This window comes from Sus scrofa, chromosome 1 (assembly GCF_054392235.1).
Source record: "Sus scrofa isolate SSC_HxYL_T2T_F1_AM1 chromosome 1, Sscrofa_HxYL_maternal_Yorkshire_Landrace_v2.0, whole genome shotgun sequence".
Lineage (NCBI taxonomy): Eukaryota > Metazoa > Chordata > Mammalia > Artiodactyla > Suidae > Sus > Sus scrofa.
In genome coordinates, this window is record NC_139383.1 from 124,659,496 (window position 1) to 124,791,187 (window position 131,692).

The 131,692-nt window shown below is 37.8% G+C and overlaps 2 protein-coding genes and 1 non-coding gene across 29 annotated transcripts in view; 2 read left to right on the forward strand and 1 right to left on the reverse strand.

Moving 5' to 3' along the window:
• Positions 1-9,923, forward strand: part of ZNF280D (zinc finger protein 280D) — a 264,636-nt gene extending 254,713 nt beyond the window's left edge. For all 26 annotated transcript variants that reach the window (XR_014810919.1, XR_014810951.1, XR_014810947.1 and 23 more), the window contains 2 exons: positions 4,799-4,854; positions 7,977-9,923. Coding sequence is in view for 14 of the 26 variants with exons in the window: in XM_084969321.1 (XP_084825447.1) it covers positions 4,799-4,854; positions 7,977-8,601 (681 nt within the window). In the remaining 12 variants the exon portion in view is untranslated. The remainder of the gene's footprint in view (positions 1-4,798; positions 4,855-7,976) is intronic.
• A 1,527-nt stretch (positions 9,924-11,450) lies between these two features.
• Positions 11,451-118,443, forward strand: LOC146406348 (uncharacterized). Of its 2 annotated transcripts, XR_014810957.1 has the most exons (8): positions 11,451-11,621; positions 13,602-13,739; positions 61,383-61,497; positions 67,819-67,954; positions 77,268-77,389; positions 99,093-99,360; positions 100,785-100,939; positions 118,366-118,443. XR_014810957.1 is itself a non-coding variant. In XM_084969482.1 (3 exons), exon 1 carries the CDS (start codon positions 98,614-98,616, stop codon positions 99,157-99,159), a length of 546 nt encoding a protein of 181 aa, XP_084825608.1. In that variant the 5' UTR covers positions 98,544-98,613; the 3' UTR covers positions 99,160-99,360; positions 100,785-100,939; positions 118,366-118,443. The 2 variants fall into 2 exon arrangements, 1 of the variants encoding a protein (XP_084825608.1); XM_084969482.1 differs by lacking the exons at positions 11,451-11,621; positions 13,602-13,739; positions 61,383-61,497; positions 67,819-67,954; positions 77,268-77,389 and having other exon boundaries at positions 98,544-99,360.
• LOC146406349 (U6 spliceosomal RNA) lies at positions 21,306-21,412 on the reverse strand. Its single transcript, XR_014832783.1, has one exon. It is a non-coding gene; the product is annotated as a U6 spliceosomal RNA (small nuclear RNA).
• Positions 118,444-131,692: the final 13,249 nt, after the last annotated feature.

Here is a 131,692-nt window from a genome sequence, read left to right on the forward strand (position 1 = left end):
TCCAATGCAGATTGTTGTATCAGGATTTTCCCTGAGCACTTTCTTGTGTTGGATGCCCTGTTTCCTGAACTGTGAGTTCCTCTTTTCTTATTTCAATCCTCATTTTGATAAAAAGTCCTCTAACAACTTCTGCAGAAGGGTCGCACCTTTTCTCACTTCCTGTAAATTTAAAACTATTTTACCTAATGATGGTTTAACTGAAGTACAGAGAAAACATTTTTCCAATGCATTTTTATAAGTATTTTTTAAAGTCTGATGCTATTTAAGTTATTGTATTATTTCTTTGGTAAATTTTGACTTTTATTTCTCCGTTCTCTATGTCTCTCCCTTTCTCTCTCTTTTTTTGAAACTCCAATTGATCTGACACTATACTTCCTGCCCTAATTCCCCTGATTGTATGGCATTTTCTTTCTTGCCTTCCATCTTTTTGTCTTTTCATTCAGTCTTTCAAAACAGAGTTTCTAAACTTAATTACTTATTTTAGTTACCACATATTTAATTTTGAATTGCTCTTTAATTTTTTCTTCAATTGTTTTCATACTTTTTTGTTTTTGTTTAGCGAGTGTAATAGCATCTCATACCTCTCCAGGGATATATATATTTCTTTTGGTCCCAGAAAAATCTCTGATGTCTCCTAGCCTCTTTCTTTATTCTCTTGTTTATTGTGAACTTTCTGATGTAAAGGATGTCTTCACTTGTGTGTGATCCTTGGCTGTCCATACATATTAAAAAGTAAAGCATGAAAAAGTTCATTGAAAACCTTGTGTTTGGACAGGGATAGGGCCACCTCACATAGCCATACAGGTTGTGCACTGCAGCACTCCACAGAGTGCATTTATATATGTCTAGTATATTTATATGTACTTCTTTGTACTCTCAAAATTTATTGGTTTACTGTAGTAGAAATTGAAAATATGAAAATTTTAAAATAATGTTACTTAAAATACATAAATGATATATTTTTCTGAAAAATAACTATTTGTCACGACCAAAATTTTATTTAGAAGAATGAATTGGACTTTTGATATCTCTTTAATATATAGTTAAATAGAAGAAAAATGAATTCTATATTTCTGCATTCAGAGTGTTGTGATGTTATTTTGGTTGAAATATCTGAATAATATCCAGTCTCATTTAGTACTTAAAGAATCTTTTCAGATAATAGTGATTATTGTTCTTTTTTATGATATTAAATGTAGACAATGGAAGTTTTCTTAAAGATTTGTTGCAGTGTGGAACCTGACTCCATATCACTGAATTTTTTTGTTCTTTGTTACATTAAAATCTATTGTTCTGTGATACACTTTGATTGGATTTTTTATCCATGCATGATTTTATAACATCGTACTTTAGTCATTTGGAATATATTGGTTCACAAGTTATATAGATCTTCTAAGTGTTGATATGTTTCATTATATATTATCAAGTAACCACATTCATTAATATTAACATTAATCTCATGAATAGTAGATACAAATTCTCCTAAAATTTATTTTGTTTATTTTTATTTTTATTTATTCCCCCCCACTGGAGAAGTGTCGTTTAATTTTTTTTTTTATTTCCCCAATACATTATTTTTTCCTACTGTACAGCATGGTGACCCAGTTACGCATACATGTATACATTCTTTTTTCTCACATTATCATGCTCCATCATGAGTGACTAGACATAGGTCCCAGGGCTACACAGCAGGATCTCATTGCTAATCCATTCCAAAGGCAATAGTCTGCATCTATTAACCCCAAGCTCCCCATCCATCCCACTCCCTCCTCCTCCCCCTTGGCTACCACAAGTCTATTCTCCAAGTCCATGATTTTCTTTTTTGAAAATTTCAAACACAGTACAAAGAATTCTGTTGCCAACAAATTAAAATTCACACATTCCTATTGTTTAATCTACAAACACCATTCAAGTTTCTCCAGTGGTCACAATAATATTCCTTCTAACAAGAGGAAGTTCAAAAGCATATATTGCATTTAGTTTTTTTAGTGATTTTTATTTTTTCCCATATAGCTGGTTTAGTTTTCTGTCAATTTTCTACTGTACAGCAATGACCCAGTTACACATACATGTACATATTCTTTTTTTTCACATTATCCTCCATCATGCTCCATCATAAGTGACTAGATATAGTTCCCAGTGCTATATAGCAGGATCTCATTGCTTATCCATTCCAAAGGCAAGAGTTTGCATCTATTAACCCCAGATTCCCAGTCCATCCCACGCCCTCCCTCTTGGCAACCACAAGTCTGTTCTCCAAGTCCATGTGTTTCATTTTTGTGGAAAGGTTCATTTGTGTCATATACTAGATTCCAGATATAAGTGATATCTTCTGGTATTTGTCTTTCTCTTTCTGACTTCCTTAGTATGAGAGTTCCTAGTTTCATCCATGTTGCTGCAAATGGCATTATTTTGTTCTTTTTTATGGCTGAGTAGTATTCCATTGTGTATATACACCACATCTTCCTAATCCAATCATCTATCATGGACATTTGGTTTGTTTCCATGTCTTGGCTATTATGAATAGTGCTGCAATGAACATACAGGTGCATGTCTTTTTCAAGGAAAGTTTTGGCCAGATATATGCCCAAGCGTGGGATTGCCAAGTCATGTGCTAGTTCTATATTTAGTTTTCTGAGGTACCTACATACATTTTCCATAGTGGTTATACCAATTTACATTCCCACCAACAGTGTAGGAGGGTTCCCTTTTCTCCACACTCTCTCTAGCATTTGTTATTTGTGGACTTTTAAATGATGGCTATTCTGTTTTCCTTGAATGTTATTACTGGCAATAAATACCGTTTGTTGTTTCCTTTGATGTGACATGTTCACTTTGTCAATTTTGAAGAAAATGTCTTCTAAATATTCAAGTCTAAATATTCATAGTTTGATAGTCATTCTTTAAAATAAAAATTCTGTTCCATGAAAAAAATGTGGCTAAGTTCAGCTTGCAACTCAATCACAGATCCAGGTGTTTTCAGTGTGCAATAGCAGTGCTTTATGCACAGTTGCCTGTTTCATTAGTGTGTTATACAACCTGCACAGTCTGCATGGTGATTGTTTAGACTTCAGAACAGGAAAATCTGATGCTGAGCTGACTGATCCTTTGGTGGGGAAGATGCTCTCAGTCTTTGAGACTGATAATTTTTTCTAAAGAGGAATCTTCTAGATTCCAGCTGGGTGACTGGTTGCATTCTGGGAGCCAAGTGGAGAGATAATTGTAGGTTCCTTTATTCAGTTTATGGACCTTTACTAAATTTTTCTGTTTTCTTTCAGTACTTCATGCTTGCCCTTTGTTATCCCTGGTGTTCATACATCTATACTATCTCCAGTTCAGAGTTAAGCTTTGGTAGTAAAGGATAGGTACCTGTTGTGTAAGTTGGGGAAAGAGCATTTAGATTTCTTAGTTGTACTCATGTTTCACTTTTACTTTTTATGTGCTGGATATTTTACTCAATTTCTCCAAGTACCAGATCTCTTATGTTCTCTGGCATATTGATTCTCTTCCCCTTGCACTCCCCTACCTAGACATTTAGTTGGAACTTCTATACAGTGTGAAGTCAATTTCCATTCCTCTACCCAGCTTCCATCTAAAAATTTGTTGAAATATTTTTGACAGTTAATATCCTTTGATGTTTAATTGATCTTTAGAATGAATTTTTTTTATTCCGTCTTTTTGCCATTTTTCTTGGACCGCTCCCGCGGAATATGGAGATTCCCAGGCTAGGGGTCGAATTGGAGCTGGAGCTGCTGGCCTACACCAGAGCCACAGAAATGTGGGATCTGAGCTGCGTCTGTAACCTACACCATAGCTCACAGCAACGCCAGATCCTTAACCCACTGAGCAAGGCCATGGATCGAACCCACAACCTCATGGTTCCTAGTCGGATTCGTTAACCACTGAGCCATGACAGGAACTCCTAGAATGAAAATGTTTTATATTTTTCCCTCATTTTAGCAGAGTTTTTGGAGAGTGAGGTAATACATATATATGATTAATGGTTTTCACAGGCTCAGGTCTGTCACTGTAGTGGCTCAGAGCTGGACCTAGGTTTGAACTTCACCACTTATTATGATATTGCCTTGGGTTTTCCACTTAACCCATGTAGTCTTTATTCTCATTTGTGAAAATGGAGTTTATGATATTTAACTTGAGGAAGAAATGAGATAAAGTTCTTAACATGCTGCCTCATTCATCACATTTGCTCAATAATTGCTAATAGTTATAATCTGTTAGGCTGCCCTCTGGCTTACTGAAATTTTGTTGTATTCTCTCCTCTCCATAACTTTTTAAATAAATGAAATATTTAATTTGTCTATTTTTTAGTATCGCCTGGTTTAACACTGAAAGGGTTACCATGGCTCCAAATTAAAATAATAATTTCAGAAATGTTTTAAGTACCTGTATTTAATATGTGTATAAAATACTGTGGATGACATTTATTCATATTCAGGATGTGTTCTACTAGTTTTCTAGTCAAGTAATTGTAATTATGGCCCATATTTGAAAGAGTCAAAGGAAAGCAGATATTATTATAACAGGATAACTGTTTCATATCCTTGATTCAGAAACTTTTGGTGTACTGAAATTCTTATAGATTTTTAGAAAACAATTTTTAAAATACTGCTTTTAATTATGAGAAATATATACTTTAAATTAAGGAACTGTTTTCCTATTTCTTTAGTATGCTAGGCTACACACTTAAGTTCTTTTTATCTAGAGAGTTTAGTATAATAAAAAGTAGTTTAAGCTTACTTATGAATATAAAAAGAAAAAATATTATTAATCATTTCAGGAAATTGCAAGACCTAACATGGCTGAAGGAGAAACAGAAACATCAAGTTCTGAAAGGTAAATACAGAGAAAATCGAATCTCTTGAAATTCATGTATGTAAAATGAAACTTGAGCTGTGTTAGTTTAGTTAATTGGCAAAGGGCTATTTAAATTTTGTATATGGGGAGTTCCCATCGTGGCGCAGTGGAAATGAATCCAACTAGGAACCATGACGTTGGCGGGTTCTATCCCTGGCCTTGCTCAGTGGGTTGAGGATCTGGAGTTGCCATGAGCTGTAGTGTAGGTCGCAGACGCGGCTCGGATTCCACGTTGCTGTGGCTCTGGCAACAGTTCCGATTAGACCGCTAGCCTGGGAACCTCCATATGCTGTGGGTGAGGCCCTAAAAAGACAAAAAAGGCAAAAAAAAAAAAAAATTTGTATGTGGTATTCCTTTTAGTAATGCCCTAACTAAAATCAATATTTCAAATTTTTTTAATACAACAAAAATATCCTGTGGATCCTTGGTTTTGAATTGAAGTTTTTTAAACATGCAGCATACTTTAAAAAATTTTTGAAGTAGTTATAAGTAAATAAAATGTTAGCAGATTTTAATTGCCTTTGTTAAATGAAAATAGTTATGAGATGCTACAGGTTATAAGATGGTGACAATTATTGTGAATAGGTAATTTAAAAATCTGATTTTTGAAGTATTTTCAAAAAGCTATAAATCTACTTCTGTGGTGGGATCTCAACATAAAAGTTCCAAAATTCAGGGACTGGTTTTTAAAAATTTAATGTTCAAATACAGCATTACAGAACACAGATTTTACAGTCTTTTTTAGCAAAAAAAAAGGATCCAACATTCTAATTAGAACTTCATTCCAAATACAGCTGTTTTTGACTTAAGTAATTTCCCTACTTCCTTCTTTATGCTGTGTGTTTTATAGTATGTTGCTTGTTAAACTGATAAGATGATTAATCTATTACCCCTAAAAAAGAAAATTATGGAGTAAGGCCTTCCAAAGATGTTTCTTAGACTTCACTAGAAAAATAATCTAGCCCCCTCATCACTTAGCCTTTTTACTAGAAATCTGGATGGGAAAAGTCAGCAAGACTTCAACTAAGAATTTGGAAAAGCAGACTAGTCACCTCTGTATTCTTTAACATTTTTTGTAAATTGGAGTTAGTTCAATAAAAATAAGAATTTTACAAATTTAAATGAGGGAAATATTATAATTTTTGGAAGATGATGTAATTGAGCTTTAAGATCCAAGATGATAAACTAAGAATTATTGAAGTTAATGAGAGTATTAATTAAAGTAGCTTGATGTAATATTCAGAATTCTTCCAACATACAAATACCATGTGATTACAAAATATAATGGATAAAAGAGTTAATCCACAATAATATCAAAATGAGAAATGCACAGGATCTATTTAGAAGACTTGGAAGAAAAACAAAATTTACTGAGATAGAAAATAATATACTGGTAACTTAGATCATTTTCCAAATTAGTTTATGATTAATGAACATTCATTTGAAAATCCAGATTGGATTTGGTTTGGAAACCAGCAGTGTTTAAAGCAATATTCATATTTTTTGATTTATTAATACCATAATTTTAAAAATCATGGTTCTGTTAGATATTAGGTTGTTTCTGTATTCACTATTTTAAACATTGTTTTAATGAGCATCCTTGTACAAATATCTTTTACATTTTCAAATATTAATTTGGGGAGAAGAATAGTAGGATGTAATTTGACCTATTAGATAATAAAGTACAGTGTTAATCTATAACTGTTATAAAACTGGATGGCATTGGCCTGTAACAGTCTAAAGACACATCAGAGCAAAACAAGTAACAGAGAAACAGCCTTATAAATATAATTTAGTAAATAATAGGTGATTCTCTGATAACAGTTGCTTTGATATTTGAGCAATTCATTAGGAAAAAGTCTAAATTCCAGGTCAATTAATTTAAGAAATAAGGGTAGTTGTTAAATTTCTTTTTTTTTTTTTTTTTTTTTTTTTTTGGCTTAAGCAACAGAAAAATTTCTTTTTGTTGAAATAAGCGTTGTTATGTCTACAGAAGAGGCTTGACATCCTCTTGGAAATCTTCTGTAAGACTCACAGACATAGAAAACAAACATATGCTTACCAATGGAGAAAACAGATGGGGGAGGGATAAATTAAGAGTTTGGAATTAGCAGATACAAAATACTATATATAAAATAGATAAACAAGATCCTACTATGTAGCACAGAGTAATATATTCAATATCCTGTAATAAAATTTTCTGTTTCTAATGTTTTATGACTCAATAAATAATTTCTGTTAACATATAAGGATAAAAGTAAACACAGAGGCACATATAAGTGTGCCTGTTTTATATTTACATATTTTAGGCATGTGTTTATGCTTTTTAAACTAGGGAAAAAATTAAAAATCAGGGAAATGTTTGTGAATACTAACTAGATTTCACATAGGGAAAGAAACTCTAAGCCTAAAAAAACCTAGGTTTTCTTCTACATATATTCATTCTTTATTTAAAGTACTTTTACAAACTAATAAGAGCACTTACATTTTAACTAAAAACAAGCAAGAATATGAAAAGAAAAAATAATGGTAACTAAGACTAAAACCAGTGAATAGACTCATCCAGTCTCCTTTTTTTTTTTTGTCTTTTGTCTTTTTTGTTGTTGTTGTTGTTGTTATTTCTTGGGCCGCTCCCGCGGCATATGGAGGTTCCCAGGCTAGGGATTGAATCGGAGCTGTAGCCACCGGCCTACGCCAGAGCCACAGCAACGCGGGATCCGAGCCGCGTCTGCAACCTACACCACAGCTCACGGCAACGCCGGATCGTTAACCCACTGAGCAAGGCCGGGGACCGAACCCGCAACCTCATGGTTCCTAGTCGGATTCGTTAACCACTGCGCCACGACGGGAACTCCCAGTCTGCTTTTAATATGTGACCATGGAGGTTTCTCACTCTGTTGCCTAGGAATTTGGCTACCTCCTATACGTAACATCAGGGCAAGGACTGGGGACCTGAATTTTTTTTCGTTTTTGGTGGGCAAATGTGCCTTTCCTTAAAAAAAAAAATTTTTTTTTTTTTTTAGAGAATGTCTTTATTTTAATGTTGTTCAAATACATTGTATTATGAAGGAATAGATAATAAATGGCTTTATTTTTTTCAGTAAACAAGATGAAGCTTCTTCAGAGGAAATAAAAAATGGATGTAATGCACATTTATTTGAAGGCCCATCAACAACAAAAAGTGAAGAAGGCATGTCAGTTTCAGATAAGGAAAATGATACCTGTCTTGAAGACCAGGAAACTGGCTCAAAGCATGTCTTCAGTTATGATTCAGTTACTGATGCAGATAAAGTGGAAAAAGAAAAGCAAATAGAGCATATTTGTCAGGAAACAAAGTTGAAGATGTGCCGCAGTTCAGAAAACATCATTGCATGTGATCAGATTGAAGAATGTAATGCCAGTGAAGCTAGATTATCTTTGAAGAATATTAAGGATTTGCGGTTAACATCTGGTGATGTTAGCATTGATCAGTTTTTGAGGAAAAGAGATGAACCTGGATCTGTTAGTTCTGATGTTAGTGAGCAAGGCAGTGTTCATTTGGAACCTTTGACTCCATCAGAGGTACTTGAGTATGAAGCCACAGAGATTCTTCACAAAGGTAGTGGTGATCCGTCAGCCAAGACTGATGAAGTAGTGTCTGATCATACAGATGTTCCTGGAGAAAATAGCCTTAGCACAACAGAGACATCAGGAGACCTGGCAGATGAAAAAGAAAGAAGAAGTTGAAATTAATTAGTCATTCTAAGTTTTAGTGTACCAACGGTAAGAGCATTTGGAACAGTGCTATCAGGTGAGCTCAGTGGTACTGTTGCAGAGTTCAGAGATAGAAAAATGTGAGGGAGGTCATTATACACTTTACCTGGATGTTCAACCTAAGTTATTGAGTCAGTTCTCCATTAATAGCATGATTAGTATGAATTTCCAAGCAGTTTTTAAAACATGAATAAGATTTTAATGAAAGTTAAGTTTGCAATGAAAAAGTCTCAGCAGTTTTCAAGGATATAGAACTTGGTGGTCCTTATGAATTGATTATTAGAACATTAGTTATGTTAATAAAGCCTTCGAAATTTCCATCTATCCTAAGCTAAAAGTCCTTAATACCTGTACATCCTTTTCAATTAACTTAAAGGAAGAGATTTGGAAACTCTATACCTTCTGGGAATAGTTGACTTAAAATAATAGCTGATTGGCATTGTTAATGAAGGCTTCATATGTTGCTGGTAAATGGGGCATGCTTAGAGTGCTAAATTAGTTGATCTAAGAATTTGGATGAACGTGGACTTAATTTTGGATTTAATATAACATTCCAGACTGCCAGAAGCATGTAAAAAGAATATTTGAATCTGTGTACCTCCATATAAGTGTTAGCCTGCCAGGCTGTAAGCTTACCTTAAACTTTCAGTGAAAGTGAAATTATTAAAATAAAAATTTATATTTGTGCTTTTTGTCAGTATGTAAGTTGTGCAGAAATCCCTTAATGTTCTAGTTGTATAAAGTAGAAACCTATTGTTGAAACTCCTATAGCTGTTACGCTTTTAATATTGTTTTAATGATCTTCTTTAGAAATAGACCCATAAAAATGGTCTGGAAACCAAACCAAAGTATGGTATAACGTAGATATTGTAAAGCAGTAAACTGAAAACATGTCCTGGCATGAATTCAGCCATGTTAAAGTGACTTTTTCTGTAACTGTAAAATAGAAACTTCACATGGGACCTAAAGCAGGATGTAAACATTTGGTTTGGGGTATTTAGCCTAATTTATCCATAAGATGGCTGCTAAATTGATTTTTCAGTTTTTTTTAATCATATAGAAAATAATAGATGTAGAAATGAATAATATGAGTAACAGTAGTTTGCTTTGAAGTACTAATAAACTTTTATTTAAATGCTACATTTTTACTTCTTAAAATGTGCTTTGAATTCTTAAATTTTGTTTCACTGAATGTTAAATATTTTAAACAGCTATTAAAGTTCTGCTGTACATAGTAGTTTTTGAGTAATATTTGCAATAAAAATCTGTCCCTGAATAATTTTATTTTTCAGAAAGCTGCTTGAGTCGAATTACCTTTGGCGCCTTTCAAAATTGTGTATTGTTCAAGGAAATTTCATGTTAAAGTTAGTGGTAGAATTTCATTCTGTATTCTTTAATTGATGCATGATTTATTTTAAATTAAGATTTAAAGTACAGGGGAAAAAACTGCTGATATTTACAGAGGATAGATTTGCTTTACAAATTCTTCCACTAAAGAGAATTATAATTTAATATTATAGTTTTCTAACTGCTCAGTAAGTTAAAGAGGCTAAATAGGCAAAATATATAATTGACTTATTTTATTGAATATTTTGTGGGTGGGGGCAAATATTTTTATCTTTTTTTCTCCCAAGAAAAGATGGGGAGAAAGAGACGTATTAGCTGTCATCCTTTGTCTTGTTGAAACATAAATCTGTAGCAAAGAAGACTTTTGTAGTATTTTAAATGTTAAAAGAACAGGGATAAAAGAAAGTCTATGTAAAGACCACTTTCTGAATCTCATTCAATTAGTTGCCAAGTGTATCAACTAATGCCATAAAATCCTAGAGCACCATGCCAAAAAAAAAAAAAATCTCTAAGTGACACTGTAATTCCTTTTGAACTTTCATTAGTTCCTTCTCCTGCCCCTATATACTTATGGTAGTGGTATTCAAAGTTCTTGATCAATGAACTGTTTATACCTGTCCACTATGAGAAAAGGAACCTGTACCAGAGTGTAAAGTCTTCAGTGAGAAAGTCTAGCAATGAGGCCAAAAAGTAGATGAAATAAACATTGTACTTTGGAAGCATAATTGGTTTATGTTTTCACATAATCTCCTTATCTCATTTCTGATCAGAAACAAACAATTCAGGTATACAGACCAAACCTTTTGAGTAGCAGTGCTTTAGAACAGTGGTCAGCAAGCTTTTTCTGTGTAGAGCCAGATAATAAATAATTACAGACCATGTGGTTACAATTATCCAACTTGTCTTCATAGCTTGAAAGCAGCTGTAGACAATATGTAAATGTAGCCTGTTTGTGTTCCAATAAAACTTTATTTATAAAAACAGAATGTTGGTTGGGTTTGGCCAGTGAACTGTAGTTTGCCTCCACCTGCTTTAGAGTGCTGTTTTGTCTGGGTAAATCGTGCTCAGAGACTGAGATTTTCTTTGCCATTAATTTACTTAACAAAGTTTATTTTGGGAATTGTAGTTTATAATAACAATATTTCACAAGCCAATATAGTACAGGATAATTATTGTCTGTTAATAAACCAATAAATAAATAACATACTCCAAACCAATAATAGCTTGATTACATATTGTTCTTGCAAAGAGAATATGAAAGAAATAAAGTCCAAAGGTGTACTTTTCCATGAATTGTTTCTCCGTAGACTCACTCCTTCCAACAAAAAGATGGATATCAGCTGCCAGCATAGGTCCCTTTCTGCTGGGCCATGTAGCTAGCAGGTGACAGCAGTGATTTTGGTAAGCAAGCTGGGTTGCTCCAAATGTTATTATTCCAGGGACTCTTATATGGCTTGCACCACTGTTTACCCCAGGAGTAGCCTTGCTAAGGCAGGAGATGCCCCATCTCTTCCTGAGACTGCTATACAGTTTAACACTGCAGAGGACCAAGAGTGGACTGGCTACAGCAACTGCAAGTATCTTAACATCTTGAGAGAGCTATTTAAGTCAGCAGAGAATAGCCTTGCCCAGACTAGACACTGTCGGTAAGTCCTCATAAATTCTTGGTATTTAAAGTTTAAATGTCCATCACATGATAGCTGTTCTTCCATCTGTTCATATAGATTAGCTTCCCCCCTCCACCCAATCCAGCAGCACCCATTAATGGCTGAGCTACTAAGTACTTACTGACAACAGCAGATGTTGATGACATCATCCTTGCATAACTTCCTCAATGTAAACAAATTCACCCTTTAGATCAAAACAACTTTGCTTAAGTCATAAACAAGTGGATATGAAATCATAAAAAGCCCATACATGACAAGCACTGAGACTTTCTTGATATGACTGTGAAAGCCAATAATGCATTCTAGTGACTCTGCTGAAGAACTAACTGCCAGGGTGCCTTACTGGAACTTATTATAGTTCCCTGTTACCTAACAATAGAATTAGGATTAAATATAAGTGCACTTCAGTGACATTAAGAAACATTCATTTGTGGATGCACTTTTAATTTACATTGAAAATCTGAATGCTATTTATTTATATTGTTTCATCCCCTTTGCATCTCTCCAATGTTTTAGGGAGGAAATTGGAATTTTTTTCCCCCTGTAAAGTTTTAAAGACCTAAACATTTTTTTAAAAGGAACTGACAAGATATGAGTCATCTTGTTTTAGCAGTAAGTAAAAAGATGAGGAAACCAAATATCTGCGTCAGTTCTTGCAAATAACCCTCCCACTCATGGTACTAATTACAATTTTATTTATTATCTCTATATTATATGCATATGGAATAGCGGACCTCTTAACCGAAAGAAAAGGACCTACTGATCTCTCTCTCTCTCTCTCTTTTTTTTTTTTTTTTTTTGTCTTTTTCCAGGGCCGTACCCCACGGCATATGGAGGTTCCCAGGCTAGAGGTCTAATTGGAGCTGTTGCTGCTGGCTTATGCCAGAGCCACAGCAACACCAGATCCGAGGTGCGTCTGCGACCTACACCGTAGCTCACAGCAATGCTGGATCCCTAACCCATTGAGCAAGGCCAGAGATTGAACCTCCAACCCCATGGTTCCTAGTCAGATTCATTAACCACTAAGCCACGAAGGGAATGCCCCGATCTCTTTTATTAATAGGAATTGAGGACTTTAATCTCAATAAGAGCGGCTAGTAAATATTAATAGGAAAGACAGCATGTGAATTAAAAGATAGTTTATAGACATTTTGACATCATTACTTAGGATTTGGTAATGTCATTTCTTTGACATCATGGTTGATATGGTCACTTTTGTAACATCAAAATTCTTATTCCAGGATCACTCCTTGTACTGATGTCAGTGAAATAAAACTTTTTGTATGTATGTAGGCACTAAAAAGAATGCAAGTGTTTTGATTTTACTAGGTTACTATAAAACTGAATTGTTTTTTCACTTAAGAGCTGAGATACTTAATTTACCTATTTCTAAGCCTTAAAAGAGAAATAATTAAAGTATCGTTTCCTAAAGAGTTCCCACTATGGTGTAATTGGTTAAGAACCTGACTGTATTAACTCAGGTAGCTGCAAAGGTGCAGGTTCAATCCCTGGCCTGGTGCAGTGGGTTAAATGATCTGGCATTGCTGTAGCTGTGGCATAGCTTGCAGCAGTGGCTCAGATTCAATCCCTGGCCCAGGAACTTCCATGTGCCATGTGTTGGCTATAAAAATTTTCTAAAATACTGTTTACTCATATGTGCAGAGGCACATTTGCAGAGCCATGTGGACAGAATAGTCAAACAGAGTTTTTATAAGTCACAGTAATGTTTAATTTTCAGCTCAAAATCTGTAAATTCAAAGATCCTTCACTTGGATCATCTTATAGAGAATTAAACAATCTATAGCAGCATCTGTAACATCATTGAAGGATGAGATATCTTGGTGGAATTTTACAGTTAGCTAAAGGTAACTTTTAATTGCTTGTTCAAAGTGTTACAAAATCACTTTTGTTATTTAAAAGACTACACTAAACATAATTTAGTCTTCTTTGATGACACAGTAGGTCATCGTTATGAAGATTTTTGGACCAAGCTGTAAATGAAGCTGTAGCTGCAGAGGTTAATAGCCTGAATGACTGCTGATCACAGAAGTTACCTTGGGTTTGGGTTTCCAGAGCCTGCCATTTGTGGTGAATTTGGTAATCATAAACTGTAATTTTAAACTTTGAAAATTTTAAGTATTTACCCATTGCCTTAAAAACTTGACTTTAATTCCTCTGTATCAGGGGCTAGCAAACTATGTTCCAGAGTTGGCCACCAATTTTTGTGAACACAATTTTATTATAAAACATCCAAGTTATTTGATTACATATTGCCTGTCATAGCTTTTGCACTACAGCAGCACAGTTGTACATGACAGAGACCATATGGTCCACAAGCCTCAAGAATTTACAATCTGGCTCTTTAAGAAAAAGTTTGCCAACCCCTGCCCTATATTATTATATGGGTATATCATAATTTCATAACTGCTTTTTTATTTTCACTATTATAGACACTGCAGTGAAACTCTTATTTCATACATTTGGTTCATGTTTTATTTACTTGTACTAAAATTTTAAGTATACAATTTATTAAATTGAAGAGTATTCAGTTTTTATGTTGAAAAATAGAGACCCATATAGATTTTAATTATCTCACCACAATACTTGTGGAAATCTTGTTCCAGAATTAACTTGTAGGAATAGTGTTTATTTATCTAGATTTTTTTCTCTGACTCTTCAAACAGTTGACTTATTTTAGCCTCATGTAGATTTTCATTCCTGCTATTTACCAAATAGTTCTAGTGTGAGGCCATATGACTAGTTCCTGTCTAGTGAGTTGTGAGTGAAAGTGACTTATGGTTTGGAGCATTTAATTGTTGATATGAGGCTCTTCAGAGCCCTCTTTTCCCTAAGGTATGGAGACTTTTTAGTATTGAGATGATAATCGCTCTATCAGGCTAGGTCCCAGGGGAACTATGAAAAGAGCCTTTCTGATTATTTAGATGGACATATAGCATGAAGGAGAAATAAGCATTTTTGTTTTAAGCTATTGCAGTTAGAGAATTTTTGTCCTATAGCATAACTAAGTCTATCCCTACTGATACAGGAATTAATCCTGAAAGTGGATTGCTAGCCTAAGAAGAAATACACCTGAAGTAAATTAAACTAAGCTTTGGCTTAGGTGACAGATGGCAAGACTACATCAGGTGATCCACATTCTGCTATGGTGAAAGATTTGGTAAACTTGACTATAATACTTAATGAAGTTGTAAATCTATTGGTGGAGTTTGGATAACAGAATGTTAATAACATGGTTTGGTTACTATATTGACTGCATTTGACAATGTTACTTTAAGAAAGAAGTGACCTCAGATGAGAAATGGTAGGATTGAAAGCGGGAACAAAAGAGAATAGAAAAAGTCAATAAATTCAGATACTTGCAGGGTTGGAAAAAGCCAAACTTTTCATTCCCAACCAGTAAAAGGAAAAGGGCTAAGCAAGAAACTTAATTAAGAATATGGCCATCCGGAGTTCCCGTCGTGGCGCAGTGGTTAACGAATCTGACTAGGAACCATGAGGTTGCGGGTTCGGTCCCTGCCCTTGCTCAGTGGGTTAATGATCCGGCGTTGCCGTGAGCTGTGGTGTAGGTTGCAGACGCGGCTCGGATCCCACGTTGCTGTGGCTCTGGCGTAGGCCCGTGGCTACAGCTCCGATTCACCCCCTAGCCTGGGAATCTCCATATGCCGCGGGAGTGGCCCAAGAAATAACAACAACAACAACAAAATAAAAAAAAAAAAAAAAAAAAAAAAGAATATGGCCATCCTACCAATTACTTAGATGAAGGAGAGGCCTGAAGTATTTCTATTCAGAAATTCCTTCACAGCATTTCTTGGGAAACATATATTTTTCTGAGTTTCAAGTTTAAATCAGACAAGAAATTGATGAAATAGGAAAAAAGTATTGAAAATCTCCTGTGAAAATTAAAGCTTAATAATAGATTTAGAGCCATTACTGGTTTGTAGGAGTCCTCTGAAGTCAAGCCCAAAAGTAAGACCTGGGAATGCTGTTATGTGGAGTCCAGAAGTTAAGTCAACATTTCCAGGACCACAGTGAGGCATAGAAGAGAAGTGGTCACAGTCTGATCACTGAGTCGTAATTGTCACTATTGCCTCCTTATAAATATAGCTGCTGCTAACGGTGAGTCATTCCTGCAAGAAAATAAATATTAGTAGGTTTATGTGTATAGGACACATTGTACAAATCTCATCAGTGGTGTTCCAAAAATAACATATTGTGGAAGCAAAATATTCCATAAATTAGCAATTTTGACTTGTGATTCTCTGTGGTACTATTTACTCTGTAGAGGAGATCTGAAGTTTTTTCAGTTCTGACTCTGCTCTCTTCTGTTTCACCTGTTCTCACTAATAGAGTCATGTCCTTGATATTTAGTGGTTTTATTTTTATTGTGATCTAAATGTCAGTTTCCCTATATGGTAATTTTTAGAGGCGTGGAATGAAGGAAGTTTCTTCCAAAGAAGGTTAGATTTTATCAAGCATGTGGAGGTAGTACTAGTCCATTACAACTTTTAATTCATGATTTGAGATTTTATGGACTACCAAAATAATGAATTCAGGATGCAAACCTGCTTGAAGGACAGATTGTGAATACAAATCTCAGGGGAAATATTCCTTACCCCTAACGCTACAGTTATCGAACTAGTCATTTTTCTTGCAGTCCCAGTGGTTGAAGGAGTGTGGAGTTTTTGGCCGCAACTGTGGCATATGGAATCTGAGTTGCAGCTGTGACATACACCACAGCTGTGGCAACACCACATACTTAACCCACTGTGGTGGGCTAGGGATTGAACCCATGTTACCACAGAGACAACACCAGATTCTTAATCACAGTGTGAACTCCTACTTCTAATTCATCTTTACACCAGGGAGTAAACCTCTGTGGTCTCAGTTTTTGTATTCTCAGTCTCTGATTTGACATAAACTTTCTTTTCCTTCTTAAGGGGCAAGGCTGTAAAGATTATGCTCAGGTTCATCCAGTTTAGTAAGTTAATCAAAGTAGAAATCAACTTCTTAAATTCTTAAATTCTCTGGGTTCCTGCCATCAATAAGTGTTCTCATGAGTTCTCCTTATTTCTTTCTAGATTATGGATCCATTTAAGAAGACTTATTTAAAATATATGTCCAGACTTACAGTTATATTCAGTGAATTCTGTTCTTGACCCTTTTTCTTTTTTAGAAAAGTTTTTTAATTTTATTTTATTTTTATATTTCCCTAATACAATTTTTTTTCTACTGTACAGCATGGTGACCCAGTTACACATACATGTACACATTCTATCTTCTCACATTATCATGCTCCATCATAAGTGACTAGACATACTTCCCAGCACTACACACCAGGATCTCATTGCTAATCCCTTCCAAAGGCAATAGTTTGCATCTATTAACCCTAAGTTCCCGAACCATCCCACTCCCTCCCCCTCACCCTTGGCAACCACAACTCTGTTCTCCAAGTCCATGATTTTCTTTTCTGTGGAAAGGTTCATTTGTGCCATATATTAGATTCCAGATATAAGTGATATCATATGGTATTTGTCTTTCTCCTTCTGACGTACTTCACTCAGTATGAGAGTCTCTAGTTCTATCCATGTTGCTGCAAATGGCATTACTTTGTTTTTTCTTATGGCTGAGTAGTATTATATTGTGTATGTATACACCATATCTCCCTAATCCAATCATCTGTCGATGGACATTTGGGTTGTTTCCATGTCTTGGCTATTATGAATAGAGCTGCAATGGACATGTGGGTGCATGTGTCTTTTTTAAGGAAAGTTTTGTCCAGATATATGCCCAAGAGTGGGATTGCTGGGTCATATGGTAGTTCTATGTATAGTTTTCTAAGGCACCTCCATACTGTTCTCCATAGTGGTTGTACCAGATTACATTCCCACCAAGAGTGCAAGAGGGTTCCCTTTTCTCCACACCCCCCTCCAGCATTTGTTATTTGTGGACTTATTAATGATGGCCATTCTGACTGGTGTGAGGTGGTGTCTCCTGGTAATTTTGATTTGCATTTCTCTAAAATCAGGGATGTTGAGCATTTTTTCATGTTTTATTGGCCATCTGTACATCTTCCTTGGAAAAATGTCTATTTAGGTCTTTTGCCCATTTTTTAATTGGGTAGTTGGCTTTTTTGCTATTGAGTTGTGTAAGTTGTTTATTTGTTTTAGAGATTAAGCCCTTGTCAGTTGCATCAATGAAATGATTTTCTCCCAATCTGTAAGTTGTCTTTTTGTTTTCTGTTTGGTTTCCTTTGTTGTGCAAAAGCTTGTCAGTGTGATTAGGTCCCATTGGTTTATTTCTGCCCTTATTTCTGTTGCTTTGGGAGACTGACCTGAGAAAATATTCATAAGGTTGATGTCAGAGAATGTTTTGCCTATGTTCTCTTCCCGGAGTTTGATGGTGTCTTGTCTTATATTTAAGCCTTTTAGGCATTTTGAGTTTATTTTCATGCATGGTATGAGGGTGTGTTCTAGTTTCATTGATTTGCATGCAGCTCTCCAGGTTTCACAGCAATACTTACTGAAAAGACTGTCTTTTTCCCATTTTATGTTCTTGCCTCCTTTGTCAAAGATTAATTGACCATAGGTGTCTGGGTTTATTTCTGGGTTCTCTTTTCTGTTCCATTGGTCTGTATGTCTGTTTTGGTACCAGTACCACACTGTTTTGATGACTGTGGCTGTGTAATATTGCCTGAAGTCTGGGAAAGTTATGCCTCTGGCTTGGGTTTTGTTCCTCAGAATTGCTTTGACAATTCTGGGTCTTTTGTGGTTCCATATAAATTTTTGGATTGTTTGTTCTAGTTCTGTGAAAAATATGAGTAATTTGATAGGGATTGCATTGAATCTGGAGATTACTTTGGGTAGTCTGGCCATTTTTACAATGTTAATTTTTCCAACCCAGGAGCATGGAATATCTTTCCATTTCTTTACATCTTCTTTAATTTCCTTGATTAATGTTTTATAGTTCTCAGCATATAAGTCCTTTACCTCCTTGGTCAGGTGTATTCCCAGGTATTTGATTTTTGGGGGGCGCAATTTGAAAAGGTACTGTATTTTTGTATTCCTTTTCCAATATTTCATTGTTAGTATACAGAAATGTGACTGATTTCTGAATGTTAATTTTATATCCTGTTACTGTGCTATATTTGTTGATTAGTTCAAGTAGTTTTGGGGTTGAGTCCTTGGGGTTTTCTATGTATAATATCATGTCATCTGCATACAGTGACAGTTTTACCTTTTCTCTTCCTTTTTGGATGCCTTTTATTTCTTTTGTTTGTCTGATTACTATGGCTAGGACTTCCAATACTATGTTGAATAACAGTGGTGAGAGCAGGCATCCTTGTCTTGTTCCAGATTTTAATGGAAAGGCTTTCAGCTTTTCTCCATTGAGTATTATATTTGCTGTGGGTGTGTCATAAATGGCTTTAATTATGTGAAGGAATGTTCCCTCTATACCCATTTTGGTAAGAATTTTGATCATGAATGGATGTTGGACTTTGTCAAATGCTTTTTCTCCATCTATTGAGATGGTCATGTCGTTTTTTACTTTTCTTTTGTTAATGTGGTGTATGATGTTGATTGGTTTGCGTATGCTGAACCATCCTTGTGAACCTGGGATGAATCCCGCCTGGTTGTGGTGTATGATCTATTTGATATGTTGTTGGATTCGGATGGCTAAAATTTTGTTGAGAATTTTTGCGTCTATATTCATCAAAGATATTGGCTTATAGTTTTATTTTTTGGTGGTATCTTTGCATGATTTTGGAATTAGGGTGATGGTGGCATCATAGAATGTCTTTGGGAGTGTTCCTTCTTCTTCAACCTTTTGAAAAAGTTTAAGGAGGATGGGTATAATTTCCTCTTTGAATGTTTGGTAGAATTCGCCTGTGAAGCCATCTGGTCCTGGACTTTTATTTGTAGGGAGTGTTCTTATGACATACTCAATTTCATTTCTAGTGATTGGTCTGTTCAGTTGATCTATTTCTTCTAGATTCAGTTTTGGCAGGCTGTAAGTCTCTAGAAAGTTGTCCATTTCTTCTTGGTTGTCAAATTTGTTGGCATATAATTGTTTATAGTATTCTCATATGGTTTTTTGTATTTCTGTAGTATCCATTGTGATTTCTCCTTTTTCATTTCTTATTTTGTTTATTTGGGTTTTTTTCTCCTCGTCTTGGTGAGTCTAGCCAGAGATTTGTAAATTTTGTTTACCTTTTCAAAGAACCAGCTCTTGGTCTGATTGATTTTGTCTGTTGTTTTTTGAATCTCTATTTTATTGATTTCCTCTTTGATCTTTATAATTTCCTTCCTTCTGCTGACTTAAGGTTTTTCTTGTTCTTTTTCTAATTCATTTAGGTGGTGGGTTAAATTGCGGATTTGGGATTTTTCTTCTTTTTTGAGGAAGGCCTGTGTTACTATGAACTTCCTCCTGAGCACTGCTTTTGCAGCATCCCAAAGATTTTGAGTGGTTGTATCTTCATTATCATTTGTCTCTAGGTATTTTTTAATTTCCTTCTTAATTTCCTCATTGACCCATTGGTTTTTTAGTAGCCTGTTGTTTAGTCTCCATGTAGTAGGTTTTTTCTCATTTCTTCTCCTGTGGTTGATTTCTAGTTTCATGCCATTGTGGTGAGAAGATACTTAAATAATTTCTATACTCTTAAATTTGTTGAGGTTAGCTTTGTGCCCCAGTATATGATCAATTCTCGAGAATGTTCCATGTGCACTTGAGAAGAATGTGTATTCTGATTTTTTTGGATGTAATGTCCTGAAAATATCTGTGCATTGATGTGAGTGGGGTGTTAAAGTCTTCTACTGTGATTGTATTCTCATTAGTTTCTCCTTTTATGTCTGTTAGTATTTGTTGTAGGTATCTGGGTGCTCCTATATTAGGGGCATTAATATTGATGATTGTAATATCCTCTTCTTGAATGGATCCTTTAACCATTAAATAGTGTCCTTCTTTGTCTTTCTTTATGGCCTTCATTTTAAAGTCTATTTTGTCTCATATGAGTATTGCTACTCCTGCTTTTCCTGCTTTGTCCATTGGCATGAAATATATTTTCCCATACTGTCATTTTCGATCTATATTTGTCCTTTTCCCTAAGGTGAGTTTCCTGTAGGCAGCAGATTGAAGGTTTTTGCTTTTATTTATCTAATCTACCACTCTGTGTCTTTTGATTGGAGCATTCAGTCCATTGACATTTAAGGTGATTATTGATAGATATTTATTTATTGCCATTTTAAGCCTTGTTTTCCAGTTGACTCTATGTTTCTCTTTTCTAATTTTATTTTTTTGGTTGGATGGTTTCCATTTATTTTATACTTGAGTATTTTTCTTTTCAGTTTTTGTGAATGTAATGTTTGGCTTTGATTTGTGGTTTCCCTGTTTTTTAAGTATGTTAACCCCTTCCTATAACTGCTTGCTTTTGCCTGATAATCATATAGGCTCAAACACATCATTAAGATTAAAAAAAGAATCTATTTTTTCTTACTTCCCTTAGCCACATTGCATGATATGTCTTCTTTTGTTTTTTTAATTAACATCTTCATGTTTGGATCTGTATGCTGGCTTATTTAAGTGACTGCTTTCCAATTGCGGTTTCCTCCATCCTAGTTCTTCCTTTTTTTTTTTTTTAATTTAGAGAAAAATATGAAATGCTTCACAAATTTGCGTGTCATCCTTGTGCAGGGGCCATGCTAATCTTCTCTGTATCGTTCCAATTTTAATATATGTACTGCTGAAGCAAGCCCTTTTTCTTAATATTAATTTTCATCAGATGATTTGGAATTTTCACCTGCAGATTCATTTTCAGTGGGAGTTTGTTTTGTTTTGTTTTTCCTTCTCTCCTCCTTCTGTGCTCATGCCTCCCTGTTTGGCAGTTTCTTCCCTCTGCTCATCCAGGACCCTACTACAAAACTAGGCCTCCATGGCTAGAAACTACTGCCCCAAAGTGGTTTGGGGCCGCAGCTGGCCCAGTATTAGAGGTATATATGCAGCTTTGCCCAAGTCTCTCTGAAATTTTCTCTGTTTATCTCACCAATAATATAGAGGTTTACATAAGCAGTAACATCAGGCAGTGATCACCAGCTATTTTCACACGGAGAGTGCAACTATATACCATGATTCCATGCCACCTATATGTAGTGCTTTTGTCACATCAGAGAAGTAAACACTCCCAGTGGCTTCTAGCTGCTTCCTGGACTGAGAAATCTGCAGGGCTATAGCTTTAGCCATATCTTTCTACTTTGTTGCCGTCTGTTTATGACACAAAGAAATGCTTGTTTTGTATTTGAGCATGAATCAGTCCTCTTCTTGTTGTTAATTGAATCTATAATTTACATATATAAAGCATAAGGAGAGGTTTTTTTGTTTTTGTTTTTGTTTTTTTGTCTTTTTCCAGGGCTACGCTTTGCGGCATATGGAGGTTCCCAGGCTAGGGGTCCAATTGGAGCTGTAGCCACCGGCCTACGCCAGTGCCACAGCAACTCGGGATTCGAGCCGAATCTGCAACCTACACCACAGCTCGCAGCAACACTGGATCCTTAACCCACTGAGCGATTGAACCCACAACCTCATGGTTCCTAGTCAAATTCATTAATCACTGAGCCATGACGGGAACTCCATAAGGAGAGTTTAAAGTGTGAATTTATACTCTTGATCTGAAAGGTCCCTTTAACATTTCTCTAAGTTTATTTTGTCCTTTTTCTAGCTTCTTTATTTGGATGCTTAGACCCTTTTGAAATATTCTTGTCTTCTAAAAATTAGTTTAAGATGCTTATTTTTATGGTTAACATTTGTGAACCATTTACTAAATGCTAGGCTTTAGACTAAAAGTACTTTGTATCAATTATTTGCTGTAATTGTCCCCCAAATCTTATGAGATAGAAACTATTAGTACCTCCATTTGTAAACGAGGAAATTGTAGCACAGAAAGAATAAAAAATTTGTAAAGGTAATCTGCTCCTCAAAAGCCTGAGCTTTTGACTAGAATTAGATCAACAGTTAAATGATACAAATGTGTTAAAGAAATAGATTTTCTTTATTTCTATTTTCCCCCTTAACCAACACACACAAATAACCAGTGATAATAGCCTGACATGTACCATTCATTCTCTATACTCACACCAAAATAAAAATGCACATGTGTGCACACATCTACATGCATGCACATAAAGACATGTGCTTTTATATGCACAAAATAGTTCTTTAAAAAATCTCTAAACAAAGGTTGCAGTAGGGAGGGAAAGTAGATGCCTTGGGGTCCAGAGTGCAATGAAGACTTTTCACTTTATACCTATATATATCTTTGACCTTTTTAACTATGTTAGTGAATTGCCTATTAAAAATTAATTTAAATAAAATAACTCTTTTAAGGCATTAATTTGTAGTAATTCTTTTATGCAGCATAGAAAACCAGTAAAGGTTGTTTTCAGTTTTCAGCTCTCATAAGCTTCTGCGAACATCAAATACAAATCTTTGTATGGACATATATTTTCATTTACCTCTGATAAATACCTAAGAGTGGGATGACTGTGTCACATGGTAAGTATATGTTTAATTCTTCAGGAAATTTCTGAACTGTTTTTCCATAGGGGCTACATTGTTTTGTATTTTCATCAGCATTATATGAGAGTTTCAGTCATTGCAAATTGTCACCAGCACTTGGTATGGTCAGTCTCTTTAATTTTATCCATTTTGGTAGGTGTGTAATAGTATCTTTATTATAGTGCTATACAGAGAATATATCCTGCATGATTTCGGCCTTTGACATGCGTTGAGATTTTCTTCATGGTTGAGTAAATGTCACTTTTTTTTAATGTTTCATATGTACTTGAAAGATATATATTCTGCTGTTGTTGGGTACATGTTCTACATATGTCCATTATGTTAATTTTCTTCATTTTTATGATTCAAACCTTTTATATCCTAACTGATTTTGTCTACTTGTTTTATCACTTACTGAGTAATGTTAGTTAAAATCTCACTCTGATTCACATTTTAATTCTTCAGTGTATTGCAACCACTGCCATGGTCTCTGTTACTATAGTTTTGTCTTTTTGAGAATATCATATAAATAGAATAATACTTTATGTAACCTTTTGAGACTGGCTCCTTTCACTTAGTGTTATGCCTAAGAAATACATACAAGCTGTTGTATATATTAACAGTTAATTCCTTTTTCTGGCTAACTATCCATTATATGGATGAACTAAGTGTGTTTATCCATTCATGTTTTAAATGACATATGAGTTATTTCTTTTTTAGTGATTATAAGCAGGGTTGGTATAAATTTTCATACTTTTGTGTGATCATAAGTTTTCATTTCTTTGGGGTAAATACCTCTGAGAAGGATTGCTGAGTCACATTTAAATGTATGTTTAACTTTATAAGAAGGTAAAAAACTATTTTCTAGAGTCGCTACACAATTTGCATACCTAACTTTTCACATTTTACTTTGGATAAATATTTTACCTCTTAACGTGGAATGTAGAAAACTTACCACCATATTTCCTTTTATCCTCCTTGTGTTATGTTGTGATTGTCATATATATTACATATATATTCATTAAAAACTCCATTAGATAATGTTATTTTAAAGAATTCAAGAGAGAATAGTTTATTAAATTTACTCAGAAATTTGCCATTTCTTTTGCTCATCCTTTATTAATGATATGCGTGGTTCCCTTTAGGTTTCATTTTCCTTTTGTCTAAAGAACTTCCTTTAATTATTATTATTTTTTAAGATTAGATTTGATAACAAATTCTCTTAGTTTTCCTTCATCTGAGAATGCCTTTATTTCACCTTGGTTCCTAAATAACATTTTATCCAGATATAGAATTTCAAGTACACAGATTTTTTTTTCTTCCTGCACTTTAAAAAATGTGCCATTTTGTTTGGGTCTCCATGCTTCCTAGTAAGAAACCAGCAGTCATTTGAAGTATTTTTCCTCTGTAATAAGGTGTTATTTTTCTTTGACTGCTTTCAACTTATTTTGTCTTTGGTTTTCAGCAGTTTGACTATGATGTGTTTCAGTGTGAATTTCTTTAGAATAATCCTATTTGGGATTTGCTGACTTCTTGAATCTGTAGGTTTCTGTCTTTTGCCAAATTTGGCAAGTTTTTTGGTCAGTGGGGAACCCTTTTTAAAATTTTGGTAAAATATCCATAACATAAAATTTACTATTTTAACATTTTAAGTGTACAATTCAGTGGTATTCAGTACATTTATCATGTTGTACAACCATCACTACTGTTTATTGCCAGAACTTTTTTGTTATCCCAAACAGAAACTCTATCTCCATAAAGATATTAAATACCCATTTCTCTTCCCCCTAGTCTCTAGTAACTTGTTGTTGTTGTTGTTGTCTTTTTAGGGCTGCACCCGTGGCATACGGAGGTTCCCAGGCTAGGGGTCTAATCAGAGCTGTTGCTGCCAGCCTATACCACAGCCACAGCAACACCAGATCCAAGCTGCGTCTGCGACCTACACCACAGCTCACGGCAACGCCATATTCTTAACCCACTGAGCAAGGCCAGGGATCGAACCCGCAACCTTATGGTTCCTAGTTGGATCCGTTCCCTCTGCGCCAAGATGGGAACTCCTCTAGTGACTTTTTATTGATTTATTTCTCTGTTATTTCACTTAGCATAAAGTTTTCAAGTTTCATCCATGTTGTAGCTTATTTCAGAATTTCATTCTTGTTTATGACTGAATAATATTCCCTTGAGTATATATGCCACATTTTGTTTGTCTGTTTATCTGTTGATATACATTTGGGTTATTTCCACTTTGTAGCTATTGTAAATAATGCTGCTCTGAACATTTGTGTACAAGTATCTGTTTGAGTCTTTTTTTCTGTTCTTTTTGTATACTCTTAAGTGTGGAATTGCAAAGTCATGTTGTAATTCTATATTTAACATTTTGAGAAATTGACAGGCTTTTCTGTGGTGGCTACAGCATTCTACATCACCACAAGCCTGGCATGAGGATACCAGTTTCTCTACATCCTCACCAACATATGTTAATTTAAGTGTTTTTGATACTTTTTTCTGAGTTAATGGGGTATTAGCTCTTATTTCTTTTCCTTTTTCTTTTTTGTTTTTTGTCTTTTTAGGGCCATACCCGTGGCATATGGCGGTTCCCAGGCTAGGGGTCTAATCAGAGCTGTTGCTGCTGGCTTACACCACAGCCATAGCAACATGGGATCCAAGCTGCGTCTGCAACCTACACCACAGCTCACGGCAGCACCAGATCCATAACCCACTAAGCGAGGCCAGAGATGGAACCTGCAACCTCATGGTTCCTAGTCGGATTCGTTTCCACTGTGCCACAATGGGAACTCCCTATTTCTTTTTCTCTTTGTCTGGAACTCTTATAATACAAATAGAAGACCTTTTGATAGTTTCTCACAAGTTCCTTAGGCTCTGTACTTTTTAAAGAAATTGTTCTCTGTTTTCAGACAGTTTCTATTGATCTGTATTCTAATTAACTGATTCTTTTTTGCCATCTCAATTGCATCCAGTGATATTTTTAAAAAAATATAGTTATTGGGAGTTCCTTTTGTGGCTCACTGGGTATCTAGTATCTGTGAGGATGGGGGTTCAATCCCTGTCCTCGCTTAGTGGGTTAAGGACCCTATGTTGCCGTGAGCTGTGTTGTAGGTCGCAGACATGGCTTGGATCTGGAGTTGCTGTGGCTGTGGCTTAGGCCGGCAGCTGTAGCTCCAATTCAACCCCTAGCCTAGGAACTTCCACATGCTGCAGGTGCAGCCCTAAAAAGCAAAACATATATAGTAATTGTATTTTTTATTATAAAGTTCTCAGTTCATTCTTTATAGCTCCCATTTCTTTACTAAGACTTTATATCTTTCTTTCCAGTTGTATTAAGAGTGTTCACCCTTACTTCCTGGAACACTTTTATAATAGCTTCTTTAGTGCTTTATCAGATAACTGAACCATCTGTGTCAAATCAGCACTCGTAATGAAGTAGATAAACAACATGGGATATACTGTACAGCACAGGGAAATACAGTATTTATTTTATAATAAGACTAAATAATCTAAAAATATTTAGTCACTATGTTGTACACCTGAAACTGATATAATAACTATACTTCAGTTTAAAAAATCAGCATTGGTATGTGTTAATTGTCTTTTTCTCATGTGAGTTCAGATATTTCTGGTTCTTCATATGCTGAATAATTCTGGATGGCATCCTGAATGTTTTGAATATTATGTTATGAGACTCTGTGCTTTGTTTAAGTCCTATGGAGAATGTTGATATTTTTGTTTTAGCAGGCAGTGAACTTGGGTGGGTTCAGGCTCCAAGTTCCAACTGCCATCTGTGAGTTCTGGTTTCAATGTCAGTTCCTTTTTCAAAGCCTTCACAGTTATATTCAAATCTTTCTCACCTGTGTGCTTCTCAGTGGCCAGCCTGAGTGATGGTCTGTAGTCCTTTTTCTTAGCTTAGTTCTCAGTCTTGAGTATGTTGTTTAGGATCACAACCATAGGTGCCTTCCTCAGAAATGGTACTAGGAGTATTGTTAGCTAATTGTCAAAAGCATCCCCCCGAAATTATTCTCCTCAGTACTTCCCAACTTCCTGGGGCTCCCTTTAGATTCCCCATCTATAATACTGGGGCTTTGTTTACTTCTTTCTGCCATGCATTTACCGTAACTGCCCTCATGTCCAGGTCTAAGTGGAGGGAAGTTGGTGAGAGTTAAACAATGGGGATCACCTCACCCTCTTGAGACTTTAACCCCTCTGGAAACTTTTCCTCTTCAGTTTTTGGTGATTGTGTGGTCCTAAAGCTACCAGAAGACTCTTTGAGCCTGAGCTAGAAGGCTTCTCTGGAACCCCTCTCTGACTACACCAATACCCACTTCCTCATTTCAGGCTGCTTAAATAGAAACAAGGATACCAGAGGGTTACTCACCACTGATTAGGTGATACTTTGAATTCTGTCCTACTTCTCCAATCCACCTATTACTAATTACTTTTCACAGTCCTTGAAAGCTGTTACATGTATTCTGCCCAGGTTTTGTAGCTGCATTCATTGGGAGAGTCAGAATGGAGTGTGCTTACTCCATCTTACCCAGAACTGGAATCCTTATAATAATTTTGCAATTAAAAACAGTAGTAGTAAGGGAGATTGTTTATTCCTTAAAAAAACCACACAAATCAAAACACAAATCAAACAAATTTGAAGTGTAAGCACTTGCAATACCAGGCCAAACTTTTCTTAAAAGTTTCTGTAGATATTTAATCTAAGGAAAATTTCAGGTAGAAGCCAATGTTAAAATTTCACCAAACCAAGAGCAAATCAGGCATGCCTGCTTTGTTAGTCAAACTTCTGTGACTGGAAAAGCTACTCTTGCTGACTTAAAATGAAAAGTAGCTTACCAAAAAAATCACAAGAAGCAAAAATAACCATATTAGAAATGAAACATTCGTAATTAATAACCAAATTAGTAATGGGAACATTACTACTGACATAAGTGAAATGAAACGAATTATAAAAGAACACTGAACAGTTGTATGCCAAAGGATTTGATAATTTAGGTAACACAAATATATTCCTAGAAACACACAAATTACCAAAGCTGAATCAAAAAGAAATAGAAAATCTGAACAGAATTATAACAAGTGAAGAGATTGAATCAGTACTTTTAAAAAACCTTTCAACAAAGAACAATACAGGACCAGATGGCTCCTCTGGTGAATTATACCAGACATTCAAAGTATCAACACCAATCTTTCTCAAACTCTTTAAAAAAAATAGAAGAGGAGGGAAAACTTTGTAACTCATTCTGTGAGGCCAGCATTACCCTGATACAGAAGTCCTATAAAGACATCACAAGAGGAGTTCCCGTTGTGTCACAGTGGAAGTGAATCCAACTAGGAACCATGAGGTTGAGGGTTTGATCCCTGGCCTCACTCAGTGGGTTAAGGATCTGGCGTTGCTGTGAGCTGTGGTGTAGGTCACAGACACGGCTCAGATGTGGCATTGCTATGGCTCTGGCATAGGCTGGCAGCAACAGCTCTGATTAGACCCCTAGCCTGGGAACCTTCATATGCCACGAGTGCAGCCCTCAAAAGACACACACACACACACACACACACACACACACACACACGACATCACAAGAAAACTAGATCAATATCTTTTATGAATATAGATGAAAAATTCCTCAAAAAATATTAGCAAACCAAATTCAATGGCACATTAATAGATTAAACAGTTTGACCAAGTGGAATTTATCCTAGGAATGCAAAAGTGGTTCAACATAAATTAAATCAAGGTGATACATATATCACATTAGTAGAAGGAAGGAAAAATACCACATGATCATCTCAACTGATGAAAAAAATTTGACAAGATCCAATACATTTTCATGATAAAAACTAAGAAAACTTAGAAGGGAACTTCTTCAACAAAATAAAGAATAGTTATGAAAATCTTACAGCAAAAACCATACTAAATGGTGAAAACCTGAAAGTTTTTGCCTAAGTTCAGGACCAAGACATGGGTGCCTGCTTTCACAGTTGCTGTTCAACATTGTATTGGTTATAGCCAGAAAAGTTCTAGCCAGAGCAGTTAGGCAAGAAAAGTAAATAGAAGGCATCTGGATTGGTAAGGATGAAGAAAAACTATGCCTATTCACAGATGACATGAACCTATATTTTAAAAATCCCAAAGAATCCAGGAGAGATAGATAAATCGATAGATTGATAGATAGACAGATTGATTGATTGAAAAGAGTCACAATTTTATTATGGTGAAATATAGGTAATACACAATTTACCATCTTAAACCTTTTTGTATGTAATTCAGTGGTATTATGTGCATTCATATTGATGCGTAACCATTACTACCATTCATTTCCAGAACTCTCATTTTGCAAAATTCTATGCCCATTAAATAATAATTCCTTATCCACACCTCCCTCCAGCCTCTGACAACCACAATTCTACTCTCTGTGTCTTGATTTTGATGCTAAGTTCCTCATATTAAGTGGAATCATATAATATTTTTCTTTTTTCTAACTAGCTTATTTCACTCAGCATAATGTCCTCAAGGTTCATCCATGTTGGAGCATGTGTCAGAATTTCATTCCTTTTTAAGGGTGAATAATATTCCATTATAGGTAAACACATATTTTGTGTTTCCTTTCATCTATATATGGACATGAGTTGCTCCCATGTCCTAGCTATTATGAGTAATGCTGCTATGAGCAAAGTTGTACAAATATCTTTTCAAGACCCAGTTTTCAATTCTTATAAGAATCAGTAAAGCTTTATTAAAAATTCAGTATTCAAGCTACATTCTAGACAGATAATTTGTGAATGAGACAGGCACAATGATTTTAAAATCTTTACAGTTGATCTATATGTGGCCAAAATTGAGAACTACTGACCAAGAACATCCTGACACGTAATAGGTATTCAATAAAGAGCTAAACAGTTGACTAACTGTAATTTGAGAAGGGCGATAATGACATACTAAAAGTATTAGCTTGGTGACAAATGTTCTAGCTTTCAGAAGCATAGTTGCTGATTCATTGACAGATTGTGATATGTTTAAAACCTGATTTTGGAGGTTACTTGATGTTATGGGCAGAGGAAAATGTCCTTTCCTGGAACAGAAGGTGAGAACTTTTTATTCTCAGCAGTTAAGCAATCTGCCAAAATTTTATTGCCAGAATAATAGCCAGGCTTCTAAAGCTACTTTCAGATATAAAGAGCCAATAGATGAAGACCCAGGATGAGAGCCAGAGATTTAGCTTCTCTACCCGCACATGCAGTCTCCAGAACTTGTTTTTGCTTAAATGTCAAAAATGCTTTCAGGATATACCATGCTTGTGGGTTAGGAAAAATAAATATTATCAAAATGACTATAGTACCCAAGGAAATTTACAGACTCAATACAATTGCTATCAAATTACCAATGACATTCTTCGTAGACCCAGAACAAAATAATTAAAATTTGTGTGGAAACACAAAAGACCCCAAATAGCCAAAGCAATATTGAAAAAGAAAAACAACTGGAGGACTCAGGCTCTCTGACTTCAAACTGTGCTACAAAGCTACAGTCATCAATACAGTATGGTACTGGCACAAAACCGGAAATGTAGATCAATGGAACAGGATAGAAAGCCCATAAATAAACCCAAGTGCCTGTGGTCAACTACTCTATGACAAAAGAGGCAAGAACATAAAATGAAGGAAAGACAGTCTCTTCAATAAGTGGTGCAGGGAATACAGGACGCCTGCATGTAAAAGAATGAAATTAGGACATTCTCTACAACCATACACAAAAATAAACTCAAATTGGATTAAGAACCTAAACATAAGGATGGAAACTATAAAACTCCTAGAGGAAAACATAGGCAGAACATAAATTGCAGCAGTATCTTGATTGATCTACCTCCTAGAGTAATGAAAACAGAAACAAAAATAAATGGGACCTAATCAAACTTAAAAGCTGTTTCACAGCAAAGGAAACTATAAAAGAAATCTAAAAGGCAGCTCACAGAATGCAGAAAATACTTGCAAAGGAAGCAACTGACAAGGGATTAATCTCCAAAATATACAAACATCTCATGCAACTTTATATGAAAAAATACAACCCAATCAAAAAAAATGGGCAGAAGATCTAAACAATTTCTCCAAAGAAGACAGATGGCCAAGCAACACATGAAAAGATACTCAACATCACTATTAGAGAATGCAATTCAAAACTACAATGAAGTTCACATTGTGGCTCAGTGGTAACAGCCCTGACTAGTATCCATGAAGATGTGGATTATATCCCTGGCCCTGCTCAGTGGGGTGAGGGTCTGGCATTGCCGTGAGCTGTGGTATAGGTCACAGACAAGGTTTGTATCCTGCATTGCTGTGGCTGTGGCATAAGCTGGCAGCTGCAGCTCTGATTCAACTCCTAGCCTAGAAACTTCCATATGCCACTAAAAAAGCACATAAAACAAAACAAAAACAAAAAACTGCAATGAAGTACTAACACTCTTCAGAATGGCAATCATCAAAAAGTCTTCAAACAATAAATGCTTGAGAAGGTGTAGAGAAAAGGGAACCCCTGCTACACTGTTGGTGGGAATGTAAATTGGTGCAGGCACTGTGGAAAACATAATGGAGGTTTCTTTAAAAAATAAATACAGACCTATCATATGATCCTGCAATTCCATTCCTGGGCATATATCTGGAGAAAAGCATAATTCAAAAAGATACATGGACCCCAATGTTCATTGCAGCACTATGTACAATGGTTCAGACATGGAAGCAACCTGAATGTCCATCAAAAGAGGAATGTATAAAGAATATGTCCATTATATATATAGTGGAATATTACTCAGCCATGAAAAAGAGTGAAATAATACCATTTGCAACAACATGGATGGACCTAGAGATTATCATGCTATGTGAAGTAAAACAGAGAAGATGAATTCATATCGCTTACATGTGGAATCTAATTTAAAATGATACAAAGAACTTTTTTTAAAAAACAGAAACAAGCTTACAGATTTCAAAAACAATCTTAGGGATACCATAGGGGAAATTGTAGGAGGGAGGATTGGAATAATATATACACACTATATAAAATAGGTAATTAACAAGAACCTACTGTAAGACACAGGGAAATCTACTCAATAGTTTGTAATAAAATATATTTGTTGTACAGCTGAAAATAATACAACATTGTAAATCAACTATACTCCAATAAAACTTTTTTAAAAATGCCTTCATGATGGGGAAGATGTGACCTTTCCTCAAAATACCTGTTACAGCATATATACCAAGATTTGCAAATAGCCTTACTTAGGTTTGCCTCAAGTGTTTTACCTGGAAAGGTAGGCAAAAACACTAGATGCTAATGAAAAATTTGTTGTTTCCAAATAATGAATCCATTTGCACAGTCACCCTCTGCCATGAAATTTTTATTATTTGTTTCTTTATACATAAGCTTGGAGATTGGAAAGAAGTGTTCAGGGACTAGCTATCCTTTACCTATTTACTGTAGGTAATTAAATAAGATTGCTGATTGGCTGACTTCCAGTAGCATGCTTACTGGATTGAAGCTGACTTTCAGAGGGGGCTATCATTGATTGGCTGATTACTGGTATAATGTTATTTTTGATAGATTAGTACAGGTTTTTAATAAGTTCTATTTGTTATTGTTGTTAGGGCCAATAAATGGTTAGCCCTTTCTAGAAAAATAAGAACATTTTTGTTTTCAGTAGTTTGTTACCTCATTTCACTCATCAGGTCATGGCAATATATCTCCAACTATATCAAACACCTTAGGTCTAAGATAGGCAAGTAGGAATGTTGTGTGAAAATACATGTTTTCTGGCAAATAAAGTTTGTACAGCTGGAGTAGGCAAAAGTGTTTTGTTATTGCAGAAGTTTCCAGTGTTAAAAATCCAGAGAATGAATCTATAACTGTAAAATATAGCATATGGCTTTTTATAATGTTATTTGACATTTTATTCTTAAGAAAAATTTCCTAGGAGTGGAGTTCCTCAAAGCACATTTTGATAAATACTATTGTGATGACCGTATAGGTTAGGAATTGACAAATTTGAGCCAATGTCCAAATCAGTCTTGCTGCTTATTTTTGTACAGTCTGTCAGTTAAGAACTATTTTTACATTTTTTTAATGGTTGGAAAAAATCAAAAGGATAATGCTTTGTGATACCTGAAAACTATATGAAATTTAAATTTCCCTAATTTAAAACCTTAAAGTTTTATTGGAACACAGCCTCTCACGTATTTGCTCATACACTGTCAGTGTCTGCTTTTATACGTGTTGGTAGAGTTGAGTCATTGCAACAGAGAGCATATGCAGCCCTCTCATCACTTCACACTGCTGTGTGATGCCGCTGTAAATTGTAATGATGCAGTTACAACTTAACAATGTTTCAAGTGGCATCTGTATGGACAAAGTGCAACATTTATTTTATTTTTATTACCAGTGCATCCTTATTATGTCAATACAAATAAATCAGGTAAAATTTGACTCTAAATGTCACATTTGTAAGACACAGTGGAGTGTGGAATATTTTGTTGTCAAATTAGACTGCATTCCATTGTATTTATTATGTAATGATATCAGAGTTGTGCTATAATAGAATTTTTATTTATGACAAAGATGCTACTCCACTCCAGATCAGAAGAGAATGAAAGCTTCATTGGGATGAAAAAAATATGAATTTTACCTTACCTCACACTGTACTTGAAAACAGTTAAAGGTGGATTATAATCTAAATGTGAAAGACCAATGATAAAACTTTAAGAAATAACATAGACGAATGATTTCATGAATTTGGAATATGGAAAGTTTTCTTAAACAGAATACAAAAAACACTAATCATAGTGGAAGATTCATAAAGTTGTCTACATTCTACTTAAGGTCTTCTATTTATCAAAGGTAACACAAAGATAATGATAAGGCAAACCACAAATCTTTAGAATTTAAAACCAATCGTATGACAACCAAGCCCTCAATTAAGTCACCCTAGTAGGTATCAAGTTCTTTTGAGAACATTAGCAATCACAGAGCTACAAGTTTGCAGAAAAGGGAATTGGCAATCTTACATTTCACTGACAAAATTGTATACTGACTCATTCTGAAATATAAAAATTAATTTATAAAACAAGCAGTAAATAACAGTGATATTAATACTATTAAGTAGTACTTTAAAATGTACAAGTACATGGTATTGGAACTAATATGTTCAAACACTACAATACAACAATGCAAATAAATTGTTTTTCATTCATATTACACCAACTACAACATTTGTAGGGTGCTAATTCTGTTAGATACAGAATTAAGCCTGGCTAAATTGCAAACATATTACAATGCAGTTATCCAAGTAGTTGTCATTTAGAGCCCTGAGTTTACTGAAATCGTCATTAGGATAGTAAATAAACCTCAACAAAAGCAGTACATTATTTTATGTTAGTAGATGCATTAGCTTTATTGTAGCTAGTGGGCAAACACAATCTGATGAAACTCCTGGAGGATGACACATTCCACAGCGAAACTTTTTTGCATCCTTTGCTTCATCTGGTAAATATAAGAACCATTAGGAGTTTAAGTGTGATCAGTTTAGATCAACTAAAAACTATGAATCCCAAAATTTTTAAACTCGTTATTTTGAACTCAGGAATGGATTCCACAGGCTTAATAAGGCTCAATCAAATGACTATAATTTTCACACATAACTACTAAAAAGATTCATCTCGGGAGAAGATTTTTAGTATAACCAAATTCTTCATCCTAAAAAAAAAAACAAAACAAAAAAACTTTAAAGAAGTTATTCAGCTGAAAGTATAAGAGAAATATCTATATATCCCTCTCAATTTTGCTGTGAACTTAAAATTGCTCTAAAATAAATTCTAAAAGAAAAATGGTTTAGGAAGACACTTCTCTTTTTAGAGACAGTCACATCTTACACGTCTATTTAAAGTGATAAAAGAGAAAAAATCTCAATCGGGAATACTTTACCCAGCAAAGCTATCATTCAGATTTGAAGGAGAGATCAAAATAATTAAAGGGAAAAACTAAAAGAGTTCAGCACTCTAAACCCAGCTATCCTAGAAGTGTTAAAGGGTCTTCTGCAAGTGAAAAGGCCACAAGTAGAAATATGAAAATTATGAAAAGAAAAAAATCTCATTGGTAAAGGCAAATATAGAGTAAAGTAGTAAATTGACCACTTACAAAGCTAGTAGGAAGGTTAAAAATCAAAAATAGTAAAATGTTTATGGTGTGAGAAAATGCTCTAATTTCATTCTTTTACATGTAGCTATTTAATTTCCCAGCACCCTTATTGAAGAAACGATCTTTTCTCCATTTTATATTCTTGTTTTCTTTGTTGCAAATTAATTGACTATTAAGTATTGGGTTTATTTCTGGGCTCTCTATTCTGCTCTATTGATCTGCATGTCTGTTTCTGTGGGAGCATCATGCCATTTTGATTACTATAGATTTGTTATCTGAAGTCAGGGAGCATGAGTTTACCAGAAGCACCTCCAGCTCTGTTTTTTTTTCAAGGTTATTTTGACTATTCGGGCTCTTGTGTGTTTCCATTCACAGTTTAAAATTATTTTTGGAGTTCCTCTCGTGGCTCAGTGGAAATGAATCCAACTGGTATCCATGAGGATGCGGACTCAATCCCTGGCCTTGCTCAGTGCATCAGGGATCCAGCATTGCCGTGAACTGTGGTGTAGGTTGAAAATGCAGTTTGGATCTGGAGTTGCTGTGGCTGTGGCCTAGGCTGGCGCCTGTGGCTCCGATTTGACTCCTACCCTGGGAACTTCCATATGCCATGGGTGTGGCCCTAAAAAGAAAAAAATAAATAAAAAATAAAAATTTGTTACAGTTCTATGAAAAATATTCTTGGTATTTTCATAAGGATTCCATTGAATCTGTATATTGCCTTGGGTAATATAGTCATTTTAATAATGTTAATTCTTCTAGTCTCTGATCACAGTATATCTTTCCATCTGTGTCATTTTAAGTTTCTTTAATCATTGTTTTATAGTTTTCTGAGTACAGGTTCTTAGGTAGGTTTATGCCTAGGTATTTTATTCTTTTTGATGTGATGGTAAATGGGATTGTTTCCTAAATTTCTCTTTTTGAAAGTTTGTTGTTAGCGTATAGAAATGCAACAGATGTTTGTATATTAATTTTGTATCCTGTCAACCATTAAAAGGAAAGAAATAATGGCATTTGCAGCAACATGGATGGAGCTAGAAATTATCATGCTAAGTGAAGTTAACCAGACAGTGAGACACCAACATCAAATGCTATCACTTACATGTGGAATCTAAAAAAAGGACACACTGAACTTCTTTGCAGAACAGATACTGACTCACAGACTTTGAAAAACTTACGGTTTCCAAATGAGATAGGTTCAGTGTTGGGGGAATATGCTGGAGGTTTGGGATGGAAATGCTATAAAATTGGGTTGTAATGATCATTGTACACATATAAATGTAATAAAATTCATTGAGTAATTTAAAAAAATTGTATCCTGAAACTTTACTGAATTCTTTGATGAACTGTAGCATATTTCTGGTGGTGTCTTTAGGATTTTCTATGTATGGTATCATGTCATCTGCCAATAGTGACAGTTTCACTTCTTTTCCAGTTTAGATCCCTTTTCTTTATTTTTTTCAAAGCCTGATTGCTGTGGTTAGGACTTCCAATACCATGTTAAGTAAGCCTGAGTGGCTATCCTTGTTTTATTTTTGATCTTAGAGGAAATGTTTTCAACTTTTCACCATTGTGTATGATATTAGATATAAGGTTTTTCGTTTTATCATGAATGGATGTTAAATTTTGTTAAAAGCTTTTTCTTTTTTGTTCATTTTTTTATTACTCAAATGAATTTATCACATCTGTAGTTGTATAATGATCATAACAATCTGATTTCCTAGGATTTCCATCCCACAGCCCAAGGACATCCCCCACCCCCAAACTGTCTCCTCCGGAGACCATAAGTTTTTCAATGTCTGTGAGTCAGCATCTGTTCTGCAAAGAAGTTTATTGTGTCCTTTTTAAAGATTCCACATGTCAGCGAAAACATTTGATGTTGGTGTCTCATTGTATGGCTGACTTCACTTAGCATGATAGTTTCTAGGTCCATCCATGTTGCTAAAAATGCTGGTATTTCGTTCTTTTGATGGCTGAGTAATATTCCATTGTGTATATGTACCATATCTTCTGGATCCACTCTTCTGTCGATGGACATTTAGGTTGTTTCCATGTCTTGGCTATTGAAAATAGTGCTGCAATGAACATCGGAGTACATGTGTCTTTGTGAGTCATGGTTTTCTCTGGATGGATGCCCGGGAGTGGGATTGCTGGATCAAATGGGAGTTCTATTTTTAGTTTTCTGAGGAATCTCCAACTGTTTTCTATAGTGGTTACACCAATTTACAATCCCACCAACAGTGTACTAGGGTTCCTTTTTCTCCACACCCTCTCCAGCACTTATTGTTTGTAGACTTTTGGATGATGGCCATTCTGGCTGGTGTAAGGTGGTACCTCATCGTGGTTTTGATATGCATCTCTCTAATAATGAGTGATGCTGAACATCTTTTCACGTGTTTCTTGGCCATCTGTATGTCTTCTTTGGAGAACTGTCTGTTTAGATCTTCTGCCCATGTTTTGATGGGGTTGTTTGTTTTTTTTGGTATGGAGGTGCAGAAGGTGTTTATAAATTTTGGAGATTAATCCCTTGTCAGTCGATTCATTTGCAAAGATTTTCTCCCATTCTGTAGGTTGTCTCTTCATTGTGTTTAGGGTTTCCTTTGCTGTGCAGAAACTTTGAAGTTTGAGTAGGTCCCATTTGTTTATTTTTTCTTTTTATTGTCAATACTCTGATAGGTGGATCTGAGAAGATGTTGCTGTCGTTTATATCAGAGAGTGTTTGGCCTATGTCTTCCTGTAAGAGTTTTATAGTATCTGGTCTTATATCGAGGTCCTTAATCCATTTGGAGTTTATCTTTGTGTATGGTGTTAAGGAGTGTTCTAATTTCATTCTTTTCCATGTGGCTGTCCAGTTTTCCCAGCACCACTTATTGAACAAGCTGTCCTTTCTCCATTGTATATTCTTGCCTCCTTTGTCATAGATGAGTTGGCTGTAAGTGCATGGGTTTAATTCTGGGCTTTCTATCCTGTTCCACTGATCTATATTTCTGTCTTTGGGCCAGTACCATGCAGTTTTGACAACTGTTGCCTTGTAGTATCGTCTGAAGTCCAGGAGCCTGATTCCTCCAGCTCCGTTTTTCTTTTTCAGGATGTCTTTGGCTATTCTGGGTCTTTTGTGCTTCCAAACAAACTTTAAAATATTTTGTCCAAGTTCTGTGAAAAATGTCCTTGGTAATTCGATAGGGATTGCATGGAATCTGTAGATTGCCTTGGGTAGTATAGTCATTTTGATGATATTAACTCTTCCAATCCATGAGCATGGTATGTCTTCCCATCTATTTGTGTCATCTTTGATTTCTTTCATCAGTGTCTTATAGATTTCAGAGTACAGGTCTTTTGTCTCTTTAGGTAGGTTTACTCCTAGGTATTTTATTCTTTTTGATGCGATGGTAAATGGGATTGCTTCCCTAATTTCTCTTTCTGATCTTTCATTGTTAGTGTATGAAATACTGACAATTTTGGTGCATTAATTTTGTATCCTGCAACTTGGCCAAATTCATGGATGAGCTCTAACAGTTTTCTGGTAGAGTCTTTAGGATTCACTAGGTATAGTATCATGTCATCTGCAAATAGTGATAGCTTTACTTCTTCCTTTCCAATTTGGATTCCTTTTATTTCTTTTACTTCTCTGATTGCTGTGGCTAGGACTTCCAGAACTATGTTGAAGAGTAGTGGTGAGAGCGGGCATCCTTGTCTTGTTCCTGATCTCAGTGGGAATTCTTTCAGCTTTTCACCATTGAGAATGATGTTTGCTGTGGGTTTGTCGTATATGGCCTTTATCATGTTGAGGTAGGTTCCCCTTATGCCCACTTTCTGAAGGGTTTTTATCATAAATGGGTGTTGGATTTTGTCAAAGGCTTTTTCTGCGTCTATTGAGAGGATCATATGGTTTTTATTCTTGAGTTTGTTAATGTGGTGTATCACACTGATGGATGTGGGGATATTGAAGAACCCTTGTATCCCTGGGATAAATCCCACTTTATCATGATGTACAATCCTTTTAATGTACTGTTGGATGCGATTTGCTAGTATTTTGTTGAGGATTTTTACATCGACGTTCATCAGTGATATTGGCCTGTAGTTTTCTTTTTTTTGTGGCGTCTTTGTCTGGTTTTGGTTCCAGGGTGATGGTGGCCTCATAGAATGAGTTTGGGAGTATCCCTTCTTCTACAATTTTTTGAAATAGTTTCAGAAGGAGAGGTGTTAGCTCTTCTCTAAATGTTTGAGAGAATTCGCCTGTGAAGCCATCTGGTCCTGGACTTTTGTTTGTTGGAAGGTTTTTTTGTTTGGTTTGTTTGTTTGTTTGTTTGTTTGTTTGTTTTGTCTTTTTGCTATTTCTTTGGGCCGCTCCCGTGGCATATGGAGGTTTCCAGGCTAGGGGTCCAATTGGAGCTGTGGCCACTGGCTACAGCAACGCGGGATCCGAGCTGCGTCTGCAACCTACACCACAGCTCACAGCAACACCGGATGGTTAACCAACTGAGCAAGGGCAAGGATCGAACCAGCAACCTCATGGTTCCTAGTTGGATTCGTTAACCACTGCACCACAACGGGAACTCCCGTTGGAAGGTTTTTAATCAGCTTCAATTTCAGTTCTTGTGATGGGTCCATTCATCTTTTCTATTTCATCTTGGTTTAGTCTTGGAAGATTGTACTTTTCTAAGAATTTGTCCATTTCTTCTAGGTTTTCCATTTTATTGGCATATAGTTGCATATAGTAGTCTTTTATTATCCTTTGTATTTCTGTGGTTTCCATTGTTACTTCTCCTTTTTCATTTCTAATTTTATTCATTTGAGTCCTCTCTCTTTTTTGCTTGATAAGTCTGGCTAGGGGTTTATCAGTTTTGTTGATCTTTTCAAAGAACCAGCTTTTCATTTCATTGATCTTTTCTATGGTTTTCTTTGTTTCTATTTCATTGATTTCTGCTCTGATCTTTATGATATCCTTCCTTCTACTAACTTTAGGTCTTGTCCGTTCTTCTCTCTCAAGCTGCTTTAGATGTAAAGTTAGGTTCTTTACTTGAGATTTTTTCTTGTTTCCTGAGGTGGGCTTGTATTGCTTTAAACTTTCCTCTTAGAATGGCTTTTGCTGCATCCCATAGGTTTTGGAGTATCGTATCTTCGTTGTCATTTGCTGCTAGGTATTTTTTAATTTCCTCTTTGATTTCTTCAGTGTTCCATTAGTTGGGTAGTAGCATGTTGTTGAGTCTCCACGTGTTTATGTTTTTTGCAGTTTTTTTCTTGTTGTTGATTTCCAGTCATATAGCATTGTGGTCGGAAAAGATGCTTGATATGATTTCAATTTTCTTGAAGTTACTGAGGTTGGATTTGTAGCCCAGGATATGGTCAATCTTAGAGAATGTTCCTTGTGCACTTGAGAAGAATGTGTATTCTGTTGCTTTTGGGTGAAATGTCCTATAAATATCTATTAAGTCCATCTGGTTTAATGCTTCATTCAGGACCTGTGTTTCCTTATTGATTTTCTGTCTGGTTGATCTGTCCATTGCTGTAAGTGAGGTGTTAAAGTCCCCCACTATGATTGTGTTATTGTCAATTTCTCCTTTTAAGGTTGTTAGCAGTTGCCTTATATATTGTGGTGAACCTACACTGGGTGCGTAGATATTTAAAATTGTTATAACATCTTCTTGGATTGATCCTTTGATCATTATGTAGTGTCCTTCTTTGTCCCTGAAAATATTCTTCATTTTAAAGTCTATTTTGTCTGATAGGAGTATTGCTACTCCAGCTTTCTTTTCTTTTCTTTTTTTCTTTTTTTTTTTTTTGTCTTTTTGCTATTTCTTTGGGCCGCTCCCGCGGCATATGGAGATTCCCAGGCTAGGGGTCGAATTGGAGCCGTAGCCACCGGCCTACACCAGAGCCACAGCAACGCGGGATCCGAGCTGCGTCTGCAACCTACACCACAGCTCACGGCAACGCTGGATCGTTAACCCACTGAGCAAGGGCAGGGACCAAGCCCGCAACCTCATGGTTCCTAGTCGGATTCGTTAACCACTGCGCCACGATGGGAACTCCCCTCCAGCTTTCTTTTGATCCCCGTTTGTATGAAATATTTTCTTCCATCCTCTCACTTTCAATTTGTACGTGTCCCTAGAAGTGAAGTGGGTCTCTTGAAGACAGAATATATGTGGGTCTTGTTTTTGTATCTGTTCAGCCAGTCTCTATGTCTTTTGGTTGTGGCATTTAGTCCATTCACATTTAAGGTATTTATTGATATGTATGTTCTTATTGCCATTTTATTAATTACTTTGGATTTGTTTTTGCTGCTCTTTTTCCTTTCCTTCTTCTCTTGTTCTTTTCTACCTATAGAAGTTCCTTTAGTATTTGTTGTAAGGCTGGTTTAGTGTTGCTGAATTCTCTCAGCTTTTGCTTATCTGAGAAGGTTTTGATTTCTCCTTCAAATCTGAATGAGAGCCTTGCTGGGTAGAGTAATCTTGGTTGGAGGTTTTTTCCTTTCATCATGTTGAGTATATCATGCCACTCTCTTCTGGCCTGCAGAGTTTCTGTTGAAAAATCTGCCGATAGCCTTATTGGGATTCCCTTGTATGTTATTTGTTTCTTTTCCCTAGCTGCTTTCAAGATTTTCTCTTTGTCTTTAATTTTGCTCAGTTTGATTAATATGTGCCTTGGGGTGTTCCTCCTTGGGTTTATTTTGTATGGTACTTGTTGTTCTTCCTGGATTTGAGTGAGTGATTCCTTCCCCATGTTAGGGAAATTTTCGGCTATTATCTCTGGGAATATTTTTCCTGTCCCCTTCTCTCTCTCTTCTCCTTCTGGCACCCCTATAATATGGATGTTGGTGCGTTTAACATTGTCCCAGAGTTCTCTGAGACTCTCTTCATTTGTTTTCAATCTTTTTTCTCTTTTCTGTTCTGCCTCCGTAATTTCCACTAATCTGTCCTCCACCTCGCTTACTCATTCTTCTGCCTCCTGTATTCTGCTGTTAGCTACTTCTAGTGAGTTTTTTATTTCAGTTATTGTATTTTGCATCTCTTCTTGTTTATGTTTTATATCTTGTATCTCTTTGCTCAGTGTTTCCTGTAAGTTATCCATCTTTGCCTCCAATTTATTTCCAATGTCTTGCATCATCTTCAGCATCAACAGTCTAAAGTCGTTTTCCTGGAGGCTGAGAATCTCCTCATGGCTTAGCTGTTTTTCTGGGTTTTTTTCTTTCTCCCTCATCTGAGCTACAGTTCTCTGTCTTTCCATTTTTATAGGTTTTTGGTATGGTGACCTTCTTACAGATAATAGAGTTGTAGCCTCTCTTACTTCTGATGTCTGCCCCCCTGTGGCTGAAGTCAGTATGGGGGCTTGGTGTGGGCTTCCTGATGGGAGGGGCTGATGCCTGCCCACTGGTAGGAGGAGCCGATTCTAATCCCTCTGGTGGGTGGGGCTTAGTCTCTGGATGGGATTAGAGGCAGCTGTGTGCCTGAGGGGTCTTTACATAGCCTGTTTACTGAGGAGTGGGGCTGTGATCCCACCTGGGTTGTTGTTTCCCCAGGGTCTTCTCAGAGGCTGGCTGACAGGTGGGGCCACATTTTCCCAAAATGGCCACCTCCAGAGAAAGGCACTGCTGCTGAATATTCCCGAGAGCTTTGCTTTCAATATCCTTCCCTCACAACAAGCCACATTCACCCCTATTTTCCCAGGATGTCCTCCAAGAACTGCAGTCAGGTTTGACCCAGATTCCTTTGGAGACTTTGCTTTGCCCTGGGACTCAGTGCACATGAAAGTCTGTGTGTGCCTTTTAAGAATGGGGTCTCCATTTCCCCCAGTCCCATAGAGCTCCTGCACACAAGCCCCACTGGCCTTCAATGCCAGATGCTCCGGGGCTCTTTCTCCCTGGGCCAGATCCCCACACGTGAGAGTTTGATGTGTGGCTCAGAACTCTCACTCCTGTAAGTGAGTCTCTGTGAACCAGTTAGTTTCCAGTCTGTGGAGCTTCCCACCCAGGAGGTATGGGGTTGTTTATATCACGAAATCACCGCTCCTACCTCTTGATGTGGCCTCCTCTTTTTCTTCTGGAGTAGGGTATCTTTTTTAAGGTTTCCGGTCTATTTGGGTGAAGAGTGCTCAGTCTTCAGTTGTGAATTTTGTTGTTTTTAGGAGAGAAGTTGAGCTCCAGTCCTTCTATTCTGCCATCTTAATCTCTCGTCTCTAAAAGCTTTTTCTGCATCAACTGAGATGATAGTGTGGTTTTTATACTTCAATTTATTAATGTGGTATATCGCATTGATTGTTTTGCAGATTTTGAAAAATACTTGCATCCCTAGGATAAATCCTACTTAATCATGTTTCATGATCTTTTAAATATATTGTTAGATTTGGTTTAATACTTTGTTAAGGATTATTGCATCTATGTTCATCAGTGATATTGTTCTAAAATTACCTTTTTATGTGATATCTTTGTCTGGTTTTGATATCAGTGTAATGCTGGCCTTGTAGAATGAGTTCCTTCTTCTGCAATTTTTGGGAATAGTTAGAGAAGGATAGGTCTTAACTCTTCTCTAAATACTTGGTAGAATTTACCTGTGAAGACATTGGTCCTGGACTTTTGTTTGTTGGGAGTTTTTTTAATACTGATTCAATATCATTACTGGTACTTGGTCTTCATATTTTCCATTTCTTTTTAGTTCAGTCTCGGGAGATTGTATATTTTTAGGAATTTGCCCATTCTTCTAGGTGGTCCATTTTGTTGCTATATAGTTTTTCATAGTAGTCTCTTATGTTCCTTTGTAGTTCTGTGGTGCCAGTTGTAACAGCTCCCTTTTTATTTCTGATTGATTTAGGCCCTCATTCTTTTTTTTTTTTTTTTTTTTTTTTTTTTTCCTGGATGCCCTATGGTGCATGGACTTCCTGGGCCAGGGATCAGACCTGAGCCACAGATGCAACCTAAGCTACAGCTGTGGCAATGACAGATCCTTAACCCACTGTGCCAGTCTGGGGATTGAACCTGCGTCTCAGTACTCCCAAGATGCCTTGGATCCCTTGTACCACGGTGGGAATTCTCTATTTTTTTTTTTTGATCAGTCTGGCTGAAGGTTTATCTTTTTTAAATTAAAGTATAGTTGATTTACAATGTTGTGAAAATTTCTGCTGTACAGCAAAATGACTCAGTCACACACACACACACACACACACACACACACACACACTCCCATTCTTATATTATCTTCTGTCATGGTCTACCCCAAGAGACTGGATATAGTTCCTTGTGCTATATGAGTAGGACTTCATTGCTTCTAAATGTAGTTGTTTGCATCTACTAACCCCAAACTCCCAGTCCATCCCATCCCCTTCCCCATCCCCCTTGACAACCACAAGTCTGTTCTCTATGTCTCTGAGTCTGTTTGTTTTGTAGATAGGTTTGTTTGTGCCATATTTAAGATTCTAAATATAAGTTATATCAATGGTATTTGACTTCCTCTTTCTGATGTAGTTCATTTAGTATGAGAATCTCTAGTTTCTTTAATGTTGCTGCAGATGGCATTATTTTGTTCTTTTCATAGCTGAGTATATTCCATTTTATATATATATCATCTTCTTTTTCTTTCCTTTTTTTTTTTTTTTTTTTTTTTTTGCTTTTTAGGGCCACATCCAAGGCATATTGAGGTTTACAGGCTAGGGGTTGAATTGGAGCTGCAACTGCCAGCCTACACCACAGTCACAGCAAGTCAGGATCCGAGCTGCATCTGTGACCTACACCACAGCTCACTGCAATGCTAGATCCTTAACCCACTGAGCAAGGCCAAGGATTGAACCCACATCCTCATGGATCCCAGTCAGGTTCGTTAACCACTGAGCTATGAAGGGAACTCCGTATCACATCTTCTTAATCCATTCATCTGTCATTGGACATTTAGTTTGTTTGCATATCTTGGCTATTGTGAGTAGTGCTGTTATGAACATAAGGGTGCATGTATCTTTTTGAATTATAGTTTTATCTGGATATATGCTCTAGGAATGGGAGTGCTGGATCAAATGGTATTTCTATATTTAGTTTTATGAGAACCTCCATACAGTTTTCCTTGTAAAACAGTACAGGTTGTTTACACCAACTTACATTCCTACTAACAGTGTAGGAGGGTTCTTTTACTCCACAGCCTCAGCAATTCCAGCGTTTGTTATTTGTAAACATTAATGACGGCCATTCTGACCATGTTTTTGATTTGCATTTCTCTAATAATTAGTGATGTTGAGCATTTTTTCATGTGCGTACTGGCCATCTGTGTGTCTTCTTCAGAAAAATGTCTACTTAGCTCTTCTGCCCATTTTCTGATTTTTTTTTTTTTTTTTTTTTTTTGCTGATGAATTATATGAGTTGTTTGTATATTTGGAAGATCAAGCCCTTGTTGATTGCATCATTTGCAATTATTTTCTCCCATTCTGTAGATTGACTTTTTTTAATGTTTTCCTTTGCTGTACAAAAGCTTGTAAGTTTGATTAGATCCCATTTGTTTGTTTGTTTGTTTTTCTTTTGCCTTGGGAGACTGACCCAAAAAACGTTTGTACAATTTATGTCAGAGGATGTTTTGTCTACATTCACTTCTTGGAGTTTTGTGGTGTCATGTCTTATGTTTATGACTTTAAGCCATTCTGAGTTTATTTTTGGGTGCGGTGTAAAGGTTCATTTTAGATTCATTAATTTACAAACAGCTGTCCAGTTTTCCCAGTACCACCAGCTGAGAGATTCTTTTCCCCATTTTATATAGTTGCCTCTTTTGTCAAAGATTAATTGACATAGGTGTCTGAGTTTATTTCTGGGTTCTTTATGGTGTTCCATTGTTCTGTATGTCTCCTTTTGTACTAGTACCACACTATGGTTTTTTTTCTTTTTTTATTACTCAATGAATTTATTACATTTATAGTTGTACAATGATCATCACAACCCAGTTTTATAGCATTTCCATCCCAAACCACCAGCGCATCCCCCTACTCGCCAACCTGTCTCCTTTGGAAACCATAGGTTTTTCAAAGTCTATGAGTCAGTATCTGTTCTGCAAAGAAGTTCTTTGTGTCCTTTTTTTAGATCCCACATGTAAGTAATAGCATTTGATGTTGGTGTCTCATTGTCTGACTAACTTCACTCAGCATGATAATTTCTATGTCCATCCATGTTGCTAAAAATGGTGTTATTTCTTTCCTTTTAATGGTTGAGTAATATTCCATTGTGTCTATGTATCACATCTTCTTTATTCACTCCAGAATCCAAATTGGAAAGGAAGAAGTAAAGCTATCACTATTTGCAGATGACATGATACTATACCTAGAGAATCCTAAAGACTCTACCAGAAAACTGTTAGAGCTCATCCATGAATTTGGCCAAGTTGCAGGATACAAAATTAATGCACCAAAATTGTCAGTATTTCATACACTAACAATGAAAGATCAGAAAGAGAAATTAGGGAAGCAATCCCATTTACCATCGCATCAAAAAGAATAAAATACCTAGGAGTAAACCTACCTAAAGAGACAAAAGACCTGTACTCTGAAATCTATAAGACACTGATGAAAGAAATCAAAGATGACACAAATAGATGGGAAGACATACCATGCTCATGGATTGGAAGAGTTAATATCATCAAAATGACTATACTACCCAAGGCAATCTACAGATTCCATGCAATCCCTATCGAATTACCAAGGACATTTTTCACAGAACTTGGACAAAATATTTTAAAGTTTGTTTGGAAGCACAAAAGACCCAGAATAGCCAAAGACATCCTGAAAAAGAAAAACGGAGCTGGAGGAATCAGGCTCCTGGACTTCAGACGATACTACAAGGCAACAGTTGTCAAAACTGCATGGTACTGGCCCAAAGACAGAAATATAGATCAGTGGAACAGGATAGAAAGCCCAGAATTAAACCCATGCACTTACAGCCAACTCATCTATGACAAAGGAGGCAAGAATATACAATGGAGAAAGGACAGCTTGTTCAATAAGTGGTGCTGGGAAAACTGGACAGCCACATGGAAAAGAATGAAATTAGAACACTCCTTAACACCATACACAAAGATAAACTCCAAATGGATTAAGGACCTCGATATAAGACCAGATACTATAAAACTCTTACAGGAAGACATAGGCCAAACACTCTCTGATATAAACGACAGCAACATCTTCTCAGATCCACCTATCAGAGTATTGACAATAAAAAGAAAAAATAAACAAATGGGACCTACTCAAACTTCAAAGTTTCTGCACAGCAAAGGAAACCCTAAACACAATGAAGAGACAACCTACAGAATGGGAGAAAATCTTTGCAAATGAATCGACTGACAAGGGATTAATCTCCAAAATTTATAAACACCTTCTGCACCTCCATACCAAAAAAAACAAACAACCCCATCAAAACATGGGCAGAAGATCTAAACAGACAGTTCTCCAAAGAAGACATACAGATGGCCAAGAAACACGTGAAAAGATGTTCAGCATCACTCATTATTAGAGAGATGCATATCAAAACCACGATGAGGTACCACCTTACACCAGCCAGAATGGCCATCATCCAAAAGTCTACAAACAATAAGTGCTGGAGAGGGTGTGGAGAAAAAGGAACCCTAGTACACTGTTGGTGGGATTGTAAATTGGTGTAACCACTATAGAAAACAGTTGGAGATTCCTCAGAAAACTAAAAATAGAACTCCCATTTGATCCAGCAATCCCACTCCCAGGCATCCATCCAGAGAAAACCATGACTCACAAAGACACATGTACTCCGATGTTCATTGCAGCACTATTTTCAATAGCCAAGACATGGAAACAACCACACTGTCTTGATTACTTTAGATTTGTAATATTATCTGAAGTATGATAGAGGTATGCCTCCTGCTTCCTCTCCCCCTCCCTCATATTACTTTGGCAATTCCAGATCTTTCATGGTTCCATATAAATTTTTAGATTATTTGTTCTAGTTCTGTGAAAAATGTCATGGGTAATTTGATAAAAACCACATTAAATCTATAGATTCCTTTGGGTATTATGGCCATTTTAAGACTATTAATTCTTCCAATCCAGGAGCATGGGTTATCTTTCCCTATCTTTGTTTGTTTGTTATAGTTGATTTTCAATGTTTGGTTAATTTCTGCTCTACAGCAAATTATCCATATGTTTGAATCCTCTTTAATTTCCCTTAATAATGTTTATAGTTCTCAGCATGTAAGTCTTTCACCTCCTTGGTCAAGTTTATTCTTATATATTTAATTTGGGTGGTCTGATTTTAAAAGTTATTGTTTTTTATATTCCTTTTCTAATATTTCTTGTTAGTATACAAAAATGAAAACTTTTCTGAATATTAATCCTGTATCCTGCTACTTTGCTAAATTCATTTATCAGATTAGGTAGTTTCTGTGTGGAGGCCGTAAGGTTTTCTATATATAGTATCATGTCATCTACTTGAAGTGACAATTTCACCTCTTCTCCTCCAATTTGGATACCTTTAATTTCTTTTATTTTTCTGATTGCTGTGGTCAGGACTTCCAATACTATGTTGAATAAAAGTGGTATGAGTGGGCATTCTTGCCTTATTCCAGATTTTAGCAGGAAGGCTTTTAGCATTTCTCCATTGAGTAGTATATTGACTGTGCATTTGTCATAAATGGTTTTTATTATGTTGAGATATGTTCCATCTATACCCACTTTTATAAGAGTTTTTATCATGAATGGATACTGGATTTTGTCAAATGAAACTATTGAGATGACCATGTGCTTTTTGACTTTTCTTTTGTCAATGTGGTGTATGACATTGATTGATTTGCCTATGTTGAACCATCCTTGTGAACCTGGGGAATCCCACTTCATCATAGTGTATAATCATGTTTATGTGTTGTTGGATTTGGTTGGCTAAAATTTTGTTGAGAATTTTTGCATCTATATTAATCAAAGATATTGGCCTATAATTTTCTTTTTTGGTAGTGTCTTTGTCTGGTTTTGGTATTAGGGTGATGGTGGCTTCACAGAATGTTTTTGGGAGTATTTCCTCTTCTTCAGTCTCTTGGAAAAATTTCAGAAGGATGGGTATGTTTGGTAGGACTTGTCTATGAAGTCATCTGGTCCTAGACTTTTGTTTTGGGGTATTATTATTATTATTATATTCAATGCCATTTCTAGTGATTGGTCTGCTCAGGTGATCTGTTTCTTCTTGATTCAGTTTTGGTGGGCTGTAAGTCTCTAGAAAGTTGTCCATTTCTTCTAGGTTGTCAAAATTGTTGGCATATAATTTTTCAGGGTACTCTCTTATGGTTTTTTGTATTTATGCAGTATCAGTTGAGATTTCTCCTTTTTCATTTCTTATTTTGTTTATTTGAAATCTCTCTCGTTGGTTTGTGGCCAGGGGTTTGCCAATTTCATTTACCCTTTCAAAGGACAGCTCTTGGTTTGATTGATTTTTCTATTTTTAAAAACCTATTTTATTGATTTCCTCTGTGATCTTTATGATTTCCTTCCTTCTGCTGACTTTAAGCTTTGTTTATTCTTCTTTCTATTCTTTTAGATAGTAGGTTAAGTTGTCGATTTGAGATTTTTCTTCTTTTTTGAGGAAAGCCTGTATTGCTATGAACTTCCCTCTAAGCACTGCTTTTGCACTATCCCATAGATTTTATATGGTTGTGTTTTCATTGTAATTGTCTCAAGGTGTTTTTTTTTGTTTGTTTTTTGGGTTTTTTTGTTGTCTTTTTGCCATTTCTTGGGCCACTCCTGCAGCATATGGAGGCTCCCAGGCTAAGGGTTGAATTAGAGCTGTAGCCACCGGCCTACACCAGAGCCACAGAAATGCAGGATCTGAGCCGCATCTGTGACCTACACCACAGCTCATGGCAACACCAGATCCTTAACCCACTAAGCAAGGGCAGGGACCGAACCCACAACCTCATGGTTCCTAGTCGGATTTGTTAACCACTGCGCCACAACAGGAAGTCCTCAAGATGTTTTTAAATTTCCTTTTTGATGTCCCTGTTGACCCGTTGATTTTTTAGTAGCATGTTGATTAGTATCCATGTAGTCAGTTTTTTTCTCATTTCTTTTCCTGTGTTTGATTTCTAGTTTCATGACATTGTGGTCAGAGAAGATGCTTGAAATAATTTCTTTTTTTTTTCCCCCTCTCTTTTAGGGCCACCCCCATGGCATATGGTGGTTCCCAGGCTACTGGTCAAATCAGAGCTGTAGCTGATGGCCTATGCCACAGCAACGTAGGATCTGAGATATGTCTGCAACCTACACCACAGCTCACAGCAATGCCGGATCCTTAATCCACTGAGCAGGGCCAGGAATTGAACTCACATCTTCGTGGATATTAGTTGGGTTCATCAGTGGGCACTCCCAAATAATTTCTTTACTGTTAAACTGGTTGAAGTTAGTTTTGTGCCCCAGTATATGGTCAATCCTAGAGAATGTTCCATATGTCCTCGAAAATAATGTATATTCTAGTTTTTTTAGATGTAATGTCCTGAAAATCAGCTAACTCTAACCATTCTGTTGTATCATTTGGAATCTCTATTACCTTGGTGATTTTCTGTCTAGAAGATCTGTCCGTTGATGTGAGTGAGGTGTTAAAATCTCCTACTATGATTGTATTGACATCGATTTCTTCTTTTATGTCTGTTACTATTTATTATAAGTATTTGGGTGAGCCTATAGTAGGGGCATATATATTGAGGTGTGTAATATCCTCTTCTGGAATTGATCCTTTGTTTCATTAAATATCTTTATTTTTCTTTATGGCCTTGGTTTTAAAGTCTATTTTGTCTGAGTATTGTGACTCCTGCTTTCCTGTCATTTTCATTTGCTTTGAAATATCTTTTTCCACTCCCTCACTTTCAATTTATACGTGTACTTTGCCCTAAGATGAGTCTCTTGAAGGCAGCGTATTGTAGGCCCCCCGCCCTTTTTTTATCCAGTCTGCCACTCTGTGTATTTTGATTGGAGCATTTTGTCCATTGACATGTAAGGTAATTATTGATAAATTTGTGTTTATTGCCAATTTAAAGCTTGTTTTCCCATTTGATTTTGTTTCTCATTTGTTCCTTTTTTTTGGATTGGATAATTTTATTTTATGCTTGTGTTCTTTCTTTTTAGTTTTTGTTAATGTACAGTTTGGTTTTGGTTTGTGGTTGCTCTATTTTTCAAGCATGTTAACCCCTTCCTATATATGCTTGCTTTAGCCTGATAGTCATATAGGCTCAAATACAGTCTAAAAAAAGGAGTCTGGATTTTCTTTCTCTCCTTCCTCACATATTATGATTTTGATGTCCTTTTTAACATCTTCATATATTATCCTTTTGCTGTTTCTTGTGTTTACAAAAAGTTTTTTTTCTTTTTGATTTGTATACTGACTTAACCAAGTTATTACTACCCTAATGTGATTTCCTCCATCCTGTATCTTCTTATTTCTTTTCTATTTATTTATTTTCCTATTTATATACTACTTAGAGGATACCTTTCAGTATTTCTTTTAGAATGGGTTTAGTATTGCTGCATTCATTTATTTTTTATTTATCAGAGAAATTCTTTATTTCTCCTTCTATTTTAAATTATAATCTTGCTAGGTAGAGTATTCTAGGCTGCCATTTTTTCTCTTTTAGAACTTAGAATGTATCTTGCCTCTCTCTTCTGGCTTGTAGTGTTTCTGTAGAGAAATCAGCTGATAACCTTATGGGGGGGTTCCTTATAATTAACTCTTTGTTTTTCTTTTGTTGCTTTTAAAGTCCTCTCCTTATCTTTAACTTTTGCCATTTTTGTTATAACATGTCTTGATGTAGGTTGGTTTGGATTCAACTTGTTTGGGACCTTCTGTGCTTCCTATATCTTGATAACTGTTTCCTTTAGATTTGGAAAGTTTTCAGCCATAATTTCTTCAAATAATTTTTTCAATCCCCTTTTTCTTCTCTTATGGAATCCCTATTATATGTAGATTGGCCTGCTTTATATTATCCAATAGGTTTCTTATTTGCTTTCATTTTTTTTTCATTTGGTTTTCTGTCTGCCATCCTGATTTGATGATTTCCATTATTCTATCTTCCAAGTCACTTATTCATTCCTCTGCATTATTCATTCTGGTAGTCAATGCCTTTAATTCAACTTTCATCCCTGCAAATGAATTTTCTAATTTTTCTTGGCTCCTCCTTATATTTTCTAGTCCCTTTTTAAAGTAACCCACATTACTATTAATATCTGTTCTTAATTCCCTCGGTATTTTCATTATCCCCTTTTTGAACTCAGTGTCTGTTAGACGGCAGAGGTCTGTCTCATTGTTCACTGCTTCAGGAGTATTCTCTTGTTCTTTTTTTTTAGTTTTTTTCAATTTTTTATTTTAATATAGTTGATTTACAGTGTTGTGTCAGTTTCTGCTATACATGAAGGCTTGACAGGTAAAATGGGGTTTTGATGAGGAAGAGGCATATAAATTTATTGGAATATTGGGAGTTAGGCAAAATTGTAAGTTTAAACTGTTGTATAAATTTTTGTTTTTTTTTTAATTTTTAGGAGATAATATTCAAGTACCAATGTGTGAAGGATAGGCTGAAATCAGAAAATCAGTAGCTGGTCATTTGGCTGATATTGTGAGGCCAAGTAGCTTCAAACTATAACTGCTCCCTATAGCTGAAATAGAAAACTATAGGAAGCAGATGTAATAGTTAAATTTGAACACACTCATGGAGTTGGACTCCAGCCTCTATAAGTATTTGCAAATTAATTTCAATTATTTATCAAGGAAGTCTCTTTCTCTCTCTTCCAGTATCTCTGGGTCTGACACAATACAGCAACAACCCATTTCATACAACAGACATCTTGATATGCTCACATTCCTATGATTCTCAGGAGCTTCTAATTTATCTAGACTCACTGTATCCCTCAGTTTCATTTCTATCAAATATTGGAATTTGGCATGAATTATTTTCTTCCTCCCATTTTGGTCAGCTTTGGCCTAATACTATTATATGGCATTATCCAAGATATAAGTTTAGACAAGTGAAGTCCAGGTACATTCTATCTGAGGAAGAGGGAAGGTGGTAGAAAACTGGTAGAGAGATGGAGAGAACCATCACCTATTGCTTCACTGTTGATTTTAAATAGATTATGTCATTTAATATTTATGACAACCCTATGAGGTAAATGTGATAATTTTCAGTTGTATTAATTAATAAAAAGAGACTCAGTGAGCCTCGATAACATTCCCAAAGTTAACTAAGTCATACAGAATAAGAAACTGGAATTTAGAACTCAGATCATCTAAGTCTGTTTTGAGATTGTTTTCTTTTTTTCTTTTTTTTTTTTTTCCCACTGTACAGCAAGGGGGTCAGGTTATCCTTACATGTATACATTACAATTACATTTTTCCCCCACCCTTTCTTCTGTTGCAACATGAGTGTCTAGACATAGTTCTCAATGCTATTCAGCAGGATCTCCTTTGAGATTGTTTTCTATCCTGCCAGAGGTGGTTAGCTCTGAGATGAGCTTCATGACAACAAGAAGTTGGTCAGAAGCTGGCCTTTGATTGAGATAAGAATACATCACTAGTTTTTTCTCATCTCTTCATGTATAATTTCCCAGTTGATGTGAAAAAAATGCTACACCAAGTGGAGAACTGATCCACACTTTGCCAATAGGAAACAGGATTCACACTCGAGCATGGCCTTTGGTGCCTAAATATATTATGAAAAGATAAACAGATTAAAATTCTGTATTGTGAAATTTAGATTGTAGAATAAAACATCACAAATTGAGTACTGATTATGTTTAGATGTTAAGTCTATTCTTGCTGCCAAATGACAAAACAAAATAGTGATGATCATTGAATTTGCACCAATGTACTCTTTGTGCTTACTTATTCATGAAGGCTACACTGATTTTTTCCCAACTCATAAAAGGTTTATAAGAATAGAAGAGGGAACATACTGAAAAGTTTTTAAATATTTAGTAATTGAATGGCAAGTTTTCAAATTATACTAGAAAATTAAAGTCATCTTTCTTGTTCAATGCAACAGACCTGCATCAGAATTTTGAAGTGGCTCATTGCTTAAAGAAATCAAAATTCTGTATTTAGAATATGCTAAGTGTGGGGGTGTGGACAAAAGTGAACATATTTCTAGATCTCCATAAAGCAAACCCTTGTTAGAATACCACTTCCTCCAATTTCTCCATCCCAAGCTGACCCATTTAGCCATTCTCTACACTTATATTCCTACTTATCATGAGAAGCACCTGACCATTGAGATGACTTTACTCCTTGAAGAAAGTTTTATTTATTTATTTATTTATTCTTAATTTTTTTTTGTCTTTTTGCCTTTTCTAGGGCCGCTCCTGCAGCATATGGAGGTTCCCAGGCTAGGGGTCCCAGTCAGAGCTGTAGCTGCTGGCCTATGCCAGCAATGTGGGATCCAAGCTGCGTCTGCAACCTACACCACAGCTCATGGCAACGCTGGATCCTTAACCCACTGAGCAAGGCCAGGGATCAAACCTGAAACCTCATGGTTCCTGGTCGGATTCGTTAACCACTGAGCCACGATGGGAACTCCAAGAAAGTTTTAGACTTCGAATTTCATTCTTTGCAATACGCAGAACAATGCTTCTCAACCTTGGCTACAGATAAGAACCAATCATGTTGGTTAATTTTATGTGTCATCTTGGCTGGGCCATGATGCTCAGATATTTCGATAAACATTATTTCTGGGTATGTCTGTGAGAATATGTCTTGCTGAGATTAACATTTTGTAGATGGATTGAGTAAAGCCTATTGCCCTTCCCAGTATAGATGGGCCTCATCCAATCTACTGAAGGCCTGAATACAACAGGTAGAGAAAGAAATTTTTCTCAGCTACCTTTTCTGAATCACTGAATGTTCCCTGGGCACAAGCAAATCTCTGAATTGTGGTCCTCTACTCTGTATCTAACTCCAGTATTTCCTCAATAACTTCTGCCTTTTTAGATACTTTTAAGAATCTGATTGTTTTATTCTGACACTTTTAAAGTTGTCTTCAACAAAAGGATTGATTCAAATTGCCTAGTCCACTATCACCAGAAGAGGAAGTCTTAATCATGCCTAATAATTAGGGATTAAGGTCTTATTTGCTTCTTCTTTTGCTTTTTAGGGCCACACCCACAGCATATGGAGCTTCCCTAGGGGTCTAATCAGAGCTACAGCTGCCGGCCACAGCCACAGCCACAGCAACCCCAGATCTGAGCTGCATCTGCAACCTATACCACAGCTCACAGCAACGTTGGATCCTTAACCCACTGAGTGAGGCCAGGGATCAAACCTGCAATTTCACGGTTCCTAGTTGGATTTGTCTCTGCTGAGTCATGACAGGAACTCTAGGAATTAGGGTTTTAATATTTTTATAGTGACTTGAATAACTTTGAGATCTAGCTTTGAGCCCAAATAAGGAACTGAAACTGAGCTTCCTCAATAAATCTAGGATCTCCCAAAGGAAATCATATTCTGTATTTCTATGAAAAGGAAATTAAAAAGACTTCACCTATGAGGTTTTAGGAAGATGTAAAGTAGCTGGTTATTTGCCTGATATTGTGAAGCCAAGGTGCTTCAAATTCTAAGAAACTGAAACTTTGAGACCACTCCACCTCTGGTCTCTAGGAGTGTGTTTGTAGAGGATCTGAATTTTTTTTTACCTAGTTTAAGACTTTAGTTTAAACATTATACATAACTATTATATTAATTTAGGGCACCCAGCAAGGAAAAAGAAACCACAACATTGTTCTATGGAGAACTTTCCACACCCCAGAATTCATTAATTACACATACAAAGCAAGCCTGCATTAAAGTTAAGCTAGCAATAAAAATAGCTCAAAAATACATCTCAAATGAGATGATCTGGTTTAAAGAAGAGTCACCAGACAGCACAAACTAGAGAATTAATAGTCTGAGACTTGGGTTACAGAACAATCTCATAAAATCTACAAAACAAATTTGTTTAAATGATCAAAGAGATGAAAGCAGTAATAGAAATCACCCTGATGAAAAAGCCACTATGAAAAAAAGAGGCAAATATTTAAAAGAACCAAGTATAATATTTTTATTAATGACTACAGTGATTATGGTCATTGGAATTTAAAACTCAGTGTTTAAATATTGAAAAGGGGAACTAGTAACCTGGAAAATAGATCTCTAGATATCACACAAATGCAGATTAAAGATGCAGAAAACAAAAAAGAGAGGTTATAAGACATGAAGGATGTAATTACCAGGTCAAAAATACATCTCAAAACAGTTCTACAAGGAAGGAATAAAGATGTGTCAACATTTAAGGAGAAAATGTCTGCCAATTTTCTATAATTGAAGAGAAGACACATATGCCAAAGAAGAGTCTTCAGACTGAAGGTACAGAAAGTCCCTTCCCTGTTTGATATGCACATTGAAATGCAGAACTAGGCACACTGTCACCAAAAGTAGAGAATACCAAAGACAGAAGGAAAATTTTAGAAGACACCAAAGAAGAAAAGACAATGTATTTATAATGGAAAAAAATTCAACTGACTAACTGAAGAGTTGTTATGTTGACAGTCATAAGATGATAAAATAATAATTTTTAAAAGTTGAAGAAAAATAACTCTCAGTCTATAAAGCTATACCAAAATGAACTGTCTTCAAGAATAAAGAAAAACTAAAATCCCTTCTAAACAAGCAAAGGATAAGTTTATTGCACTCAGATCTTTGAAGAAAGATTTATAAAAGTAAATAGGAAACTTAAACCAGAATAAAAAGTGAGCTGTAAGAATCATATGAATGAAACAATGTGGATAAATCAAATTAATAGTTGATTATATAAAAAAGAAAAAGTGAAGACTCACTATTATGGAACCAGAAAAATAAGGCATAACTGAGAAAATATCCAAATTAACATGGGTCATAGGGACCTATTGTAATCAGAGTCCTTACATTTTAAGGAGGAAGAAACTTTTACTAATTTTAGATTTTTCAATCAAGTATGATCAGTAATGCTTAAATCTGTGGAGAAGGAAAAAGCAAGTAAAGAAAACTCAATCGATCAAAAATAAAGTAGGAGAAGGGACAGATAAAAACCAAGATAGTAGAAACCACAAAACAATATGGTAGGAATTATAACAATTATATGAGTGATCGTGATAAATGAAAATAGATTAAATTGGTCTTTTGAAACCCAGAGATTGCTAAATGGGATTTCAAAATACAATCTAGCTGTATGTTTTACACAAAGAACTCATCTAAAACATTATGATACAAAAAGGATGAGGACTTGGGGTTGTTGCTGTGACCATGACCCTATTTGTACCCGGGCTGGGGAGGCCATGGACAACTCTTATAATCTTTTGGAATTGTAGACAAATGGTGATTCATGTTTACTGACCCTGTTACTAAAGAAAGATTTGTTCACCAGTCTTTCAATTTTAACATATTCTTTTAGAACAGAAGCATTATTAATTCTTCACCATTTGAAGCAATGAAAATGGACAAAGGGCATTTTTTGGTATTTCACATGCCAATCTGGAAATGGTGCCAAGGTTCATTTACTACTTGGACCCTTCTGCAGTCTAATTCAAAATGTGCAAGCTCATTCTGGCTCAGTCCTAATGAACTTGGTTTGCAGTGCAATCAGAAAATCACTGTTTGCTGAAGTAAACATAATTACCAATCATTCCTTGGAGCAGACCATAAAACTACAAAAACACTGTTATGTTAGAGGTCTTAAATAGGGTAACTAAATATAATACTGTAAGTTCATTTCACTGAGGCTAAAAGATTAAAAATTTCCTAGTATCTTTTGTTATTATATTTTTTACTTTTTCAGAGTTTTTTTTTTTTTTTTTTTTTTTTTTTTTTTTTTTGTCTTTTTGCTATTTCTTGGGCCACTCCCGCGGCATATGGAGTTTCCCAGGCTAGGGGTCTAATAGGAGCTGTAGCTGCCAGCCTATGCCAGAGCCACAGCAACTCGGGATCCGAGCCGACTCTGCGACCTACACCACAGCTCACGGCAACGCCGGATCGTTAACCCACTGAGCAAGGGCAGGGATCGAACCCGCAACCTCATGGTTCCTAGTCGGATTCGTTAACCACTGCGCCACGACGGGAACTCCCAGAGTTATTATTTTGATCTAATATAAATATAACACTCAGTAATGGATATAAAATTGTGTATTTGAAAGATACACTTTGCATAGGACTTATTAAAATACTAAGCTGAGAAATCACTTAGCTTTCTTGTGATAAAATGCAAATAGAAGATGGATAGATGCATACTCCTTTCTTAGGGCAAGGTTGTGAATATTACCAACAATTAATGGATAATTATCACATATGAATAAAAACATTAATGAAACAAAATATAATCCACAAATGAGGTCTAATAGGTATGAAAGTTTAGTATATGACTATGTGGCATTAGTGGGGAAAAGACAGATTCTTCAAATAAGTCATGTTCAGACAACTTATACCAAAATAAATTCTGCATGAAGCTATATGTTACAGTAAAAATGATTCCATAAGGTACTAGAAGAAAACATAGATTACTATATGAAATCTTGAAGTATGAATAGCTTGTCTTAGTGTGATATAAAACCAGGATTATATAAAGGAAAAGAATAAATAAATCTGACTGTTTAAAATTAGTAACATTTCCATGAAAACTGTATATAGTAAAGTTAACGCATATTGGCAAAAACATCTGAAGGTACATTACAAAGTTTCATTTAAAATTCCACATTAAGTTCTTTTTATAACTCAGTAGGAAAAGATGGACACCAACAATAGAAATATGGGAAATTATATGAAAAGTTTTTTCAGGAGTTCCCACTGTGGCACAGTGGGTTAAAGACCCAACTGCAGTGGCTCAGGCCACTGCAGAGGTGTGGGTTCAATCCCTGGCAAGGTGCAGTGGGTTAAAGGATCCGGTGTTGCTGCAGCTGCGGCATAGGTTGCAGCTTGGGCATAAGTCACAGCTGCTGCTCAGATTCAATCCCTGGCTCAGGAACGTCCATATGCCACAGGTGCTAACATTAAAAAAAAATGTCATTTCATATATAAAAAATACTAAGAGTGAAAATAAATGCTCATCCAGAAAATAAAAGGTACATGTTAAATAAGCAATGGGATACTATTTTCTAACCTATAAGATTAACAAAGATTTAAAACTTTGTTTAATATTACTCTTATTAGCAGGATATAGAAGCACAGGTGTTCTCATAATGTGGGATGCAAATTTAAATTAGTTGCAACTGCCATAGCAAAAACTGATTACATTTTTTTCAGATTTATTGACATATAATTTATATCCAATAAATTTTATTCTTTTAAGGTGTATGATTTGTGAGTTTTGACAAACACATACATTACTATAAAATTTTCCATTTCCATTATCCCTGAAAGTTCTCCTCCTCCTGAGGTAAAGCCCTTTACTTCATCCCTAGGCCTTTGGAATAATTAATATATTTTCTGGCCCTATATATTCTTGCCTTTTGTGAAACATTATCACCTTTTATATCTGGATTCTTTCATATATCATAATCTTTTGAGTGTTGCTGTATTCAGTTTATTCCTTTTTATATTGTATACTAGTCCATTAAATGGATGTGCTACAATTTGTTTATCCATTTATGACTTGGGCATTTGAACCAAATTTGGGGGTGTTATGAAAAAAATGAATATACATGTGCAATTATTACATGGATGTATGCTTTCATGTTTCATTGGTAAATATCCAGGAGAGGGATTACAAAGTTATGTGGTAGGTGTATATTTAGCTTTATAACATGCGGACATACTGTTTTCAGAGTGGTTTTACATTTTGAGCATTCTAATTACTCAATAACCTCACTAATGCTTGGTACTGTCAGTCTTTTAAATTTAGCCATTCTGGTGTGCCTACAGTAGTATTTTGTTGCAATTTTAATTTGCATTTGCATGTGACCAAAGTTACCATGAATCTTTTCATCGGCTGAAAGAAAACATAATGATAACACTAAATACTGGCAACATGACATGAAGAAACTGGATCACTCATACTTTGCTGGTGGGAATGTGATATGGTATAGCCACTCTGGAAAACAGTTTGGTAGTGTCTTCATAAACTCACTATGCAAGTACCATATAACCATGTAATTGTACTCCTGGATATTTATCCCAGAAAAATGAAGAAGTATGTTCATATCAGTATTTGTACATGAGTGTATATAGCAGCCTTTTTGTAACAGGCAAAAATTGGAAACAATGTGGTTAAACAAACTGTGGTTAATCCATATCATGGAATACAGCTTAACAATAAAAAGGAATGAATTATTGATATATACAGCAACCAGGATAAATCTCCAGAGAATTATTCTGCGTAAAAATTGCTAACCCCCATGGCTACATACTGTATTATTCCATTTATATAGTATTCTTGAAATGAATTCTAGAAATGGAGAACTAATTAGTGTTTGGTTAAGGAGGGAAATGAATGTAGCTATAAAAGGACAAAATCAAGAATCCTTGTGGTGATAGAAACATTATGTATTTTGACTTTCTTAATGTCAATATCCTGGTGGGTGTTTGTTGTTGTTGTTTTGCTGTGTCTTTTTAGGGCTACACCCGTGGCACATGGAAGTTCCCAGACTAGGGGCTGATTCAGAGCTATAGCTGCTGGCCTACACCACAGCCACAGTAATGCGGGATCTGAGCCGCGTCTGTGACCTACACTGCAACTCACAGCAACTCCAGATCTTTAGCCCACTGAGCGAGGTCAGGGATTGAACCCGAGGTCTCATGGATACTAGTTGGGTTCATTACTGCTGAGCTATGACGGTAACTCCAATATCCTGGTTTTGATATTATAGTATAGCTTTGCAAGATTTATTATTCGAGAAAACTGAGTAAACACAGGATATTTGCATTTTTTTGCAACTGCATTCGAATCTCCAATTACCTTAAAATAATAAAGTTTAACTTAAAAATTATATAATTTTATTATAACCATAGAATCCTGCCTTTCCACTCCTAGGTATATTCACCCAAGAGAAATGAAAGCTTGTGTCCATACAAAGACTTGCATAAGACCATTCATAGTTTTATTTGTAATAGCCTAAAACTGAAAAGATCTCGAAATCCTTCAGCAGGTGAGTGGATAAATATTTTGTGGTCTATCCAAACAATGGAATACTATTCAGCAGTAAAAAGAACTCAGATTTTTATATATGCAACACTATGGATGAATTTCAATATAATCAGGCTGAGTCAAAGAAGTCAAGCAAATCTAAAACTCTAGAAATTGCACTTTATAATTACAGAGAAGCGATCAGATGGCTTTACAGGTGCATTTCAAAGCTTATCAAGTTTATACTTTATATACTTTTAAGTGTATTCAGCTTATTGCATGTTAAATTATAACTCGTTGAAGCTATAAAATAGTCATTCTCTTTGTGTTCATATAGAATTTTATTTTTATTTTGTCTTTTTAGGGCCGCACCTGCACTATATGGAGGTTCCCAGGCTAGGGGTCGAATAGGATCTGTAGCCGCTGGCCTACACCAGAGCCACAGCAATGCCAGATCTAAGCTGCATCTATGACCTATACCACAGTTCACGGTAACGCTGAATTCTTAACCCACTGAGTGAGGCCAGGGATTGAACCTGCTTCCTCATGGATACTAGTCAGATTCGTTTCCGCTGATCCACGATGGGAACTCCTAGAATTTTATTGTAAAACCCTATTACTGTGTGAACTTTGGGATTAGAAAACCTGGGGTGGAGTCCTATTTTCATCATTTATTAACCATATACATTTAAAGAAGTTAAAATCAGTTTCATCCTCTATAAAATGGATAGAAGAAAAGTGCCTATCTCAAAATATTGCTCAAAGGATTGTATAACAATGCAGCTCCTGACACACAGCCCATCAACTAGGAGGTACTCAAAAATGCCCATTTCTATTATCAATAACACTACGTAGTGACCACTTAGGGGTTGGGAGGGCCCATGTCTTATCCATTCTTGTATTACCACTATCACATTGTTGATATTTAATACATTGAATTGAATGAAATGGCTTATTATTACCATACTCCAAAGTACCTTTACCTTTCCTCAGTGTTTGAACCTGTGGACCATTTCCAGGTTGTTTTTATTCTGTTGAAACATACACACCTACAATGTGTTGGCATAGTAATCACACAAACCTGCGCCCACCCCTGTTTCAACTTACTTCTTAGGATATAATCTCAGGAAAAATAGTCTCACTGCCATGGGCATGACTAAAATGCTGAATTATGCTGACTTTTATTTTGTGCAGGATTCTTTCCCATGCACTGTCATCTGGTGCCACCCTCCTCTTTACTTTGAGGAGTGCCTGAGGTGGAGAGTCACCTGGAGAGTGTGGTCATTCATGGTATCCACCTTCACTGGCAAGTCTCTCGTTGTCCTGTATTCCACTGGACAAGTGGCTCACTTATTGGTGGGAGAGCATGTGTCCAATTAGTGTCCACGTTGTTGAGGGAAAGATAGCTCTCTCTTTCTCTTGGATCTTGAGATGTAGGATATAGGCCTTAGATGGGCAACAGCTCAATCTTCAATAATGTCAGCAACCCTAGTCCTTCAAAGTTATAGAAGAATGCATTTTTTTACCTAAATATAAAGGAAGTCTTGACCAATATGATTATTTTTGTGTTTCTCTCCTAATTCTCATTCCATCTACTGTCTTGAAAGTGTACTCATTTGTAGTGTTTCCAGTATAAGTATACCTAGGTCCCCTTGCCCACCTACACATGGTTTTAGAACTTTTAAAAATTACTAATTTAATTGGTGTAAGAATTGTCTAAGATGAGAGTCCTGAATGTGCAGCCCATCTTGTCACAGGTTGTTTTTCTCAGATGCCTTGGGAAATGCAATGCAGAAAACTCCGCAGCCCTAGGCATAGTCTACACTCCTAACTAAAACTTCTGACTCCATCTCTGCTCTACTACTGTGGTGAGCTAGCCTGGAGAGTAAGCAAAATGATCTGCTTCACCTATTTCCCTGAAATCCTGAGCTAGGCCTAAAGCCTGGCTGTGGCTCTTCCCAACATTCCAGAGTGTCCTCCACCCCTTGTACTTCTTACTACAATAGAGAAATACAAAGAGGACAGAGGGCAAGCAAGAAATAGATGTGATGAAGCTTTCACTATTTCTTCACTCCTCTCACCTGAGGTTTTATCTCCTGGTCCTCGGATAGTGATGAGCAAAATATTGTTACTACACTGCTACCATTTATTTAGTGCCTAATTGCAGCCAGGTCTTACATTTATATGTAGCCATTTTCATCCTCATAACAATCCCATGGGGTTGGTATAATTACTCCAGTGAAGCTAATGAAACTAACTTTAGAGGAGATTAAGTAAATTTCCCAGGTTCACATGTTAATAAGGAACAGAGCCAAGATTTGGCCCCAAGGCCCACACCCCTGACCTCCTTGATGCTATATAGAGCATGCTGCTTCTTTGAGGTTACATCATTTAGAATGTATAATGCTTAGCAGTGGCTCTCTGTCCCATGGAAGGTACAGAAAGACAGTAGCTACTTTTGAAAGGTTTATTAATTTAAAAAAACTGTCATAAAATAAATTTTGGACACAGCCATAGCATTAAGGTAACCATCTTTTCTTGCTGTAAGGAAATTGATCAAAAGAAAAGGAAGGCTTTGATGCACATAATCTTAATAGATTTCAAATGATCTTTGGGCCACCCAATGCTATCAAAATGCTTCTAAATTCTACAGTGTTGGTGAGATTATTTTCAATTTTTCAATCAGTTTAAAATACATCATTTATGGAGCATGATAATGTGAGAAAATAGAACATATCTATGTATGTATACCTGGGTCACCATGCTGCACAGTAGAAAAAAGGATTATATTGGGGAAATAATTTAAAAAAAAAAAAAGAAAATACATCATTTATATCTATATTCCTCATGTGTTACATTTGTAATTTATGATATAGTGTGATTCTCTGTATGAGCAATATATTTATAAAAGTATCTTCAGAACTTGGAGCATAAGTTTTCTGTTTTAAGATACAATGGGGAGGTACAGTGATGTATATTATCAGGCGTAAAAATCCCCAATCTTGATGCTGTTCCTAAATGAAAACACTTAGGTCGTGTTAAATTTCTAGTATCTTATATAAGCAACAGCCCGATTTCTCCTTTTCAGCTGTACCCTGATACTCTCTTGATATCATAACAAGAAAGTGGTAGATTTAAAAACAGCAGCCTTCATCTTACACTGTATAAAAAATCAGGTAACACTCCTATTCTTATCCAACCGAAGACACTAATGCCTACAGTATATAGCAGTTGAGTAAATGGAAAAAATTCAATGGCTTGTAATTACTGTGTAACATTGATTAGTTTTTCCCCCATGGTCAAGTGGCAGACTTGTCCAAATACATTTTTTTTAAATATATATATTATTTTCTTTTATTGTTGCCATCACTTTACTTGGAATTGAGCATTTCTGCTCTCAGAATCTCTTGCCATTTTAAAATAAGACCTTTCACTACCTGGATCTTATGTCAAAAAGTCTCTGGGTTATAAATTCTACTTCTGTTAATAATTGAGAGTACTGGTGACTTTGTTTCTCTGCTTGTTAGTATTCAGCTTTCACTAACTTCTCTCTGCCAAAAAGTGTTAATAACAAGTTGGCTTATTATACACTTTGGGTGAGCTATGCATATAAAAAGGATTATTAAAATGTTATGTGAAGATACAAATTCAAAAGTATACAATTATACATGAAAAGCAAGTATATTGCTAAAATACCACCATACCCACTGAATAAACAGGAAAGACATGACAGAGCTTCACTGGCTTTGCTGACACTAACAGCAGTGAAGTCAGGAAAAGGGTTGGTACTTCAATAATAATATCCTTGGAGGCCTCCCATATGCAGGTTGCAAATAATTATCACTTGAGCTACAAGCCACTCGGCCTAACCTGCACAATATCGGGCCATGTGACATTTAATAACAGTGTAATTATGCAGCCTTTTAACCTTTTCAAATGCAGCTTGAATTTGAGATAAGAAAAAATGACAAATCAACATATTTTTCTTCTATGAAATTTGCATAAAGCTGAAGAATTGTTATCTGTCCGATGTTGATATTTATAGTGAGAGAATAAAACGTTTCATTAAGAATAAGACTGGCTGCAATTTTACTGATTCACTTATTGCTTTTGTCTATCTATGTCATACCTTTTTTTACCTTTGTAATGCTTCACTTCGTTTTAAAGTAATCAAATTTTCTCAATGAGTCTGAAATCAGTTAGCTTCCTCATCTGCAAAATGAAAGGAGAGTAAAATAGAGGGTTTGTTTTTTGTTTTTTGGTTTTTTTTGGCTTTTCTAGGACTGCACCCGCGGCATATGGAGGTTCCCAGGCTAGGGGTTTAATCGAAGCTGTAGCCACTGGCCTACGCCACAGTGACAGCGACACCAGATCTGAGCCGAGTCTGCGACCTACACCACAGCTCACAGCAACGCTAGATCCTTCACCCACTGAGAGAGGCCAGGGATCGAACCCGCAACCTCACGGTTCCTAGTCGGATTTGTTAACCACTGAGCCACGAAGGGAACTCCTAAAATAGAGTATTTATAATTAAACTTTTTTATGCTAAAACTGACCATATCAAAAAGGTAGAACTAGAGCTGTTATGGCTGACATTGGGATACGGAGGGACTTTCCTTCTTGGAGAATCTGAATCATCTCCTTCCTTTCTACCCTGTAAGAACTCCAGACAATCTAGTAAAAACAAAACAAAATACTTTCTAGAACCAATAAGCGAGGCCATGTGGTACAATGTCAATATAGCAATCCAATAATGAAATTAAGAAAACATTTCCATTTCCAGCAGCATACACAAAAGAATAAAATACTTAAGAATAAAATTAATGAAAGGGCAAGGCCTATGCCCTAAAAACTATATATCATTATTGAGAAAAATTAAAGACTTGAATAAACAGAAATATACACTCTTTGCATGAACTGGAAGGATTAGTACTATAAAGGTGGCAATATTCCCTAAATTCACCAATAGGGTAAATAAAATTCCTATAAAAAATCTCAGTAGGTTGACAAATTGGTCCTAGAATTTATATGGAAATGATAAGCACCTGGACTAGCAACCCCCAACAAAAACCCACCCAAACCAAAACAGACTATGTTTATCCTGGGATAAACTTAGTTGAACATGAGGCAGGACATTTTCAGTATCTTAAAGATTTTTTAAAAATAAATTTATATGGAGATTTTGTAGCATAGATACAGATATGTCAATATATATGAAAGATATATGAAACAAAATAGTTGGCAATGGTTAGGTCTGGTTTATGGGATTATGTAGTATCATATTTTCTTTTTGTTTATTTGCAATTTTGACAATAAAACATTTTTCAAGAGGAGAAAAACTAACATTTTAAGTTTAAAAATCTTCTTTCTCCCAAACTGACTGTTAATTGAAAGAAAACTAGTTTAAGGTGGAAGTAATAGATATAACAGAACATAAATACGCACTCTGAACTGGTTTGACCTTTGTAAAGGAAGAGGAGAAACAACTCAGAGTCAAGAGTGTTCCTTAGCTGTAAACATGCCTTTGACTGTGGTCAGCTTTGTTACCCCTGTGAAGGACAAGATTCAAATGGTGAATGAAAGTGCCTGTGATGAGCTAAAATATGTTCTTGGGATAACTGAACAGTTCTAGAGAAGAATTGAACAAAATAACCCAGTGGAGAAGTTGGAGGAATAGCCTGTCAAGTACAGTCTTAAGGTCTGAGGACAGGAGTGTTTGCTAGGGCAGAGCTGAGCGGAAAGACTCCTCAGGGAGGCTGCAGCTTAGAAAAGTGGAATCTGGACCAGGAAATCAGAGCATTTTCTTCTGAGGAGAATCCAGGGAAGACTCTGACTGAGCTGGGAACAAAAGCAACTTCCAGCATGGCTGGTGGAGAAGCAAAGACCCTGCTCCAGAGATTTGGAGGGTTAGGAGAAAAGGCATGTGGGTAAAGTAGGAAGATTAGTCATTAGGAAGGCTGAGCCTAGAAGAGAAATCTCTGGACTGAAACAAAGGCACCATCAATAGAGAGGAGCCAAAATTCCCGGAGTGCTTCACATCAAAGCATTGTGAAATTGCTTCATTGTAAGTTAAAATTGTTTGCCTCAAGGGTATAACTGTAGGAAGCACGCACCACCAGTCTTCCCCTGCTACAGGAAGTTGTATGTGTATACTGGCACCACGGTGCACTCTTTTGGGAAAACAAGTACTGGTGGAAGCTAGATGATCAGAAAAGGAAGGGTACTAACATCAATAGAGAAAAGCCTACTTCACAAAATTTGGCTTAGAGTGTTACACATGCAAGGGTTCTTTTAATTTTCACAAGAAACCTGTGCAATTAATATTATCATCCTTGCTTTACAGACCTGAAGAGAAAGAAGTTTGATCATTTGTGGCCAGTTAACCACTCAGCTTCAGCCTGCTCTGAGCTCAGGCCCTCATTTCTCATTTCACCACACCCTTAAGTGCTTTCTGACTTGGAAATGGAGATTAAATTTAGGTGGGTCAAGGTGGATAATTCAAGTGAGAAGAATCTGTTTGGCATTGTTATTACTTGTGATAAAATTTCAGTATATTGCCTAATTTCCCAGAGATTCCAAAGAGATGCCTCTCTACAAAGTAGTACACATAAAATAAGCTACAAGGATATATTTTACAACACAGGGAATATAGCCAATATTCTATGGTGCTATAAAAGAGTATAACTTTTAAAAATTGTGAATTACTATATTTCATACCTGTAACATATAATATTGTACATCAATTCTACCTCAATTAAAAAAAAAAAACCCAAAGAGACATCTCTCAAGACTCAAAAAGGCAGAAACATTCTGTTCTTATGAAAAAATATAAGTTGTATTTTTTTAAATGCAGTATCATTATATCTGTGGTGCTAATGGAATTAGATACACTCAGCTGCATAATCAGGGCACACCATGTCCAACTGGCCTAAGAAGTGGAGGAAATCAAATATCATTAGATGTGATTTGGAGATGTACAAAGATGGCTTTCAGAGAGGAAGCCATTAGCACGTTTATACCATGTCTAGATTTTTCTTTTCTATTTTTGTATTACAGCAGAGCTGTTGATAATCAAGAAAGATTACTTGTTTCCAGGGTGAAGGCAAAAAAGCAGCCAATTACACTAACAGAAGTATCATGGGAGGGATAATAACTGATAGGAGTGATGAGTGATTTAATTAAAATGCCAAGAAAGAATTTTAAAGAGAACACTTTCATTCATTCACTCATCATTCATTATTCATTTTTTCCTTCCAATACCAGGCCCTGACAAGTGTCAGAGAAAGGATAATCAGTAGGACACGGTCCTTCCCTCACAGAACTTTCAGTCCAGTGAGGGCGATAGATATGCACACCCTATTAGCTTGAAGTGATGGGCTTTGCAAGGACAGGGTGAGCAACGGGCTGTGAAAGCCAGAAGGAAAGAGGCTTCCACTGCATGTAGAACTGTGTGACTATTAAAGAAAACCAGGGGGCAGAGGCCAACCCCAGTCCCTGCCATGGCTGTCAATGTAGCAGCTGCAGAACCGCAGTTACACCATGGTAGCAACAGTCAGGGAAAAAAGGTGAAGCCAGGACCGACAACCTCAGTGTTGTGGTTAACAGATGTTTAAGAAAGTAAGAAGAAAATGTAAGATCAAGCCACAGTTGGATTTTGAGAAGTAAGCGCTCTATTAAATGCACAAAGAAATAATGTGAGCAAGCATTGTTGGTACTTTACTGAAGTTTAAATCCATCTTTAATTTACCAGAATCCCAGGACTTTTGCTATGGTTTTTCTAAACCTCATACTGTCTTGGTTACATCTCTGATTTGGAAAGGATGGAAGTGTTTTGAGTTAAATGTTTGCAAGTGATAGATGAATCTCTCTAAGAATGTGGTTGGAATTTTGATTAAATTCTCATTTGGAACTTTCTCACTTGCTCATTCTTCCCACTCTTTTCTTCATTCTTTGAAAATTGCAGTGCCCCATTCATCCATAAAAAATATATATGGAATGCCTACTGTGAGCTAAACATTGAGGATATAGAGGTGAACAAATGCCATCATTGTTCTCCAGGAGTTCCATCTTGTTGGGAGGGTAACACCCAGATAATCCCAATACAAGACCATAAACATGTATGGTACACACTGGAAGTGCAGTGGAGGAACTGTTTGATGTGCTCGAGAAAGATGTCACAGTAGTCAACCCCTCTGAGCTCAGTTCCAAAAGATGGGTGGGAGTTTTCAGATGGAGGACAGCAAAGAGATTTCCAAAGAGAGCAAACAGCCTGAACCAAGATATGATGGCACAGAGGTGCATGAAACATTCAACAAAAGTGACTTGTTTTAGGTAAAATTAGAGTGGCAGGAAGATGATCTGGAAAGTGAGGTTGAGAATATGCTACAGGAAAAAAGGAAACAAACAATTGCATTAAAAGCTTTAGCCCCTCCGAACTTGTGGGTTCAGAGGTAATGGGGCTACTTCCAGCTAATCTTATCTTGGCTTCTGATTATTGTTGACTGGCCTAGTCATTTCTAAGACAAAGTTTTGAAGTAGGCACAGTACATATATAATGTCCCTCTCTCTCCCTTCTACTTCCCCTCCGTCCTTCCCAAGAGTACCCTCTGTCTCTAGGCTCCTTTCTAGCTTCTTTTGCTCTGCTGATCTAAGAGAGTCTGCCAGCTAAAGACTCCCTTCCTCATGGCTCTGCTCCAGGCTCAAACTAATCTCATAAACATATTAAAAATGCAGTAACCTCACTAGGTCACTTCTCAACACAATATCCCTGATCCTTGGCAGAAGTGTTCAGTGTTTCACATAAACTTTTGGATCTGGCTAGTGTGGTCTTGTATGTTTGTGTAAGTGTTTGTGAAGATCCAGAGAGGCGGGTGCATATGCCTTTTGGGCTGCTGAGGTCGCCACCTGGATTCACACTTCAGTGAGAGTGAGGAGCTGACCACGTCTAACCACGACCATCTTATTGACTGGTGTGGTTGTGGTCCTATCACACATAGTATAGGGGTGGACAGTGGTGCTTGTTTGCAGCTTCAATGTACAAGTTTATGTTTAAAAGCATTACCTGCTAAAGATGCAATAAATTGTTTACACTAGCAGAATAACCAATACCGCCACCACAGATTTCACTTATAAAGTCGATACCGGAAAGATGATAATGGAATCCCGGGTCTTGTTCACAGCAGCCGCAGAATGAACTCTGAGAACACACAGGCAGCAAGCAAGCAAAGTCTTTATTAAAGGAAAGCAAATAGCTCCCAGGACAGCTGGGAGGGGGGAGAAGAGCCACTTTTCTCTATTGTTCTTTAGGGATTTCTATCTCTCCAAGTTGGGGTGGGGTACCAGAAAGATGTGGTTTTCTCCCATTGGCCTTGCTCGGTCACCTATATCAGTCCTTATCCAATAGGGCTTTTAGGGTTGGAAATGTCCTGTGTAAGTTTTATGGTTTCTTTATCCTTTTCTTTCCTTAGATTAAGTCGCCATTCCTCTCATTCCTTTTTTATCCATTGAGGAGTGGGCTAGAGACTCACATTTCCTATAGTAAACAAAGTCTGTGGGGAAGGCGCATTTCCTATAATAAAACAGGGCCTGTGGAGGTGTTTCTCCCTGGAGCCCTTAAGACACAAAATTAATCAATATCCATATCAAAAGAATGTATCGGAGCCCACGCTCCTACACTAACTTCCTGAGTTAGTATTCTGTCTCAAAGTCTCACTGTATCTTGATGAATCTGTACTGCTTTAAGAATAATTGGTGTTTAATGAGGTGTTTTGAACAAATTAAAGAGCAAAAACATTGAGAAAACTAAATTTTATGATGGTTTTGTTGCTAGAATTGATCAATCACCATCACTGTGTATGAAACCAAATACACAGGATCCTATTATTATTTTTTCTTTCACACACAGCCCATTTTAGTGGATATAAATTTCTAATATATTCTCTGTGTTCTAACTGTGAGTTCTAGAAGATACTGAGATGATGAGAGTGTTTGATATTATCAGTATGGCTTGGGGAATATAAGTCTATCAGTCCAAGCAAAACCCCACACTGTGGTAGTTAAGGAAGAGCCATTTGCCTTGCAGTCTGTGTAGTCTAAGACTTTTACTGTCTCTGGTGGCAGCATTGGGAGGCAGAGGTAAGAGATGATGCTAATAAGCTCTGATCTTGCAAATGCAGAATGCTGGGCCAAGAATTGACTATAAAAGACTTTGCCAACTGGGCATACAGGACTGGTGTTTAAATTAAAATTTGAGAGCGTCTCTTTTTTTCTTATTTTGCATAACCTCTTTCCTCCCTACAGCACTCTTTTCCTAAGTCTACTGAGGGTCTTTGGGTTCATGAGCAAAAGGAGATGGAAGTTTTCTTTTAAACCAACGTCTTAAGCAGATCAGCTGGGGACTCTTCAATACCCCCCGGGGCAAGGTAAAAATAGGAACAGGCAGGAGTTCCTACCCTGGCTCAGTGGTCATGAACCCAACTAGTATCCAATGAGAATGTGGGTTTGACCCCTAGCCTCAGTTAGTGGGTTAAGGATCGAGCATTGCCATGAGCTATGGCTTATGTTGCAGAGGCAGCTCAGATCCCATGTTCTGGGGCTGTGATGTAGGCCAGCATCTATAGCTTCGATTCGACCCCTAGCCTGGGAATTTCCATATGCCGTGGATGCGGCCCCAAAAAGACCAAAAAAAAAAAGAAAGAAAGAAACATGCTCCCTGGAGGGGATGATGTCACACAGCAGGTGTGGGGATGGGGGTTGGGGGGTATACTGTATAGCCTTCACCACAAGCATCATGACCTAGGCTTCAACTGTGAGGGGTTATTTGGCCCTTTACTGCCAAAGGTGATGAGCTACCTCCACGCAATGGGAAACAATTGTTTCAGCCATTGGCTAATGAAGCAGAGTCTGGAGAATTTTGAGCATTAGCTCTCCTGAGATGAACTCCTCCCCCCATTTGACAGTTGCTATGTACAAAGTCAGTTAGCCCATCACCTTGGGGAAAGGAAAATCCAAACTGAGGGGCCACAGAAGCATTTTCCATCTGCAACTTGGGCAGGGCTTTTGCATTTTAGCACAGAGCTCAACGAGCAGCAAGAGGATTGTTTGTGTTTGGCTTATGTTTGCTGTGATCCAAAAGTAAGGTGAAATCTGGCCTCCCATCCCTGAGGTCTAACTAATCTGGTAATGAACTGAGACAGCCTGATAGGCAATGTTTCCACCCAATTCCCAGACTGTTCTGAACCAGGAAGATATTTTCCAAGTTGAAAATGGAGTAAATGTAATGCATCCCACTCAAAAATGACAGATCTCATTGTAAAGTCATCTATAAATGAATTGAGCTGTTGATGCTTTAAAATATTCCTCTGTTCCTAAAGTTGTGTTCAAGAATCTCGTTGTCAAGAAGACATGATAGGTTTGTTAAATACCCTATAGAATAATGTACTTGAAGCGCCTGCCTTATCTTATGCAATTTTTCTGTTTAATCTGAGTTGTATGTATGCTACTGCAGCTTCAAAACATCTGGGCACAGCAATTTTTTCTTTCCTGCACCTGCAAGGGTAAGTACACACATAAACAAAAAAGAAATTAAATCTTCCGCAGAGCTGGGGAAAAAAAGAACCCAACCAGCCATGAAGCTCAAGGGAGCAGTATGACAAGTGCTGAGCTGTAAACAAGCTTGAGAGGGATTTAATTCTTATGACAAGTGCCAGTGGTGGCATCTCACATGGACGCAGCATATGCACACATTTCAGAGAGGAGCCACACAGGATTTAATGCAAATAGAAAAGAAGAAGAAAAAAAAGCAAAAGCTCTCTGTGCATCAGCTTCTCCTCATCTATAAATAGCCAAGCAAATCAGGATGAGCTAGTGTTGTAATTATCTTGATTTTCAGAATTTTTGCCACTCAGAAGGGATTTTCAGTCTCCTCCCTGCTCTTTATAATTATAGCTGCTGTTCCAACCTCTGCCAAGGGTTGGTGGTTGCAAAGAGATATTCGCCAGGTAGCTGCTCTGCCGCAGAGAAAATTACCAACTTTCCTTTGTTGGTTTGGTTTTGTCACTTAGGATCCAAATCAAAACTTCAGAGGGCAGTCATTTGTCTTCTTGTGACAGCCACTTCTTCACTTTTGCTTGTAACTTCTAGACTCTGGCACTGTGGGGCCCTCCTGCACTTAAGTAAATGACATGATAAAGATGCGGAGGTAGCTGTGTTCCACTTTGCATAGAATCACAGACACCTGTGTCAGGAGAGGGTTAGAAACCAAGTCTTGTGACAGCCCTGAAGCTGGACCCTCCTCCAACTGTGAAATGCCATGTTTGCTGATCCCTGTTCTCTCAGTGTGTTCAAGGACTAGAAAGCAGGATGGGGAAAAGGTGTGAAGCACGGTTCTTAAAAATAGACAGACAGGTAGGATGGGAGACCTTGCTAGGTGCCTACCTAATATCTTTCTCCCACATCAAGAGTGGGCAAACTGTTCACAGGCTAAATCCAGCCTGCTGCCTTTGCTGATAAATAAAGTTTTATTGGAACACAGCCTTACAATGTATTGCCTATAGCAACTTTCATGCTACAAGGGCAGAACAGAGCAGTTGTTAACAGAAACCATCTGGCCTACAAAACCTAAAATATTTACCATATAGTCCTTTACAGAAAAAAGTTTGCTAATCCCTGTCTTATATTAACAGTGTCCCATTTTGATTGTGGCAGCCATGTGCCAGGATTTATTTTTTTTAAAACCACTTTCTTGCATCTAGGGGGACACATGTGACCCAGTTCTGCCTAATGAGATGAAAGAAAAAGTGAACTGGGAGGGGTGGGGGTGGGGTGCGCTAGGAAATCTATTTTTTGTCTAGATTGTAATAGAAAAGCTCCCTGAATCGCTTTTCCAAAAGTCATCTGCCCTTGTGGTATAACTTCCTAAACCTCTTAACTCTTCCCAGCATTCAACAGCAGCATTATGCGATGGTGTCATTCTCTGACTTAGCGGGTGAACATGATTGAATCTGAGAGGTGAGCAGTGGTGGAACCAGGTGGAATACTCTCCAGCTCTGTATTTGAAGACCTTCTTCATTCCATCTCTGAGGAGATAAAAACCATTTCTGAGTGATTTTCCCAGCTCTTCCTGCTGGACTTCGCTCCCTTTTCCCTGTTCTCCTCTTTCTTCTCTCTGTTGTGGTTCCCATGCCTGATATGGAGGGGATAGGGGTGGTGGGAGAGGAGGACAGTGAGGGGGGACGGGGAATTCACTGGAAGAAGCAGGGCAATGTCTCCTCACCTCCTCATACCCTGATCAAACTGCAACCACTTTTTACTGAAGAAGTGATCATGACAGTTACAAAATGGGTCCATGCCAAAATGTCAGCTCCAATGGGGACTTTACCAAAACCATCTCACAGCTTCCTCTGCCTCCTTTTCTGGGCCTCAGTAAGGCAGCAAAAATTCTGAAAGAAACCCTTGAAATGCCTCAGCTTTTTTCCTAAAATCCAAGCAAAATCCAAAGAGAAAATGTAATCAAAGTTTTAATGGAGTATGTCTGATACATTCCTCCTTAGAGTCCTAAAATATCTACAATCAAATATCTCACCTTGTGTGAGACCCATGTTTATTTTTTTTTTCTTTTTAGGGCCGACCTGAGGCATGCCGAGGTTCCCAGGCTAGGGGTCTAATTAGAGTTACAGCTGCTGGCCTACACCACAGCCACAGCAACATCAGATCCGACCATAGCTCATGGCAGCACTGGATCCTTAACCCACTGAGCGAGGCCAGGGATCGAACCCACAACCTCATGGTTCCTAGTCGGATTTGCTTCCACTGTGCCACAATGGGAACTCCCATGTTGATTTTTAATATACAAAGAGGGTAAAGTTCTGGAGTTGAATCCCTAAAGTATTTATCAGTAGGAATTTTTCTTCATTTTTAAACAAAAAAAAAATCTTTTTAAAGAAGTCTAAGGTGGTCGTTTGCATGACTGCTTCTATCTCAGAGACCTCATTCAGGAAAGAGTGAAAGATACTTTTATTTTTGGTATTAAACTTAACCATTATTTGGTTTATTAATGCTATCTTGATTTAGTTGTAAATGGTCTGTAGTTTGTTTAACTTTTCATAGTTTTGTCTACAAACTAGTGTAGACACTGGCTTCCATGCTTGTGAAGTTTTGAAGAAATACAATCAGAATCTACAAGGCATTTGGTGCTTTAAATGAAATCATATTTACAGAAATTATGGCACCCATTCTCTCCTCATTCTTCCTCTGTGAATGACATCAGATCCACCAAGCTCCTTCATTAGAAGTGACCCTAAAATGCAAGCATGGCTACCAATACCCTAGCCTCCTCAACATGCATCTGTGAAAGTACAAATGGCTCCTATGGTACCGCACCGGGAACTATATCCAATCTCTTGTGATAGAACATGATGTAAGATAATATGAGAAAAAGAATGTATATGTATATGTATATGTATAACTGGGTCACTTTTCTGTACAGCAGAAATTGACACAACATTGTAAACCAAGTATACTTTAATTTTTTTAATTATTTAAAAAAGAAAAAAGAGAAAAGAAAATACAAATGGCCCAGCAACATTCCCAAGTTAAAACAAAACAAAATACTCTAGACTTTAAAGATTCTGGGTCAGTATGGCAAATGTAAACAGACCATTTACTTGGGGAAAAAAATCTTGGGAATTTGAAGAGCCTTAGAACTTTCATCACTGTGGAAGGCAGAATTCTACAATGGCTCCCAAAATTCCAGCCCCCCTGGAACACACACCCTATATATCCCCTCCCTTTGAGGGCAGGCAGAATCTGTGAATATGATGAGATATTAGATATTAGGTTACTAATAAATAAATTGACTTCTTTTAACCAAGAGGAAGATTGTGTAGGTTGATCTGAAAGATTGGAAGTGTAAGAGGGTTTATGGAGAGATCCATGTAGCTACCTACACCTGAGGGCAGCCTCTAGGAGCTGAGAGCAACTCCAACCAACACCCATGCAAGAAATGGGGGCCTCAGTCTTATAGCTGAAAGGAAATGAATCCTGCCAGCAGCCAGAATGGGCTTAGAAGAGGTCCCCAACCTCCAGACCAGATGCCAGGCTCAGCCAATCCCTTGATTTCAGCCTGGTGGGATCTTGAGCAAAGAATCCAGTTTTATTATGCCTGGACTCTTAACCCATAGAGATACTAAATTTGTGTTGTTTTCAGCTGTTAAGTAAGTTTGTGGTAGTGTGTTATGCAGCAATTGAAAACTAATACAATTACAAACCTAAAACCTACCTCTGATAACACTTATAGCTAGGGGAGCACACCATATTCTGTTGTGCAGAAGAGATGTCTCTCTATAACTTTTCTGTTGGGACAGGAGTTCCCACTGTGGCACAATGGGATGGGTGGTTCTCTGCATTGCCAGAACATAGGTTTGATCCCCAGCCCAGCACAGTAGTTAAGGATCCAGCACTGCCACTGGTGTAGGGCATAGGTCACAACTGTGGCTCATATCTGATCCCTGGCCAGGAAACTCCATATGCCATGGGGCAGCCAAAAAAAGAAAAAAAAAAAAAACAATATAACCTTTCTGTTGTGATGGATGGTCTGTTGGCTGGATGTTGTATTTGGCAAGAATCACACAGAGGTTTGTAAGGATGGCTTGATCAATAGTATAATTATTTAATCTAGCCATTCATTTGAAAAATCCTTGAGCACCTACCACATGCCAGGCATGCTTCCAAGGCACTGATTTATGTAATTGTTTTATAGGCTGGTGCTCAATTTTTTCCTATTTTCTCCTCTAGATACCATCACCATTCATTTCTTTATCTTGAGAGGCTGAATTTTACAGCTTTCTGTGTACTTTGGATTCAGCTCACGGAACAAACCAGCAGAAAGATGAAAATGTAGAAAGAGAATGAAGTCAGTAAGTATATTTCCCTGTATTTTCCCCTAAAGGGCTATTTGAGTTAGTTGCAGCCCTCCACTCTTGTTCCTCTCCTAAGCCTCTCCATCTCTCTCTATGAGAAGCCCCTCCCCTCCCCCCAGCCCCTGAGTGGTAAACACCCCCACTGTTGCTAGCCTTGGAGTACCACGTCCTCCCTGTTGGTGTACCTAAACCCTGGCCACACCTTGTCAACAATTCCTTTATCAACCTCTCCTTATTGCTTTGATGTTTGACTGTGCTTTTTCCTACCAAGACCTTGAGGATTCAGCACTAATAATCCTCCCATTTAGAACCAATGGACCAGGGATGTAGATGCCATTCTCATTTCATACTCTGTCCAACTAAGGAACACAGTCTTTCAGGGACACTCTTTCCTTATCTGTACAATGAGAGAAGATGTTTAAAGTATCTCTACGGTTTCTCTTAGGTCTCGTAATTTATAATGCAGCAGGTGGGTTGTAAAAGTCACAGAATGTGATGTTCAGAGAAAATGTAATTTATATATCTATGACTGATCTGGACTTCCTCGTGTTTCTCAACCCATGCATGTATCATGAAGCCAAATATAGTTAGAGAAACTATATTCAGGCTAATCTAATGAAATAATATAGAATGCTCTGCCTAGGTAAAAATGCTTAGCCTCTTGAATTTCTTCATTCAGTCTTTGGTCCATTTTCCATCTCCTTTCCAGAATAGTTTCTGGGTAGATGGAGGGAGGGGACTGGCTTATGTTTTATGACCTTATGACTAAGAAAAGGAGTCCAGCTCCTTGGATTTTTTTGGTATCCTCTGGCTCCTCTGATCTATAAGGTACCTTCTCTTGTTTGCCTCATTGCGGCCTGTCCTGCAGCCTTTCATAAGGTCTAGGGCAGAGGTTTGAAAACTCTTCCCATTAAGGCATGCACCCTAAAGTCACTGTTACAATTAATTACCCAACTCTGCAGCTCAAAAGCAGCCAGAGACAACATGTAAATATTCGGGTCTTTATTTACAAAATAGGTCAGATTTGATGACCCACAAACCATAATTTGTTCACCCCTGGTCTAGGGCCCTTGGCTGACTTGACTTCCCCAACCCCTTACTCTTGTAGACCCTGCCTCTTGCATCCTTACCAATCAGGGCTCAAGTGGCTCCAGCTGGAACCATGGCCTGAGGGGTCCACTCCAAATCTCTGCTATGAGGTCATCTCATCAATTCCAGAGTAATCCCTCAAGGCCTCTGACTCAGAACCAGGGTACACAGGAACAAAGACTAGTTCCTTTCTGTGGTATCGCTCCCTGCATTGTATATGCCCAACAGTTTAGTTTGTGTTTCCATAACTAATATATCTTAAAGCTTTGCCCCAAGAAGAGAAAAAATAAGAACTCAGGAGTCCTTAGCCTCTGGTTCCCTTCTTCTCACTATCCCTCAGGATCAGAGGGTCAGGGTTTTTCTCCTGACCTATATTTTTACTCTAAATGCAGGACAACAAACTTCTGGATCTAGATGCCTTTGTGGAAGGGGGAGTCCTCACCCTTTGAGTTGCTGCTTCCATGCTTCATTCTTAATATGTTCAGGGAGAAGTAAAGGAATTTAAAAAGTCTTGTTTTGAGAAAATAGCCTGTTGGAGGAATAACATCTTTCTGCAAAATCTTATTTCACATATTAAAAGCTGAGTATTAACTCTTTCCTTTTCTTTATGTGCCTTCTGGAGCCACCACTACCATCAAACACACAAATGCCTCTAGTGGCAGCACAAGGCTGGAGGGAAAGTCTTGTATTCAGGAAAGCAAATGAGAAAGGCACATTAAGGTACTCTTCTAAATACTACCTTTGTTCCAAGTGAAGGGAGAAGCAAAATCTGTGGAAGATTCAACAAAAAATAGTCTCATTTCTAAATAATTATCTTTTATTCAAATCAATATTGATTCCTCATCTTATTCAGCAGATGGGGCTTCGAACGACTCTGGGCTATTTACTCTCCGCTATGCTGATCTGAGGATGTCAGAAACATGTGCTGGTGGCTCTGAGGCCCTTTCCGAAAGAGAGGAAAGAACTTAGATTTAGGGTCTTACAGAACCACAGTTCCATCTCCCCTTTGCCCTTTAGTTGCTTTGACGTCATGGACTAGTATTTTACCATTTCTGAGGCTCATGTTTCTTATTTCTAAAATTAGCTTTGCCATATGTAATGTAAATACAGCTGCCTAGAATAGGGCCTGATATTTAATACATGCTCAATCAATGGACTTTGATCACTAAAGCTATTATCAGTAGGTAGTGAATAGTCACAGCTCTGTTTTGTAAAGTCTTCGTTCTTGAAAAGGGTTTTGGTGAGCTGAAGTGAACTTGGATTGAATGGGACAGTGTTTACACAAATCTCTGCTACCTTTGACTGTTTCTCCACTCCTTACAGGTGATCTCTAGCAGGGGAAAGCAGTAATAGGTTGGTTGCTACTGGATTTCAAGTACAATTTATGATAAGAATTACATATAATCTTTTTTGCTAAAACATTTCTTTGCTTTTTCATTTTTAAAATCAAAATTCTTGGGTAAAGGATAAACACACCAGTAGAACATAGCAGTTTAATGGATCAAACTGACATTTAGACTCTGCAGTTCATGTCAAGAAAGGAGTGGGTTTCCGATTCCTAGAAGTAATTCAATAGTGGTAAGAGTTTGGTTCCATTTTGTCCCTTTTGCAACAAACAGATAAAACTTGTCTTCCCCTCAACCCCCATTTTTTGGCTTTGTTCATAATAGTTACTCTGAGAAATGAATTGTTAAATGAGGTCAAATAATAAATAGGTACAGAACTGTTTAAAAGTCAATACCAATTGTTACATTTCCCAAAACGACTTCACACCAGCAAATAATTAGATTCGGTACCAAGCTCACTGATGCCAAGTCTTACTCCACTGATTCCCATTCTCTGTGGAGAGGCAGACTCAGTGTTATCGCCTGAAGATTGTTTTATGGATTTTAGTTTTTTAATTCCCCTGAGAGAGTTCAAATGGCCACAGCTGCTGGGCTTATCAAAGTGTAGCTACAGACATCTGTGCTGTGTTTCCTGCTGTTTTTGATATTCCCTGTGCTTATTCAAATGTAATGTGACTGACCTTTAGCCCAATCAGTTTAACTTTACATTGAGCATTTATTGGGGATAGTGGAGGCGGGAAGAAGAGCGAGTTTCATGATGAAATCTCACGTACAAAGGTAAAAAGGGCGTTTTGGGGGAGACCCTTTGTCTACTAAAATGAGGAATTAGATCAGAGAGAAGAAAAAATTATACCATTAAACGCTGCCCAGGTAGGAATTTCAAGTCAAAATGGAAGAACTTTGGAAAACAGGGACAAAACTTGAGAAATGAATCATACTTTCTTTGTCCATCCTATGCCCATTCTCTCTTTCCTTTGACATTTGGCATTTCCTCTCCTGCTCTCCTGGATGCCTATGCCTGGCCCAGGGACACTTTCCCTGACTTCCCCTTCCTTCCTGCCATTTCCTTAATCCTAATTAGGATGTACTTCCTCTGGATCCCTGGCCCAGGTAATGGAATTGCTAATGTGATAGTCTGATAATGGGCATAAATTATGTTGGCATCTGCAAGGCATTGTCTTTAAAGTGTAACATGAAGGTTTGGGTAGCCTTGTACTTTCTGACTAGTGGAGTAAAAACCAATCATGGAAGCAGGAAAGTTTGGGAGGTCATTGTGAGCATGCAGCTGTACTGAAAGATCAGAGCCTCTAAGTAATACCTGCTTAATCTAAGTGATGAGCCAGCCCAAGCATGCCTATCAGAATATAGTTTAAGTTTGACAAGGATTAAATTGCAAGACTTGAGGGAGTCGGTAGGGTGGGAGGACACAAAGGTGATGGCAAACATTGCAGCATCCCACTAAGGGCCAATCGAGAGGTCAGAGGTGCTAAGAAAATGTAGCTCCTAATTTGGTGCCTGCTGCTATGTTATGGAGTAGTACAGATGGAATTCCACAAAAAGAAGGGAGAGGTGGCAGCAGGGTCATTGACAGGATCTTTAGCTTCACAATCCTCTCTCTCATTCTTCTAGTCTCTACAATACTTCACACTGGTGTTTTTGCAACACTTTTTTTTTTTTTTTTTTTTTTTTTGGCAAGCAAGCAAACTCTTTATTAAAGGAAAGCAAATAGCTCCCAGGGTTGCTGGGAGGGGGAAGAAGAGCCCACTTTCTCTATTGTCCTATGGAGGTTTTTTATTCCTTTAAGGTGGGGAGGGTACCAATGTGGGGTCCAGAAAGATGTGTTTTTTTTTTTTCTCCCATTGGCCTTCCTCAATCACCCATATCAGTCCTTGTCCAATAGGGTCTTAGGGGCAGAAATGTCCCATAAGTCTCATAGTTTCTTTGTCCTTTTCTTCCCCATAAACCGAGTCACAGGGGATTAGGGATTAATGACCATCTGGACATAGGTAACTCCCTAAAGTAAACAAGGCCTGTGGGGATGTTACTCCCTGGAACCCTTAAACCACAAATGTTAATCAATGGCCATATCAAAGAATGAATCAAAGCCCATGCTCCTGCACTGACTACCTGAGTTAATATTCTGCATCATTAATTCCCCCCCTCTAGAGTTGGAGACTCTAACTGCAGGGGGAAAGGGGCCACTACTGCTCTGCTTCCTGCTGAAAAGGGGCACTGTTAGGGGAAAGCAGTTAGGTCTCCACTCATGGGATGGTCGAATGGGCTTCAATGCATTACATTGGGTACCCTTCTATCACCATTTGAAGGTTGATAGCTTTTAATTGGGATGTAATGAAGCAATAAATACAATTAATTATACAGGGTCTGAATAAAAGGATTAAGATCACAATGATGGCTATGGTGAGGAAATATTTTCACCAAGAGGAGGAGGTCAACCAGTTCCAGAGGGCAGTTCCAAAAGCTGAAGCTGGATCGGACATCCCATGAATCTGTTGCTGGAGATCTGGCAGGGAATCAGACACATTCTGTTAATAATCAGCAATACAGACACAACATTTAGATTTTATAATAGCACAGGTAACTTGTCCTTGTGAGGAGTATGATTTACTTACTTTTAAAATTAATTTACTCAATTAAATTTATTTTAAACTTAGTCCCCACCATGGACGAAATTCTTTTCTCAGTATCCACTTCCCACACACCTTGCATCACTTTCTGTATCCATGTTAGTCTGTCCCTTATTCTCCACCCAGAACAACAAGCTAAAGACAGACCATCTTTCTTTTCCTTTAAAAAAATACAATTTCATTCCTCAGTCCTTCCTTAAGGAATTCCTTCCTTCCTCATTACTTTCTTTATTGAAAGCACACACATTTTTCTTTTCTAAAGCAACCATGAACTGTCTTGTATAATTTCTAAAAGCAAGTGTTTTTCTTACAGAGAACATCTCAGGGTGGTACTGATCATATTGATTAATCATCCCAAATACCTTTAGGTTCTCTGTTTAGTAACTGATGTCTCGGTGTCTCATTTGACTTCTATTAAATCTAGGTACAATAAGATATTGTACTTAATGTTGATAACCGTAATGACATGTCTGTATTAATTAGATCAACAAACTTTAATTTTAATATGACATTAATTTTAATCCTGAATATTTCCCAGTTTATGTAAACCTAAAATTAATTCTGGCCATTTAGTTCCCTTCCATATTTTGAGAACTTGTATATGCAAAGCCTTAGCCAAGGGAATGCAGAAAAAGGCATCTTTTTAAATCTAATGCAGTAAACTAGGCTGCTGTTTTTGGAATTTGTGAGAGGAGTATAAGGGGTTGGGCACCACTGGGAACACTGCTTTGTTTATTCGATGAAGGTCTTGCACTAGATGCCAATCCCCGTTAGGCTTTTGTACTCCCAACATGGGGGTGTTACAGGGGCTGTTACATTCAATTAATAATCCCTGTTCCTTTAGGTTTCTCATAATTGGGCTAAGTCCCTGTCATGCCTCAGGTCTCAGAGGATACTGCTTTTGGCAAGAAGAGAAATTTTGATCTTTAAGGGTTATTTCTATTGGTTGAGCATTTTTTGCTCTTCCTATTTTTCTTCCTAGGACCCAAACTTCTGGGTCAATATCTGTTTCCATCAAAGGCAGGCATAAACCTTGATTAGGCTCCTTCATCATGTGAATTGAAGCTTTAACCTTTGACAAACTATCTCTTCCTAAAAGAGGAGTTGGACTTTCTGGAATAATCAGAAAAGCATGAGAGAAGAAAATGAACTCCCAAGTCACAACTCAAAGGCTATGTAAAACATTTTGTAACTTGCTTTCCAGAAATACCATGAATAGTGGCAGATTTATTTGAAGGGGGTCTAGGGTTGGAGAGGAGGACCAAAAAGGTGGCTCCTGTATCCAGGAGGAAGTCTATAGGCTGTTTTCCTATGTTTAGAGTCACCTGGGGCTTCTGGGTGGTGAGGACAGGAGCCAATATGTAAAGCCCCAGGTCCCGTTCGTCTTGATCCTGAGCCTGAGGGGTCAACCCCAGGGGACTTCATCTTTGGGAGCAGTCCCTTTTCCAGTGAGCTCCCTAACATGTGGGACATGGCCTAGGTGCTGTGGTCTGAGCCTTGGGGCATTCCCATTTAAAGTGTACCTCTTTTCCACAGAGGAAACAGGCTCCAGGCTTAGGTCTCTGCCCTAGTCCTCTCACCTTGGAAGCTCCCAGGTTGACTCCCTGTAGTGCCACAACTAGACCCTCAGCCTCTCCTCTCGTTCTCCTTTCGTTCTTCCTGGTCCTGATTATAACATACTTGAGTTGCTACTCTAAGGAGATGCTCCAGGTCCTGATCAGGGCCGAAAGCCAATTTTTGGAGCTTTCTCCATATATCTGGTGCTGATTGGGTTATAAATTTGTCTTTAAGAATTATTTGCCCCCCCCCATTGATTCTGGGTTCATTGGTGTATGCTTTCTCAATGCCTCTCCGAGTCTTTCTAAGAAAGCCAATGGACTCTCTTGTTCCTCTTGACAAACCTCCAATAGTTCGGAATAGTTAATGGGCTTTATTCGTGAGGCTTTTCATCCCTCAACTATACAAGTAATAAAATGATTTCTATGCCAATTGTCTTTATTCCCCTCATCAGCAGACCAATTAGGGTTGCGCATAGGAACTGCCTGACACCCTATGGGGAATCTTGTTCATTCCTCTTCTGATCTGCCTCTAGCATTTATAGCATACCATTCATCTCCCCAGCTTTGAGCATTTTCTAAGACTTTATTTTTTTCACATAGAGTCAATGTCTGCTTTAGTAATAACATGACATCCTTCCAGGCTAACTCAAAGGACTGTGTGAGACCCTGAAAGACCTCAATATATCTATCTGGGTCATTAGCAAATTTCCCCAAATCTGTTTTTATCTGCCTTAAGTCCTGAAGCAAAAATGGTGTATGGACCTGTATTAGTCCCTATTCTCCGTTTGCTACTTCTTGTAAAGGGAGTAAAGAGGGATGTAACTTTGGCATTGGAGGGGGGAGAGGAGGAGCCTTGGGCAGTATTGGAGAAGGCTGATTAAACTTCTGGAGGGTCTGACCCGGTTGGGCCAGGATATGGTGGGCACCTAAGTCCTGAGGGAGTTGGCATAATGCACTGGGGAAGTCCACAAACCTTCCTCAGTTTAGTATCTTCCCTCACTGTAAAGAAGATCTGAACATAAGGCACCTCTGACCATTTCCCTTCTCATCTACAAAATATGTCTAATTGGAGAATAGTCTTACAATCTAGAGAGACTTCAGATGGCCACCGCTCTCCATCCAACAGGTTATGTAGTGGACAGGCTTTCATGCAAAAGAACACTAAATGTTTCTTTTTCAGAGTCTCAGGGTCAAACGTTTTTCAGTTCTTCAAGGCACATGTCAGGTGAGTTGCTATTGAGCTGTGCACCAGGCTCAAGGATTTGGCTTCCATCCAAAAAAGAGAAAAGACCAGTGTCCAGCACCTATTGTCCTTTCTCAGTTATGTGAGGGTGTCCCCTCGCTTATATGGAGCAGCTAGACATTAGTGGTCAAATGTCCCATCCAACCTTAGGCTGACTGAAATTAACCACATTTTACCAGCATAGCCTCTTTTCCCATCATCCCTGCCCATTGCCTGTGTCTGGATAGACGCAAAGAAAACCCTGGCATACAGGCCCTGTCCTGAGTTTTCAAATCCTATGATGCTCACTCTGACATGCCCTCTATTAATATAAGGAAAGTTCCTAAGCCACAGTTAACAGGTAAATTGGATGAGCCAGCTGTCGATTTCTCCAACCAGGGTGAAAGTGAATAGCAAAAAGCAAAACTGACTATGCCCAGGGTCTGAGGCTAAACCCTTGGCCTAAGTTGGATGAATACTAGTTATGAACTCCTTTTCCCCTAAAGGCATGGTGACAACTCAGGGTGGTCTCAACATCTAGAGTCTGTTTCCTTTGGCCCTGCAGCTCTATTTGAAGTAATAGCAAAGAAAATGATAAAGGATCAGATTAGTTTTACACCATAATCTCCAGAAAATCCTTTTTGAAATCTTTGCATGTATGTCTCTGGGTTAGGTCCACCCTGTGTGGCTGCCCTGTGTCAGTGCTGCAGACAAAACAAGGGAGGGTGCCCCCTTCTCAGAAGGTGGCCATTTCAGATGTCTGTCTGACTGCCCCTCTCTCGGGAGTTTAGATGCCTCTTAGCAATTGGCTCATTCATATAAGCCCTGAACTTGGATTGAACTCACAGGTAGGGAAGAGAACCCTCAGAGTCCAGTGCAGCCATAAGCTGTATGAGAGCACCACAGAACTGCAGGTTAGGACCCACTCAGACTGCAGAGCCACTAAGGTCATGGAGCCACAAACTTGAACCTGAAGCGCAAGCGAATCAGGCTGCACATTCCCTCTTACACACACTCAGAGGTTATCACAATGCCTCCTGCCACCCAAGGAGTTACTTTAAGCCCTTTATCACCCTTTAAAATTCACAAAACAACATTTTGTTTCTCACATGCCTTTTAACAATTGCTAACTTTCAAAAATATAGTAACTGTGATTTCCCAAATATTTTACAAAGGCTAAAACATAGAGAGAGAGAGATTTTAGAGTAGGGGCGATGGCAAGGAAAGTTTGCCTTGAGACTCACTTCGATGTCTCTGGTGTACACTCATTCACACATTCACCCTCCTTTCAGAGGCAAATGAAACTGAAAAAAGTAGAAAGTGCAAGCTTGCTGCTTACCTTATGAGCGCAGATGTATTGGGTCAGATCCTGGACGAGCCCCCAAAAGATGATCCTGGAAAGATGATACTGGAATCCAGGTTCTTGTTCATGGTAGTTGAAGAATGAACTCCACAAACACAGAGGCAGCAAACAAGCAAAGTCTTTATTAAAGGAAAGCAAATAGCTCCTAGGGTTGCTGGGAGGGGGAAGCAGAGCCCCTTGCAACACTTCTTTAAGAGGTTCTCTCTCTTATGGAGATTCCTAGGCTAGAGGTCAAATCAGAGCTACAGCTGCTGGCCTGCACCACAGCCACAGCAACACCAGATATGAGCTGTATCTAGGACCTACACCACAGCTCATGGCAACTCCAGATCCTTAACCCACTGAGCCAGGCCAGGGATCTAACCCACATCCTCATGGATATTAGTTGGATTCTTAACCCATCAAGTCACAATGGGAACTTCCAAGAGGTTCTCTTAAAGGTAGATACTCATTAGAAATCTCTGCAAATTCCTGTGATGGAACATATATTCGTTCCCTCAATTATAGTTATAGGAAGCCTGTGTTTTTTTAGACATGTTCCAAGGGTACCAAAATAAGACAGACTCATGTCTTCAAGAAGAGAGATATGTGAACAAGTAATTGCAATGTGCCCTACTAGATACATGCATGGGGGTAGAGCAGGTGAAAGAGGAGAAAAGGCAGAGAAGGTATTCACAGAGGAGCTTTTGTTGAATGAATCGAGTTTGCCAGCTGGACAAGTGTGGGAAAAGCATCCCAACCAGTGGAAGTAGCTGGTGCAAAGACACAGAGGAACAAAATCTAGTGCCTCCTTAGGGGCAGATAGATAGAAGTTCAGTGAGGTTGAAGGGAGCAGGGGTCAGATGATGAAAATTTTTGAATGTATTGCTAAGCAGCTTGGGTATTATTTTTTGGGTGGTGAGCAAGTTGAGTAATTCTTGACACCTTTGGACCGTGAAGCAAGAGTTTCATCCCAGACCAGGTTAGTGCTCTATTCTGTCCCTTTCTTCCTTCCTATGGGCTTACTTCCCCCAGGTGCCAAGAGCTGAGTTAGTCACACTCCCAGTTCTTGGCACTCTGTTTACATGGGTCCATGCACAGCTCCTCATTTTTTTCATTATGTCATATTTTAATTTTATTTCATTTTCCCCCTTTAACCATGATCCCCACACCTATTCCTTCTTTCCCACAGAGGATGGGTGGGATCTGGCAGATGTCCTCAGATATTTATGTGTTCTTGTAACTTATGTTGTGCTCTTTTGTATGCATTTTTTTTAGCTCATACAAACAGTACTGTGGTTTAACCTTTTTCCTTTCAGCACTGTGTTTTATAATCTGTCTTGTGCTATATGTGTACTTGAATTATTGCTTCCTACTCCTACATAGTATCCCATGGAATCTATTCACATTTCTTTATCCCTTTCCCTAAAGTTGAACAAACGTTCACTGCCCTCTAGAACAGACAATGCAGCAATAAACATCCTTCTGTATGTCCCCTTTTGGATCTGGGTAAGAATTTTTTTTAGGATATGTAATCAAGACTGAGTTTGCAAGAAGGAGCTGTATGAATCTTTGGGTTACCAATTACTGGCAGATTTCTCTCCAGAAGAACTGAGTTGACACTCCAACTAATTCTACTTAAGAGTACCAAGTCTCTTCCTCCTCATCAACATATAGTATTTTCTGACTTTGCAATTTCTTACCAGCTCAAGTATGTCAAAGGGCACCTCATCTTTTTTTTTTTTTTTTTTTTTTTGGTCTTTTTGCCATTTCTTGGGCCACTCCCACGGCATATGGAGGTTCCCAGGCTAGGGGTCTAATCGGAGCTGTAGCCGTGGCCTACGCCAGAGCCACAGTAATGCGTGATCTGAGCCACATCTGCGACCTACACCACAGCTCACAGCAACGCCGGATCGTTAACCCACTGAGCAAGGCCAGGGACCAAACCCGCAATGTCATGGTTCCTAGTCGGATTCGTTAACCACTGTGCCATGATGGGAACTCCCGGCACCTCATCTTAATATAGGTCTTGCTCTACTGCTAATGTGGTTGAACATATTTCAGATTTCTCTTTATGTGAGTTTCTCATGTATATTCTTTTCCTATTTTTCTGCTGTGTTTCCTTTCTTTTTCCTATTTACTTGCAGTTATCCTTGTGTATTTAGATATTAATCTCTTGGCTTCTTTAATCATTGCAAACATCTTTTCCCATGGTGTCACCTATTGATTTTATCCATAGTGTTCTTCATCCCACAGAAATACTCAATTTTTATAAAGTCAAAACCATCAGTTTTGAGGGGTTTTTTTGGCCACACTTGCAGCATATGGAAGTTCCAGGGCCAGGGATTGATCCAAGCTGCAGCTGTGACCTATGCCACAGTTGTGGCAACACCAGATCCTTAACCGGTTGCAATGGGCCAGGGATTGAATCTACGCCCTCAGCAGTGACCTGTGCCATGATAGAGACAACGCCAGATCCTTAACCCACTGAGCTGCAGTGAGAACTCCCCAGTTGTTTTTCTTTTTTGCCTTTAACTTAGGACATATACTTTTAGGCCTTGTTAAAAGAAGTTCTCTTCAACCCCTAAGTGGACAAAGACATTCTTTTACATTTTCTTCTTTTGGTTATATAGTTTTTGTTTTTTTTGTTGTTTTTTTTTTTTCTTTTTAGGGCTTCACCTGAGGCATATGGAAGTTCCCAGGTTAGGGGTTGAATCGAAGCTATAGCTGCCATCCTTACGCCACAGCAATGCAGGATCTGAGTCATGTCTGTGACCTACACCACAGCTCATGGCAATGCCAGATCCTTAACCCACTGAGCAAGGCCAGGGAATGAACCCATCCTAGTTGGGTTCATTACTGCTAAGCCACAAGGGAACTCCTGGCTATATAGTTTTAATCTTTTATAATTAAGATTCCTTGATCTGAAGTTCCATTTTGCGTATGGTGCAAAGTGGGGTTCTAGATTTGTTTTTCTCCAAATGGTGAGAAACTACCCCAGTGCAAGTACTAAAGAATCAATTTCTTTCCACCAATGTGAGATATCACTTTTTTCATTTATCAAGTATCTATACCTCTATGGGTATATTTCTGAGAACTCTTTTGTTCCATTGTTCTGTGTGTCTATTTCTACAGCATTACTACATTGTTTTTAAAATGATATCTCTTGTTTCTAATAGGGTATTAAATATCCTCCAAACCCATCCTTCTTTTACAAAATTGATGATGTTGTCTGTGAACTTGTGTTCTTCTATATGCATTTTGGCATGTTTGCCAAGTGCCTTAAAAAAATTGCTGCTGAAATTTGAATTAGAATTCTTTTGCATTTATGGGTTAATTTGGAGAGAACTGGTATTTCTAAAACAAGAAAGTCATTTCATCCATTAACATGAAAAATCTCTACTTTATTGAGAGTCTGTTTAAACCCTTTAAATGTTTTAGGTTTTTCTCTGTTGAGGTCTTATGCTTGCTTTATTATTTCATTCTTAGACATTATACAGCTGTTGTTGTTATAAGTATTGTCATTTTAAAAATTATATTTTCTCTTCAATTGTTGTTAGTGTAATGAAACTGCTAACTCTTATTCTGACAGGTTGTTGATTTTGAAGGTTTTCCAAGTAAGGAATCATGCTATCAGCAAGAAATGATAAAGTCTCTTCCCTCTCAGTATTACTTCTTGCTTCTTTCTCTGTGTTATTGCACTGGCCAGGACTTCCAAAATTATGCTGAACAAGAGTAGTGATAGCTGTTTTCTTGCCTTGTTCCTGATTTTTAAATGGCTACAACATTTAGAGTTACTCTAGCAAGCATAAGTCTTGCTGCAGGTAGCAATACAGAGCTAATGAGTTCCAGGCATTCCTTTTGTTTCCTAGTTATCTGAGAGAGAGAGAGAGAGAGAGAGAGAGAGAGTGTGTGTGTGTGTGTGTGTGTGTGTGTGTGTGTGTGTGTGTGTCTAAGGCTGCACCCACAGCATATGGAGGTTCCTAAGCTAGGTGTCCAATCATAGCTATAGCTGCTGACCTACACCACAGCCACAGCAATGCTGGAACTGAGCCGAGTCTTCCAGCTACACCATAGCTCACGGCAACACTGGATCCTTAACCCACTGAGCGAGGCCTGGGATAGAACCTGCATTCTTATGGATACTAATTGGGTTCATTACCAATGAGCCACAACGGAAATTCCCTGAGAGTGTATATTTTTATATTACAAATAGTTGTTGCCTTTTTTCTAATGCTTTTTAGGCTTATGAGATGGTTGTTCTTTTTCTTTCTTTCTTTCTTTCTTTCTCTCTTTCTTTCTTTCTCTCTTTCTTTCTAGTTCGTTAGTGTGGTGATTTACATGAATAGATTTTCTGTTTGAAAGCTATTATTCATTCCTAGGATAAATCTTATTTCATTATGATATATAATATTTAAGAAACATTGCTATGTTCTGTTAGCCATTTTTTTAGGATTTTACATCCATTTTCATTTGTGAAATGAGTGTAATTTTCTTTTACTAACATTTTGTTTTGGAATCCAGATCACACTGATTTCATAAAGTGAGTTGACTAATTTTCTCTCTTTTTCTACTTTCTGTAACAACCTGCAGATGGTAGGATTTACATGTTTTTAGAAAATTTGGTAGAATTTACTTGTAAAACAATCTGTGGTTGGGAGATTTTTATTCTTTTTATGGAAAGGTGAATTCTTATTTTTTCCAATTTAGTCTATCCACATTTTAGATTTCATCTTGCATTTTTTTTTTGGCATTTTTATACTTTCAGAGACATTTATTCATTTTGTCTAGGTTTTCAAATCTATTGGTATATGTATGTGTGTGTGCATAATTTTTAATTTCTAATTTCTTTCTGCATCTTGTTTATTTGTAACTTCTCTCACAGTTTTTCCCCTTTAATATTCTTGCCAGAAGCTGATCTGTATTATTGATCTTATAAAAGAAATTCAGACCTTCCTTTAACTGGACTTTCTTTATTTTTTGATGTTGCTCTTGTTCAGAGTTTTACTTATTTTCATATTATATTTATTGTTTCCTTCCTTTGTATTTCTTTGGGCTTTCTCTGTTGTTTATTTTCCAACTTCCTGATGTAAATACTTAGCTCATTAGTTTTAAATCTTTCTTGTTTTCTAATAGATATGTTTATTAACTCTATTAAATCTATAAATTTCCTTCTAAGTAGTGATTTAGTGTGTCCTACAAAATTTGACTGGTAATTTAAAAAAATTTTATTGAAGTATAGTTGATTTACTTGACTGGCATTTTTTTTAATACCACTTAATTTTAAGTTTCCTCTTTAAAAAAAGGGTTTTGGTACATATTTTTTAGTTTCCAGACATGTACATTTAAAATTATATTTTTTTGTTCCTTATTTCTTATTTTACTGCATATAATCAGGTAATACTATATCATTTAATTCCTTAGAATTCATTGTGGCTGCCTCTGTGTCCTATTACACAGTTTATTTGTGTAAATGTTTTATATGTGCTAGAAAAGGAATGTATACTCTTTTAAAGATGATAAATAGATACATGATAGTTAGGTAAATAAATCCAAGTCTTTAAATCTCCTTTATGTCTGATTTTTTTAAAAATCCAAACAAAAGTTGGGCATATGGACTTCAAATTTCCTAATCCAGGGTTGAGTGAGAGTCAATAAAGCAAGATTGGGCATGAACTAGGTGATGGGGGTGGATTTTTTTTTTTAACCCTCTCTATTCAATTCAAGTGTACTATGCTGATAACTTATTCATATAGAGACAGATTTTATTTACAGTATAAGAAGAGTGGAGAATAAAGGAGGGAAATGAATGACTCCCCACAGTGGAAAGAGAATTAAAGAAATGTGCCTCATTTTAGGCCCTATGGATGGTTTATAAACTGGAGAAAGGTAATGTGTATATATATATGTGAGTGCGAGTGTGTGTGTGTGCACGCACACACACCCAGAAACCTTTCATGAATTGGAACATTTGGGCACCAAACTGCTTTGCTTGGGGACATCTTGGATGGGAGTAAACATAAAGAAGAGAGAACACTTTGCTATTACCTCCAAATTGCTGCTTCCTAGATGAAACAAGAAAGCTCAGTGCTGTAATTGGCAGGAATAGGTAATTACATTGGAGCCACTTTTTTTTTTTTTCATAGTTCTTGCTTTGTGTGAACAAAGCTCAAAATTACCAGTAATGTGGATGGGAGTTATATATTAATGCGGCCATTGGGTCTGAGACTATTTTTTTATGCGTGTGAGCTCCCCTTGGGCTCTCAGAAATACTTTGGGAAGTGGACTTTGTAAAAAGACTGGATAATTAAGCAGGGGAAGGGCTCAGGGCCATTGGATTTTGGTCATTAAGTGTTAAAATGACTTAATTTGAACTCACAGATGGTGACAGACTAATTTTTGTATGTGTGTGTCTCTGTGTGTCTATTACTGGGTTATATGTATTCGAAAAAATATATGTAACAAGTATATAACCTATTTTTCACAAAAACATACAACTTTATTAATCTCCCTTAATCCTTTCAACAATATATCATTGATGTCGTATAAGAGTCAATAAAAATATTCCTAGTAATCCACAGTTGGAAAGAATTAATACATTTGAATTTTGAGATATTCACCCACTACTGGTTTGTCTGATCAGGCCCAGTTTCTTTTTGCAAGGAAGTATCTAAACATTTAAGTATGCAAATGTATAAAGCCAAATGAGACATCATTTAATTCCTTTATTGTCTTACAGTGAAAGAGAGCAAATGAGCAATTTGATGGCTTTATGCCAATTATTTTTACTACGATTTCTTTTATGCTAAGGTATAGCTGAAGGCAAGCCCTCAAATTCTAGCATGAACATGCAGCAGCAATAACATGAATATTTTAGGGGCTATAAGATTCTTTTCATGGGTTATAGTTGGAAATAAAAAATTTAAGTTGCAACTGCTTTGGCAAATGTCATAAACGACTGGGTTTAAATGTAAGAATGTGCGTGGTCTCAATCCAAGATGCTTCTAAAAGACCAAATTCTGGGTGTTTAAGGCTTTCTGTAACACCACCCCTCCTTGTTGCTATCTTTCTAGATTAATCTTTTACCACTCACTACCCTTAATGCAGCTCTACATCTCCTTCCAGGCACAGAGACTTAACAGAACATGCACTTTAACATTCAAGGACTATGGATAGCCTAAGGACTGTCTTTAGATATCAAAGCAGCAAACCTGCAGTACAATGGTGGCAAAACCAAGAAACTCGGGTAGCTGAGGAGGCTGACTGGCTGATTTACAGAGAACAGTGGGTTTCCTAGGCTTAGGTCATGGCCCCCAGAGTGACAGCTGCATTTCCTCTCCTCTTCTACCAGGTTGCATGCTTAATTTCACTCGGTCTTCTTGCAGACTGTGTCTACTGGTCAAAACATTGATCATAGCAGGGACCACATAAAAAAACCCTCCCTGTCGCAGCGACAGCTTCTTAGGAACATCCACTCACAGTGAAAAGGAGACATTATTAATCTTGAAGAGAACTAACCAATCAGAGAATTTGTGTAAGGGTGGGTTGTTTTGTTTTGTTTTTTCCTGTTCTGAGGGGGGAAAAAAGTACAGTATTTCTGTGTTTAAAGCACATCAGGAATTAATGAATCTCTTTCTCCTTTTCTTACCCAAGGCACATCCCTGCTTAAAACCACAAAGTGCTGACCTAGCCCATGGTTCCAGAACCCCGGGACGTCAGAGCAGCATTTTAAAGACTCATCCTTATAATAAATTACTATTTTAACGATAGTCTTGGTAACATACAGTGAATGAAAAACACTTTCTGTAGATTAAGTAACATAGTTCCCATTAATTGTTTACTATACTTGAGACCTTAGAGAGATTTAACTCACTGTTCATTTGGTGCAGTTTCTGCTGAATTATTTCAAACACCTCCTTACTGCTTTAGCTTTGAATCAGCATTAGAAAGTATAATGCCAAATAGGATTCCCCCATTGCCTCAAATGCTCTAAAAAGAAATACAAGCTAAATCTCAACCACAAATACATTTCTCTCTTTATACTGTGAGCGCTCTGTGATCCTTGGCTTAGGCAAAATAAATAATGTACAAAAATTTGCAGAATGAGAAAACCAGGAAATTAGAAAATTAATAAGGTAACAAAATTTTAAGTCTAAACAGGATAGCTTTATGGAGGTGCTGAAGACAAACGGTTCAGAGTTCTACATTTAGATAGAAAACCCAGTGTTTACATTTGACTAAGACAAGTTCCACCATCTCCAGAATTACATAGTGTAAACTCTAAATGTAAGTACTTACATTTATGTAAAGCCATAGTTAAAGATATTGACTCAGGTGGCTGATTTGAATTTTATTTACTGTGAGAATCAAAAGTGAAGATCAGATGCAAGGTGTAACTTTGGCTGACTATGTTTAGTTTTTGCAAAGTTCAGGGTTTCTCTTGCTCCCCCTCACCTGCCCCCACCACTTTCTTCTCATTATATGAATCTTGGCTGTTAACCTTAAGCCCACATCAGATTCTCAACACAGACCCAAATTGTGTCATATTTCTCAGACACACTACTTTGGCTCTCAAGAAACCTTTCTACAGGCCACTTCTCCTACCTGGAATGTCTGCTTCTTGCTGCCTCACGCCCCTTATTATCCACCCAAAACACTCTACTTAAGGAAGCTCATCTCTAATGGAGTTCTCAACTAAACCCTGCTGGTTCCAGGCATTCTGATCCCTCTATTAGTAGTGTGTCCTGTATCCTTGTATAGGCCAACTCTCTTAAAATAGTTTGCAAATAGGGTTTTGAGTTACTTTTGTGTGGCCATACATTTCCACTTGGATACATCTCAGCAACACGGTCTTCCTCACTGCTCTCAAGTGTACCTACTGGACAACTGGAGGCTGAGACTAGCAATTTGGGCCAGAGTGCCATCTACTGGTAGAAAGGACACAATACTGTCAACAGACTACATGAACGTATTCATGTACACAGACACACACACACACACACACACACACACACACACCTGTTTTCACTGTTTAAGAATATGGAATATGCTATATCAAACAAAAAATTTGTGTGCACCTTTTTTAAGATCTATGTATTGAAAAAGAAATGACGATGAAATGAAAGATTCACACTGGGATCCTCTAAACGATACTGTCATCTTCAAAAGATGGATGTGAATTTTAGATTATGTCCTCTGGCTATTTCGTTAACTTTTTTCTGTTTATTAAAAAATCACATAGGACACGAAGAACTGGAGCAATATACAATAACATGTCTGAATGCCAGTGAGTTTCTATAGAAACGGCACTGTCTTATGAGGAAAACTAGTTTTTGTCTTTGTTTTACTCCAAGAGTTTAGGCCTTCCATAAGGTGAGCCATCCTTTTCGGACTGACCGTATATCTGAACATGAGCCTCTGTGTGAGCGTGATTTTTCAGCACACAGAGGAGGGACTGCATAAAAGAACAAAAGGAGAACTATTTAGTCCCTGTTTATCAGGCTAACATTTTAGCTTATTAAATAATTCCTCAAACCCTTTAGTAATGCCAATATTTCTACTCACTGTAAAGCAAATCACATCGTGGGTGAATTTAAATTGCATAGAAGTGGGTCTGTAAATTGAGAGAAAAGTTTTCTTTCCCCGGACAGAGGCTGATTGAGATAACATGGGATCATTAGTGACCAAACAGATGCCCCCATCTATAACCCAGAGACAGCTCTCAGCTGTACAGAGAACCTTTCGTTTCCTTCAGAGAGGTGAACTCAAAACTTGTCACTGATTTTTGCACCCTCTTAATCTTCCTGTTTATTCTATGCTTCATTAAAGTCAATCTCCACAGGGCAGACTGTCATCCGAGCTCGGCCTGTCCTGCTGTCTGCTCTCTCCAGAGAGCATCCTTCATCCTGATAAACGGGCTGTGTGCTGAGCACGTGACTGAGCTCTTTAAAGTAAATAGATTACAGAGAGCTGCTCCTTCCACACTCGCTCGACAGAATTTGATAAGCAGGATCGCTGACGTGGGCATCACAGTGGAGACAATGCTCTTCCGAAAGATGGGGTTTCAGATTTACTGTTGTAAAGTGAGATAGAGGATATTTATCTCTATCATTGTGTCATACCATACCGTTAGGGCTGCATTAGCTACTGTCATTCATCTGCCAAAGTGTTTCCCTCGGGATTCAGCATCATTGTAGGATGTCTCCTGCATCCCGGGCTCTGAGCTAGGCACTGGAGACACAGTGATATCTAGAGGAGGGGTACGGTGGGAAGCATAGTGAAGCTCTGTGGGAAGCCGGAAAGCACACTGCCATTCCAACACCAGCCCATGTGCTGGTGCACCTCTTTTTTGGTCTCACAGGCCGTGTTACCCTAGAGCAACTGTTAATATCTGCTTGAAAAAGCAAACTTGGGGCCTGAGACTGGTTTCTAGGCAGCTCTACTCCTACCCTGACTCATACCGACAGATAAGGTAGCAAGCCTGCTGCTGAGGGTGCATGACTTTCCTTCCTACCTACAAAACCAGACTCTGCAGACCAGACTCTGCAGAAGCAAAGTCTCATCTTCCAGGGAGGGTGTTTTGAGGCATCTTGGGATGACTGACCTCAGGACAACTGTGTTCCGGTGATCACCAACTGAGTAGCACAATCACTCCCTAATACCCGGACAATGGGAACTGTGAACACACGTATGTCACAGCAGGGGAAAGGTGTGGGAAGCCCATGATGCTTTGGGAGCATCTATCCTGGATGACCAGGGCAAGGTCTATGTGGAGAGCGTTACAGCAAAACTCACTCTTACTGAGCTGAGAAGCAGGATGAATTGAATTCAAGGGAGACTCCCAGTCACCCCACCCATTTTCCCACAGTCTGAGTAGCAGAAATCCAAGAAGGGTCCTGATGGTTGGCCCTTCTTAACAATGACTGTAACTTCTGCCTGGGAGGCTTGAAGATCAACAAGAAGACAGGACACCAAGGGAGATGTCCACCAGGGGCTGCTCTGGCCTCCTGACTCACCTCTAGTTTACTCGGTGATAATAGCAGCAATGAAGATACTGCAGAGCAAAGCATCAAGGGCAAGAGCTGCAACATCTGGGGGGTCTGTCGACCTGTGCAAATCCACCCACTATCAAAACTTAGTCCAACTGACTTTTCTTCCTTTTAGCTGTCTGGGTCCTGGCTGGACCACAAACAGCTCTCTCCTCTGAGCTCCTCTTACAATGTGCAACTTAGCATTTTATTATATTGTCTCATAATCTAATTGTTCCTGGTACACTGAGTTACACAACAAAATCACATTTGTGTCTTTCACTTCTTTGAAATGAGAGAGACACAGTAGCAGGCACGAAGCAGATGTCCAATACTTAATCTAATTGGGAATCAGAAAATGAGAGCTTGTAGAAACGTTCATATAGCTTCCTCCTTTCACAGAACAGCACACAGATCCAGAGAATTGCTGCTTTATTCATTCCGCAGGTGTCTAATGAAACTTTCAAGTTACCGTACTAGGCTCTGTGCATGAGACAGAGGTGCCCAGGGGATGTACCAGCTCTCATGGACTTTTCAGTGAGGCTGAAAAACAGGATGTGTGTGCCCCAGTCACCAAAGAGGGAAACCTAGGAGGAAGGTAAAATCAGGGGTCTCAGGTGAGGGAGATGATGGGTCTGCTGAGGAACTCTGGATGGTTTTATGGAGAAGGCACACCTGAACCTGATGTGAAGGATGTGCTCTGTGGGGGATGGAGGAAGAGTATTTAAGTGTGAATGCACTGTGCCTTCACCAAGTTTGCCCCCCGCTGAGCCTCCTGAGGGTTTGCTGACGGAGGACACGCCTGTCCGCCAGAATCAGAGCTGAGCTGTTCTTGCTATGGCCGCCCACGCTCTGCACACAAAGGGAGCTGTTTCTCTTGTTTCATGGTCCTACCTGCCCAGGTTTCCCTGCGCTCCACCCCACCAAGAATAGGGAAGCTTGTAGTCGGACTTCTTTTGGCATCTGAGAGGGGATTCTGACCCAGGCCCAGATGTGCCTCGGCCTCTCGGCCACGGCCACACGTGCTGTGCGCTTGTGCTCTACCTCCCTCTGGCCCGAGTTCACGTCACCGGACCGAGAGCCGCTGCTTTTCTCACGGTTGCCTGCACTCCTTGGGTTTGCCCTTTCCAGGAGCAAGGCTCCTGGGCTGGGCCTCTTTCAGGGGAGAGGGCACGCAGACAGCACAGGCCAGGAGCTCCACAGCCCTGTCCCCCGAGGCACTCGCCGCCCTGCTCTCTGCCTGCCCTTCAGGGGGCTTAGCACAGCCCTCCTGCCTTCACAGAAGGGCCACTTTCCCGACCCTGCCTGGGAGTCAGTGCGGTCCTCCCCGATTCGCAGGAGTGGCAGCTGCAGCCCCCTTGGCGCTTCTGCTCAGCAGGCTCCCACTCACCGGGCCTTCCAGTGGCAGCAGTCTCCTCTCACATTGCTTGCTTTCTTTTGTATCCTGTTCCTTATTCCCACTGGATTTAGGGGAGGAGAGAAAGCATCAGGATGCCAGGACAGCAACACCGGAACAGAACAGAGAGATGCTGGATGACGCTTCTCTTAGCCAACAGCCTGTCCCGTGATTTCCACGCGATTCCCTCTAGACCTGGATCTTCAGCCTCCTGCCCTCAACCTAACCAGAAGCTGATGACAGCCACATCAAAAGGAGTTCTGAAAGTGGCATCTGGATGGAAAGGGAGCCTCTTGGGCACTCCAGCGGCTAGCGAGGCCCTCCTGCCTTCTGATTGTTCAGGTTTCCGTCTGTTGGTTCAGGGGTGATGCTCAGGGGTGTGAATAGTGTGGGAACACCCTCTAAGCCAGAGTACCTGCAGAGTGGCCTCCTTCTGGGCCCTGAAGTCTCTTGTCCCTTAGACCTGAGCAAGCTTCAAGTCACTGTTGTTTAGAAGTGTGATATCTTTTTTACCTTTTATTTTATAAGTTCCCATCTCCCAAAATTTAGTCTAAATATTTATATATGGCAAAAATATATGATCCAGTACGAATCCTTTGGTAAATGTGTATTTCATATTGTTTAATGTCACCCTGTTTGAGAGAGGGCAACATATCAGGGCTGTAGCCAATTTCCTTTTTTCCACCTTATTTTTATTGTCTGCCTCTGGAGAGGGGCCTCAGTCTTCGTGTCTGTCCATTCATCAGGCAGGCAGTAGCAGTGCTGATGCTGGCCAGACTGAGCTCACATTGCTGTCCCAGAACTTCTAGGTACTTTTAAACACTCCTGGCTGAGGGCTTTCTGTGATTTGGACTGAGTAAAAAGGCTGAGAGGTGACTTCTTGGCTGTAATCTGCCCAGAGGCCTTGTATTTGAATGTGCAGGCAGCAATCTCTGGGCTCCTGACATGACAGTGTGACAGCCCTGGAAGCCAGTGGTCATAGCCCAGCCCAGCTTCAGGCCAGTCTGAGTGAGCAGGGAGGTCATTGACAGGGTCTCACCTGATCCTTCTCTACTTCCAGCTCCCCACCTCCCCCAAACCCCATTAGTTCTCAGGTAAGACTCAGGAAGATATTCACAGCCAAAAAGGACACAAAATGTGCAGACACTAAGCACATAATATTGATCTCCTCAAAAGAGGTTGAATAGCAGTAAAAACTGAAAATAGACTCAAAGTAATTTTCATTTCAGAAATTGCCCCGTGGAAGCATTTGAATGTATGATAAAGAATATCCTTCTCAATTTGCTAAGCAAATGTAGAATCTGTGAATCCAAAGCTAACTGAGTGGGAAGCTTTCTCTCCAGACTGCAGGCCCTGGCTCCCTCTAGTGTCCCTAATTCAGCCTTTGTTTCAAGCTTTAAATGTCTGGGACCTAAGGACTCTATTTAAATGGAGCTTCAAAGACAGGTTCAAGGGACTTCTCTTCCTCTCAACCTTCCATGGTGACTGCTGACCACGTGCTTTTCCTCTCTCCTTTGTTATTTTCTGTTACTTACAACTAACATGTCATTATATTCTGTTCATAAGATAATTATTTCATGTGTATTGCCTCCCTCACCCTGCAAAAAACAAAAAATCAAAACCCCCACAATATCAGGCATGCAGTGTATCTAATACTTTAAATTTAGGAATCAGCATATTAGAGTCAGTAGGAAAGCTAACATAACTTCCTTCGTGCACAAAATGGGAAGTAGATCCAGAGAATTGTTGCTTTATTCATTCCACAGGTGTCTAATGAAACTTTCAAGTCACTGTGCTCGGTGCTGTGCAGGAGACAGAGGCGCCCGAGGAATGGGCCAGATCTCATGGACCTTTCAGTGACAGTTAAGATGGGAAGTAGGATGCATGACTCAATCACCCAAGGAAGAAACCCACAAGGAAGGTAAAAATAAGTCTGTGGAATCTGAGGTGAGGGAGAAGATGGATCTGCTGAAGGACTCAGGGTGGTACTTGGGCCCCGTCTTGAAGGAGTTGGATATGAGGGAATAGAGGAAAATATGGTGGTAAGAAAGCACATTCAGGGAAGGAAATATGAAGCAGAATATCAGGTGCTAACACCGGAATGGCTCAGATCAAATTATAACAGATCTTGAATGCCAGCCAAGAAGCTTGCACTCTAACTGGTAAGTAGGAAGCTCCATGAAGGAAGAACTTATACAAATTTCCAATTTGTTGAACATGTATTGAACTCTTTTTCAAAAGTGAATTCTCCATCCCTGCAGGTTTAAGCACCAATTGGATGTGCTTTTAGCCAGCTGTATACTTAGGGTTTATAGAGATTCATCAAGCGGATTCATGCATGGACTGAGTCACTGCTGTGGTTACCTCTGATTAACGTTACACAATCAGGATTTTGGAACCAGAAATTTACACCAGTATCATAGGAGGGAAGACTATATTTCTTTTTGTATTTTGTAGGTGCTAAATTAATGCTTTTGCAATTAACAAATGACATGAACAGAGTCGTGCTTCAGAAAAAGGAATTCTGCAGGAAGGTTTAAACTGATTAGTCAGAAGGGAGATAGTGGGTATAGCAAGACTGGTTAGGACACTATTAATCATTTTCAAGGCCTAAACTATGTTAAGTCTGAATGGGAAAGAAAAGTAGATAGACCTTATGGATGTAGAATCAAGATTACTATTTTGTTGTAATTATTTATGACTCTCTTCCTCAATGGACTGAAAATTTCATGGGAGCAAGAAGTGTATCTTATTTGACTTTCTGTCCCCTCTGCCTAAAAATGATTAGCACATATAATTGCTCATCGGGTATTGAATGATTTTGTAGAATCAACGTTGACTGGCTTTAGGAGTAAATAGTTGAGGTGATATTATTTGAAGGCCACTGGATATCCAAGCTACTGGATCTGAGCCCAGGTCTTGGCTGGTCCTGGTCCTGGGGCAGAGGAGACATAGAAGACAGCACCTGTCTCTACTTCCTCACTTCCATCCTTCATCCCACAACCTCACTGGAAGTTTTCTGGTTGAGATCATTCCACCCTTGCCCTGTCTTTTGTCTATGACTTTACAACTTCTTATCAGCATTTGACACAGTTGACCGTTTCAATCTTGGAAAATTACCCTCACTTAACATTCAAGACATTGGTAGGTTTTCTTCCCACCATATTGATGGCCCTTTCACTCTAGTCATTCTGGCTTAGCCTCCTATTCCCAATCTTTAAATCAGTGGTTCTCAACCTTACCTGTACATTAGAATCACCATATATATTTTATTTTTTCTTTTCTCTTTTTTAATATTTTTTGTCTTTTTTAAAATGATTTTTTATTTTTTCCATTATAGTTGGTTTACAGTGTTCTGTCACTTTTCTACAGTACAGCATAGTGACCCAGTTACACACACACACACATATATATACACATTCTTTTTTCTCACATTATCCTCCATCATGCTCCATTGTAAGTGACTAGATGTGGTTTCTAGTGCTATACAACAGGATCTCATTGCCTATCCATTCCAAAGGCAATAGTTTGCATCTGTTAACCCAAGATTTCTAGTCCACCCCACTCCCTCCCCCTCCCCCTTGGCAACCACAGGTCTATTCTCCAAGTCCCTGAATTTCTTTTCTGTGGAAAAGTTTATTTGTACTGTATATTAGTTCCAGATATAAGTGATATTATATGGTATTTGTCTTTCTCTTTCTGACTTACTTCACTCAGGATGAGAGTCTCTAGTTCCATCCATGTTGCTGCAAATGGCATTATTTTGTTCTTTTTTATGGCTGAGTGGTATTCCATTGTGTATATATACTATATCTTCCTAATCCAATCATCTGCCAGTGGACATTTAGGTTGTTTCCATGTCTTGGCTGTTATAAATAGTGCTGCAATGAACACATGGGTGCATGTGTCTTTTTCAAGGAAAGTTTTGTCTGGATATATGCCCAAGAGTGAGATTGCTGGGTCATATGGTAGTTCCTTTGTTGAAGATTAATTGACCATAGGTATCTCCATAGTGTTTTCCATAGTGGTTGTACCAAGTTACATTCCCACCAACAGTGCAGGAGGATTCCCTTTTCTCCACACCCTCTCCAGCATTTGTTATTTGTGGACTTATTAATGATGGCCATTCTGACTGGTGTAAGGTCATATCTCCTGGTTGTTTTGATTTGCATTTCTCTAATAATCAATGATGTTGAGCATTTTTTCATGTGTTTGGGGGCCATCTGTCTATCTTCTTTGGAGAAATGTCTATTCAGATCTTTTGTCCATTTTTCAGTTGGGTTGTTGGTTTTTTTTGCTGTTGAGTTGTATTAGTTGTTTGTATATTTTAGAGATTAAGCTCTCCTCAGTTATATCATTTAAAAGTATTTTCTCCCATTCCGTAGTTTGTCTTTTTTTTTAAATAATTGTTTCCTTTGTTATGCAAAAGCTTGTCAGTTTGAATAGGTCCTATTGGTTTATTTTTGCTTTTTTTTCTGTCTGCTTTGGGAGACTGACCTGAGAAAACATTTGTAAGGTTGATATAAGAGAATGTTTTGCCTATGTTCTCTTCTAGAAGTGTGATGGTGTCTTGTCTTACGCTTAAGCCATTAAGCCATTTTGAGTTTACTTTTGTGCATGGTGTGAGGGTGTGTTCCAGTTTCATTGATTTACATGTGGCTGTCCAGTTTTCCTAGCACCACGTGCTGAAAAGATTGTCTTTTTCCCATTTTATATTCTTGCCTCCTTTGTTGAAGATTAATTGACCATAGGTGTCTGGGTTTATTTTTGTGTTCTTTTTTCTGTTTCATTGGTCTGTATGTCTTGATACCAGTACCACACTGTCTTGATTACTGTGGCTGTGTAATATTGCCTGAAGTCTGGAAGAGTTATGACTCTGGCTTGGTTTTTGTTCCTCAAAATTGCTTTGGCAATTCTGGGTCTTTTATGGTTCCATATAAATTTTTGGATTGTTGTTCTAGTTCTGTGAAAAATGTCATGGGTAATTTGATAGGGATTGCATTGAATCTGGAGATTGCTTTGGGTAATATCACCATTTTTAGGATATAATTCTTCCAACCCAGGAGCATGGAATATCTTTCCATTTCTTTGAGTCCTCTTTAATTTTCTCGACTAATGCTTTATAGTTCTTAGCATATAAGTCTTTGACCTTCTTAGTATGGTTTATTCTCAGGTATTTAATTTTTGGGGGTGCAATTTTAAAAGGTATTGTATTTTTGTATTCCTTTGCTAATATTTCATTGTTAGTATACAGAAATGCAACCAATAACTGAATGTTAATCTTGTATCCTGCTACTTGGCTGAATTTATTGATGAGTTTGAGTAGTTTTTTTGTGGAGTCCTGAGGGTTTTCTATATTTAGTATCATGCGTGCATAATTGCATAGAGTGACAATTTTAACTCTTCTCTTCCAGTTTGGATATGTTTTATTTCTTTTGTTTGTCTGATTGCTGTGGCTAAGACTTCCAATACTATGTTGAATAAAAGTGGTGAGAGTGGGCATCCTTGTCTTGTTCCAGATTTTAGTGGGAAGGCTTTCAGATTTTCTCCATTGAGTATTATAATTGCTGTGGGTTTGTCATAAATGGCTTTTATTATGCTAAGGTATTTCCCCTCTATACCCACTGACTCACCAAATGCTTTTAAATCTCCACCATACTCTAACTGCACCCCAGACCAAATTAAATCAGAATCTTTGAGGGGTAGGTCCAAGGTCAATATTTACTTATCTCTTCCATTGTCATTAACTTTTGTTCCAAATATTAGTGTTCCTCAGAGCTTAGTCCAAAGTCTCTTCCTATCTCAGGCTCTACCCCTAGTGCCATGGGTTTCAAGAGCATCCTTATCCTGTGGACTTATAGATCTATGCTTCTAGCCATAACTTCTCCTTTGACCAGTAGAGTTGTATATACAACTGTCTGCTCAAGATATCCACTGGGACACAGACAGTTCAAATTTAATGGGTCCTAATGGAACTCTTTATCTTTCTTGGCCTCCAAATCTATTCTTCCCCAGTATCCCCATCCCAGTTGATAGCAGCATCGTTCGTCCAATTGTGCTAGCAAAGACAACTTGGGAGTTATCTTTGAATAAATGTTTTTTTGGTTTTTTGTTTGTTTGTTTGTTTTTTGCTTTTGATCTTTAGGGCTGCAATTGAAGCATATAGAAGTTCCCAAGCTAGAGGTCAAATTGGAGCTGCAGCTACTGGCTTACACCACAGCCACAGTAATGTGGGATCCAAGCTGCATCTGCCACCTTACCACCACAGCCCACAGCAACACGGGACCCTTAACCCACTGAGTGAGGCCAGGGATTGAATCTGCATGCTCGTGGATACTAGTCGGGTTTGTTACTGTTGAGCCATGATGGGAACTCCTGAGCAAATGTTTTTGTCATCCCCCACATCTAACGGTTATCAAGTCCTGTTGGTATTATTTATAAAATACATTCTAGACCCATCCACTTCCCCTCACCTCTACCACCACCATTCTCAACTCTCACTGCACTATAGCCATGGCCTCCCGACTCCTCTCCCTGAGGTCACTCTTGCTGTTGCATACAATCCTTAGAGGGCTCTTCATAAACTTACATCAGATGATATTTCTTCCTCTTTCAAAATCTGTCCAGTGGCTTTGTATTCCATTTAGAACAAAATTCAGGCTCTTTAATCTGGCCTTTAGGGTTCTTCATGATCTGGCCCTTCCTATATCCAACCCCTCCCTCACTCTGCCCTTCAGTGCTGTGTTCCTGCTCTCCCTCCTTTCTGTGGTCTGTGGCATATAGCCTCTAACTCAGATGCTTTTCGCCTAAATCTTCATGTGGCTTGATGCTTACCATTCAAATCTCTGCTCACATGTTCTTCAGAAAAGTCTTCACTGACCCTGCCCCTCCCAGCTATAATGGTGACCACCCCTCCCCCAGTGGTCCTCTAATTTAACCTTGCTTTATTCTCTTCTTAGCTCTTATTATTATCTGAAATATTAGTATTTGTTTATTTCTATCTCTTCCTAATAGAAGACAGGGGCCTTGTCTGTTTTGTTTACAACTGCAACTCTGACACCTGGTTGGTTCTCAACAATTATCTATTGAATGAACTGTTAAGTCCAGACTTCAAATTCAAAGTGCTGGTGAAGCAGACTGTACTAACCAGGTGTCCTTGGGAGGTAGATGAAGAATCTCAGCATGAGGCATTATTAATTAAAGACTCCATCAAAGGTGTTTCAGGAGAGTCTCAGGCTTAGCCACTGGGAAGACCGTCTGCCTAAACTTCCTTTCTTCCTCCTGGCACCATGCCTGAAAGGCTTCCATTGGCAATTCAGATTCATGTCTCTATGTTGAAAGGTTTTCACCTGCTCTTGAATGCTCTACTAAAATTCAAGTGCCTTCAGTATGTGTCTCTTGGCTGACTAAAGATTAGGGAAGAAAAGTTTTCTGTGAGGTCAGACCAAGAGCAGAAGGGACTAAGAACAGAGGGGAGGCAAACAATTGTCTTACTGAATTTTTTTCACTATGCCATGATGCTTTTGACAGAGTCCTTGGAGGGAATCAGACTTATAGAAAGCGGATGGCTGTATGGCTTAGCGAAAAGCTTTCTGTGTGGATTCCAGTGGAGCTGACAACCTCCTAATCTCCTCGCTGTGTCCTTCCTATTCCATTCCCCAGTCCCCAGTATAATTTCCTGATTATGGGGGCTTGGTGGTCTACCTCCAATGCTCTTATCCCTTCTGATTGTTTTTCTCTCACAGTAAATTACACAGCCCCACCTATAACCAGAGGAATGTGGTGATTTAAAAATTCCTAAACAATAGATTATAGTATTTATTTATTTATTTATTTTGTCTTTTAGGGCTGCAACCGGCAGCATATAGAGGTTCCCAGGCTAGGGGTCCAGTTGGAGCTGTAGCCACTGGCCTATGCCAGAGCCACAGCAATGCTGGATCTGAGCTGTATCTGCGACCTACACCACAGCTCACGGCAACGCCAGATCCTTAACCCACTGAGCGAGGCCAGGGATTGAACCCACGTCCTCATGGATGTTAGTTGGGTTCGTTAGCCACTGAGCCACCACAGGAATTCCAGGTTATAGTATTATTAAATACTGGTTAAAAAAAGCATTTCCTGGGAGGTCCTGTCATGATTCGGTGGTAACAAACCCAACTAGTATCCATGAGGATGTGGATAAATCACTGGCCTCACTCAGTGGGTTAAGGATCTGGCATTGCTGTGAGCTGTGGTGTAGGTTGCAGACACAGCTCAGATCCCACATTGCTGTGGCTGTGGTGTAGGCCAGCAGTTGCAGCTCCGATTTGATCCCTAGCCTGGGAACTTCCATGTGCCTCAGGTACGGTGGCAAAACCAACCAACCAACCAATTTCCTTATTATACGATCATACTTATATTTTAATAACATGTTAGGAACAGGAATTTAATTTCCCTAGTATTCAAATTTGAGTTCCCTGAGAAGCAGACTCAGAAGCAGAGATTAGCATGCAGGGCATGTGGCAGGGAACACTCTTAGGATCAAAATTTGTGGAAGGGAAGGAGACAGGACTGAGCAGAGGCAGTAGCTGAGCCCGGTGTGGTCTTTGCAGAGGCCTCAGCTTAGCCCCTGGGGAACTCTGTGGAAGAACAGGATGGCCCTTTAAAGTTGACTCCCCTTGCAGTGAAGAGGTTAGACCTTCATGCTCCCACATCAGAAAGACATCAGATGCAAGTTGATCACCAGTGAGAGAGGGGACTATAGCCAAAGGAAATTTCTGGAAGGGACTAACAGCTGAGGGTTATCTAGTGACAGTATTCCCGGCCCCTAGGAAAGTAAGCCCTTAGACCCAAAGGCAGACTTGGGCAACACAACAAAGCATACATTATGCCTAGTTGTTTCCATGTTGATGTTACTTTTTGGTTGCTAACATTATTCTGGATATCTATTGCAGGACAGTTGGATTAATTATGTACTAAGATTCTCCACTGAATTGACTTTACTATTGAGGGATCTTTTCTTGTTAGTGCTGTGTGTCTGAAATACTTAGACTTTTCTCTCCTTAACATGTGCTATATTTATATGCGGATAAGAGTGTTGTCATTCTTATTTAGCATTTCATGAAGCATTTACAGGCTACACCGAGTTCCTCAGATTGTTTTTTGGCCATCTGCAGTGGCCAAGTCAACTCTGATTAGTTCTGCAAACTCATTTGAATCCAAGTCCCTGAAGTTTTCTTTAAAATAAATAAACAAACAAAAATCAATAAATCCCTCAGCCTGGACCATGTTGGAGGAACTATTTATTCAGCCTTCCCATTTTAGTTTTGTCTATAGGACTGTAGATTGGGGCTCTGAGTAAGTATAATTGAAAATTAATTTGTTCTGTGGCTCAGAGGTGTGAAAAAAAACTCCAGCTGGCCCACATAAGGGAAAAAGATGACTCATCATGTAAGTAAGGCAGTAAGGATCCACGATTGTAGGCTTTGTTGCTCAGGTTTAGCCCATGGACAAAAACAAAAGGACCCGCTTTCTGCTATGGGTTTTCAATCTGGCAAATTTAGTTTCTGCAATAAAACTAAATTTTACCTTGTTCCTCTTTGAAAAAACATAGACATGAAAGAGCAAAGAAGTTATATTTAGCAAATTCAACACATGTCCAAGTAAGCATTGAACAAATAATAGATTCTTTTTTAAATGATTAAAGTATAGTTGACAATATTGTGTCAATTTCTTCAACTAAGTGACCCAGGTGCACGCACATGCACACACACACACACACACACACACACACACACACACACACGCACACACACACATTCTTTTTCTCATATTATCTTCCATCATGTTCTGTCCCAAGAGATTGGATATAGTTTCCTGTGCTGTACAGTAGGACCTTGTTGTTTATCCATTCTAAATGTAATAGTTTGCCATCTACTAGGTTCTTTTTTTTTTCTTTTTCTTTTTTTTTTTTTTTTGGGTCTTTTTGTCTTTTAGGGCCACACTCACAGCATGTGGAAGTTCCCAGGATAGGGGTCCAATTGGAGCTGTAGCCTCCAGCCTATGCCACAGCCACAGCAACTCTGAGCCATATCCATGACCTACACCACAGCTCACGGCAACGCCATATCCTTAACCCACTGAGCGAGGCCAGGGATTGAACCCACATCCTCTGGATGCTAGTCAGGTTCGCTAACTCCTGAGCCATGATGGGAACTCCTGCGTCTATTAGATGCTTATTAGAGATGGTCTGGTTGTTTGGAATTCTAATATTGTGACTGGGGCTGAGGGTTGGGATCAGGTGCTTCGTGGGTCAATCTCTCTCTCCCTGTGCTACTCCTGACATCTGAGGATGATGAGAGAAGTTCACCTGCTTCCTTGCAGCTTTGGTTTATTGCTGGTAAGGCTCTACCGAGTGTTTTGTTTGGATGGCAATACAGTCCAGTGTCTTGGCACATGACTCCCAAATCCTGGCTTGTTCACTTTATAGTTGGGATTAGGTTATGCATCCTAACTAAAATCTGCTCTGGTCCTTAGTTTCTTCCTCTCTAAATCAGCAATGATCATAGTGCCTACTCCTAGGGTTGTTAAAATGATTAGATAATACATGCAAAGTGCTGATAGTACATAGTAAAACCAGTAAATGTTAGGTATTATTATTACCTAGTAATAAGTTTGCAGGTATTAGATTAGACTGAGAGTCATTTGGACAATTTCTGGGACAAAAAGAATGTACTATATTTGGTTGAGTTGATAATTCTTTGAATATATACAATTAAGTAAATTTTAAAAACCAAAAAATTTTCCGTGCAGGGTCAAAACTAGTGGAGTTGATTTTCTCTTTATTAAAATTAGATGTTATTATGAGAGCTGAATTAGACAATGTACTTTTAGCAAAGGTAGTATTAAGTGTTAGGTTAGGAGTGTCCATTGCTGTCAATGAAAGTCCAAAAATAGCTATTTCTGTCAATCACAAAAGACATGAGTCAGTCAAAGAATTAGAATTGGCCTTCTTTGTACCAAGAAGGCTTCCCAAGCTGAGCAGAACAAGATGTGGACTCATCAAACTCAACAACCTGCTTTTTTGCACAAGAAGCCATTAAAAAACTGAAGAACAGAATTTCAGATATTGATCTGGTAGCCAGTGTAGGCTCTGCTCCACTAAAGTATTATTAACTAGGCAGAAAGAATGGGTCTCTGTGAAACCTAAAATACTTCTAGCACTTCTTCCATGGTCTAGGTTTTTTAGTTGGAAATTTTAAACTTTGTTAGAATACCTATTGATTTTTATGGTTAAGAAAAGTGTTTCTTACATATTTCATTGTTTTTCCTAGTTGAATATGCTCCAAGTTTATTCATTCAACAAATGTTTATTGAATGCCCTCTGTGGACCAATTATGTAGTGGATGGATGTTGTGAGTAGAAGTAAGAGGAGGAGGATTAAACAGGTTAACAGGCAAAATCTTTCAAGACTCTCTTGAGAATATTTTTTGTTTTTATACTTTGCATTCATGAGTATGAATGAGCTCACCTCTGTGTTTCCTTAGAGTTGGGAGCACATCTCTATGGTGTTTTGATAAAATTTCCATTCTCCCTGACAAACATTCACTTGTTAAGTGATGCTAAAGATTGTTATAGTCAATTGTGGAGACAGTGACTTCGGGGGCAGTGTGATTATAAGCAATAGAGTTTCTCTTCTTGAAATCAAGTTAGTTATAGGTATAAACTCAGCCAAAATAAATGATACAATTTGTGGATCTGTTTCTAGACATGAGTCTTTAAGAAAGTTTGAGAAGTTAATCTTTACTTCTTTAAAATGAAACACAAGGGAACAAGCTGCAATAGTCAGAAAAAGGAAAAACAGAATAGTGAGAAAAGGGAAGTTAAAATGAAAACATGCTTCTCTCTGAAATTGTAACTATGTTGGTAAAGTCTTTGGTATCTTCTTGCCCACTACAGGTGCGAATAATTTCTTTTTTCTTTTTTCTTTTTTTTTTTTTTTTGTCTTTTTGCCATTTCTAGGGCCACTTCTGCGGCATATGGAGGCTCCCAGGCTAGGGGTCGAATCGGAGCTGTAGCCTCTGGCCTACGCCAGAGCCACAGCAACGCGGGATCCGAGCCGCGTCTGCAACCTACACCACAGCTCACGCAATGCCGGATCGTTAACCCACTGAGCAAGGGCAGGGACCGAACCCGCAACCTCATGGTTCCTAGTCGGATTCTAACCACTGCGCCACGACGGGAACTCCGCGAATAATTTCTAAAATATAAAGTCAAAGCTTTAGTGAAGGCGTCAGGAAAGATCAGCATCCAGTGAAACTGAAAGTAATCAAGGTTTAGTTTAGTATCTTATTTTTTTTTACATTTCATTCCTCTTTTGCTTTTTCCAGCCTGCTTCCTTTCACTGAAGGGAATCTCACATGAGTTATTTTTGGCTTTGCTGTGAAGACTGTGAGAAAGAAACGCTAGGGCTCAACACCTAACTTTCTGAATCAAACTATCTGGAGAGTGTCATTCATTCACTTGCCCTCCCTCCCCAATATTTTGTGGAGTAAAATAAATAAATATAGCATGAAATTTACTACCTTAACCATTTTTTATTTTTATTTATTTTTCTTTTTTAATGTTTTTTTTATTTTTTCCATTTTCCGTTGGTTTGCAGTGTTCTGTCAATTTTCTACTGTACAGCCAAGTGACCCAGTCACACACACACACACACACACACACACACACACACATATATATATATAGTTTAGTGGCATCAAATATATTTACATTGTTGTACAATCACCACCGCCATCTACCTTCCAATATCTTTTCTTCTTGCAGAACTGAAAGTCTGTGCTCATTAAACAATACTTCCCCACTCCTGTCTCCTCCCACAGTCCCTGGCAACCACCATTCTACTTTCTGGCTTTATGAATTTGATTACTCCAGGTATCTCATATAAGTGGACTGAGACAGTATTTGTCCTTTTGTGACTGGCTTATTTCACTTAGCACAATATCTTCAAGATTCACCCATGTTGTAGCATGTGTAATAGTTTCATTTCTTTTTAAGATGAATACTACTCATTTGAATGTATATATCACATTTTGTTTATCCATTCACCCATCAGTGGATACTGGGGTTGCTTTCACCCTTTGGCTATTGTAGATAATACTGCTATGAATTTGGGTATACAAATATCTTTTCAAGATTTGCTCTTAATCATTTTGGGTGTATGCCTAGAAGTGGGATTGCTGGATTTTATGGTAATTCTATTTTGATTTTTTAAGGAAGAACCAAACTGTTTTCCACGGCCGCTAGACCATTTTATATTCCCACCGACACAAGAGTTCTGACTTCTCCACATCCTTGCCAAGAATGGTTGTTTTCTTGTTTTGTTTCTTTAAATAGTAGTTAATCCTAATAGGTGAGTCATATAGCATTGTGGTTTTGATTTGCATTTCCCTAATGATTAGTAATGTTGAGCATCTTTTTTTTCTCTTTTTATTTTTTGCTATTTATATAATGATTTTTTTTTCATTATAGCTGGTTTACAGTTTTCTGTCAATTTTCTACTGTACAGCATGGTGACCCAGTTACACATACATGTATAGACACTTATTTCTCACATTATCATGCTCCATCATAAGTGACTAGATATAGTTCCCAGTGCTAACACAGCAGAATCTCATTGCTTTTGAGCATCTTTTTATTGCATGTTGGCAATTTGTATCTCCTTGAAGAAGGGTCTATTCAAATCCTTTGCACATTAAAAAACTTATTGTGGATTTATGACAGACCCACAGTAAATATAGTACTCAATGGAGAAAAGCTGAAAGCCTTCCCACTAAAATCTGGAACAAGACAAGGATGCCCACTCTCACCACTGTTATTCAACATAGTACTGGAAGTCCTAACCATAGCAGTCAGACAAACAAAAGAAATAAAAGGCATCCAAATAGGAGGAAAAAGGGTAAAAGTGTCACTGTATGCAGGTGACATGATACTATATGTAGAAAACCCCAAGGACTCAACCCAAAAACTACAAATTGCTGAACTGATCAACAAATTCAGCAAAGCATCAGGATATAAGGTTAACATTCGAAAATAAGTCACATTTCTGTATACTAACAATGAAATTTTAGGAAAGGAATACAAAATTACAATACCTTTCAAAATTGTACCCCCCAAAATTAAATACCTGGAAATACACCTGATCAAGGAGGTGAAAGACTTATATGCTGAGAACTATTAATCAAGGAAATTAAAGAAGATGTAAAGAAATGGAAAGATATTCCATGCTCCTGGGTTGGTAAAATTAATATTGTAAAAATGGCCAGACTACCCAAAGCAATCTCCAGATTCAATGCAATCCCTATCAAATTGCCCATGACATTTTTCACAGAACTAGAACAAACAATCCAAAAATTTATATGGAACCACAAAAGACCCAGAATTGCCAAAGCAATCTTGAGGAACAAAAACCAAGTAGGAGGCATAACTCTTCCAGACTTCAGGCAATATTACAGAGCCACAATCATCAAGACTGTGGTACTGGTACCAAAACAGACATACAGACCAATGAAACAGAAAAAAGAACACAGAAATGAACCCAGACACCTATGGTCAATTAATCTTTGACAAAGGAGGCAAGAACACAAAATGGGAAAAAGTCTTTTCAGCAAGTATTGCTGGGAAACCTGGAGAGCTGCATGCAAATCAATGAAACTAGAACACACTCTCACACCATGTACAAAAATAAACTCAAAATGGCTCAAAGATTTAAATGTAAGAAAAGACACCATCACACTCCTGGAAGAGAACATAGGCAAAACATTCTCTGACATCACCCTTAGAAATGTTTTCTCAAGTCAGTTTTCCAAGGTAACAGAAATAAGAGCAAAAATAAACCAGTGGGACCTAATTAAACTGACAAGCTTTTGCACAGCAAAGGAAACCAAAAAGAAAACAAAAAGGCAACTTACAAAATGGGAGAAAATCATTTCAAATGATGCAACTGACAAAGGCTTAATCTCTAAAATATATAAACAACTTATACAACTCAACAGCCAAAAAGCCAACAACCCGATTGAAAAATGGGCAAAAGGAGTGGCTCAATGGAATCAAATCTGACTAGGAACCATGAGGTTGTGGGTTCGATCCCTGGCCTCACTTAGTGGTTTAATGATCTGGCATTTCCATGAGCTATGATATAGGTCACAGACGTGGCTTGGATCCAGCATTGCTGTGGCTGTGGTGTAGGCCAGCAGCTATAGCTCTGTTTCAGCCTCTAGCCTGGGAACCTCCATGTGCCAGGGTGCAGCCCTAAAAAGCCAAAAAAAAAAAAAATGGCAAAAGGCTTTAATAGACATTTCTCCAAAGAAGATATACAGATGGCCAACAAGCACCTGAAAAATGCTCAACATCAACGATTATTACAGAAATGCAAATCAAATCTACTATGAGATATCACCTCACACCAGTCAGAATGGCCATCATTAATAAGTCCACAAATAACAAGTGCTGGAGAGGGTGTGGAGAAAAGGGAACCCTCCTGCACTGTTGCTGGGAATGTAACTTGGTATAACCACTACGGAAAATGCTATGGAGGTACCTTAGGAAAACTATACATGGAACTACCATATGACCCCGTAATCCCACTCTTGGGCATATATCTGGACAAAACTTTCCTTGAAAAAGTCACATGCACCCGCATGTTCATTGCAGGGCTATTCACAAAAGCCAAGACATGGAAACAGCCTAAATGTCCACTGGCAGATGATTGGATTAGGAAGATGTGGTATATATACACAATGGAATACCACTCAGCCATAAAAAAGAACAAAATAATGCCATTTGCAGCAACATGGATGGAACTAGAGACTCTCATACTGAGTGAAGTACGTTGGAAAGAGAAACACAAATACCATATGATATTGCTCATATCTGATATCTAATATACAGCACAAACGAACCTTTCCATAGAAAAGAAAATTATGGACTTGAAGAATAGACTTGTGGTTGCCCAGGGGGAGGGGTAGGTCATGGGATGGACTGGGAACTTGGGGTTAATAGATGCAGACTATTGCCTTTGGAACGGATAAGCAATGAGCTCCTACCATGTAGCACTGGGAACTATATTTAGTCACTTATGATGGAGCATGATACTGTGAGAAAAAAGTGTCTATACATGTATGTGTAACTGGGTCACCATGCTATACAGCAGAAAAATTGACAGGACACTGTAATGAAAAAAATAAAAATCATTATATAAAAAATGATATCATAAAAAATTGGTTGTGTTTTTGTTGTTGAATTGTAAGAATTCTCTACACATTCTGGATATTGACCCCTTTTCAGATAATGTGATATGCAAATATTTTCTCCCATTCTCTCTCTTTTTTTTTAAATAGTTTCTTTCTTTTTTTATTTTTTTAAATTTTTTATTATTTTTATTTATTTATTTATTTATTTTTTGCTATTTCTTGGGCTGCTCCCGTGGCATATGGAGGTTCCCAGGCTAGGGGTTGAATCGGAGCTGCAGCCACCGGCCTACGCCAGAGCCACAGCAACACAGGATCTGAGCCGCGTCTGCAACCTACACCACAGCTCACGGCAACGCCGGATCCCTAACCACTGAGCAAGGGCAGGGACCGAACCCGCAACCTCATTGTTCCTAGTCGGATTCGTTAACCACTGCGCCACGACGGGAACTCCTCCCATTCTCTTAATTGTCTTTTCACTCTGTTGAGTGTCTTCTAATGCACAGAAGATTTTTATTTTGATGTAGTTCAATTTATCTATTATTTCTTTTGTTACCTCGGCTTTTGGTGTCATATCAGGAAAACAGTGTCAAATCTATTGTCATGAACATTTTACCATATGTTTTCTTCTAAGAATTTTACAGTTTTGGCTCTTAGGTTTAGGTCTTTGATTCATTTTGGATTCGCTTTTAATATATGGTATAAGAGAAAGGTCCAGTTGATAAAACTGAATTACATTCAAGATTAAAACTCTTTACAAGCAAGGGAGTATTTTTTCACGTGCTTGTTGGCCATCTGTATATCTTCCTCGGAGAAATGTCCATTCAGGTCTTTTGCCCATTTTTCAATTGGGTAGTTGGCTTTTTTTGCTGTTGAGTTGTATAAGTTGCTTGAATATTCTAGATATTAAGCTATTGTCAGTTGCATCGTTTGAAGCTATTTTTTTCCATTCTATAAGTTGTCTTTTTGTTTCATTTTTGGTTTCCTTTGCTGTGCAAAAGCTTGTCAGTGCGATTAGGTCCCATTGGTTTATTTTTGCTTTTATTTCTGTTGCTTTGGGAGACTGACCTGAGAAAATATTCATAAAGTTGATGTCAGAGAATGTTTTGCCTATGTTCTTTTCCAGGAGTTTGATGGTATCTTGTCTTATATTTAAGTCTTTAAGCCATTTTGAGTTTATTTTTGTGCATGATGTGAGGGTACATTCCAGTTTCGCTGATTTGCATGCAGCTCTCCAGGTTTCCCAGCAATTCTTGCTGAATAGACTGTTTTTTTCCCATTTTATGTTCTTGCCTCCTTTGTCAAAGATTAATTGACCATAGGTGTCTGGGTTTATTTCTGGGTTCTCTGTTCTCTTCCATTGGTCTGTCTGTTTTGGTACTGGTACCACATTGTCTTGATGACTGTGGCTTTGTAATACTGCTTCAGGTCTGGGAGAGTTATGCCTCTGGCTTTGTTTTTTTGTTCCTCAGGATTGCTTTGGCAATTCTGGGTTTTTTTGTGGCTCAACATCACTGATTATTAGAGAAATGCAGATAAAAACTACCATGAGATATGACCTTACACCAGTCAGAATGGCCATCATTAATAAGTCCACAAATAACAAATGCTGGAGGGAGTGTGGAGAAAAGAGAACCCTCTTGCACTCTTGGTGGGAATGTAAGCTGGTACAGCCACTATGGAGAACAGTATGGAGGTACCTTAGAAATCTATACATGGAACCACCACATGTTCCAGCAATCCCACTCTTGGGCATATATCCAGACAAAACTTTCCTTGAAAAAGACACATACACCCGCATGTTCATTGCAGCTCTATTCACAATAGCCAAAATATGGAAACAACCCAAATGTCCATTAAAAGATGATTGAATTAAGAGGATGTGGTATATATACACAATGGAATATGACTCAGCCATAAAAGAGAACTAAATAATGCCTTTTGCAGCAATATGGATAGAACTCTTAAAAATCCGTAAATATGGATGTGCATGGTTCACTAAGTCTCCTCCTGAGTGAAGTAAGTCAGAAAGAGAAAGACACATACCATATGATATCCCTCATATCTGGTATCTAATATACAGCACAAACAAAGAGTGAAGTAAGTCAGAAAGAGAAAGACACATACCATATGATATCCCTCATATCTGGTATCTAATATACAGCACAAACAAACCTTTCCACAGAAAAGAAAATTATGGTCTTAGAGAACAGACTTGTGGTTGCCAAGGGGGAGGGAGTGGCAGGGATTGGGAGCTTGGGGTTAAAGGATGCAAACTATTGCTTTTGGAATGGATTAACAAAAGATTCTGCTGTGTAGCATTGAGAACAATGTCTAGATACTTACAATGCAGCACAACAATGGGAGAAAAAATTATGTATACATGTATGTGTAACTGGGTCCCCATGCTATAGAGTGGGGGGGGGGGAAGGGTGTTGGGAGAAATAAAAATAAAAAATAAATTAATAAAAAAGCAGGAGTTCCTGTCATGGCTCAGTGGTTAATGAACCCCACTAGGAACCATGAGGTTGTGGGTTCGATCCCTGGCCTTGCTCAGTGGGTTGAGGATCCAGCATTGCCGTGAGCTGTAGTGTAGATCACAGACTTGGCTTGGATCCCATGTTGCTGTGGCTGTGGTGGAGGGCAGGGGCTACCACTCCAATTAGACCCCTAGCCTGGGAAGCTCCATATGCCACGAGTGCGGCCCTAGAAAAGGCAAGAAGACAAAAAAAAAAAAAACAAAAAAAAACCAAAACAAAGCAAAACAAAACAAAAAACAAGCAAGGGAATAAAACACAATGTAAAAAGCAGTTTCCACTGCATAATTGTTTATTACAGTATCTACAGTATAATTCCTTCTCTTAAAAATCCGTTAAGTATGTATGTGCACGGTTCACTAAGGTGTTAGTAGTCATAATCTCTGGGTTAGGAAATATAGTGTTCATTCTTATATTAATTTTCTATATATTCTTACTTTCTAATAAATTGCAATTATTGCTTTTGCAATAATAAAAGCGAAAAGCAAAGTCTGCAGTAAACATCACACTTCGAGGTGAGATGTCAAACATGTAAGTTAAGATCGTCCCTCTTAGTTCTTCTTTCTGTCATTTCATTGTAGGTTCCATCCAGTTCAATAAGGAAGAAAAAAGAGTTGGAGAGGAAAGAAAAGAAAATGAAAAGTTTATAAACGTGAAAACTAAAGAGAATCTACAGATAAGTGATTAGAATTTTAAATGGAACTCAGCAAGTCTAGTGGATATAAAGTCGGTATACAGAAACAGTTTGCATTCCGGTATAACAGCAATAAGCAGAAAATTAACTTTGTAAAAGATAGAGTACATGACATATTTGTCTTTCCAAATTGTCTAACCACTGTTGTCCGTGTTTAGTAATGCCTTTATTAACTTGTGATAGATAAGAGGCTCCCTTGTTCTTTGGCTTCTCATTAGTTTCACTGGCAGGAGATCAAAGAAGGGCTAAAAGAGGATGGGGATTATATTGCCTCACCTCTCTCCCTGTGAAGTTGTTCCTGGCTGGCTGGATCCCTGGACCAAAGGTCCTAGCTCTTGTCAATCATGTAGCAGTTTTTTAATTTTCTTTTTAGGGCTGCACCTGCAGCATATGGAAGTCCCCAGGCTAGGGGTCAAAGTGGAGCTGCAGTTGCCATCCTATGCCACAGACATAGCAACGTGAATCTGAGCCACCTCTGCAACCTACACTACAGCAGCGCTGGATCCTTAACCCACTGGGTGAGGCCAGGGATTGAACCCAAATTGTCATGGATACTAGCTGGGTTCATAACCCCCTGAGCTGCAGTGGGAACTCCAATCATGTAGCAGTTTTTGTCTTCAGGTTCAGGAAAATTGCCTTCTCCCCTTGGCTTTAGGTTTAGGAGTGATAACAGTTCCCCAGAATTAACTCACCCCTCGGTACTGTGCAATTTCTGGCTTCCTTGAATCCTGCCTACATCAGAGTAAATGACCCAAATGAGAGTGCTGTTTCCTACTTGAACCTTAAATGATATCAATATTATTTATACAGCAGCAAAATATTTAAAGTACCTAGGGATAAACTTATCAAAAATAGGCATGATATCTTTATAAAGAAAATTACACACCTTAAAAGATTTTTAATAAGGTATTATAGAGGTGTACTGTGTACATGGATAGGAGAACATACTATCGTAAAGGCACTGAATTTTCTACAAATTGATCCATAGATTCAATGAAATTCCAATCAAATTCCCAACAATTTTTTTCCATGGCACTTAGCAAGGGAAATCTAAATTTATATATACAAACTGCAGGCAAAGAATAGCCAAGAAAGTCTGAAGAACAACAAATCCAGTAAAGAATTACTATAATTTTATATAATAATATTATTATATAAAAGTATTATTAGAAACATATAGGATTGAAAACCATGAAATTGGTACATTGTCGATTATTAGGAAAAGACAGTGATGTTGGGACAATGGTTATCCATATGTGCAAAGGAATGATAAAATTGTACAATTACATCACATTATAGAAAAGATTTATAAATCCCAGGTGAATTATAGATGAATCATAAAAACTCTATGAACTCACATTATTAAAGGATTGCTTAAATAAGGCAACCCACCATATAACATAAAGGAGATAATTGATAAATTTGACTACATTGGACTTAAAATTTCTGTAAGAGGGATTTTAGAGGGAGTTAAAAATACGAACCTTAGCTTGGAGAAAATTAAGTAGATGTATGTGTACTACCATGGAGTAATCTTACAAATGTGATGCAGAATTAAAAGCAATTTGGGGAATTACGGCTTAGTTTTATCATGAAAGAAGGCAAAACAGTATCACATTTTTAGAGGCTGATTCATGGTATTAAAAGTATAAAGACATGCATAAGAATGATAAATACTATTAAACACAGAATAGCGTTATCTCTAGAAGGAAGAAATAAGACAGGAAGATGTATACACATGCGCAAAACAGCTTCCATAGCTTTTCTTATGTCGAGTTATGAAAATATGGTATCATATTATTCTCCATATCTTTTTAAATGTCAGCAATGTTACCAATGCAAATGGACATGACACAAAAGTAGAACCTAGATATCGGAAATCAAAGTTCAATAAACTAAAAGTTGTGGGATTTGATTTTTAAAATCTAAACTAGATATGAACTATGATATTTAAGGAAAAAGTAGGAAACTATTGCATTATTTAAATGAATAGGCATTAAAAGGAAGATAATGTAAAAATTTACTTCCTTATGGACTGGAAATAAAAAAATGATTTTTTTTTTTGGCTAGAAAATTAACCAACATGTTTTCTATTAATAATTCAGTGTTGACCTGAGGTAAACACTAGGTAAGGAAACACAGAAGGCCAAGAAAAATTTAAAAAAAATAATAGAATTAGATCAATTAGATGTGGGCAGAGCTAAAGTCCCTGATCAGATGTCCTTAACCACTTCAGAAACTGGTAAAGAATTTCACAAAAATCACTGTCTATCATTTTATAAAACTCTGGTAGTGTTTTTTTAATGGATAAGAATGGCCTCAGTATTATATTGGGTCAATTCCTCATCCAGAATGCTATTGAACCTTTTGTGAAAGCATTAATTTGCAAATCTTTAAAAAATGTGTTGGACTTAAAATCAACATGAGTTGGTGAAGATTAAAATCTGTCGTTTGAATCTAATTTTCTTCTGTGATGGGTCTGTTAAAGGGCAACGACAGTGTAATTAATTGCTCGAGGCTGAGAAACCCAATTAATCTCTAAGTTGACTTTTATTTCATACACTGTTAGTACTAGAAGAGGCCTCAAGGTTCATCTCACCCACCCTCTTCATTTTATTGTGCAGGAAATACATATCAGGGAGGTTAAAAGACTTGTTCAAGGTCAAAGATATGGTCTGTCCTTGCCACTGTCTTGTAAATAGGTTCAGTATTGCATCCTTAAAGTTTTTATGTGTTTCTTTGCATCTGATCATGAAATATTATTTGAACATGGATATTTCTGAAAATTCATCTTATGAATGTGTTCTTGCAAGAGTTTCCAAGCATTTGTTTTTAAAATATGAAGTTGGTTCCATAACGTTTATACAGCAAAGGGGGAAGTAGGGAGGGGTCATGTCCTAATCTGCACATTCAACAGGGGAACCCTGGAGACAGGAGCAGCCCATGTGGAAAAAGGGGGTCCCAATTTGATGGTGTGAATGACATCTAATCCTGATAGGACCTTGCAGGTCATGCCATCCCTTAAGGATTTGATGGCCTGATTATAAAGACTTCCCACTGTGTCACAATAGGATTGTTGGTGTCTCTGCAGTGCCAGGATACAGGTTTTATCCTGGCCAGAACAGTGGGTTAAAGGATCTGGTGTTGAGCAGCTGTGGCAACTGCAGTAGGTCACAACTGCAGTTCAGAACTGATCCCTGGCCGGAGAACTCCATATGCCGCAGGGTGGCCAAAAAAAGAAAAAAGAAAAACAACAAAAAAATGTAAATAGTAAAAACTGACTTGTAGACAGTTTTTCAAGAATATATCAGTAGGGTACTTATGACGACAAAGATGACACATGCGAAGATTGGAGGAAATGAGACAGCTACTATAAATATGAGAAGCATGGTGGCATGCCACATGTCATGTCATGATGGCAGCCACAGCGGTGCCCTGCTCAAATCTCCCTCCAAGAGAACCTACTGCAAAGAGAGTGGGTGTCCAAGAACCTCTGGTTGCTCCATATTCGGCTCTGCAGCAGCATCCTTGCCAGGGCTCTTCTGAAGCTGCTCCCAGCCAATACCTGCGCATGACCCAGTTATTTTGGGGCATCTCTACTGGGAAGTCTTTGTTGGGGCACTCGCCATTAGCCTGGCAGGACTTTGTCAATTGTGCTACAGGTTCGAGGTTCCTCCTTTCTCATTTCTTCTCTCCTTTTACAGGTATCAGAACTGTGTCAGTTTTGGAGGCTCTCCCTGCTTTCTGCTACTTCCCCTACCTCCTCATCCTTTTCAGACCCTTCCGAAAATAAATGTCTTGATCAAACAATTCTGTCTCAGCTTCTGCATCTCAGAAGATACTAGCTGATGCAGAGTATAGCACATGCTCTGCTTCATGTCAAGGAGGGATTAAAAAAAACTTGAACAAGAATTAGGATCCTACTTTGCTGGTGGCGGCTTCATAGTAATGGTTGTTGTAGTACCCATTATTGCAGTTTCTTATCTGTGCTACTCCATGAAAAAAATCCGTATTTTCTTAGATTCTAAGATATGCTTTTTCATTTTAACTTTTCTGAAATTGGGATAGGTCTGAAAAGTGATAATGTGCCAGTGTAATTGGCAGGTCTTTTTCTTATTTACTGATGAATGAAATAATGGTGCATCCTACCACTGATATGCTGCAGAGTCAATGAACTACATTAGCAGCTCAATTCAGTTCACCAGATGTTAGGTACCATAATGGGTTTTTAAGAACCAAGAGGTTGGATTAGCCTTCGTGGGCTGTAATTTTGCTATTATTGAAAGGTGTACAGCAGATAACTATTGCCATGGATATATTAATATAAAAATAACTAGAGATCCAATGAAACATTAAATAATTATAGAAAGCAAGGAAATATGCTCTTTTCGCTTCTGGCTCTATTCACTCTTTTTTTTTCTTTTTTTGGTCTTTTTGCCATTTCTTGGGCCGCTCCCGCAGCATATGGAGGTTCCCAGGCTAGGGGTCAAATCAGAGCTGTAGCCACTGGCCAACGCCACAGCCACAGCAACGCCGGGATCTGAGCCGCGTCTGCAACCTACACCACAGCTCACGGCAACGCCGGATCCTTAACCCACTGAGCAAGGGCAGGGATCGAACCTGCAACCTCATGGTTCCTAGTCGGATTCGTTAACCACTGAGCCACGATGGGAACTCCTCTATTCACTCTTTTATTCTTCCTTTTTTGTCTACATTTATAACTGATGTTTCCTTACAGGCCATAGTCACATTTTTCTGGTTATTCTGTCATTCTTCCAGCAGCATCTTATGTGATAATACCTGTGATAATAAAGGTTTTCCCCTCTATGTGTTGAACCCCATGTTGGTATGTGGTCAAGAAGCCCTGAATTGGAAGACAGTCTCCAGGGAGAAGGGTTGGATGGAAGGATCTGTTGCCTGGATTCCCATAAGTGTATCTGTTATCTAAAATTGGATTCCTTTGCACTGACTGATTCTAAAATTAGGATTGAAATCATTGTTTCCTTTATCCCCCTCCCACTCCCTTCCCTTCCCTGTCTCCTGGCAATGGGCCTAATAGGCCTCAGTCTGAGGACAGAACTTAGTACCTGCCTCATACCAATGCTCTTTTGTCTGGCTCCAGTGCTCCCAGCCAGCTTGGGCCCGCTGACTCTCCCTCCACAGGTAGCTAGCTGTCTTCCTCAGCTGTCATTCCTCCTGGAGGTTTATCATGTCCCTCCTCCTCCCAGAGGACCTTAGAGTTACTCCTCAGGTTCTGAGTGCCTTTCTCCTTTCCTATGAGGGTGCTTAGGCTCCCTACAAGCCACCTGTCCCTGGCCTGCCCTCCAGCCCTCGACACACCCACATTTCTCTAGGTACAGAGCTGATGTGAGATCATTTACTTTAATCACTCCTCTTTCATTGCATATTTGAATCATTCTCTCTTTTTCTTTTTTTTTTTTTTTTTTGCTAAATAGAAAATTTTACAATGAATAAAATAATGCATGCAGTGGTTTCAAATTTTTGGTCTGGTTAATTTTTAATTAGAAAAATAGTCATAAAATACCAAATTTGATCAAAGTAGGCATGTTTTCTAAAGTTAAGAAAAGAAAAAATTCCTTTATAGAGGTAGTTTATATATATATAAATATGCTAATATGTATACACATACTTTTAAAAATCATTGAGCTTTATAATTCAGAAAGGGACACCTCTGCTCTTCACAATGAATTTAAGGTCATTTTTGCTTCATCACTAACCAGATTAGTCTCTCTGCATCACATGACAAATCCCTAAGCAACTGTTACTTCACGTTATAAGTTCCATACCCTATTTTTGTATGTATGATTTTTATATATGCAAATCCTCTGTTTTACTACTAATTTAAATCACTTTCATTTGATTCTGTGTAACTGTTTGTCTCGTTTTGGTTTTCTCTTATGCTTAGAATTTGATGTGCATTGCACAAAAAATGACAAAAGGCAATTACCTGGATGAAGGTCATTTTCCCCCAATTTTATGGTGGTTTAAAGTGGCTTTTTACGAAATTACTCAGATAAAATTGTGTTCATAGCCACAATGAATAAGGATTCTCTCTGTACAGTGTTCTCCAGTCCTGCAGTTATTTTACTTAAAAATTCACAAAGATAGCAACTTCCTGGTCTCTATAGACTTGGCGAGGATGCCAGAGCAAGAGTGAAAATGGGAGCAGGAAAGGAAGAGAACCACTAATCTAGGTTTAAATGGGGCAACAAATAGGCCATTTAATAGGGTCCCTTTTCCCCCTCAATTATTTGACACTTGATCACATCTTCACATAGTCAATGTGATTCCCAGCTTATGGTGGCTAAAATATCCAGAAACAGATTTTGTTATTTTAATAAAACAATAATTCAACATATGGAAGCTGGACTATCCTGAATCAACCAGAAAGTAGTCATTTTCTAAGTGCATAACAGAGAGAAAAAGTACAAAAGAAAGTTATATACAATGAAACCATTAAATGCAGATTTGCCACAAGGCAAGATGGTAATGCTTGAACATTACAAAGTGCAAAAACTGCACAAACACATTATATTTTAAACACTTCATCTATTTAACAAACTATGTACACTCTTCAGCTAAATAAGATGAATTGAGATTCAAGAGGCAGCACCGTACTGGCAAATCTCGTCCTAAAGGCATCCATTAATATAAATCAACAGAAGCAATTTGGTTTGATCATTTATTTGCAAGAATCATTAAGGTTTATTAGCATAATTATTCCCTGTGGGATTTCATGTCGAGGAAATGAAAAATGGCATTATCAATATTTAAAAGATAAGTGTGTAACGTTCAGAGTACTTAAACAGTCATCTGCAGGTGGTGTCCAGCTGCAGCAAATTAGATTAGATTTGGGCATTTTTCTACACAAAGAAAAACTGTTCTATTCTAATTGCTTCATTTTATAAAGCAATACAATTTTGTAAATAATTTCTACTGTATAGTTAGAACTTACAGTGTATACTTATGCCTTATTTCAGATCAGCAACTCTGATATGTTAAACCCTGTTATGTTGTAACTATTGGGGAACATTAATCAGTATAATCCATCATTTATTATTAGGGAAAGCTCTTTCCCTTCAATAGTCTAGACCTTTAATCTAGACATGTAAGTGAAAAGCTATATTGCAAAGGGAAATGAACCAGAAGATTTCTCCTTAATGCTAGGAGGGCATAAATCCTTCCTTAACAATGAAATATCACTTATGATAGGAATAATTTGTCATGAGAAATCTTTAAATGTGATCATTATTTTTTTTACAAAAGTCATACAATGGAATATTATTCAGTGATAAAAATAAATGTGCTATCAAGTCATGAAAAGACATGGAGGAAACTTAAAGGCATATTGCTAAGCAAAAGAAGTCAGTCTGAAAAAGCTATATTCTGTATAATTCCAAATATATGACATTCTGGAAAATCAAAACTATAAAGACAGAAAGATTAATGGTTTCCAGGGGCTTGGGTGGAAGGAGGGAAGGATGAATAAGTGGACCACATGGGATTTTAGAACACTGAAACTATTCTGTATGATACTGTAATGGTGGATACATGACATTATGCATGTCTTGTTAAAATCCACATAGACCTGTACAAAACAATGAGAAAACTCTCATGAAAACTATGCAGTTTTGTGAATAATGTATAAATATTGATTCATCAGTTTTAACAAATGCATGGTGCTAATGATAGTGGAAATTGTGTGGGTATGGAGGGAAGAGGGGATGTATCAGAATGCCCTATATTCTATCAATTTTTCTATAAACCTAAAACTGCTCTAAAAAACAAAGTCTATTAATTTAAAAAAACTTAGGGTAATTTTCTTTAGGTAAAATCAGCTAATTGTTGTAATTGATTAAATTGGTCTTTATTTCCTCTAAGATCAGGATCAAGACAAAGATGTCCACTCTCGCCATTTTTATTCAGCATAGTTTTAGAAATCCTAGTCACAACAATCAGAGAAGGAAAAGAAATAAAAGGAATCCAAACTGGAAAAGAAGAAGTAAACTTGTCACTGTCTGCAGATGACATGATGCTATACATAGAAAATCCTAAAGATGCAACCAGAAGACTACTAGAGCTCATCAATAAATTCAGTAAAGTTGCAGAATACAGAATTAATATACAGAAAACCATTGCATTCCTATGCACTAACAATGAAAGATCAGAAAGAGAAAGTACAGGGAAAAAATCCCTTTACCATTGCATCAAAAAAATGAGATACCTAGGAATAAGTATACCTAAATAGGTAAAAGATCTGTACTCTGGTAACTAAAAAATGTTGGTGAAAGAAATTGAAGATGAAACAGATGGAAAGATATACCATGCTCTTGGATTAGAAGACTCAATATTGTCAAGAGGACTATACTACCTAAGGCAATCTACAGATTCAAAGTAATCCCTATCAAATTACTATTGCATGTCTCACAGAACTAGAACAAAATTTTTTTTAATTTGAATGGAAACGCAAAAGACCCCAGTAGCCAAATCAATCCTGAGAAAGAAAAACGGATCTGGAGGAATCAGGCTCCCTGACTCCAGACTATACCACAAAACTACAGTCATTAAAACAGCATGGTACTAACTCAAAAACAGAACTATAGATCAATGGAACAGGATAGAAAACCCAGAAATAAATCCAAACCCTTAAGGTCAATTACTCTATGACAGTACGAGAATACACAGTGGAGAAAAGACAGTCTCTTCAATAAATAGTGCTGGGGAAAAAGGATAGCTACATGTAAAAAAATGAAATTAGAACATTCTCTAACACTGTAGACAAAAATAAACTCAAAACAGATCAAAGACCTAAATTCAAGGCTGGATGCTATAAAACTCTTAGAGGAAATCATAGAACACCCTTTGACATGAATCACAGCAATAACTTTTTGGATCCACCTCCTAGAGTAATTAGAATAAAAACAAAAATATACAAGTGGGACCTAATTAAAATTATAAGCTTTTGCACAGCAAAGGACACTATAAACAAAATAAAAAGATAACCCTCAGAATGGGAGAAAATATTTGCAAATGAAGCCACTGACAAGGAATTAATCTCCAAAACATGCAAAGAGCTCATGCAGCTCATATATATATATATTTCAACTCAATAAAAAAGGGCAGAAGATATAAATAGACATTTATCTAAGGAAGACAGACAAATGGCTAATAACATGAAAGGATGTTTAACATTGCTAATTACTGCAGAAATGCAAAAACTGCAATGAGGTATCATCTCACAACAGTCAGAATGGCCATCATCAAAAAGTCTACAATCAATTAATGCTAGAGAGGGTATGGAGAAAAAGGAAACTTCCTACACTGTTGGTGGGAATGTGATTAGTATAACCAATGGTGTAATGTATGAAGTTTCCTTAAAAAACCAAATATAGAGCTACCATATCATCCTGCAATCTCACTTCTGGGCATATATACAGAGAAAACCATAATCTGAAAGGATACATGCACCCCAGTGTTCATTGCAGCACTATTTACAATAGCCAAGACATGGAGGCAACCAAAATGTCCATCAAAAGACGAGAGGATAAAGATGTGGTACATATATACAGTGGAATATTAGCCATAAAAATAAATGAACTAATGCCATTTGCAGCATCATGCATAGACTTAGAAATTATAATACTAAGTGAAGTAAGTCAAAGACAAATACAAGATGACATCATCTATGTGTGAAATCATTAAAAAATTATACAAATGGACTTAGAAAACAAAAACAGACTCATAGATGTCAAACGTATGGTTACCAAAGGGGAAACATGGGGGGAAGGGATCAATTAGGGGTTTGGGATTAACCTATACGTACTACTATATATAAAATAGATAACCAATAAGGACCTACTGTATAGCACAGGGAACTCTATTCAGTATTCTGTAATAACCTATATGGGAAGTAATCTGAAAAAGAATGGATATATCTATATCTATACAGCTATATCTATCTGTGTGTGTGTATATATATTTATATCTATGTATCTATATATCTATATCTGATTCACTTTGCTGTATACATGAAACTAACACATTGTAAATTAACTATGCTCCAATATTAAATAAAAATTAAATTTATAAAAGCATATCTGCTTTAGATGGACATTCAGCCAAAAATCTTTTTCTTTGACAGATTCCCTATTAAATTGCATAAATTACCATAGAATCTTTCTATAATACCCATTATAGCTCCTTGCATTCAGTATGTGGACTGAACACAAGGAGCTATAACCAAAATTATTCCTAGAGCCAAAGGTCTTCAGAGAAGAAAAAAATAATGAAGAGCATCCTTGTTTGCTAAAATACTTTGCGATGCTGCATAACAATTCATTATTAGGTGTTAACAACTTCTATGCTATTAGACCTGTTATATCCTAAACTTGTCCTCATTTCTTACCTTCACTACAAGGAATCTAACCCTTTGGGGAGATGGTTATGTCAAGAAATCTGCAGCAGGCTTCATTGCAGGGCAATTTATACATTAATACCAGTACTTTCTGTTCTTCTCAGACAGTATTGCCAATGAGTAGAGCAGTGGAGGTAATGTTGATATGCACAATGTGATGTAACCCCAGGATGGAGAGGGGAGCAAAATTTGCAAGTCCCAGAAATTCTTTCCAAGTCTCATGGGAAGCTTTTTTTTTTTTTCTGCATCCACTGCATGTGTAAAGTTCCCAGGCCATGGATCAAACCCAAGCAGCAACCCAAGCTCCTGCAGTGACAACATGGGATCCTTAACCCACTGCACCACAAGAGAACTCAGGCGAAGCTTTTTATTTGTGCTTTGCATTCTTTTTGTCATGGTCTCAGTCTCTGCCCATACAGTGGTCCTTGGGTGTCTGTAGGCAGTTGTTTCCAGGAACTGCCTTGGATATCGAAATTGATGGATGCTCCATGTATAGTATAGCCCTCGGTATCTGTGGTTCTGCATCTGCGGATTCAGCCAACCAGTGATACTGTAGTACTGTATATATTTATTGAAAAAAATCCCTGTATATGTAGACCTTTGCAGTTCAAACCCATGTTGTTCAAGCACCAACAGTATACACCTTTTTTTACAGGAATTTCTTTCAAGGTGACTGTTGCATGCTTTAATTTGATTATATTTGGCTTGACCTTTAATTACTGTTTCTTCATTAATGCTCTTTATTCATATTATAATGCCATTACCTTAAGGTGGAGGTCTCTTTGCCAGGGCAACCAGGAGTGCAGTGTGAGTACTCTATGACTGAAGACTTGAATTCTCCTTGGTGAGAAGTGTATTGATTTTTCAGCTCCCCTCACTATGGTGATTAAAAGCATGGTAACCTTTCCACAAATCCTTTGTATGTGTGTGTCTGTCTCATAATTTCTGATGACCTAAGTGATTTTCCCTTAGTTTATTTATACTGACTAAATGCAGTGCTTTCCCCCCTCCTACATAATAGATTCCCCATCTGAATTATCCTTCTGATCCTCTTAACACTCAAATTACTGCATTCTAAATACAATGTTTATTCTTCATTATATTTTTATTAAGCTATGATATGTTGAAGGTTCTGTGATAACAAAAATTTAGTAAATTTAGATGATTAGTAATGCATTTAAACTATTGCTGTGTGTGGTGTTCTGAAATGTTAATTGTGTATCTTAAAAAGCAAGTAGTACCGATATATTTAATTGCCTGATGAAACAGATAATCTATGTATCAATGAGGGAACTACTTTGTATATTTGATTAATGAGTAGTCAAAGTTACAAATATTTTCTTGCAAAAACTAATATACTATCGTGCATTAGAAGTCAATTGAACATGGTAAAGTTTATCAAGTAACTAAACACTTAATGATCAGATTTGTACCTTGTTAATGTTTCAAAGATGTTTATATTTATTGATCTGTGAGCATTTCATATAATGTTGACCTGAATCTATCTATGTAACCAAAGAATTTGTCACTTGGATGCCAAGCAATCAAATATATTATGTTAGGTAGATAAAGAAATGAAAAAACTCATGATGTTATCTAGAGTTTAGAGAAGTCTCTTTGGAGAATTCCTTCAGTAAATTCTTATAGAAAGGCATAGAAATATTGGTAGAATACTAGTAAAATTGGTGCATTGGTAAATAGTTGATTGATCATCCTCAAAGTTTGCCGATCTAGTTCTACCCGGAGAGATACTCTAGGTGGCACATGTCAGGGTTCTGTGTTCTCCTAGTCTTACTCAACATTTTTTTTTTTTTGTCTTTTTAGGGCCGCACCCATGGCATATGGAGATTCCTAGGCTAGGGGTCCAATCCGAGCTAAAGCTGCTGGCCTACGCTAGAGCCACAGCAATGCCAGATCTGAGCCACGTCTGTGACCTACACCACAGTTCACAGCAAGGCCGGATCCTTAACCCACTGAGTGAGGCCAGGGATCAAACCCGAAACCCTATCATTCCTAGTTGGATTCATTTCCGCAGCACCATAACAGGATCTCCTACTGAACATTTTTATCTATGGAGTATTTGAAAATATAAAAGGCATGTTTATCTAATTTTTAAATGATGTTGACTGAAAAAAAAGCACAGTGTGAGAGTTGTGAGTTAAATTTTATTTGGGGCAAAATGAGATATGTAGCTTAGGAGACAGCATCTCACATAGCTCTGAGGAACTGCTCCAAAAGGGTAGTGGGGAAGGTCAGTACAATATGTGATTTTCCATGAAGGGGATGCGTGCAGTCAAGCACACATTTTTTTCAGAAGGTTACCTCTAGTCATGAGGAACAGATGTCTCCATTAATGATTTTCATACATTTCTACATAGGAGAAGATACAAGAATTTGGACTCACAAAACTGTCTCCTGAAACTTTTAACTATCTGAAAGCATGTTCTGCCAATTTTTTTTTCCCAGAGCACAGAGTGCCTCATTCTGGATCTCCACCCTAAACTCCTTTTAGGATGTGTTGAAGGTCAGTGGCTGCAAAGGCTAATGACTCAGTCCTTGTAGAGGCAGATATTAAGTGCCAATTTTTAGTTGGCAATGACATGACTCTAGGAGTTATGAAATTACTATACAAACATGTTGCACTGATATTTTAGAGAACAAATTCAAGAATCAAAAATTGTGATCAAGGAGTTCCTGCTGTGGTACATTGGGTTAAGGACCCAGTATTGTCTCTGTGGCAGCATGACATTCTGTGGCATTCGATCCCTGGCCTGGTGCA

What these genes read in the sequence shown, in the direction of transcription:
- LOC146406348 (XM_084969482.1), top strand. Translation starts at nt 98,614, where the DNA reads ATGTGCCTCGGCCTCTCGGCCACGGCCACACGTGCTGTGCGCTTGTGC.